The sequence below is a fragment of the Melopsittacus undulatus genome, chromosome 7, assembly GCF_012275295.1.
Source record: "Melopsittacus undulatus isolate bMelUnd1 chromosome 7, bMelUnd1.mat.Z, whole genome shotgun sequence".
Lineage (NCBI taxonomy): Eukaryota > Metazoa > Chordata > Aves > Psittaciformes > Psittaculidae > Melopsittacus > Melopsittacus undulatus.
The window spans coordinates 69,816,976-69,938,871 of record NC_047533.1 but is presented as its reverse complement, the minus strand read 5'-3'; the positions used below and the strand labels follow the sequence as shown (position 1 = coordinate 69,938,871).

The window sequence follows — 121,896 nt, the reverse complement described above, 5'->3', positions numbered from 1 at the left end:
TTGCAACTCCCAAGTGCCTACAAATACTTTCTTAAGTGGAATATTAATAGCATGTTATCATTCAAGGCCTCTTTACCTGAAGGTCAGAGGAATATTTTGCTGACATAAACTTACTTTTGTTTCTTCTGCTGGTTTTTCAGGTTGGCAGTGATGAAATTATTACAAGGAGGGCAAGGGCAATGAAGAGAGACTTCAGGGCCCTGGGACGGCTGGTTAAAGGGTCTGGAGCGCAAGTGGTGTTTGCCTCCATACCTGTTACAAGCAAGGGTGAAGAAATAAATAGGAAGAGTGTGCAGATTAATGTATGGCTACATGACTGGTGCCAAAGGCAGGGGTTTGGGTTTTTCAATCATGGGCTGCTATATGAGACACCTGGTTTGCTGGTGGCAGGTGGGATACACCAGTCCCAGAGGGGGAAAAGGTTTTTGGGGCAGGGGTTAGCAGGGCTTATTGACAGGGCTTTAAAGCAGATATGAAGTGGGGAGGGGATTTAACTGGACCTGTTAGGGACAAGCCCAAGAGGAACATGCTAGGGCTTGAAGGATGGCGGGCTAGGGAGGACTCTCCATCTATTGTTTCATGTGTGGGAAAGGATAGTTGTTTAGACCCTGTCCAACAGGGAAAAAGGGTTCTAGGACAAGAGTTAGCAGAGCTCACTCACAGAGCTTCAGGTTAGATTCAAAGTGCGAGGGGGTTGTAGCTGGGTTTGAACTAGTGGGGCATTGCTCTAGTATTAATGAAGACCAGAAGGCCCCTGCCTCCCAAGGGTGCCATCAGCTCTGCTCGCTCTCTGAAATGCCTGTACACCAATGCACACAGCATGGGGAATAAACAGGAGGAGTTAGAAGTCTGTGTGCGGTCTAAAGGTTCTGATCTGGTGTCAATTACAGAGACGTGGTGGGACAGCTCACATGACTGGAATGTGCTCATGGATGGCTATGTCCCTTTTAGGAAAGATAGGTCAGCAAAGCAAGGTGGTGGAGTTGTTCTTTATGTGAGAGAGCGACTAGAATGTGTTGAGTTCTGTCCAGGGGCAGATGAGGAGCAAGTGGAATGTCTGTGGGTACGAATTAAGGGACAGACTGGTATGGGTGATACTGTTGTGGGGTCTATTACAGACCTCCTGATCAGGATGAAGGAGTTGATGAGGCTTTCTACAGGCAACTGAAAGCAGCCTCGTGACTACATGCCTTGGTCCTCATGGGGGATTTAAACTACCCTGATATTTGCTGGAAGACTCACACAGACAATCATTCACAGTCTAGGAGGTTCCTCCAGTGCACTGATGATAACCTCTTAATGCAACTGGTGGACAAACCAACTAGGAGAGGAGAGCTGCTAGATTTAGTACTCACCAACAAGGAGGGTCTGGTTGAAGTGCTGATGGTCAATGGCAGCCTTGGCTGCAGTGACCATGAGATGGTGGAGTTTAGGATCCTGTGTGGGAGGAATTGGATACCTAGCAAGGCCACAGTTCTGGATTTCCGAAGGGCCAACTTTGGCCTGTTCAATCAACTGCTAAGGGAAGTTGCATGGGAAAGGGTACAAGGTGGTAAAGGGGCTCAAGACAGCTGGTCAGCATTCAAGGACCACTTCTTCCAAGCTCAGGATCAGGGTGTTCCAATGGGTAGGAAATCAAGTAAGGGATCTAGGAGACCAGCGTGGTTAAACAAGGAGCTGCTGGGCAAACTCATGTGGAAAATCTATGGATCTATGGATTATGGAAGGAGGGGCTGGCCACTTGGGAGGAATATAGGACAGTTGTTAGAAGTAGGGAGGCAATTAGGACAGCTAAGGCCTCCTTGGAACTCAATCTTGCTAGTCGGGTTAAAGACAATAGAAAGGGCTTCTCCAATACATAGTGGATAAAACTAACACAAGAGGCAATATAGGCCCACTGCTGAACAAGGTGGGTGCCCTGGAGACACAGGATATAAGGAAGGCAGAGGTGTTGAATGCCTTCTTTGCCTCTGTCTACTCCTGCAGACCCTCCCCAGGGGCCCCATATTCCTATAGCCCCAGAAGGAGTCAGGACAAAGGAGGAGTTTGCTTTGATAGACGAGGATTGGGTTAGGGATCAGCTAAGCAATCTGGACATCTATAAATCGATGGGTCCGGATGGAATGCACCCACGGGTGCTGAGGGAGCTGGTGGAGGTCATTGCTAGGCCAATCTCCATCATCTTTGGTAAGCCGTGGGAAATGGGAGAGGTGCCTGAGGACTGGAGGATGGCAAATGTCACACCAGTCTATAAGAAGGGCAAGAAGGAGGACCCGGGTAATTATAGACCGGTCAGCCTTACCTCTGTCCCTGCAAAGGTGATGGAACAACTTATTCTTGACTCCATTTCTAGGCATATCAAGGATGAGGGGGTCATTAAGAACAGCCAACATGGTTTTATGAAGGGGAAGTCATGTTTGACCAACCTGACAGCCTTCTATGATGAAGTAACTAGGTGGAGGGATGATGGTAGAGTGGTGGATGTGGTTTTTCTTGATTTCAGTAAGGCATCTGATACTGTCTCCCACAGCATCCTCACAGATAAGCTAAGGAAGTGTGGGCTTGACGATCAGGTAGTGAGGTGGACAAAGAACTGGTTGAAAGGAAGAAGGCAGAGTTGTGGTCAATGGCACAGAATCCAGCTGGAGGTCTGTGACCAGTGGAGTCCCTCAGGGGTCAGTGCTGGGACCAGTGCTGTTTAATATTTTCATCAATGACCTGGATGAGGGAACCGAGTGTACCCTCAGCAAGTTCACTGGTGACACTGAACTGGGAGGAGTGGCTGACACACCAGAAGGCTGTGTTGCCATTCAGAGAGACCTGGGCAGGCTGGAGAGTTGGGCAGGGAGAAACTTGATGGAATTCAACAAGAGCAAGTGTAGAGTCTTGCATCTGGGGAAGAACAACCCCATGTACCAGTACAGGTTGGGGGTTGACCTGCTGGAAAGGAGTGAAGGGGAAAGGGACCTGGGGGTCCTGGTGAATGGGAGGATGACCATGAGCCAGCAATGTGCCCTTGGGGCCAAGAAGGCCAATGGCATCCTAGGGTGCATTAGAAGGGATGTGGTTAGTAGGGCAAGAGAGGTTCTCCTCCCCCTCTACTCTGCCTTGGTGAGGCTGCATCTGGAATATTGCATCCAGTTCTGGGCCCCTCAGTTCAAGAAGGACAGGGAATTGCTTGAAAGAGTCCAGCGCAGAGCCACAAAGGTGATGAAGGGAGTGGAACAGCTCCCTTATGAGGAGAGGCTGAGGGAGCTGGGTCTCTTTAGCTTGGAGGAGACTGAGGGGTGACCTCATCAGTGTGTACAGATATGTAAAGGGTGGGTGTCAGGATGATGGAGCTAGGCTTTTTTCAGTGATATCCAGTGACAGGACAAGGGGCAATGGGTGTAAACTGGAGCATTGGAGGTTCCACGTTAACATCAGGAAGAACTCCTTTACTGTGAGAGTGACAGAGCACTGGAACGGGTTGCCCAGGGGGTTGTGGAGTCTCCTATGTTGGAGATATTCAAGGCCCTCCTGGACAAGTTCCTGTGTGATGTACTCTAGGTTACCCTGCTCTTGCAGGGGGGTTGGACGAGATGATCTTTCGAGGTCCCTTCCAACCCTTGGGATTCTGGGATTCTTTTTGTCTTATAAAAGTTGGGGGGATAGCAGGAGCAAAATTGAATAGAGAATACTTTAAAGGGAATGTCATTTCAGTATATAGAAATTTAAGTGTTTCTTCAGCTTAAGGTTTTGGAGTTCTTTGGTGGGTTTTGCTTTCTGGTTTTGTTTTGGCATTTTAAGAGTTTGAGTTAATGTGCTGTAAAGTTCCTCCGATGTCAGAAGAAGATATTGTACCTCAGGACTTAAACCCTATGGGTTTCATAATGCAAATGTGATTTAATTATTCTCAATTTCCAGTTTGGACAAGCCCTTAGGTAGCAGATTAAATTCACTAAACCCCCCTCTACTTCCATGTTCTCTCTGCTGCAGCATTGTAACTGCAGCACAAGGGGCCTTGGAGCAACCTGTTCTAGTGGAAGGTGTCCCTGCACATGGCAGTGGGTTGAAAATGGATGAGGTCCCTTCCAGTCAAACCCAGTCTGTGATACTGTGAAAGTGTATCTAGCAGAAAAATAGTAAATCTGGGGACCATTATGTTGGCTGTCATGCCACATTTTCTGTTCTGATACTTTAATGCTGATATGGAACTTTGCATTAGAGAAGCTACTCCAGACAATCCGGTTTCCGTGCAGTACACAGGTTATTACTATGCACAAGTTAGTAATACAAGAGGAAAGTAATGCCCCATGAGAAAAAACTCCTCCCTCCCAGCCCCAAAATTGTCTATTTCAGGCAAGATTACTCAGAGCCGTTGGGAGCAGAGCAAACTTGTAAGTTTATGCTGAACTTTTCAGTGCTAGAATCCATCAGGTCTTAAGAGAGATAGAAGCTTTCCTGTGGGAGGGATGCTGGCCAGACTGGCTACCAGCAGAGACCAGCCCGAGCCCCTGAGGGCTGCGGAGGTGCAGTCATGACAGGGATGTCTCCAAGTGGTTCTACAAGAGTAAATGCTGTTCTTGTCATGATGACTCAGACAGGTCAAACCTGCACATTTACTTCTCTTTAGCCTAATCGTGCATGAACATGGGGTTTTGCTCATTCAGGGTTGGGGTGAAGTTGTATTTTGCAACTCCAGCACGTTCATACTTTGATATTTCTTACAATGATAGTACTTTGAAGGGGGCGTACCACAGCCTTACCAGAATGGAGAGTTTGGGATTTGGGACTGTTTTGTGGCTGGAAACAAATCCGGTATATTCATCACTTCCAGATGTTCGTGTCGATTTCGGAAACACTTAAACCAATAGATATTGTGGGGGGACTGCCGACGACCACCTAGTTTTGGGCAGGAAGGAAAGAGACGTGGGGACTCCTCGGCGGAAAGGGTTGCCTTGTGCTCTGGGGGGGGGGGGGGGGGGTGTTCGCCGCCGAGCTGCGGGAAGGAACCCGAGATAACGTGGGGAAAGGCCGAGAAGGAGGAAAGGGAACAGCAAGGACTCGGTCTCCATCGGGGTCGGGCGGGCGGACGGCAGCCGTGTACCGGGAGCAGCAGGGTGAACATGGGAGGGGAGGAGAGGGAGGGAGCGGCCGAGCAGCGCCGGAGGGGGCGGGCGCAGGGAGGTGCCATGTCCCGCCCGTCCGGCCCGTCCCGTCCCGTTCCGCCGCCGCGGTGCGCCGGGGCGCCCCGGCCGACCGCGGCATGGTCACCGGCCGCGGGATGGGCAGGCAGCGGCGCCCCGGGGCACGACGGGGCCGGGCCGAGGATGCTGTGACCCCCGGGGCGGCCCTGCCCTGCCGGCCGGCACCGGCCCCAGCACCGGCTCCAGCACCGGCTCCAGCACCGGCACCGGGAGGCAGCGGCTGAAGTTGCTGAAGATGGTGGTGGCCAAGATGAGCGGCGGAGCTCCTCCCCTTGGCCCTGGCCGGGGGGACCCCTGAGAGTCCCTGCCCCGCCTCGGCATCTGGCTCCGTTTGTGGGAGGTTTTGGTGTTCTTTTTATGGTTATTATTGTTTTTCGGTGGTGTGTGGCTCTCGCTGCAGCCAAGGTGGATGGCCCGTGGTGGGTGCAGCTGGCCTCACTGCCTCTGCAAGGGCAAGATGGTGGTGGTGGGGGTGCTGGCCGGGCTCTCGGTGCTCAGCATCCTCACCTACAGCTACCTGGCCTGGGACAGCCTCGGACTCGGCCCCGGAAGGACGGGGGCAGCGAGGGCTGGGACGGACGAGGAGCCGGAGGTCAGCGCCCCGAGCTCGCAGCCACACATCATCTTCATCCTGGCTGATGATCAGGGCTTCAGAGACGTGGGGTACCACGGATCCGAGATCAGAACGCCCACTCTGGACAAGCTAGCTGCTGAAGGGGTTAAACTGGAGAACTATTATGTACAGCCGATGTGCACACCGTCCAGAAGTCAATTTATCACTGGAAAGTAAGTTTACTGCAACCTCATCATTTACCTCACCAGCTTAAATACTGTCCCTGTTGAAAAGAGTACAGGTTGAACCTGGCAAGGTCCACCTGTTTTATCCTATTGGCAGAGCCATGCCTTTTTGATCTGCTTTAAACCCTTGAGCAAAATGGACTTTCTAATGTGTTTGAAGTAGTGAAAGAAAAGCTCATGCTCTGTGAGACAGGATTCAGCACTGTGTGCTACCCTTGCAGTGTACTGTCCTACAGTTACTACCTCACTAACATACGTGCTAGTTGTCAAGTAGTGTTGCAAGTGCTGGGAAGTGATCAGCTTGGATTTTCTGTGCCTTGCAGGAGGAGTCAGTGTTAGGGAACTGCAAAAGTTATGTTTCCTCCCATGTGTTCATTGCAGCCAACACATTGGCTCACAGGTCCCATGAGCACTGACTTGCAGCGTTTCTCTGAGGACTGTACTGAATGTATGGGATGGTTCCTCAGTGCGTCACAGGTGGATGAATGCCAGGAATCCAGACTGGGTCGGGATTCCCCATGCTGCAGCATCGCTCTTGTCATGGTGTGGTTGCTGCTTTGCAAACAATGCTCTGAAGCCACTGAACAAGGTGCCTCACCACAATGCTAACAGCAGTGGGCTGGTACTGTGTGTGCTTTGTCCTCTCCGGTAAACTGTGGCTTATTGTGGTCTGTAAAGTAAGTAACTAATTACCCAGCCTAAGCGTCTTCTTACATGTGAAGGTTAACAAGGATTAAGCGGGGGGAGCATGTATTTTTGCTCTAGGAATGGTTCCCAAGTAACTCCAAGTGTGGACACATTTACTCTGGACCAAACCCACCTTGTTTCTGTTTAGCTTAAACTCACTTTGACGGGAACAGGGAACTCTTAAAAGAGCAAAAGAAAATGAGAGGGGAAGTTACTTTGTTTATTTTCTCCTTTCCTTAAGTATAAACAGGAACACAGCAATGCTAATATGGCAAGTAGAAGAAATACATGCTTAAATAAAACAAGCGACTGGCCTTTTGTCTTGCATCTCCATATGGCAGAGTTGGAGATAATTCCTGGTCTCAGTCTAGTTCTCATGCAGCTGGATCACGGAGAGTTGCATGGAGAACTGACATTTCATCTAGAGCAAGGCTTTCCCTCACAGTTTTTGGGATTTCTTTGTTTTCCTTCTTTTTCCTTTATGTGGACCATTTCTTATTATGAAACACTACTCACTCCTTCACCAATACATAGTGGCCTTGTGCAACTGAAGTAGCAGCTTACAAGGGTAGTGTGTATCAGGATAGTGCTTAATGCTTCTTGGTTGTCTTTAAAGCTACGCAGCAGTTGGAAGGAAGGACCTTTCTGTAGCAGCATGTAGGCAGCCAGCTTTCTGAGGACAGTGGTTTGGGAAGCAGGGCTTCACAAAGGGAATGTCATGTTACCCAATAATGACTCATGCAGCAGCTGGAAGAACAGGATTACTCAGTTACACTGGAACCAGGGTGCTGCTTTGGCTCTTGGGAGACTGCAGGGGTTGTCTGAGCCTGGGAAAGAGCAAAAGTAAAGTAAGGAATAACAGTAACTCAGTTTAATACTTTGGTAATTAATGAGCAGGTTGTGTGTAAACATATAGCAACAGGTAGGCATGTTCAGAGGAACCCTGCTTATCATTGGCTCATCAGGCGGAAATCTGCCTGCTTTGGTTTTGGACACTTTTATAGGAAAAACCTAAATTTGCTTATTCTTCGTTTTTATTTTCTTAGTTTGCTGGCCTAACTAAAACCCTTAGAACATTTTTGTTCATGTTCTACTCTTGGAGGAAAGGAGCTGCAGAGGGAAAGATCTGCCTCCCATGGCTAAGAGATAAGGGAGGGAATGGTTAGCGGTTAATAGGCTTGGGTAGAGTGTTAACAAGACAAGTTCAGAGGATACTGTTGCATGTTCTGACTGCAGATAAATGCTGGTAGCAAGTGTTTTTAATGCTTTCTTAGTAGAGGCACCTTAATTAAAATGGCAGGACTCAGAAACTGCTAAGCCAGGAGAAGTGCTGTTATTTCTCAGATTCCAAGATGTATCAGTTCAAGGCTAGAAGCCTGCTTGTCCACAGAAGGATCACCTGGATGCTTCACACCTCCCAATACACATACCATGCTTAACATGTTCCAAACATTACCTGATTGATCTATGAAAACAGAGGGGCTTATGTAAACTGGACTCATTAGGCACCACTGACTGACCTTGCCAAGTGGAAGTTAAACTCGAGGCTTCAAATTCTTCACAGGTCTCCAGACAGGCCCTCCAAGGCTTGGGTTAGTAAAGAGACTCTTTTGGTAGCTGTCCTCTGCTAGTGAATGAGCACAAGGAAGGTTGGAGGTGAACATGCTAGAAGCAAGAGGTAGAATTAGCTCTGTTTTCCCCTTCATGCTGTGTGTACCACAGGGTAACTGTTGGTGAGCCTGTCTTTCTGACCACTTCCGTTTGATATGAGTTGTACTTGTTTGGCTAAACACACACTTTAATTTCTTGCTTTTCCCCCTATTACCTCCTTCCCCATTTACTCCATCAGAAACAGCTGCTTGCAGGCTAATAGTAAAGTTTGGCTTCCACAGCTTTTTATTTTGGGCTTTATTTATGGGTGTGGAAAGGGGGCTGCAGCTGAGCTGAATCTTGGGAACAGGGAAGAAAAGTGTGAGCCAGTGGGCCCAGTGCCACATGTGATGTGCTCTGCTCTGCTCTCCCTGCTGCTGCGCTGGGGCCAGTGTGGGGAGGTAAGTGAGGCAGCTCAGCCCCTGCTCCAAAGCTGCATGACTGCATTGATAGAAGGGACAGAGGCTCCAGCTTGGGGTGCTCCTGGGACTGCTGCAGTTCCTGCCTCAGCTTCCACAGCTGGAGTCAAAATCTGATCATCCCTAAGTGTTCTTAAGGTTGGTTTGAGCAGAGCAGTGCCCTGCATGTAATCATGAGGTGATTGACCTGCTGATAAGTTGTAGAAGTATGTTGGTGTATTTGGCTTTTATTTTTCCCCTCTCCCAAAGGATCAGTCAACATGAGTAGTCCTCCAGATGACTTGTATTGCATGATACTATATTTTTGCTGTTGCTTTCTCCTTGGAAGTATTAAGCATTCCTCAATAATAATTACACATGCTGAGTTAGGTGAGAAGAACTCTGCCTGTGTATACATCAGCCATACAGGAGTATTCTTAAGATACAGAGAGACATGAATGTGGTACAGAACACATTTAAACTAAAAGCTACTTTTTAACTCATCCATGAAAGAAATTGAAAATAAACACGTTTCTGGTTTTTATGTTATTATAATTTATATAGAAGAAAATAAAAAAGTAGTGGCTCAGACTTAAGGACTTCAAATTCTCCCAGCTAGGAAAAGGGTTAAGAGCATACAAGGATGCTCAGCTTACACCTGTCAGCTCACTGGCCAGGCTGTGAGCTTGGCCAGTGAGCTGTGAGTTAGTCATTTAGTGCTTAATGACTAACTCACTTTAACTAGTGAGTTAGTCATTTTATCTGTGTGCTTAATTACTTGATGATTTTTCACTGCTTGTGTTATCTCATAGACTAGTTTGGTAGCATGGGTTGATACATTGATTTATGGAACAATGCAGGCCATGTGATGTATGAAGAAAATCTAAGATTATTTGTGTGTAAAGGTTTCTTCTTGTGCATATATGGGTGTGGATTGAGATGAGGTAGAGAGTAGAAGATTGACTTATGTTTGCATGTGGTGTTGAGCATTTATATAGTTTGCTAACTTGTATTATCATGAAGAGTCATCTTTTTTTTCTTTGTTTTTAAATGAAGAATTACTGAAGAACAGTCAGCGTGGGGGCTGTTTCCCAAAGTTCTTAAAGAAAGATTGTGGCCAAGGAGAACTATTATGAGCTGGTGAGACAAAAAGACTGCAAGCTTAAGTGGGTATCTGTTGATGTAGCTGACCCAGTTCTGTGGAGGGCATTGTGCAATGGAGTTATATTTGTTGGAGTAATACTTAATTTAGGAAAGGAATTTGAGAAATAAGATTTACTGATAAAAGGAATGTAGACATAATATGGCATACATGTTTTTGGCATGGAAGCAGGCAGTGGACACCTACTTCCTCTGCTAGGCTTCCAGTTTTCTGCTGACCATCAGACTTGTAACCTTAGGACCTTGATGTGCCCTGAAACCCCTTTGGGCCACAGGAAGGTTCCTGACCTATGCAAAAGTAGGGATCTATCTCTCTGTTTGTAGAAACCAATGCATAGATAGGGTGACACATCACTAAGGAACCTCAACTCTCTTTTACAGTGAACAGTTATGAATCACGGAATCCTACACTAATCCTAAGATTGAGCTGCACATGATGAATGGAATGTGGAGATGGAGGATGGGGAGAAATGTTGAAGGCTTGGGAGAGTAAATACTGTTTTCACTAGGATAAAATGAAATATGAGAATTTGCTCCTCCAAAGCATACAAAAATAAATTGTATAATCACTAAGCATAATCAAAGTGTTATTTTAATATAAATAATTATATCTGTTGCCTAATTATATAAATATTACACATTTATAAATGCATATAGCTGGTTAGTATGTATTCTCTTGTAGGCATCCCTGTATATCAATACATAGTTCACCTTTAAAAATGATGATGCCCCAGCACACTAAGAGTTATTTTGGCAAACAGAAATAGACTAGAGGAGAGTTTAAAGTACTCTGAATTGAAAGCAGTGTAGCTAACTTGCAGTCAAACAAAAGCACTGTACTTGGGGGTTTCAGACTTCAGGTTTTCCCTGCCTCCTGGGTGCATAATGGTCCCAGCTGCAGTCTCAGTAGTTTGGTTGCTCTGAGAAGGAACCAGTACAATGGTGTGTGACTCGGAAGCTCACTTCTGTGCTTGGAGTTGGAATGAAGGGTCTCAGAGGCTTGATGGGAATACTGGGGAATGTATGTAGCGCTCCATTATTTACATTCCCTATTCTGTAACTCACGAAATATGAAGGACTGGAGAATATCAGCCTTAAGTGTCGAGAGGTGGTCTGATATTTTATCTGCTCTGAAGTAAAGAGACTTGGCAGTCATCGGTCTGCAGTTTAATTTTGGTCAGTGTTTCCATTAAGAACCTGAATGATTATGATATTCTGATTAAATATGCCACTAAGACAGGAAGAACTGCCAGCATTAAGGGACTGTAGTGATAATGAAAATCTTTGTGACAAAGAAATAACCTGGAAAAGGCAGAATTAAAGTCAACAGTGATAGATAGCAGATCTATGCTGAAGCAGAAATAACTTTACAAGCCAGAGGATGGTGAACAACTGCTTAGACAGCATTTCTGTAGAAAAGTGGCTGCAACTGTAGTGAATCATGCATGGAATATAAAGTCAACAATGTCATGCAAATACAAAGAAGGCAAACATCAAACCAGTATCTATAAATACAGCAGCCTAGTAGATATGTGAAGCAGCTCTTCTGCTGTACGGCTGCAGGACTTGTGCCCAAACTTGGGCATCACCCTCCAAGAGAGCGATAGTGTCCACATAAGGGTGATCAGATATCTTAGAAGGATAACTGTGGAGAAACAATCAGAAGAAACTGAGTTGTTTAGTCTCAAGAAGAGAAAAATGAGGAGGGACCTGATGAGTCCTCAGTATTTTAAGAGCTGTGCAAAGAGAAAGGGCATAATGTGTTTTCAGTGTCATGATTGATGGTGCAAGAATGAGTGACTTTCTTGAGCAAGGAAAAGACTTCAGGTTGGAGAACAGTGAAAACTGTCAAATGCTAAAGGTTGTGAAACTGGAATAGCTGCCTTTGGGAAGTTGCTGTGTTTCTTCATTGGCAGTCATTAAGAACAGATAAAACAAATATGTCAGGAATGACATCATGTAGTTGAATCTGTGTTGGGGAAAAGGCTTGAACTGAATGGCTATTCTTCCAGCTCAGATCCATCTGCAGCTCACTTGAAATACGTATTAACTACAGAAGGTATTCTAAAGCAGTATGTTTGCAAAACAGTTTTCAATGTTAGAAATGATTTCCATGTTCGTTCTGAAAGAAAAGGATCTGTGGAAGTTTGACTTCAGTTTTCTGCTAGAAATTCCTGTTTTCCATATCCTCATTTTCTCTGAAAACTCCCAAGATTTTGTTTTAAAGGCCTTCATAAGTCTTGTGATATGTAATTACTTTTTTTATGCTGACTTCTTTCAGGACAATTTGTGGGACTGCTGCAAAAGATGTTGAGGTATCTGTTTCCATATTCTTGTTACGTCTTTCACTTAGGATGACATACATGTCATACATACATGTATGTATGCAGCATACACAGAGAATACATGTCATGACATACATACACTTAGGATGACATGACATGACATACATACATGTATGTATGCAGCATACACAGAGAATGAATCAATAATTAAATGCAAGGACTTAATTTTCTCGTTTCCTTCTGCCTCTCTGTTCTGCAGAAAATTAGATCCAGGTACTGAACTGCTCTATGGGCTTAAGGTACAAGTGTGTTCATACCACAGTAATTGCTAATGTACTGTACAAAGGAGCATTTGGAGGAAAAAGTTGGAAACAGAACTTCATGCAAACAATAAAGATTAAATAAAATAACATGGAGGAAGTAGGAAAGTGTACTACAGGTTCTGATAACTTTGTCTTACATCACTCCTTGGTAACTTTGAAGAGTACTGTTTAATTTCGGTCTGCTGCCTATAAGACAAACATAGTGTTATCTGACATATATAACTAATGAGATAGTGGAAGTACATTAACTCTTTTTCATTGTCAAATTTATACAAAGTGCAGTAAATTAAAGAAACACAGTTGGAAATGAATTTACAGTATCTGTACTTGTAAATGATCAGTACTCTGAGGAGTTTAAGTTATAAACTTTAAGCTTTTGGTTTGCCTTTTTTGGACTGGAAAAGGGGAATTATATTCCATGGGAAAGTTAGGCTTTAAATAATAAAGGGATTTTGCTCATTCAGCATTGTTCCTGATATGCTTGCTTTGTAATTGATGATGCGTATTGCTGCCTGCAACAGTAACTTGAATAAGTGGAAGTAGTGGACTCCTATTATAACAAATCTCACTTTCCCTTCCTCTTCCTCCATGAGACCCTTTAAATCAATCCAGATGAGGATGTCAGATGGGTGGCTGGAAACAAAACTGTGTAGTGAAGAGATGGGGTTTACTTTCATGTTAAAGGATTTAGACCAAGATGATCAAGTTAGATGGGACTTAAAATCTGGGCAAATTAAATTCATGTTTTCATTTAAATACATTTTGTAGAAAGATTTGCCAGATTTATGAACAATTTTATTTCACTTTGTGGGAAGTTAATTTTTTTTCCTTATGATTGGTGTGAATTGATTTTTATGGAAAGTTTATGCTTTAATTTCCATTAAAACCCTAAATTGTTAATGTTTATTAATGGATATCAAGTCAATGGATGTCAAGTTTGACACACTTGAGCAATTACCTTTTCAGCACACTTGAGCAGTTGCCTCTTCAGCACATGATGCTTCATGCTACTTTTTTCATGTTCTACTCCAGACTAGTAGTTTCTTGCAGCTTGAGGAGCTAGCATGTGTTTGTTGATTCTTAGCTGTCAATCTTTGAGCTTCCCTATTCCCCTGTATTTTTTTGTTGCCTTGTTTTGTACTGATTTATAGTCAGATTTTCTATTCTGAAGAGAGTTTCCTTAGATTTAGAATGTATGCTTAAGAATAAATGGAGTCATTTCACCAGCCTTAATTAATTAGATTAATATAAACAGTACAAGGTAAATGAAGATTGTGTATGTGGGAGTGATCCTGCATGGGATGTGTTTGCTTCCTATGCATCAATCAATAGTCTTTTTATAATAGCTGCCCAATTTATTCATTTTCTTACTTGAAAGCTAGTAGATGTGGCTGGTGACCTCAGCTTTTCTCTGTAATGTAAACCAGTAGGCTGACATGCAGTGAAAAGTATTCTTAGGGTAGGGAGAAGCAATGCAGTATCTTTCAACTGAATATACTCCAGTATTAACTCACAGATTGTGGCTCTCTTTGTCAAAGCAATACTTATAATTACATTTTATGTACTTAGTTTGTCATGTATTATAGTTCAAAGAGTCATAGAAAATTGGGTTTGAGGAGACTTCTGGGGATTGCCTAATTGGGTGTCCTGCCAACTTACATTACCCAGTAGGGACACACTGACTTTCTAAACTCTCCTTTATTGTTTGCTTCCTCCTGGAAATAAGAAAATACTGCAAAGTATTCAAGGAATTGGAATCTAGACTGTTGTTTGTTAGGCAGTTTCCTGGCTTTACCAGCTTGTCCAGTTTAGTGAACTTAACTGTTTTGTGAACTTCTTCCCGTTTCCATTAATCTCTTTAAAATAATGGGGGGTTGTGCTTATTTTTATTTGTTTGGTTGGTTTTGTTTGCTGTTTTTTCTTCTGTGCCAACAGATGAAATGAGTTCAGTGAATTTGTTAATGTCCATAGCGTAATGGCAGCTCCTTCCTTAACTGTTCCATGTCCTATTTTCAAGAGACTTTAGAGAAAGTTATTCTAGTATGTTTGCTGATTTCTCTTTAAACAGAGTTTTTCACTTTGTACTTATTTTACTCCTATCCTTTCAAATCCACTCTCATTTGCAATGTGCTTCTAGGACTTACTGATGTGCAGGATGCTTTTCTTTAGTTTTCCCACTGCCTGATGCACAAGGTGAGGCTTTGAGAGCTGGGTTTCCCTACTGTGCAGAAAGCAAGTCTGAGAAGAGTCTCATCCCTGTCTTCAAGTACCTCAGTGGGGGAAAAGAGAAGGCAGAAGGAGGTTATTTCAGAGGTGCAGAGAGAAAGGAAGAAAGGCCGGGCCCTGCTTTCATAAAGGCTAGGTCAGGTTACTCAGAGACATTGATAGGTCACTTCCAACTTAAAATATTTAATGGTTCTAATTTGTCACAATAAGATTCCTGGTGGATGGGAGGAAGGAGCAACTTACCTCTGTGTTGTTTCTCCCCCTGTAGAAACTCTCTATGCAAAAAATAAAGTATTTGGAGTGTTTGCCTGCTTGGTTTATGGCCCTTTTAACCTGAACCCTCACTCTCCTGAGTTGTCCTTATTGCATCCCTATTAAAGTCTTGTTTCTTTAAGAACACAACACACTGGTAAGAATATAACAACACTAAACTTAGCATTTGTGGTGGTTTAAAACCCAACCACAGTCTCTCTCTCACACCCCCCCCCCCCCCCCCCCCCAGTCTTTCTTTCCTTTCCCCCTACCCCAGCTCTTGGAGGGATGGGGAGGAGAATAGAAAGAATGTAACTCCCATGGGTTGAGATAAGAACAGTCCAGTAACTAAGGTATAACACAAACCACTACGGCTACCACCAATAATAACAGTGATAAGAGAAATAACAAGGGAAGAGAATACAATACCACCTGCCGAAATCAGCCTGACCTGGAAGAGAGCGAGCCCTTCCCGGGAACTCCAGTTATCTCCCTGGGTATGGAGGTGGGGATGGAGGTACTGGGAACTGGGATGGAGGTAAGTGGTACAGAATACCCCTTTGGCTAGCTTGGGTCAGGTGTCCTGTCTCTGCTTCCTCCCAACTTCCCCTCCTCCTCCCTGGCAGAGCATGAGACTCACACAGTCCTTGGTCAGAGTAAACATTACTGAGCAACAACTAAAAACATTAGTGTTATCAGCTCTGTTCCCAGGCTGAAAGTCAAAACACAGCTCTGCACCAGCTACTAAGAAGGAGAAAGATTGACTGCTACTGCTGAACCCAGGACAGTATTGTGCCTCAAATTCTGAACTTTACCATATTTGTTCAGGAAGTACCCATGTTAGTAAAGATAGACTTACATGTATCAGGTATGTTCTTCACTGAAGTGTTTATACAATTTGTGAGGTATATTTCTGTCTCCTTTCTTCTTCACTTCATTGTTGCTGTTGTTACAATACTGAATTCATTTTAATGGGAAGGTGAGAATTTGATCCTATATACAATGTGGAAGGATAACAGTGTCTTAGTTCTTCATTTTGTAACTATACAATTTGATCCTTTTACATTGCAAAACTTTTAAGGCTTTATTTAAGCTTATAAAGAATGAGCCTCTGATATGCTGAGGAGTATTTCATAGAATCATATAATAGTTAGGGTTGGAAAGGACCTCAAGATCATCCAGTTCCAACCCCCCTGCCATGGGCAGGGACACCTCACACTAAACCATATCACCCAAGGCTTCAGCCAACCTGGCCTTGAACACCGCCAGGGATGGAGCATTCACAACCTCCCTGGGCAACCCATTCCAGTGCCTCACCACCCTAACAGTAAAGAATTTCTTCCTTATATCCAATCTAAACTTCCCCTGTTTAAGTTTCAACCCATTACCCCTTGTCCTATCACTACAGTCCCTAATGAAGAGTCTCTCCCCAGCATCCCTGTAGGCCCCCTTCAGATACTGGAAGGCTGCTCTGAGGTCTCCATGCAGCCTTCTCTTCTCCAGGCTGAACAGCCCCAACTTTCTCAGCCTGTCTTCATACAGGAGCTGCTCCAGTCCCTGATCATCCTCGTGGCCTCCTCTGGACTTGTTCTAACAGTTCCATGTCCTTTTTATGTTGAGGACCCCAGAACTGCACACAATGCTCCAAGTGAGGTCTCACGAGAGCAGAGTAGAGGGGCAGGATCACCTCCTTTGACCTGCTGGTCACGCTTCTTTTGATGCAGCCCAGGATACGGTTGCTTTCCAGGCTGCGAGCACACACTGAAGCTGGCTCATGTTCATTTTCTCATTGACCAACACCCCCAAGTCCTTCTCTTTGGGCTGCACTGAATTTCCTTATTGCCCAGCCTATAACTGTGCCTGGGATTGCTCTGACTTTTGGCCATCTTGGTAATACTAGGCATATATACTGTAAGTAATGCAGTCTTAGGTGGTGATTAAGTGCTTAGGTAATACTCTTTGGCATTGTTACACCCCTGCTAGGGCCTTATTCTGGCACAGATTTCATTTTATAACCTTTGGTAGTCATGTGGAGGTGAGAGTAATTCTTGAGCTGGAGCCACACACCTCTCCCAGAAGCCAGGGCCACTGCGTGGTACAGCTGGACCACAGCACTGGGATAGAGGATCCATCCATCCCCTTGGAACAGGGGTCTGGAGGAGGAGGTTAGGATCAGAAGTAGATGGAGGAGAAAAGAATGTAAGCAGTCAGTCAAATGGCAAAGATCATCTGCCTGGGTACATGTGTCTGGAAACCCTCCTTGTCGGGTGCAGGCATGTAGCATCTCTCAGTGTTTTAAGGTTCTCTTTTGATTTGAATGCTTTGTATGTTTTGCCACCTGACCCAATCATTAGGTTTCCATTGTTACAAGGTTCTGGTTTCGTGTTCCTTGTATCCATTTGAAGCTTTGGGGCTGCTTTACCTGGTTGTGATGAGGCTTTGCAGAATGGATCTGGCCAGGGTTGTGCTTATTGCTGATCAGGGTGGAGCAGGAGGTTGTTAGCTTCCATTTGGAGAAGTCTAATATTTTCACAGACATTTTCAGTAGAAAGGCTTCTGCTTGCCTTAGCTCAGAGCTTTCCATGTAGTACATTATATTTCTGCCATGTCAAATGTTGGCTGTTTTCCACTGAGGAAATGTAGCTCAAGTAGTGTGTTAAAGTTTTCTATACTAACCTCCAGGCTCTTCTCTGTGCTGCTACTAGAAGCCAAGTGTCTTTCTTCAGTGTTCTTTTGATATTCTGCCTGCTACTACTGAATGTCACCTTGAAGGGCACTTCAAGGAGTTCAGTAGTCTAAACTCTAGCTGTTATCTCCTACACTGCATTTGTTAACTGGGCAGGATCTTTACCAGTAATCTGATTCAAGGGTTTGGTTTGTATAGACATAGCTTATTTTTTGTGCAAGTCCTTATAGTGCTTTTGAAAATGAAAACCTGTCGTGTCAAGATGACACTTTATTATTCAGCATGCTTCCTCTATGGAACTGAGTCGTACCTGTTCATTCAGTAACAAAAACACATGTTCTTCTACAATTAACCGTCGTGAGTGAACTTAAGTATGGCAAATTTTCCTTTTTTTTCTTTTTTTTTTCAATAAATAGTCTGTGGGCTCTTTTGCTTTGTTTGTTACTTGTTTTTTTAAATAAGCTACAGCCTGAGACATGTTAAAATGAAAAAAACCCCTAGAGTAACATGTTTTGTGTGAAATGATTTCATGTCATAGTTGGGGTTGGAGGGAGGAGGTTAGGGGGCATTTCTGCCCCTTAGAACATTATTGATCTTCATAATAAATGTATTTAGGGTCAGAAGTAGATACAGGAGAAAAAAAAACAGTGGAAGCAGTCAGTCAAATGACAAAGATCATTTTCCCAAGCACCTGTGTGTGGAAACCCTGCCTGTAGGGTGAAGGCACCCATCACACAAGAGGAAGAACAGTAAACAATCCCTCTTCCTTCTGGTTAACTAGGAGAAAGCTGTTTCCTGGTTTGTGTTTCTCTTAGGTTTTAGAAAATGGCCTTTTGGGTAACTGTCCCCAGTTTATATACTGGGCATGATGTGCTGTAGTATGGAATACCCCTTTGGCTAGTTTGGGTCAGTGTCCTGTTTCTGTTTCCTCCTGCTTCCTGTGCACCAGGTACATGGCAGAGCATGAGAGACTGCAAAGTCCTTGGTTGGAGTTAGAATTACTTAGCAACAACTAAAAACATCGGTGTTATCAGTATTGTTCGCAGACTTAAGTCGAAAACACAGCACTGCACCAGCTACTAAGAAGGAAGAAAAAGACTGTTAGAGCTGAACCCAGGACAGTAGCATAGGCATGATAAGTAGGGATGCTTGTATGAGAAGAGGTATTTTTGTCTAACTAACAGTGAATGCAGTTAAGCTGATAGTAACTGTAAATTAAAAATAAGTTCCATTGTTAGAAACATTGATTTAATGATTATATGGAACATCCAAATGAAGAAAAACCCCAAACATTTTGAATGTTTTTGAGTTCAGCTGTTGATGCCAAACATTCATTTTGATATTTATAATGCAAAGTTTTGTGTAACAAAAACAGTTGTTGTTGAAAATAATATGGCTGGTAGCATGAAAAGAAGCTTTCATGTGCAAGTTTACCCCTTAGGGTGAAATCAAGCCACTACACATACCCTAATCCTGGCATCTAACTTAAATGCAAATGAAAGCACCAAAGCTGAGTTCCTGTATAGCATATACATATATAGTCAGTGGAGATCAATGGACATCTCTGAGGAGGTGACTCAAAACACCTTAGTTATATGCTTAAATTATATGACTGCTCCCCCATCTGTAAAATATGCTGCATAAAATTCTGTGAGCCTTACCAGGCATGCTTCCTGACAGCTAGAGAAATAAATAACAGAGGAAGAGCTGTATCCAGCAGAGTACTGTTGGATAAAGTTCTTTCAAGAAGGATAATAGCAGGTTTATTTACTGGGGCTGGGGTGAAGTGGGATAGTAGCTAGAGCATACTACAAGGATTAGCACATCTGTCCGACTTTAGATCTCCTCTTGGATTGCCTTTACGTCCTCAGGCAGGCAGTGTAACTTGTCCAAGCTTCAGTTTGCACATCTCTGTAAGCAAACCTTCTTACGACATTGCTGTTAGAGGTTCGGAGCAGGGAAAGTTTCTGGAAGTTAATAATGTGTTAACGTGACTCAGTTGTCAGTTCCTTCTGCAATCTCCTGTCATTCAAGCAGAAAAGTGCAGGAAATGATGTCCATAGTTCATAGTGGTTCTCTGTGAGGCAATGTGAAGGTTTCCTTCCCATCCTAGATGCCCCTTTGACAATTTTCATCCCATTCCCCCAAAACATTCAAGCCTTTCAGGTTGTTCCAGAATCAGTTTTAAAGCTTTTCAGCCTCCCAAACATCTTTCAGGCTTTCCTGGATACCTGCCCACCAGGTTGTCCTTTTGGCATCTTCTGTCTGCTTCCAAGGCCAATCAGTTCAGCTGCACAGACTTAATCCATTTCTTCATTTTCCCTCTTGTCCTGTCTCCGGCACTAAGCCAAGGGGGAGCCAAACCAAGTCTTCTCCACAGGAAAGAATCGTGTCACCCTGTTCTTTAGATCGCTCTCTAATTCTTCGGTGTTTTTGGCTAAAGTGCAAAATTGAAGTATCTTTTAGATACAGTCTAGATTTATGTTCATGTTAATCAGTTACTGACATGCATGCGGATAACTTGTGTCTGTAAGTAAAGAATCCTCAGGATTAAGGCTGGATTGATTGCAGTTGATCACAGTAGTAAATACGCTTTAAGGAGTATCACAGATAATATAATACTCCTTGTACAGTCTGAAAGTATTTTAAAGCAGTTTAAAAGCCTACTGTCAAAGACAATTTTCTAATAAATATTTGCTTTTTACCCTGTAAACATCTATCAGCATATCATTTTAAATCCAGAAGAGGTGATGCTAACAGGGAGAACAAGGAACTTTGCAAAGGTTGTGCTACTTTTAAGAATGTTTGAAAATGAAAACAAACCTAAGGCACTTGTAAGCAGTTCAGGGGTTTCTAATTAGATATGACATGTTGTGATGTGATAAATAGGCAAGATTATTCACCTTTGGAGTTAGCTCTTCTTTATTCAAACTAATCTGTACTAGCAGTCCTAGAGCTTAGTTCTCTGCTTGTCTTAGCAGCGTAGGGAAATCTGTTACACTGGTTTGCAATCTGATAGGAGAACAAGGTGTTTTCCTTAAAGCAGATGTGCCTTTTACAGATGCAGCATCCCAGGTCCAGCCCCTGTTCACCATGGCTGGACCCAGTAACAAGGAGAAACTTGCTGTCTTAATGCTGAAGGAACAAATGAAACACTGCTCCTCAGGATGGTATCTCTCAGCTGTTCTCCATGGAGCTAGTTGCTTTTGCTGCTCAGCTGCTGCTAGCAAAGTAGGATGTGTTTAAGAGAATCTTAGCTGGGCTTAGGCATGGCTAGTGCTCTCTTGGTGGTTTCTTTATAGCTCTTGAACTGAACCTGGCTTGCTTCTGGCCAGCTAGGAATGGGGAGATCAAACTAGCAGTTGCTGCTTTGTATCTGTATAGATACCTCTAGAAAACAGGCATTTAAGTTATCTTAATAAATCGCGTAGTCCATCCTCCTTCAGGAAATTCCGTTATTAAAATATGTGGGAATAACTTCTTCCTAAAAGCCTTCAAAATAATTTCTACACTTTCCCCAGACAGTCTTAGCTATAATTTCAGTTATATAGCTTTTAAATTGTCTAACTCCCATCTTTCTTTATGCAGTTCCAGCCTATGATCTGATCACTTGGAAATTCCCAAGTGCAGAACTTACTTTGCTACAAAAAAGGGGGTAAATCTCCCATACATCTGAAGTCTAATGTTTCTGCTCTTCCATAACCTGAGTAAAATCAGTTCTTTCCATCTTTCCACATAGATGTAGGTTTATGTACCTCTGATGACTCTTAGTTGAAATAACTAAGTCCAGAGGACTTGTATTTTGGGGTATATTTCCTATTAAAAGTGACACCCAGAACTAGACACAATGTTCCAGCTGGTTTGACCAGTACTGCCTTGGTATTTTGTTCTAAATCCCAAAGTTCCTAAAATGTTTTCACTGTTGAGTAATTGGGAGGAAGTTCATCAGCTTCTTTGCTGGCATGAATTTACCTCAGCAGAAAATCTGGTCAAAGCATCTGTGTATCAGAGAGTATGTGACTCTCTTTCCACAGCTGGTGGGTAGGGAATGTCACAAGAACAACAGATCTTGTACTATTTTTACCCATTAAGTTGTGATCTGCAAATTAAACCAAGATGATGATCCTTACTGGTTTGTTCCTGTTACGACACCCAAGTTCTGGGGCAGTGCGGGTCAAAGTGTGCTTCAGGTCATCCCAAGCCATAGTATGATAGCAGCCAAGTTTGAGGTATATTGCCTCTCTGGTCTGAATATTTGGATACAAGGCGAGTGCATTTCCTTTTGCTCTAACAGACCTGGAAAACCTTTGTCAGCTGTTTTATTGCCTTAATTTAAACAGGATGTCTTATGTTTTACTTAGCCAATCACTTTTATACATCCCAATAAGATGTTGGGGGTTTATTTCCCAAACACAAGTCACTACTGCCTCATCTTCAGGTTTGGTTATCAGTAAACTGCAGATCTTTTCTGCAAGAAAAGACGTTTGTGCAGTTGATAACTCCTGCCTAAAGGCAGTATTCTGCAGCTGTTGTAAGTGAATTGCCTTCTGTTTAGTTCAGGCTATTCCTCTAATTCAAGTTCCTTTTGAATTTCAATTCTCCTCTTCAAAAGTCAATGCAGCAGTTCTACTAGTGCAAGTTCCTAGTCTGCAGAGGTGATGCACAGTGTATAAATTTCTCCTTAAAAATGTATTCATAACCCATATGAAAATAATAACTATAAATGTAATTGATACAATTGCTGTTATTTATTCCTCACGGATGTATTTTTGAGAATGAAAACCCTGTAGCTCGAATATATTTATTGCAAATTCTTTATCTTAGAACTTGAAACTGAATTTGCCAAGTACATTTTCAGGATTAGATAAGGGAATCGTGTGGGCATTTCATGATGTCTTGTTCAGCCTCGGGCTTTTAGAGTCCCAGGTGTTTCATTTTGGTTTTGAGGTATTTCTGCTCTCCCTTCTCTGTGTTTCTGGTTCATCAAAGAAACTATCTTGGGTTTTGGCATTACAGTGTTGAATGAACCGTGCCACTGTCAGTGGATCCTGTTATGCTAGAGCATTACTGGATGTCACCTGCAGGTATTAAATGAAGATATGAATAGATTGATTGTTCAATCTTAGTTCGTTTTGCTCTTCTCTGAAGAAAAGAGGTGAACAAGTACCCAAATGAGTAGACAGAACCTCCTCTGTAGCCCAGTCGTTGCGCTGAAGCCAGCAGAAAAAGGTTGGTACAAGCCAGGGAGCCAGGCTGTCCTGGTTTACATCCCAGTTGTATACTTCTGATGGTGAACAAGCAACAATGACACAGGCTGGAACTTCTCCATAGGTGAGGCTGAGCCCTGTGGACCTCAAGATAAAGTTGCTTGGGTAGATTTCTTCACCACAAAAATTGTCTGTTGCAAATCAAGGTGAGCATGTTATGTGCAGGGCCAGAAAGCCAATATGCAGGTACAGCTCCTGTATTCAACAGTACAAGTACACTTCAATACTCAATATTCACTTCAATACTTCAATATCTTCAATATTCTCATTACTTTGTTTCTCTGCTGAGGAAAGACCAATTGCATGAATTGGCCTTTGGTCATTGACACATGAAGGCATTTTCTTACAAGGCTGTTTGAAGCTTTCAGGTCTTTTGAAGCAGGTATTAACTGTTAGGGCCTCATTAGTTTTTAAAGATTGGAAAGGGCCATCAGGCATGCTCCAGGTGTTTCCTCTCCTGCAGTTAATACCTTGCTTTATTAGAAATATGACCTTTATTTGCTTTTCAGTCATGTCCAGCAAAATGGAATTTAGCACTTATTGTCTGTGTATTGGATTCTGGCTTCAGGAATAAACCATGTATGCTCTTCATTGTGCACAAGAATTTCTGCTCTTCATCTCCGAAGAGCATGGATTGTGTGGTAGGAAAACTAATCCCTTACTAGACTGGGATTATATCATAGATATATATTATATCATAATATATCATTATATCATAAACCATCAGGATTATATTATAGAAGACTGGAATTGTCAGTTTAAGCTAGCATTACAGCAGAAGGCAAGATCTGTTGCTCAGCAAGGATTCCTGTTCTCTGTATATCATCAGGTTTTGTTGTCTTTCTTTCTTTAGCATCCATAAAACAACCTTGCAAACTGGCCAGATTGTCTGCACAGTACTGTAATTTAGTTCAGTGTTACTCATCATTTTCAGAAGAATGATGGAGATTTTAAACCTTCACTATTCAAAGTAAGAAGTGCTGAAGAAGTACCTGGCCTTTTAGAAAGGCTTCCTAGAAGAGAAAATTCTATGCTCAAAAATACATTACTCCTAAAAAGAACCCAACCCCAAACAGTATTATTTCCCTGCAGCGCTGGTCGAACAGCCTGTAGAATAAATGTATTTCAATACTACTGTATCAGAAATCGTCATCCAAATGAAACTTATGGCATAAGAGTTTTAGTTTTAAAATGCTTTATGCCAAATGATCATGTATATAATTGGAAGTAGTTTCTTGTGTCAAATTTAAAAGGGAAAAGAATGGAATGCAGAATGCCAAGTAAAGTTTTGATATCTAGAAAAAGGTTAGCAAAGGAGACGTAAAAAGGTTTTCATTTTCTCTACCACCATTCTTCTATGGCAAATAAATTTACTGTCTCAATTAAACTTTCAATCTGCTGGCAATAGATGAACATGGCCATAGTAGTTGGCTTTAAAGAAAAAGCTGTGTACAAACCCCCCACTTCTGTCTAGCCTAATTCCCTTGGCTTACATGTGGGAAACTTTGAATTTAGCAAATGGAGCAAGTGGGTCTGAATCTGCTGTTTGGCAGCACTTGATAAACTGTGTCAAAACAGTCCTGCTTGCTTGGAATTATTCTGCACATTTTGGAAGGAAACACTTGCAAATATTGTCACTGTGCAGAAGTGTCTGAAACAGTTGGTGCTGGTACAACACTGGCCAGGCAGCAGTGGAATAAAAGTACTTCCCTTCCACTGTCTGCTCTAGGCTTATCAGCTGCTGTAAGGCTTATCTGCTGTACAGAAACTCTGTCCTGTACATGGTTCAAACTACATCTGTTTTCCTGCATAAACCATTTTATTTTCAAATAAATCTTTCAGCAGTTCAGGGTTTAGCAACCGTGTTTTTTAATTGCAGTCAGTTTGGCCCAAAAACCTCCAATTGATGCTCCAATGCATCAAAATCTGCTGCCCTTCCCAATTAATAGCATCAATTGCATCAACATGAATAGAAATACTCCAGGTTTGCAGAGGTCCAGTGCTGACTATTTAGGGACTTCATATTCGAAAACACTCAAGTCCTGGGTCTAAAGGAACTAGGCACTGACCATAAATTTAACTTGACATCCTTTAAATGTATACTAAGATACTTTATGCAAATGGCCCAAGCACTGCAGCCTTCATATCGTAAGTTTCAGTCATTTAATTTAGGAAACCTTAGCAAAGGAAAAAGATTACTTGGAAATGAACTCTAGAAAAGTTTACTGTAAATATAAATCAGTATCTACAAAGACTTCCGGTAGTGGTTCAAAAATGTAACTGTAGATTTATTCTATGCTTTCCATTTTCTTCTTTCTGGCAAAGACAAGCAGTGACAATGTGTCATCTCCACCCCTGTGCTGGGTATATGGGTCACACTGAGTCAATGTATTAATATATTAATAATGTATGAATTAATTAATTACTAATGTATCATTAACTTGAGGGAAAGTGTGCTTTTCCTCTGCATTCCCATTCTGTCGAGCAAGTGGTGCTCTGTCAGTGACTAGGAACACAATGTGCTCAGCCCATGCTGCCTCCTATCATAGCAGTGTCTTCCCTATGCCTGCAGAAAGAAGGGGATACACAACCATATGGCTTGTTTACATTTACATTTTCTAGGCTCATCGTTACCCTTCAGGTGTTCAGGACAGCCTGTGAGCTGCTCAAGAGACAGAGATGCAATATGCTCTGCTGCTAATGTCAAGTCCATCTCTTGTCTGGTATGTGCAGAAAACAAAGAAGGCAAATGACCTTAGCCGGAGATACAACTTCATCTGTCTCCAGAGATGAAGTCCCAGGTAGATGATTTACTAATTCTCTGGATTGTTCATGACCTCACTCTTGATGTACATTTCAGAAGCAGCGTTTTTCCATTAGTATATTTTTACATGAATATATCTTTGCTTTGTTAGCTAGATGAACCTAAATTTAAGAGCCAGCAGCTATTCACAAGATTTTATTTAATGCACACACGGGTTTGCCACGTTGAGAAAGATATGACATTAAAATACACTTATTTTGTTAAACATAAAATGTTATTCCCTTAAAGCTATAATTTGATGTACTGTTCAGAAATAACAATGTGGATTTTCTTAAGTTAGTTGAATCTAACTAAACACAGCCCATTTAAGTAAGTGGTAGGCACTTGAAGACAGGCAGTGCACAAAACCCAGAGGAAAGCTCACGCACAAACCTGAATGCAGTATAACTGTATGTCCCCTCCTGTTTTCTCTCCCCTCTCATGTGTGTGGTAAAACTGAATGCTCTGAGGTTGTGTGGTACAACTGGTACTCAGCATGAAAGGAACATGATAGGGAGAGAACAGGTTGCTTCTCTTCCCTGAAACAGATGATGTAACCTATTTACAGCACAGTAAGAAACAAATGTTCACAGGCTGTGTGTGTTTGCTGATATCACTTGCGTCTAAATCTTCACCTCATAAATTTGTTCTTTAAGGAGGTGAGGAAAGAAAGAAACCACATCTTAATTTGTGTAGGTGTATGATAATGCAGGTAAAGAAATAGGACAGATGAGCCTGACTCCCCCCTCTTTTTATCTTTCCTCATTGTAACCTACCCTCCCACCCTGGACTTATACTATTATATTTGAAAGCTGTTTTCAGAGGGACAAAGGACAAGAAATCCAGCCCCTGTAATTGTCATCACTGAAGTCTGAGAATGTCACTGAACCATGGAAACCACAGCTATTTCAGTCTTAGAGCTTTGTACCTCCATAGCTGCCCCTCTCAAACAGCTTTAGGGACTAACAAGGCTGGCTTCACAACGCTGGCAGAGGAGAGCTGAATTGCTACGATGGGCAAATTCATTTCAGCTTAGTGATGTGGTATAACATACTTCTGCCTTGCTCAGACATGTCCCCTTTCTAAAGCCAGAGGTTACTGCCCAGGTGCTGGGGGCAGCAAAAGGGAATGTAATTTTGGCTTTGCCAACATGGACCACACTATGGGCTCTTAAACTATCACAGAAACTGGGTTTCTGCTAGGACCAAGGCAAATTCTATCTGGGGTAGGCAACCTCTGAGAGGGGGTAGGCAGAATGAGACCTCGAGAGTATGCCACTATATTAAAGAGCCAAGAGTCCTATGTACTTTGTCCTACAAGGGAAGCTTGAGACAGATAAGTAGGAAGAATCCACCTTTCCTACCACTGTATTTTGCTTCTTTAGATGACAGTTTATCATGGAAACAGCAATGTGTAGGTGTAGTGTTTAATTCTTTTGGATTCTTTGCTAGAACATAAATGATCTGCAGGCAATAAAAGGCCATTAAATGCTTTTTAAGCAAGAGCTGAAAACATGGCCCTAATTGTGAGGAATTTTGAAGTAGGAGTTGAGGAGAAGTGGAATTTTGTAAGCACATTCCTGAAGGAGTGAGTGGGAGAAACCATTCTGGCTGGTAGAAGCCTGAAGTAATATATGTGCATGTTAGGGTTTTATTACAAGTCATAGCATGCCCTGCATGATTCCACTTGTTCAGCAAGCTACTGTAAATCTATCTTTTCCATTTATAAGCTAATTAAGAGCTCCATGCTAGTCACGTGCTTGGAATTTGTAACATTGAGATGGTTTTGTTTCAGATGATGGTGGTCTTTTTTGGTTCGGGTTTATTTTGGTTTAGGCTTCTTTTTCAGAAGACATAATGAACTCTTCTAACACTAAAAAAACTGGTTTTGAGACTGTGATCAGAATCAGGAACCTGAATGCAGGAACTTGACCCTGTCTGTGTGATGTGATATCCCTTGTAAGTGCTGCGGCTGTCAGAAAAAACAGTCCATTGCACCATTAAAACTGCTGGACTGTTGCTGGCCTCAGAGGCTGTGTCTGTAGGGCAGTAGTCAGTGTTCTCACCTGCTGTGTACCTTGAGACTCTATTCAGGAAACATAATAAAAAGAGCAAGTGATAGAAGTGTGAGCTTCTTCAGATCTCTAGCCACAATTGGAACAGCAATTTCAGGTCTTGTACAGGGAATGCAGGTCATCTCAGAAGAAAATCAGTTATTTATGCCATATTATTATGGGATACTCTGATGTGCTGTATAAAACGTCTTGCATTAGATATTCATTTTTCCATAATACTGCAAAACCTTCTGCACTGTATGAAGCCCCGAATGTTAGCCTGGAATAGCATTAGAATAACCTGTGTTTCACTGTCAACTGTAATACCAGATTCGCAGTAAGATATGTAGACACATATTTCCATTTTTTCTGGTAGAAATGAGGATTTACGTTAATCCACACTGAAAGAGAATATATTCTTCCCTCATTACTCTTTTATTTGTATCTTCGGGAGTGGCTAACGTAAGGTATTAAAGTATTTCTTAAAAGCTGTTTGAGCTTTACTGCTTCTAATATCAGAATACAGTTGTCTCCATGCAACCTTGATATTAACATTAAGTGGAAAATTATTGTGCTTTGAGTTGACTTGTAGCATAGGCAACAAACAGGATTACTGTTGTGGGGTTTTTTTTGACAGACAAGGGTGATGAATTTCTCATAGCATCATAGATACAATTTCAAAGAGACAAATGAGAATCAGTCAGTGGGTCAGAGAAACCCAGTTCCTAAAATAGTTATGTACTGGTATGAAAATAAAGGGGAAAGGGAGCTTGTGTAACATACCAAAGAACTGAAGAACCAGGAGAAAACTTGCTTTCGCATCCCACAACTGAACCTAACTTACATATTTCAAGGGAATATGTGTCCAGCCATGGTTTCTCTGCAGCTGTCCCGGCATTTATGCCATTTCCAAGTATAATAATTCTCTGCTATTCTGCTTTTCCTAGAGTGATGCATCATTTCTAAGCTATGCTCCTTGTGACCAAATGCACAAAACTAGTTGGCCACAAGGTATTTTTTTTCCTGCTTGATTCAGTCTTCAAATGGAAAAGAGGCAGGAGGGAAGTAACATCAGAAAATTTATTGGATGGTTTAAACTTAACTGACATTCAAAAGAATAGAAAAAAACCCAAAACCTTCTCAAAGAAGAAGAAAAAAATGATCTTAATTTTCAGGCAGTAAAAGCCTGAGAAGTAATTCCGTTTTCTGTTAGCTAGCTCATAGTGTCCTTGACACTTTTATTACCTACCGTCATGTCTAGATTAGACACGTTTCAAATTCCTTTGGATTTTAGATAAGTAGCTCTCTGTTTTTAAAATACTGCACTTAAAACAATACCTACAACTGGCTTTATGTGTAAAATATTATGTACTTAAAGTAGTGAAAGAAAGTGCAGAAAAAGTAATGTAAGGCTTCATTTAAAGTTTTGGGTGATGTTAATATCTGGATCAAGCCCTAATGAAACAACTGTTTTCTACTTTAATTCTAATGTGGTTTCTGTGCATTGATCTTCCCTTTCCCTTCCCTATCTCTTTATTTCTCTATCTCCTTTCTTCCTAATATGGAGCAGCCATTGACCATTCTTATCAGGAGAGATTGCTGCAGTTTCCCCAAATGACCATCACTACAGCTCACCTCTTGGTTAAATAAATTACATGAGAAAGATAGAATAAGCTTCATTTTCCCAAATCAGAGCCAAAATGCATGTTTAACCCAGGTTTTTAGCTTGCATTTTTTGGCCACCCCTCTTGCATTTTGATTTTGAACACACATGTGTCAGCCTTGTTTGGAAAAGCAGATGCTTGGTTTTAAAACAAAGCAAAGTTGGTCCTGCCATTTATAGAGCACTGCTCATGAAAAGCTTAGCATCAGATGAACTGCTGAGGCATTGTATGTCATGGAGCCAGATTACTGGCATTCAAAATACATAATGTGCTGAATATTGAACTATCAACTGGGTCAGTTGGTGAAGAGCTGGTGTATTTAGGCAGCATGGTTAACCTGTAGGGGCACATTTGCAGAACAAGTTGAAAACATGTTTTATAGTATGCATTGTGAGAAACCTGGTTAATAGGTCCTTGATAAGCCTATTGCTCTCAGTGTTTGCAGTTGGCAGACTTACTAAGCTCCAGTTGTACATAAGGAAATGCACTACAGGGAGTTTCAGGTTCAGTGAATGTAGATGAATTCTCTACATGAAATGAAAATGGTCAAGACACAAGCTTGATCTAGTTTGTAACTGAAAATCAGTGTCATGCATCCAACTATGTTCTTGCTTTTCTAACCTGCCCTTGAGTGAGGCTGCCTGCTTAGGTGCTCTCTTGTTTAGTGTAGGCACTGAACCTAATTGTGGACTTTTCTTATGCCATTGTGGAGCCCCAGGCTGAGCTTGAGAAGACCAGGGCTCATTCTACAGTTATGTCTTTAGTGCTGGGTTATTTCTGTGAGATGCTTCATTTTTCCCTATCTTGGAGTGCCTGTATTTCAAATAGCAATGTTGATTTATCTGTTTTGTGGAATGCTTCGAGACTGCAAAGCTGTGTACATTATGTATTGCTAGAACTAATAGGAAAACGTAGATAAGAATTTGTTTACTGAGTTAGCTGACAGGCTTCCTGAAGGGTTTATAGCTTCTTTTGGGTTGCTTCCCTCCTTATGTGACCCATTAGAGCTACACAGGGAAGACAGATCTGCTTAGTCAATGAGAAAGCCTCTACAAACAAAACTGAACAGATGTAATGTTCTGATATTTAGCAGTTTTATTAACATCTTCACGTTCTCCCAACTGAAGATAGCTCTGTGGTATTGTCACAACTCATCAGCTCTGTGTGGTATTGTACAGTTGTAATACAGGCAATACTATACAATGTCAGCAAATTACTGTGTGTGCCTTCAGTTGTGCTGATCTCCTCCTTTAACTCTTTTGGCTCCTGAGGAGGAAAGAAATAGTTCGTCTTCTCATTCATGACACATATGAAATGTGCCTAATTCTTCTTTCTTCTCCTCCCCTCTTTTCCCTTTACAATCCCCACAATTCCCATATTCCTCTCCCCACACAGAGATGAATGTTCAAAATAACAGCAACAGACTCTCAGTGCTGATACTTCACTTCTTTGGCATTAAAGCATCTTTGCTAATTGTGACATTATTGCCAGGTTTATTAACCACTGAAATCCATCATTTCACAACCTTGAAAGAACACGAGTGATTTGGGAGCCACACGTCATTTGCCATGGATTGAGTACTGCTCCATGTAGTTAATAGCACTTGAAACAGAGTGATGGCTTGCAGTCTTCCTGTCAACTTTTGCACCAAGTGCTTGGTCAAAGAGGAACGTGTAGGGGTTGCTTTGCTGTGGTGATGGTCATTTTGATTTGCAACCTCTGAGAAAACATAGTGTGCACTTTTAATGACACCAGGTACAGTTCTACTGGGTTAATAGGATTACAAGTCAAAATGGAGAACAGTTTACTGATCTCCTTTATCACAATAAATGTTTTAGACAGTGAACATATTTTCTGCTAATAAAAAAGCTGCCATGCTACTCTAAGAGTCCTAGATGTCATTTTAGATGTCCCCATGAACATACCAGTATGCAGAAGTTTCCACCCACCTTAGCAACTTCAGTTGCCTTGGCTGGAGTGAAAGGGTTACAGAAAGGTCTTGAAGGAACATGTTTTTAAAAGAAGCTTAATAATGCAGATTTGGAATCAGTGGGTTTGGGTGTTTTCTTAATTGCTGTAACTTGTATTGATTTCATGGAGATCTAGGGAGGTCTTTAAGAATCCCATTAGGCATCTATTTGTGTCTACTATAAAACCATTTATAGATCAGTTTGTAAAACTCTTGTGATGCTGCAAAGACTGGAAGTACACTGAAGCATCAGTTCAAGAACAGGCAGTTGTTTAAATCTACCCCATTCATGAAAGCTCTTTTGCATCCAAGGAGTTGAAGCAGGAGTGGAAGGTCTTTTGTTACAAAGGGATCTTTCTGAGTCAGAGCTCTATAGCTATTTAATCAAACAAAAACACTTTTAGAAATGCTAAATGTGTTTCCTTTTCTCCTTAACACCTAATGTTTATTTCTCATAGCTCCAAAATAAACCTTTGGAAAAGTAAATGTCTCACAATATAAAAGATCACAGTTTAAATTATTTCAGGTTTTCTTAATTGTTTTTCTTTTCCAGTGTTATGTTGATTTTGTCTTTCAGCTCTTAGCTGTGGTAATTCGTGGGCTATGACAATATATGCAACCAATTAGTAACATAACACACAATTTATGCTTATTCTTTCTGTATAATGAGCATTGATGGGATGTAGTGAACTCCAGAAAAAGAACAGTATGCAGCTGAACAAGAGAAGTATGAATATATGGGCAGCTCTTGGATTGACCATAGATCAGAATGGGTTACTATCAAGTGTCAGTCTGGTAGTGACCCATCTGGGTGCCTTACAGAGTATGGAAAGGGCAGACAGGTCCAAAGTAAGAGGTCCAAACAAGGGCCCTGTGAACTCAGTGAAAACTTCTGCCTTAGTTTTGATGTCTGAATCAGGCTGATAACCCATCCACCTCTTCCAAGCCACTCTTTGCCTTGAAGTTCTTTCATAGCATCGTAGAGATTATAATACGTGTAGAATAGTATACGTCCTGCCTCAGTGTGCGTCATCTACATCTGCAAGAGGGCATCTGCCTTTAAATCACGTACTACAGGATACATGATGCTAATACCACTCTGTTAAAACACCCTTTCCGGTAAGGGGAGGGGGAAGCCCCACAGAAGGCAGGTGTACAGCATTGATGGCATCACTACACAGGTTACATGGATGTACTTAGGATTTAATTGTTTAAAATACTGAATGCCAAAACTTTGTATGTGTCAAATTTACACCTCCCTTGTGCTTATGCAACTCACTCCATTGCATGTGTCATTCTTGTGGTATCAAAATCACCTACTAACATCTTACATAAGGCACAGTTTCATTCATATATTAACATTTTAGAGCTAGTATTTTCTATATGCTTTGTCTGGTTTTAGACATAATTGCTATATATGTAAGAGAGATCATTTCTAGATTTTAGTTGGGCTAACAATGATTAGGTAGCTGTTTCCATTCCCCCCTATCATACTCCATTTTATTTCCAAGACTATTATACTGTGGCCCTAGTTTCTTTTTTGAACACTTCTGCAATGCAAACAGCAAAGCAACATGTGACTGAGGAGCAGTATAAATGAGGAATTACCTTGAGGTTTGGAGGGTGCAGCAGTGACATCCAAGATAGCATTACTTGTTTTGATAAGGCAGATTTAGGAGGGAAATAAAGAAGCATTTATCCGAATCACTTCATTATTCAATTGCATGAAGGCCTGGAAACAGACATGCTAATAACCTCCATTCCTTATTAACTCTGGTTTGTGCTTTTCCATCACATAGGGGACTGAAGGAAAGGGGAAAGTGTGGCAAAATGGTGGGAGGGGGCTTCGTACTGCTTTCTACCCTGGTACCTGGCAACTGTCAAATGTGTGGGCTGCTTTTAGTCACCCAAAGAGAGCTTTCTGATTCACTGCCCTCCTGCTCCACATAGCAGCCTTACACTGTTCCTAGCCTTTGGCTAGTTTGAACTGGGTGCAGAGAATCTATTGGGTTCTCCAGAAGGAGAAAAGAGCCCTACGAAGTACCAAGCTCCTGGCTCACTATGATTGGAGGCATCTGTGGGGGCTTTTGCTATTTGTTCCCTTGTTAAAAGGGACAGGTTGCAGTGACCTGGGCACAGTACCTGCTGAACTTCTGTTACTTTTGAGTGCCAACATAGGGAGATTTTAAGAGAGAAAGAAACTGATGGCCACTAGATTTAAGGATATGTGGGAAAGGAGTTCAAATCATCTTCATACTGTTATTGCTTCACAGAAACTTGAAAATCCCTAAAGGAAGAAAAGCATTGTGCTCTGACTACAGCCATTTTACTTTTTATGCCATATTATACAGTATGTAATACCTCTGATGTGTTACTTAAAAATTGTCATAAATGACTAACAGCCCTGAAACACTGCTCCCCACTCCTTCCTTCATTTGCTACACCTACATCTACGTCCACAGCAGCAAAAGCATCTCATTGCCATGTTGAATCTCCCCTATGAATAAGCAGAGATGTTTAATTTCCCCATGTTGTCAATCAGGAACCTTTTGTCTGGGACCCAGGTTGATAAAATACTTCAGTATCTTAATCCATAACTTCTTTGGGAACTGCACACCATGCCTTCAACACCAGCCATTGTCTCCATCAAAAGTGGGTTTGCATGTTGTGGTCAGTTCTGAAACATGGGTTTTAATACAGTATATTTCAAGTGAATTGGGAAGTAGAAAAAAAGAAATCAGTAGTGCTATCAACAGTCAGAATTCAGTGAGGAAAAAGGATCTAGTTCAGTAGCCAGCAATACATGACAAAATTCATACATCTGCTGGTAATCATTGTAAATAAGCAGATAATTTCAAATAAGTAGATGTCTGTACTTTAATAAATCCAGTTACAAAGTGGTTTTAGCATCATGAGGCTCCTTTGCATCATGCCAATGTTTTTTATCAGCAGACTTAAGACACCCATTTTGAGCATTAGTTGTGGTGTACAATGGACATAGTACCACCCCTGCTTAAAGGAGTGAGAAACACAAAAGGTTATATGAAAGTGTCAGAAGGGCAAAAGAATTAGAGGTCAGCTGAAGTGCTCAGGCTAAAAACGATGCAGAACCCAGCAGAAAGTGTGTCTCTTGGCTCTCAGCCCTCTCTTTCAAGTCAAGGTTATTCCTTTTGCTAACGATTCAGTGCTACTGCTGTTGCCAGTAGATGTCAACTCAGAAAACTATCTGTGGTGTTGAAAAGTCAAAGTGTATTTTATCCTCCAATCTGGATAAAGCTGTACTTGGTATCATCAGATCTTCTGTGGGAAAATCAGTTCTAGCAGCATCTCTGGAGTGGCACAAAACAGGTTCTGGCTTGTGTCTGTACCAGGATAGCTGTAGAGCCAACAGTGAAGGGCATGGTTATCTCACTGACAGGAAGAAAAATGGTAGTGTTATAAATCTTGAACAGGAGGTGTCTGGGTGGGCATTGCAGTCTGTGTAAAGCTTGAGGCTACGTTGCTAAAGTGGAGGAAGTGGATTGCGTGCCTCTCAGTTTTAGTTTTGAATCACAGTTTGTCATTTGCAACTGATGTGTCAAGCAGTACCAGTTACAAGTGTCTAGAAATGTGTAATTAAGCTTTAAACATGAATGCTCAGCTATATCATATTGCTCTAGGTGGATATCCTGGTATGTTGAATTGATGTGTGATAAATGGGAGATGAAGGAAGAGATAATAATTTCCTTTTAATGTAAACGTACAAATTTTACAATAACATTATATGATAGGTTGCATTAAGTAGAACAAATAGAATAGCAAAGCTGAGATGAAGCAGAAATGATTATGCAGGAATATTTCTTAATTAATTGTCATTCCCAATGAATCTCTACACTGGAAAAGGGGTTTCCTGCATTAATCCAGGGACTTATTTTGATATTTTTATAACAAAGAGCAAAAATTTATCTAAGAGTATTCAGTTAAAACTGATGGAATTGATCCTTCTAATTAAGTAGATACATACTGATAAAGGGAGCTAGAATCTCTTCTCTCTTTGCTGTAATAGGTGCTTTGAGACAGTTGAGTTTGAGACATATCACAGAGCAGGATAATAGGAATATTAAAAAAACTAAAGGGAAATTGTGGCCAATACCACTTCTTTAGCATACTCACACTAATTTATGTCTGATTTTAAGTTGCAATCTTAAAGACTAATCTAAGGTTTCAAAAGAAAATGGCTTATTGTTGTGGTTTAAACAAGTGGTTTAAACTGCTGGTGCCACCAACAATAATAATAATGATAAAGGAAATAGCAAGGGAAGAGAATACAACACCTCACTACCCACTGACTGATAACTCACCCCACCCCGCCCGACCAAGCACCGACTGATATGTAGTCCAACCTCACAGTGAACTGGCTCTTCTGGGTAACTCTCAGTTACATCCTGGGTACGACATGCTGTGATATGAAATAACTCTTTGGCTAGTGTCCTGGGTTCAGCAGTAGCAGTCATGCTTGGTTTAAACCACGACAGCTAGTTTGGTTCAGGTGTCCTGTCTCTGCTTCCTCCCAGCTTCCCCTCCTCCCTGGCAGAGCATGAGACTCACAAAGTCCTTGGTCAGACTAAACATTTGAGCAGTGACTAAAACCATTGGTGTTATCAGCACTGTTCCCAGGCTGAAAGCCAAAACACAGCGCTGCACCAGCTACTAAGAAGGAGAAAAAGTGACTGCTACTGCTGAACCCAGGACACTTATGATACACTTCAGTGCAATAAGGTGATGAAACTGTGACATTCCTCAATGTCATGCTCAGAAATGGAATGTTTGGATTTGGATTTTGTATGAAAGTATCTAAAGCACTTGAGATGTCGCTGAAGCACCAAATAATACTGAATTTTCATCAGTGTCATAATGTTCTTTAGTTTTAAATCAGTTCTCTCTCTCAAATGATATGATATGGTTGTTGTTAACCTGGATTTTACATCTTGTCATTTTGTCCTCAGTCATCTTTGCTGACAATTCAGGGTCACTATACAGCATTTTGCTTGATGAAGGCTCTAAGTACTGGACAGATTAATAATTCAAAGTAGTAATATGTGGTCAGAATGAGTACTTTAATTAAAGTGTAAGGTAATAAAATAACTGTTTGGCTGCTACCTTAAGGACTGCTATCAAGTTTATCTTTTTTATGAAAGATGTCTTCTTACGAAAGGTAACCATATAATGAATGTTTCACATCTCTTAGGTGCATTCACTGAATACATTCTTCTCATATAAAGATTAACTAATTTTCCCAAACTATCACAGAATTATGATTTCAGCCTTGAGATTTTTAGCAGAATGCTTCAGCAACACACAATGGAACCCTGTCTGTCAGAATGACTAGTTCAGGATGTTACTAGTATCTGAGATGCTCTTCTCTCCAGCACAGCAGTGAACACACAGATTAAAATGAAGGCCAGTTTTACACACTGTCAATGCTCAGGAGTTACGTGCTGTAGCACAGAGAGCAGCCTTCACAAACTGATATGTGCTGTGTCCCTTTTGTGACATGCTGATCTCACTCCAGCCTCCCGCAGTGCTGCAGCAGGGACTGCAGACCACTGTTTGAAGTACCTGCGGGGGAAGTTCTTCTGCATGCCAATTTATGGCTTTTAGGCTCCATTTATCCCATTTTCTTCTGGTTTTCTCCCTATAAAAATGACTGCAGCAGGACTAAAATAATAACCTCTCTTAAAGACTTGGTTTTTCTTTGACATTTGCTTGCCTTAATTTCAGAGAAATAGGCAGTGCTATTCTGTTTATGGGAGCTTCTCTTCTTGGAGTGTAGCTCCAGTATACTCAAGAACTCACAGCATTGCGTTTCTTTTGCTGGTAACATGTTGATTGGGTGTAATATCCGATGGGACTTATTTTTTGCTGATAGCCCAGAATTTGGGGGCATCATCTGGATTTGTGTTTGGCATGGAAAGTATTTAGTCAAATTGTTTTCTTCTCATGTCCCTTCCATGTAGACATGAAACTCAGAGTGCTGATTATGCAATCACTCTAATCACACCATTTTTCTACATGAGTAACACTCTGTAATAAAGTTGGAAATGCTCTTCTCTGTTTCCACAGCTGCAGCAAACAGGGAGCAAAGGAAACAATAGTTGCATATACACATGTGCATTCCAGCTGTTGCTGACTCCCACTCCATTATACTGTTTGTGCTCCCATTTGAGCAGACAAATTGTCTTAATGACAGGAAAAGTTAGAAGCAGCTATGCTGCCAGTTTAATAATGCTTTTTAAAACATCAAAATTAGGGTTTGAGAAAACTAATCGCAGCTTAATTTGTGGGGTGATTTAAAGCTGAAGATTCTGCTTGAATTGCATTATATTGGTTTTCTTTTCCCCTGCACTAACCAGCCCTTGCAACCAGGGAGATTAACCCCAAGGAAATGCAGATAAGGGTTTTCTGTTTCTTTTCTCTCCCAGCTTGGTTCCCTTTTTTCCCTTTAAAACTGGCAGATCTAGAGACAACAGTTTCCTTCCTGCTGCTCACCAAGCTCTGCCTCGCTCCTGGGGTGTATCAGCAGGAGTTGGGAAGATAAAAGAGAGAAGAGCTGGTCCATGTCCTTGTGATGCAACATAGGTCAGAACATAGAGAACATAGAGCCTTGGTTCTCCAGCTTTTGAGCAGCAGGGTCCATCACAGCTTCTGCACCATCAAGCAGTTGCCTAAGAGTTCCTCTGCTTCTTGTTATGGTGAAATGTTTGTTAATGTAACCCTGGGTGGCATTTCTAAGTGCTGGGTGATAAAAGTGTAAGGGCATTATTTAAATGGCCACATGTCAGGTCTTGCATGAGATCAGAATTTCCAACCGATTTTGAGGTTGAGTTAATGCATCAAAGTCCAAACAGCATTTCATTAAACAAGAATACCTCAGCTCCTGGAGGTCCTCGGGAAAAGGTAAATGGAACAAAAAAGGTAACATTAATAATCCACAAATAAATCACTACTTAGGTTTTTTCTTTTCCTGTATTTGATGGAAGAGGCTTTAGCTGACTTAAAACACCCCCAAAAAGAAAAAAATACACACAAAAAAGGAAAAAACCAGCCCACAAACCCAAAAAACTACCAATTCAAAAGAAATACCCTTGAACATGAATTCAGAAAGTCATTTCAGTCAGACTTTTTCTGTAAACACTTGGTTTAGAAGTTATTTTTCTGCTCTGATTTATAAGCACATAAACATTCAAGGAATACAGCTGAGGATGAAATGAATGGGTATGTCTGCATAGGAAAACTTCAATTTTCTTTCATCTGGGCCAGCACAGATGAAAATCTGCAAAGGTTTGAAATTCACATTCAGTCTTTAATGTTGCACTTGCTTCTCTGATCCATCAGCATTCATAACCTGCCTTTCCCCCTGTCAAACCTGAAATGTATAAGCTAGGAAACAAAAATGGTTAAATGATAGATTCACAGAGGGGTTTTTTTCTGTCGTATGTTTAAGTCTGTCAGAAGACTAGAGCAGAGAAGATGCTCTCAGGGGCATGTTCAGATTGACTTGGGATTCCCTGCCCATGCACCTGAATTTCTTTGCCATGAGAAGCTGTAAACGTAAGGCAATGACACACACCCTGGTCTCATCCCAGTGTGTGTTCAGCGGTCAGTCAATTGAATAGTTCGGAACCAGGACTATGGGGACCAGAGGGATCATGCCAGTCTCTGATAGTGGACAGTCTTTGCCTCCCTCAAATGTCTCACCAAACTTAAGCAGTGTTGGTCAGGCTGTGGCACAGCCATTTGCTTCAGCAGAGCTCTCTGAACCCTACAGCCTGTGAAGAACAGCCTGTGTGCTCTGGTAATGAATCTTTTCTCTTTTGTGCAAGGGGTTTTTCTCCTGGAAGTCATGCACGCACCATCCCAAAGAACTGACTGCCTACCTGTAGTACCATTTGCAAATACATGCATCAGTAAAAGTATTGCACATCTAATTCAAACACTACTGGGACCATATTGTAGATATGCAGAATATCTTACCCACAATCTTAAGCAGGTAATAAAACAGGCAGCATAAGCCAATACATGCTTTCTACCCTTAAATTATATTGGAAAAGGGTATGCTCTGTGACAGACCATGCTCTAATGCGGAAGGCGTTTCCTGCCCTCTATAGTGTTGTTTGGATAAAGATCTGAATAAAAAATGGTTAAAATACCAGGACAAAATGCTGCACATATGACTTGGAAGTTCTTTCCATACCCACAGCATCACTCATGTTCATGGCACAAACTTTGATTGCTTACTTTGGTCCTGTTTCAGCCAACTACCTGGCTGAAATCACATTCTTATTTAAACTGCACGTTAAACTGAAGCCTTAGCAGTAACTTTACTTTGGAACCAAGTGTCTGGAACTTAAGGCAGAAAAAAGGCACTTCCTCCCATGCTGCTGCATAGCTGCTATTTCTGAAAGACTAACTTCTATAATATAGACCTGGGGCTCCTTAGGATTTTTTCTAAGACTATATTGCATGAAAACCAAAACTTTCATGTGAACATTTAGAAAACACATGTGGAATACTACACATGAATCATAGAATCATAGAATAGTTAAGGTTGGAAAGGACTTTCAGATCATCTACTTCCAACCCCCTGCCATGGGTAGGGACACCTGACACTAAACCATGTCACCCAAGGCTTCATCCAACCTGGTCTTGAACACTGCCAGGGATGGAGCATTCACTACCCCCTGGGCAACCCATTCCAGTGCCTCAGCACCTTAACAGGAAAGAATTTCTTCCTTAGATCCAATCTAAACCTCTGCTGTTTAAGTTTTAACCCGTTACCCCTTGTCCTATCACTACAGTCCCTAATGAAGGGTCCCTCCCCAGCATCCTTATAGGCCCCCTTCAGATACTGGAAGGCTGCTATGAGGTCTCCACGCAGCCTTCTCTTCTCCAGGATGAACAGCCCCAACTTTCTCAGCCTGTCTTCATATGGGAGGTGCTCCAGTCCCTGATCATCCTCGTGGCCTCCTCTGGACTTGTTCCAACAGTTCCATGTCCTTTTTATGTTGAGGACACCAGAACTGCACACAATGCTCCAAGTGAGGTCTCACGAGAGCAGAGTAGAGGGGCAGGATCACCTCCTTCGTCCATAGACCATCAGTACTGAAGAAATGTGTTTAGCTAACTTGGTCTTATTTAGAAATGAATTAAATTTGCTACCATAACAAGTACTGAGACACCTGCTGCCTGCTTTTGCTCTCATGGAAGCATGGTAAGTGGAAATTAGCAGACTTGTCATCTGAATCTAAGTCAGGAAAAGACTGGAAATAAAAAAGACATGAAAACTTAGAAAATATTTTGCTTATCAGTAAATTTACTCAGTGCAGAATGAGAGAGAAGCACTATAGCTACAGGCTATGGCTGTCTTCATCAGTCTGAAGGGGTGACGACTGCTTTGTAGCACTTCATGTTGGGCTGTGGTAAGCTTATCTGCATCTCATTTAAATCACCTTAGCTCTATCCTATGCCCTAGTGGCTCCTATATCAACCTGTCCCTTTTCCAGCTTCACTCCTTCATTTTAGTTTGTAAAACCTCAGCAGATTCCACATAAAACATTTAAATTTATGGCCAGTATTTCTGATCCAAATAATTTCTTGGTGAGTCTTTCATGTTGGTGTTGGTCTGTGTCTGATCAGGAACTCTCTATCTCTCTGCCATGAGCTTCACCAGCCTGTTCGGAGGGCTAAAAGCAGAAGAGCCTCCAGTCAGCTTCTGCTTGCCTGACAAGCATCTTACAGAGTCCAAATGAACTTTGAGGTAAATGAGAGTGAACATATCTCTTCAGAGTAACAGCTTTTCCAAACACTGAGGGTTTGTGGGCACCATGCTGAAGCCTCAGTACCCTATAAAGAAGTCTTTATTATCTCTGTTTTCCCTTATGGATCATTGAGTCCAGCTTCTAATGATTTGCTGGTGGCAAGTGTGATGTTTGGGATTGTTGGGTTTTTCACCCCACTAACTGGGACCTCTGAGGACTCGAATGTCTAACTGAAAAGTGTCACTGATTTCTATGTTCTTAACTGAAATAGCTGTATTTCAAGCTGTTGTGTTTTACACAGTTTCAGGTAAGGTATCGAAGACTGTTCTTTAGCAGTCCCTTTAGCCTACTTTATTAACTGGTATCCACATGTTCTACTAGATCTATGCTAGTTCCTGAAGTTAGAAACCTCAAACTGTGCATCTTTGTTAATCAAATGTGCCAAAGATTACTGTTATCAATCCATTTCTGTACTTTGGTTTTCTCTCCACATAAGGGGAAACTCTTTAGCTTTACAAAGGACATCAGAAGGGGGAAATTAAACCTCCAAATGTTAATGCATTCCTCAGCTCAGGTCAAATTGACTTTGGTGTACTCATGGTGATTTACATCCACAAAGATTCTGGCATTTGAATGTGTATTTGACTTTTAACAACTTCATGGTCTCTGCACCTTGAGACTGAAAGTGGAATAATGTAACAACCACTGTCTGTTACAACAAAGTGGTGTAACAGTCAACTAGTATTGAACAGCTGGAACAGTTATCACTGATGTTACTATAAAATCTGAACAGCATCCACACTAGTAAAATAGAAATAAAAGGTAAGAAATGTGCAAAGAAGAGACATCCTCATGTAGTGAGCATAAATTAATTTTCAATAGAACTATTAGCTGAACTTTTCACATAACATTTACTTAGTTCCTTGTTCTGTAAGTCCTGTATTTCTAGTAGATATTTCTAGTAGAAACAGCCACAATCTAGAAACTTGGAGAGGTAATGAGTAAGGGAGCATAGTACATGTGTATAAAGTATTCACAAGTCTTGAACCCCTATACTTAGTACAGAATAATACCAGTCTATTACCTTTCTGTAAACACCATCCGTAAGGGTCAAAGTCCAAACTATGACATTAGGCTCTGTGGCCTGTCAGCATTTGCTTATATTTAATTGGTTACTAGTGTTGTAATTATAATGAATTCCAGACTATTCATGCTCATAACTTGCTTTCTGCATTTGGAATTAAATTCAACCAATTCATTCTAAAGTATTAGCTAATGTTGTGGTGGAAGGCGATGAAATCTATAGAATGTATTTCACAGACATTTCACGGCAGTTAGTGGGCTCATGAGTTTATCTTCAAGAGAACTGCCCCAAAATCAGCATCTGCCTCTTATTTCCTTCGTGTTTTGCTTTTTACAGTTTTTTTTTCTCTTTCACAGTCTAAATACAGTTCGAAACAGTAATCTTGAGATACTTTTCCTATTGTTATTAATGCCATGTACTTCCACATAGTCACTGTCTTTCTGCTTATTACTTTGTTTTCCCATGAATGGTCTGCAAGTCCTCTGAAAGCAAAAGACTTTCACTGAAAAAGCAATATTATAGAATCATAGAATAGTTAGGGCTAGAAAGGACCTCAAGATCATCCAGTTCCAACCCCCCTGCCATGGTCCCTCCCCAGCATCCTTATAGGCCCCCTTCAGATACTGGAAGGCTGCTATGAGGTCTCCATGCAGCCTTCTCTTCTCCAGGCTGAACAGCCCCAACTTTCTCAGCCTGTCTTCCATACAGGAGGTGCTCCAGTCCCTGATCATCCTCGTGGCCTCCTCTGGACTTGTTCCTAACAGTTCCATGTCCTTTTTATGTTGAGGACACCAGAACTGCACACAATGCTCCAGGTGAGGTCTCACTAAGAGGCAGAGTAGAGGGGCAGGATCACCTCCTTTGACCTGCTGGTCACGCTGCTTTTGATGCAGCCCAGGACACGGTTGCTTTCTGGGCTGTAAGCACACACTGACGCCTGCTTCATGTTCATTTTCTCATTCAACCAACACCCCCAAGTCCTTCTCTTTGGGCTGCTCTGAATCTCTTCTCTGCCCAACCTGTAGCTGTGTCCTGGGATTGCTCTGACCCAGGTGTAGGACCTTGCACTTGTCATGGTTAAACTTCATGAGGTTGGCATCAGCCCACCTCACAAGTGTGTCAAGGTCCCTCTGGATGGCATTCCTTCCCTCCAGTGTACCAACCAAACCACACAGCTTGGTGTCATCGGCAAACTTGCTGAGGGTGCACTCAATCCCACTGTCCATATCACAAACAAAGATGTTGAACAAGACAGGTCCCAACACCGATCCCTGAGGGACACCACTTGTTACTGGTCTCCAGCCGGACATTGAACTGTTGACCACAACTCTTTGCATGCAGCCATCCAGACAGTTCTTTATCCACCAAGTGCTCCACCTATCAAATTGATGTCTCTCCAATTTAGAGACAAGGATGTCATGTGGGACAGTGTCGAACGCTTTGCACAAGTCCAGGTACATGACATCAACTGCTCCACCCCTGTCCATCAATTCCATAGCCCCATCATAGAAGGCCACCAAATTGGTCAGGCAGGATTTCCCCTAGTAAAGCCATGCTGCTGTCACCAAGCACCTTGTTGTTTTTCTTGTGCCCTAGCATGCCTTCCAGGAGAATCTGCTCCCAGATGTTGCCAGGCACAGAGGTGACACTGACTGGTCTGTAATTCCCTGGGTCATCCATTTTCCCCTTCTTGAACATGGGGGTTATATTTCCCTTTTTCCAGTCATCAGGAACTTCACCAGACTGACATGATTTTTCAGATATGATGGCCAGTGGCTTTGCAGCTTCATTCACCAGCTCCTTCAGGACCTGTGGATGGATTTCATCAGGTCCCATGGACTTGTGTACATTCAAGTTCTTAAGATGGTCTTGAACCAGACCCTCTCCTACAGTGGGCCCAAGATCTAGGTTTTCACAGTCCCTGTGTCCGTCTTCCGATATTGGCACATAATGGATCAATTAGGAATGCATGTGGCACAGCAGAGTGAACAGATCTTGACTGTTTTGCAATAGTGAAGACTATTCTGATAATTACAGGTTGATATTTCTTTGAAACATGTCTCCTGCTCCAATATTTTTACTTAAACTTGGTTATTGCAGATCCCTTTTTACACATCTGAATATCTAGAATCTATTTGTGTACATAGATGTATATTAAGAAGCATAGCTATGCCATAAATAGCATACACCAACACATATGGGAAACACACCAAAGTCTTCTGCAAAAAGACAGGAGCAGGGACTGCTCTGTGTGTGTTGTAACCAGCATATTGAGGGCATTGCTGAAATAAAATGCGTTGTTGTATGCCAGGTATTTTCCTAAAAATATCACCTAAAACTGAGGCTAATTCTTGATGTTTTTTGGTACAGTATTTGTCAGATTAACAGTGTAGGAATTCCATGCTTGTCTAAATAGTCAAAAAGCCCAAGGTGGGGAATCTGCCTGTTTATGAGTTCTTTATGAGAATTAACTTTGTATGAATATCATACTTTGTGTAGGCATTTTCAAGAGGCAAATTTGTTTTGCAATGTGTTGCCAATTCTGTTCCCTTTTCCCCCCAGGTTTAGGTTCTGTGTCAAGGAGAAAGGTGGAAGGATCTCTATTGCAACAGCGTCTCTTTAGATAATGCTGACTTCCAACAAAATTGGCTTATCTGGGGGAGAAACTGTCCATCTGGGATTGGAGCCTATCTCAAGACAGAGGAGTCAGTTAACATTTGGGAAAGCAGAAGCTGTTTACTAAAATAGTGGGGGGGGGGGGACGGGACACACAAGGACTTCTTCACTTGGATCAAATAAGGGGAATTTACTGAAGGAGTTAAACAAAGCAAAGGAAGGAGAAGGGGAAGGAAATTAAATGTCTTGTGAACATAGTTCACTGAGGACTCAAAGATGGAGTGAACCGAAGTATGGGGCACTGCAATAGTGTGGTTTCCTTATTGAAGCTTACCTGTTCTAAAAGACAAGTTTTATACTTGAATCATGGGCAAGATGTGGGTATTTCTGTGTGCATGGTGTTTCTCTTTCAAAAGGCAAGTGTAGATCCAGAAGCCCTGACTTGAGACTATGCTGTAACTACTGCAGTATCTCCTGTGTCATCAACAGTGTGTGATTTTTGGGACAATTAGATGGCAGGGCTCCAGGTACAGAAACAATGCCAGAGAGACAAAGTAAAGCAGCAGTGCTGCAGTATATTTGGTACAGGCCAGCTTAAAGCAGAGGAGTGTGACACCGAAGGCTTGTGCAATAAATGAATTAGACCAGACCTTCTGTTTCTGTGGAAATAAGTTCAAGAATAAAATGTGAGTTACATAATTATTACAGATAGGCAGGCATTAAAGACATCTCTGGTGCCTTCTAACATCTTGGCCAGGATGGCAGACTTGAAGTTATTTATGGGCAGCCAGAGCCTAATGCTTTTCATTTTCCAGATAGCTCAGGAGGCCAGTCAGATTGGCAATACTAGCAGAATGTGTTAGGAAGCCCCAACTCCTACTGCCACAAATGAATAAAAGAAGAGGTTTGGGGGAAGATTCACAGTGTTGGTGGACCTGGCTGTTCTGTTCATGCCTGAGGGTTTAATCTCTTCTCACTCTCAGGGAGAAATCTTCTTTGGTTTACAGTGTGCTGTTACATTTTAATTCTTAATGTCAAACTCATTTAAATGGATTTGTCCTTGATTCTTGATAGGTACTACTGCCCATACTGAATTAACTTTCTAATCATATGGAGGCCATATGTATTCTTTACACATAGACTGTACTGCACTGCAGAATTTATTATCCTGTCCTTTAAATATACTGCTGTTACCTGCTCAAAATCCAGCATATCTATATACTGTAGTTATGTTTACCACTAGCAAATTATGAGGCAGTGGAAAAATTGTATTTATCCACAATGCAATCATTCTTCTTTCTGGGGTTTTTATTATACAGAAGGGATACCATCAAGGTCTATGAGTTTGACTGCTACCTTTAAACTAGTAGTGCTCAAACGATGGTTTCCAGGCAGCATATTGCCTCTGAGATCCTTTGATACTGCTCACAGTTACAAGGAAATTAAAACATGAAAAATGGGACCAGCCCCTAGAGGTGAGTGATGCTGCTTTGTCATGTTGTCTGCTCAGTTCTGTTGCCCACTGGCCAAAGGAGGTGAGAGAACTGTTCTTAAACATGTGTGAAGGAAACAGCTACCAGTCTCCTATTCCAGCCGGTCTAATAGTATGACTTTGTTAGGTTTTTACATACGCACTTCCATATATTTCCAGAGAAAACTGCTGCATGCATAGGAGTATTTTCTGCTAGTTATCCACATGGGTGTCCGTGCATAAGGAGGGTCTGAGCATTCCTCCCCACCACAACCTAATGCCTGTCTCCCCTCTTTCTCTAGGTACCAGATACACACCGGCCTTCAGCACTCCATTATACGGCCAAGCCAGCCCAACTGCTTACCTCTGGATAACATCACACTACCTCAGAAGCTGAAGGAGGTTGGTTATTCAACACACATGGTTGGCAAATGGCACTTGGGATTTTATCGCAGAGAATGCATGCCCACACAGAGAGGATTTGACACCTTCTTCGGCTCCCTGTTAGGCAGTGGCGACTATTACACCCACTTCAAATGTGACAGCCCTGGGATATGTGGCTATGACCTGTATGAGAATGACAATGCAGCTTGGGATCATGACAACGGCATCTACTCCACACAGATGTACACACAGAAAGTACAACAAATCTTAGCTTCTCATAACCCCGGGAAGCCTATATTCCTCTATATTGCTTACCAAGCTGTTCATTCACCTTTGCAGGCACCAGGCAAGTATTTTGAACATTATCGATCGATAAATAACATCAATAGGCGAAGATATGCTGCAATGCTGGCTTGTTTGGATGAAGCCATAAACAATGTAACCCTTGCCTTAAAGCAGTATGGCTACTATGAGAATAGCATTATCATATATTCTTCAGATAATGGTGGGCAGCCAATGGCTGGAGGAAGCAACTGGCCTCTGCGAGGAAGCAAAGGGACCTATTGGGAAGGAGGGATCCGTGCTGTTGGGTTTGTCCATAGTCCCCTTCTGAAAAACAAAGGGTCTGTGTGTAAGGAGCTTGTGCACATCACAGACTGGTTCCCCACTTTGATCACCCTGGCGGAAGGGCAGATCGATGAAGATATCCAGCTGGATGGTTATGATATATGGGAAACCATTAGCGAAGGCAGACGATCTCCACGGGTAGACATCCTGCACAACATTGACCCAATTTACACCAAAGCCAAAAATGGATCCTGGGCAGCTGGGTATGGGATCTGGAACACTGCGATTCAGTCTGCCATCAGAGTGAATCATTGGAAACTACTGACAGGGAATCCAGGATACAGTGACTGGGTACCCCCACAGGCCTTCAGTAACGCAGGCCCCAACCGCTGGCACAACGAACGTGTTTCTTGGTCAGCTGGCAAAACAGTGTGGCTCTTCAACATCACTGCTGATCCCTATGAACGAGTGGATCTCTCCACAAGGTACCCAGATGTAGTGAAGCAGCTGCTGCGGAGGCTTTCACAGTTCAATAAGACGGCGGTTCCCGTTCGATACCCACCGAAGGACCCTCGGAGTAACCCGAAGCTGAATGGAGGAGTCTGGGGTCCGTGGTTTAAAGAGGATGAGAAGAAAAAGAAAGCTGATAAAAGTAAAGGTGGGAATAAGCAAAAGAAGAACAAGAAAAAGACAAATCAGAAAAAAGCACAGTCATTACATTGCCGTTCACGTCTTGCTGGTGGATAGACTCTAAGTCAGCTTAGCCAAACTTCTTGAACTTCAGACAGAATATACTAGAAATGCTAGCTCTGGACTGTGGATGAAGGTTGTCATCTTTTTGTTCTCTGATGCCATCAGCACAGGATATCTCAAAGCTTTGCCTTCAGTGTACGTAAGCATCTACATGACAAACTTTCTCCTCTACGGGATGTATGGTGCTTGCCCATCACTGCTAAATTCTAGATAACAACGGCAGTAATATTTCTGTAAACTAATTTTTGATGGACAAATGGCTGTTTCTTGCCTAAATTAGTTGGAACATTTGGAGAGTATTGAGATGTTAGTGGCAGATGTTCTCAGATTTACAAGATGATTCATAGAGAGAAGGGGGAAACAATGGGTCAGAAAGTGTTAGTCACCACCATGACCTTCTTTGATACAACAGCAAAAACCTGAAGCCACCAGAGTAACTTCTTCGAGGTGCTGGGCAGGAGGCCATGGTCATGATGGGAGGAAAGCTGCTTTGAATTAGACTTTGTCTGTCTTCCATAAATCAGAGATAGTTTTTAAATGTCCTAGATGTGCTAAGCTCCCCGCATTTGTAATAAAACCAGAAGGTTGTTATTCAACACACGTGAAGAGCTAGCACACACCAGATATAATTTATTATAGGCATAGTGAAAAACACATCACCAAAGTGAATGTAATATTTTAACACTTTAAGATAACTATACAGCAATATGTAAAAGACATAATTTATTTTACAGCACAGTACTTATTTCTCCTCCATTAGAACTTTAATTACGGGCTGATGCAAGGTACCCCTTTGGGTGCTAGGGTTGTTTGGGTTTTTTCCTTTGATTTTTAAGTTTATTTCCACTCTGTTATTCAGAGATTTTATTTAACAGATCCATATCCTCAGAGTACTGTAAAAGAAAATACTGTATACACTGCTAGGATGAGAAAGGTGAATGATTCAGGTGCATCATTTCATTGTGTATTTGCCTCCAATTATTTTGAATGTAACAAAGTGATTATTTAATTTAGTAGTCACATGGATATTGTTCAGTTTCTGTACAGAAGCTAGGCCATCTTCATGTCTGGGGGGAAAGTCTACTTTAAACCTTTTATTTATGTATCTATTAAAATGGTTTATTTTTATGGCATTCATAAAAGTAACCTGCCTCTTTTTTTTTGCATCAAATACAGCAATTCTGGTTTTATTTTAATTACTCATATTTAAAAAAAATTAAAACTCAGCTTTTTATTACTATTATTTTTGGTTCAGGGATGATATTTTATACCATTTCTGAAACAGAATTTCTTCTTCTGATGCGTACATCATTTGAGACACAGTTGAAACTTTGCCCTTTTCCAAGGAGTCTGCACGGATGATTAATGGCTGCACTGACTGCATATTCTTGGTGATCTGTGGTAATTGATACAATGCATACACACATATAAGTTTCAAGATAAATTATGTTAAGTAAAATTGATGATTCATTTGTTCAACAGCTATAACATTTTGGTAAAATTTAAAGCTTTTCAACTACCTCTCACTTGACTCAGAAGTCACATTTATATAAATGGATTAGAGTTGGAAAATGAAACATCCGGAAAATCAGGACACGCTAAAATATGAATCATGTCAAATGCTCCAACATTGCATGACCTTTTTGAAAGAGAAACTAACTGCAGCCGTATACTGCCAAACCCTAGTAATTTGCATATTTTCAGCTCTGAAACAGAATAAAGCTGTTATTAACAAAACCTTACAAATAACACTAGTCGTATGTTAGAATTACATTTGTAGTGAATATACTGGAGAGAGCATAGAAATGGAATCTTGGAAGTTACCTATTAATAGTAATTATAAAAAGATGAGGTGTATCTGTATAAGTGTTTAATATTCACTGTAATTTTTCATATGGTATGGTCCTGAGGAGGAGTAATTAACTTTCTTAGAAATCTGTCTAGCTTTAAGATTCAGACTATTCAATGAGTCATCAGGAACTCAAATGTTCTCTGATTTGTCACTTTTCTTGTTTTGTTTAAATGTACCATTGATGTCCTTAAAAATAACTATACTCCAAAATGTGATATACACAATTCATGTGTTTGAGAAAATACATGTCTGGTTTGTCTTGGAGGAAAAGTGAGACTTTTTAAGTTAGCCTGGATCAGCTAACTGGGACAAAGATAGAAATGTATGAGTTCGTGTGATGTACCTTTCTAGTTTAGGAAAGAATCTACATTTCCTTACTAAGCATTAGGAAAGAAATGAAGGAAGTAAGAACTGGTTTTGAAACATTATACTGTCTAGTTTACAACTTAATATATAAATCATTGTATTTGTGTTAAAAATACATCTGTGTTTCACACTGAGCATTCATTTTCCATTTCAGCATTAGAAAGAATTCTGACTTCCCAAGGTCATTATAAAAAAAGCCAAAATCAGAAGTGTAAGAAGAACTAAGATGTTTTAATTTATTTTGGCATAGTAGAAACAAGATGCTGTGATAAAGTATTACCCTCATAAGAGTCAATGATCACCCTTTCCCATGAAAGCTTTATGGTTGCTTTGGCTTTTATTGGACAGAAGCAACCAGACAGCGTCATTCTCTGACAACATCTTATTCCATAATAACTTGTATCTGTCCCCTCTCTGGAGAGATGGGAGTCCTTGAAAGCTATTGGTTCAGAGCAGAACAGCAGATCAGTTCCAGCATCCTGTATATTAAATAAATGCACCACAAGTGTGTTTGCAGAGTACACAATGGGAGTAAGGTTTGTAAGGCTGCAGTGGCTGATTCCCTCGAAATTGATATTTGATCTGGTACAGGAAAAAGGTTGGATTTAGAGAGGGTTAGAAATAGTTATCATTTGGAAGCCTTTACGAATGCTTTGCTGAAAACAAAACCCTGATGATTTTGATGATCCTTATGTGAAAGAAACACGTTGCAATTTTCCTGTCTACCCTCAGGCAAAGCTTTTTCAGTCCAGCAACACAAAGGTCTCTAGATGTTGGTAATACCATGTTGTGAGGAGTTCACACACTCACATCCGGATTTCACAGGTTAGTTTTGTCTCAGGATATGTTACATGCCTGGTCTCAGGGAAGGTAAGAGAGGTAAGCACAGCAAACAGTTCAAAACCAGCTACCAGACATACTGAAACCACAGCCCTGTACTATGAAGGAGAACCAACTGTCCTCCTAATCGCTGGGCAGATATAGCAAGGGAGTTAGCACTTTACTCAGGCATATGTATGTGTGCAAAGTCATGCTTGAATACCAATTGATATTTGGTGTACGTCAGTAACTTGTCTCTCTATCCATGTGGGGGGAGAGAGAGCAAGTGGGGATTTACTTACTATTTTAAGTTGTCTCAAGCCTTCTATTACTCTGCATGCTATATGGGTACTAGAAAAAGGCAGGTCTGATTGTAACTCTGATCTGGTCTTGGTGACATGTATGCCTTTGGGAGGACCAGCCTGAGGAGGTTTATCTTCTTTTTCCATGTATCATTGATAGCTGTGATCCTGGATCATCATTTGTACCTCAAGGCAGCCTGAAGAGTGAGAAGGATAACTGCAGGGAAGAGAGGAAGAAAGAAATAAAAGGGGAAAACCAGAAGCAAGAATGTTTTGCCTTGTGATCTGTGGTCCCTGAACATAGAATTGCTTTTTAAAATCGTGTAAGTGTGGAAAAATGTTATCATGTTAACTTCTGATTACTGTTGTTGTGGTGCTGCTGTAAAAGTATAAAGTTGGAGAGAAAACACTATCCTTGCTACAGATAAAGACCAGTGGAAGGATGTGCCAAGGATGGTAAGTAAATCTAAAATGACAGTCTGTGTGTGGGTCATGATGACACCAAGCTGTGTGGTTTGGTTGTTACACTGGAGGGAAGGAATGCCATCCAGAGGGACCTTGACACACTTGTGAGGTGGGCTGATGCCAACCTCGTGAAGTTTAACCATGACAAGTGCAAGGTCCTACACCTGGGTCAGAGCAATCCCAGGCACAGCTACACGTTGGGCAGATAAGAGATTCAGAGCAGCCCAAAGAGAAGGACTTGGGGGTGTTGGTCAATGAGAAAATGAACATGAGCCAGCTTCAGTGTGTGCTCACAGCCCAGAAACCAACCGTATCCTGGGCTGCATCAAAAGCAGCGTGACCAGCAGGTCAAAGGAGGTGATCCTGCCCCTCTACTCTGCTCTTGTGAGACCTCACCTGGAGCATTGTGTGCAGTTCTGGTGTCCTCAACATAAAAAGGACATGGAACTGTTGGAACAAGTCCAGAGGAGGCCACGAGGATGATCAGGGACTGGAGCACCTCCTGTATGAAGACAGGCTGAGAAAGTTGGGGCTGTTCAGCCTGGAGAAGAGAAGGCTGCATGGAGACCTCATAGCAGCCTTCCAGTATCTGAAGGGGGCCTACAGGGATGCTGGGGAGGGACTATTCATCAGGGACTGTAGTGATAGGACAAGGGGTAACGGGTTGAAACTTGAACAGCAGAGGTTTAGATTGGATCTAAGGAAGAAATTCTTTACTGTGAGGGTGGTGAGGTACTGGAATGGGTTGCTCAGGATGGTTGTGAATGCTCCATCCCTGGCAGTGTTCAAGGCCAGGTTGGATGAAGCCTTGGGTGACATGGTTTAGTGTGAGGTGTCCCTGCCTATGGCAGGGGGATTGGAACTAGATGATCTTAAGGTTCTTTCCAACCCTAACTATTCTATGATTCTATGAATTCCTCCCAGTGGCATTCAGTACAAATGTGGGTGCTGGATCAGGTTCTACTTAAAAAGTTGTTCAGAAGATCTCTGAAGAAAAAAAAAAGGAAGAAAGTGACATATGGGTTGTTTTACAGGATTCCCCTCTTTCCCCTTCCTTCCCCCCCCTCCCAATATAGAGATATACGAACAAAGGATTGTACCTTTTCTGGCTGTTGTTTTGCATTGTACACCAGTCCTGGGAAGGAAAAATACTTGGTAGTTTTGAGTATGTAACATTTGTAGACTAACTACAGGTTCCTTTTGTCATCTTGTTTTAAATCCAGTGAACACTCATTGTCAATCTGCAAGCAAAGCAATTAAAATCTAGTTTACTTCATAATACACATACTATAAATTATGTTTTGTTCAGAGAAAACTGCTGGGATATATAATATACCCATATACCTGCTGACTATTGGCTTAATGAATGTTATTGTCAGGAATCTAGATCTTTTTGTTTGTTTGATTGTTTCCCAGAGCAGGCAGAGAATGCACAGAGGGAAAAAAGAGTGTAAGATTCAATGTAGCATTTCTATAACACAAGCTTCACTTCAGCATCCCATTCCTCTTCATTCTCAATAACATACTTAAATCCATCTTTGTGGGACCCATGTCAAAGTCTTGATGAAGTAGAGGGGGGTTGTAAAAGGCAGACCAGTGAGTGTGAAGAAACAAAAGTATTCTCTTTCCCTGAAAAATAATTGTTTTCACCCCTGCCAAGCAGGTTAGTAATAATAGATAGAAATACAGTTAACAGCATGAAAGAAAATCTAATTAAGTGTCTGGATTGGAGTTAGAGCTGCAACAAAGGTATATTCCACGATGTGGTTAGAAGTCATTTTGTGAATCCGGTTCATTTCAGTTACAGTCAGGGTAATGCTGCTAAAGTTTACCTTGTGACTGAAGTAATAAAACTGGTTCATTAGTGTTGTTGTGAATTTCCATAACGAGTGGAGAACAGGGTCCTGAAATGTCAGACCAGTGTAGCCTGAAAAATGTATTTTAAATTCCTTATAAACATCAGACTCTCAGTAAAAGTCAAGTATTTAATCATCTAAAATCAGTGCAGGCTGTGATGTTTGCTGTCATGCCTTAGATTTGCTTAAAAAGATCATTTTGGAGAATCATTTTGCCAAGGGCATGTTTATTCTTCCTTTAAATGTGGCTTTGCTTCAAGATTAGCAGCCCAGAACCACATACGGGAGAAAATAAAGAGGGCTCTAGAAGTACTAATGGTTCTTCATTATAAGAATATAGAGCACAGATTGGGAAAGGATGTCACTGTTGTCAGAATCCAGTATATCTGGAGAGATGGCCCTGGGAGAAAATGGAGTGTACCCAGCTGTGACTGGGATTGTACAGGGAATGGGGGAATTGCAAGTTGGTTAAAAGGAACATTTTGGGAGAGTGAACTGAATGTCATTAAAGAAATACTTCAGCTACCATCATCTTAGCAAAAACAAAACTAAACTAAATGAAACAAACAAACAACAAAAAGCCCAAAAAAGCCCCAAAACCACAAAAAACCCACACAAACCCCCCCAAAAAAACTCAAACCAAAACAAAAAAAACCCCCATCAAACGAAGCCAAAACAGGCAAACAAACAAAAACATTAACAAAGATTTGAATATTGGCGAAACTTTAAAGCTAAGAGGGTTACTAGTAAAGTCTTACCTTTGGGCAACCCTTTTAGCTCTTTCTCTGACAGCATACCTTTCTTACAGTGATTGGTTCCAGTTTTGTTTGGGCCTTCATTAGCAGATTTCATTACATCACTCTAGATGAAGTGAATATAGTTAGTGCTGATAGAGTATATTGGAGGTTTTTGGTCAGTGTCATTCATCATTACCAAATTGTTCAGGCTCTCAAGCAATTGCTAAGCAATTTCTTAGCAACACCTATTTCTAATACACTTAAACAATCGATCTGTTATTACTATGTAACTATGGAGGATTCGGAAATGAAGCATCTCCATTCTGCTTGGGCAACAGAAGAAAGCATCTGCAGTTAACAAACATTAACCTCCACAAAGAATTTGCAGAGGTGCCAGTGAGCAACTCACAGCCTCTGAGATCTTTAATGCCACTTGATTCTGTCCCCTTCTCTTTGAAAGGAAGAAGGCTAAATGATTCATTTTGCTTTTGACATCATATGTGAAAGTCTGCTTAGCAGCATCCCTGCACAGAATGGCAACACAAGAAGGACAAGAAGTGCCTGGTGTGCGTCAAGAGGAACGCTTCCTGCTGCTTCCATCCCACTGCTCCCCTCAGCCTCCCACAGCCCCAGCTACAAGTCATTAACAGGGAAAGTCATTAAACCTTTATCATGTGAGTATCCCCAGATAACAAGCAAGTTGAGATGAAAAAGTGTCCTTCCTGGTTCCTGCCATTACTTTCCATGCACTGACTTGTGGGATCATTATATTAAAATCAGTGGAAGATTTTCTCTACTACAGATTCAGCATGCTGAGATCTCACTGACATCTGTTTTCTTCTCATCCATGCCAGCAAAGAGCAGCATGAGGGCTTGTACTAGAAAAAAGTCCTTGAAATCCAGCTAAAATCATGTCTTTCTTATATTAGTCATGGTAGTTCCTCAGAGATACAAAGGAAATAATTTAATATAAAGTGATCGTAAATTCAGCTAAATTCATAACTGTTCTCATTGTCCTGTTTGCTTATACAGTAGACTTGTTAAATATACAGTCTCTTGCTAAAGGCAAGCTTACCAGGTTGCCATTTCCTATACTTTAATTTCTATTCCGTTACCCAAACCTAGTAAATTCTGTTTAACTAGAAGGTAACCGTTACCTGATCAAACATAAAGAACAGCATCCAGTTATGATTCAAAGCAGAAAAATATGAAGAATCTATTACTTCCCATTGTAAATTTCATTCAATGGTTAATATCTGAGTTAAAAGTATCCATGCCTTCTTTCTAAGTTGATTTCTTGTGCAGCTACAGATTCCAGCCTTATACTATCTTTATTTGGAATACTAACAGTCATTTGGCACCTGGTGTTTTTCTTTTCTGATTGTACATCTGTATTCCAATGTTAAATCTTTTTCAGAAGCTGAACAGATTGTGTCCTTAGAGTCTTACCATTATATAGCACTTTCTCCATTCCTGAAGAGGAGCTGAAGCTGTTTTGCACACCTTCTCCAGTGGACATCAAAAGTAAATACAGTGTTTTAGTATTAGTTTCACTCAAGCTATTTAGAGGAAGAAATACCACCTCCTGAGAGGAAAGGAGTACTCCTCTGCCTCTAATGAACTGCATGTGCTTTGTGCCCCTCAAATTGATTTAAGGTTCCTCAGCACATGAACCATTCCACTGGAACACTTTCATTCCTGCTTACACATATTCTGTGCATCAGTCTATAGGTGATTTCAGAAAAGCATGGTTTGATGAAGAGGCCAAATGTCTATGATTCCATTCATTTTTCAGGTAAATTGCATCACTTTGCAGTTGCCCTCTCCTTGTACACCATTTGTGTCACCTGAAAATCTTGTCTGCAGTCATTTTGCATGGACTGGAACCAACACTGCTTCCCATTACAGCACCTCCTGTTAATGATGACTTCTCATTGACAGCCATATTGAAGGCCTCTCAGGTAGCTGTTGCTAATGCAATTTGGTGTATATTGTCAGAGTTGTTTTAGCCTGTTGATTGTTTGTTCCAAATAGCAAAACAGTTTGGCATCCAGGAGTCCTGAAAGCATAAATCTCATGTGATTTGTGATGGTCAAACTCTGCCCTTGCAGGCTACACTGAGCCTAGAGCATCCCCTGCTGCTTCAGTCTCGGGATGGCACTGACATCCTACAGGCAGGGAACTGACTGTAGTTTGTGTTTGTTGTTTCATGTGAGGCAATCTTTACTCCTGAAGTGTTATTTATTATTCTACAGGGGAAAAGAATAAAGTTTGAAATTATCCTGGAAAAGTATTTTATGTTTTCTCACAGCAATGAAATTTTGTTGCAACTTCTGCAGCCATTTTCTGTGCAAAATAGATGATGAAATTATATAAAATAAAGAGGATATAGAATAAGCTGTCTAATTATAATTTATAACCCAAATATCCTAACAGCAGCCATGCCTATAATGTTTAATTCAGGAAAAATACTAATATACTTCTCTAAGGAGTAAATTCTCAAGAGTCACTTTTTCACATGTCATTATTCCAAAGGGTAGGCACCGTTTAACTCACGCTTACTTAAATGGGATATATTGTATTTCCTCAGATACAGCCTTCAGGGTAGCATGTGTAACTGAACTGTTTCAGCAGTCCCATTTTCCCAGCAGAACATGTTGAAGATCATGCAGGTCAGTAATCAGTACTATGAAACAGCTATTCCATTCCCACTGCTGTGGGAAAATCCTCATTCTGATTTTCCTTGTTCTGGATCTGACATGCAGATTTATCACTGCTGGATGCTGTCATCTCACTGAAACACTGCTGTGATGTGTTTATCACAGTTATTTCTTCCACTGTTATCCTTCACTGTGCATGCTCTTGGTTTGGGGCAGTTCCTGTACATTTACTAATTCTACCCTCACAGTGCAGGACATTATTTCTGTCTCTGTTTTACCTTAAATAAGGTATAGGTTGTTCCAAGGTGACGGAGGAAGTCAACGGCAAGGGCTGGCAAAAGCCTGGATGTCCTGAATGGGCGTCTGATGCTTAAACCATAAGGCCATCATTCCTCAAACACTTCATCAGGTGGCCTTTCCTGTTTAAGTTAATGTGCAGTAGTACCACAGCAGTCTCTCAGTTGCCTGGTTTAGCTGCTCTGGAAGGAGTTGGGAGTCAAAGAGCGATTTTAGACATTCTCACCTTCCTCTCAATAGACCACAAAAGTAGAGTTGAACTGCAAGGGCATCAGTACAGCTGGAAAACTGCAACAGCTTCAATAATGACAATAAGGCAGGTCTGAGAGTTTGTAGTTACTGTCATTTACAGATCCAGGTGAGATACTTACTGTCTGAAGTGGTCAGTTTAGGAATTACTAAGGTAGATGTGACAGCAGTAGCCAAAATTGCTGCTTGTTTATTACAGGGAGGGTAGAAGGAAGAAAAGCAACATAGCTATAATGTTACCATATATAACATATATATGTTTTCCCAGAGGAAAAGACATGTCAGTGAATCCCTTCTGCATTGTCTCCTAAGACAGAAGACTTCCCAAGGTGTGAAAGCATGTTTCTAGTGCTGTCATTGAGATTTATCCATTTAATACTGTAACTGTGTCATATTATGGTTTCTTAGTTTGAGTAAAGGAAATAAAAGCTTAGTTTTGATTGTCCATCAAACTTACTGCATTTATCCAAAACTGCTTCCACCACAACAATAAGTGATATTTTAGGTATCTCTTGTTCAATATAGTCATGTTAGATTTCTCCTGATGTGCTCATTTTCAATCTCTCATTCCTTTCCATCATTTTACAAGCCTTGTTTGACTTTCTCTTCACTTGTAATTTGAATTTATTTCCATTAAAAGAAGCAATGCTGTTCATAATTCTGGATCTGCCCTGGTCCTGTCAGTGTGTTAACTTTTAAGCAATGCAGATATTTCCTGATCCTTAGTCCTCAATACGCAGGCTGTCCTGTGCAACTAGATGGAAGATTAACCTGATGCTTTTGTTAGCTAGTTGAAGTGCAGGCTTTTACTAAATGATCCAGAATGCCTTTGCCTGACCATCTGTTTCAAACAGAAATGAATATTTGGCTTTACTTATAAATCTCTTATGAATATTAGTTTTCTTTTCTGCCCTTTTGCAGATTGCCTGAAATCTCCCTGTATCACACAGAAGGTGGGTGGGATTACCAGAGTAGCTGAGAGTATGATTTCATTTTTCTCTATTAGCCTTCCTGTCAATGATTTTAAATCTGTATGTGCACTTGGTGCAAGTTGAAGCAAAAACCTGTGTTACCAAGCTGTGTTACAGATTTGCTGCAAGATATCATATTATGAAGCAGTCTAAGTACAAACACGTTAAACTATATGGAAAATCCATCCCAATCTTAATGAATTGTTCCAATGCTGAATTACCCAGATCATTAGAAGTGTGCACCCTCTTTCTGATCATTTTGTCTAATTTCATGGTCCAGCCTTCAGATCATACCACAATTCTTTATGTATTTCCCTTGAAGGTGTGCATAGATTGAGCCCAAACACAAAAACAGACCTACTTCAGGTGCTGTTCTCCAGCAAGAATTACTCATCTCAGTAAGGCTTTCTCATTAAAGTGCTTTGTAGATTAATTTTTGTTTCCAAAAGAAAGGGTGAAGTAATTCTTTTTATTTTAAATTAAATGGGAATTAGGAAGAGGAGTTCTGGGCTGTACATCAGAGGCGTCCTTGCTATTGGTAAGATCTTCCCTGGAGGTCTCAGCTTTCATCTTGTAAGGAATGAGAAAAGGAGCTCTCCATTCCCTTCCTCTCATAGAGTGGCATCCTTTTCATTCATGTTGTCAGCAAAACCTTCTCCATTTGGTTTCTTCCAGCTGGCTTGACTAACATGCCCTGCACATCCAGCACATACTTTTCTCCCTGCCTACTCAGTCTGAAGTTAGCACTGTCCTAACTTGCATCTTCTGTGGTGCAGGGCAGCAACTCCATCTTATGACTGAGAATGAAAAGAAAAACAAACCAAGTTATGCTTTTTTGGCACATTTTCCAGCTCCAGTAGAGAACTTGGCCCCTAGGCAGTAAGAAGACTTGAGCAAGCAGAGGAATCTTTCCTGCCAAGCTGTGTTCCCGAGCAGAGGCCAACTTGTAGCAGCAGAGTGTGGAGATGAGTCAGTGAAAAATGGACTTGGGTAAACACTGAACTGATGTTACAGAAAATTCTGTCTCTCCAGAGAGAGATGCATTTATTTCTTCATCCAAGAACCACTGAGACAAGGAGGTATTTCCTAGCTGTAATCCTAGGGTATGTGCTCGTCTCCTCCTAACTTTTACCTCTTTAAATTGCAGTTCTCACCCCTGATCCTCATCAGCTCCTGGTGCATGTTACCACAATGCAGGCCTGCACATAGCACTGTATATGAACATGAAAAAGAGTTCAGCTCATTCTCTTCAAAGGGTTTCAAATTTAGAAGGGTACCAGATTGCCTGCTCATCTTCTTGATGGTGTTTCCTTTCCAGAATGACCAGAGTCACTTTTATCAAAATGTACTTTACTGAAATGGTTTCATCAAATTCTTGAGTTAAAAGAAGTATTAAAAAAAAGATAAAAATAAATAAAAATAAGAGGTATTTCTTGTTTCATATAGCTAGCTTTCACTCTATAGGAGCTGATCCAGGCAAGGCATACATAGGGTTGTTGCATTAAATAAAGGCCTTTCATTTTTAAGAGAGACATTTATCCAATCTACCCTTGTGGTCAGTTAGACTGTACTTGTTAGCTCCATTCTAAAAGTACATTTTTACCAGAATAATGTGATGTGATTTTGCACAAGTGTGATGAAACCAGTGTAACATCTCCATGATCCCTTCTACAGTGGTATAACATTGTTTTATACTAACATTGCAATAGGGTGGGGGTTTTTTACCCTTTCCACACAAATATATATACCTGTGTGGGCTTCTTCTGGGGCACAGACATCCTCTTTGCTCTCACAGGGCAAATTATCTTATTTACACTGTACTTGGTAGAAGGCAGAGAATCCTTCGAAATCCCTTTGAAAGTGCTCGACCATCACAACCCTTCTCTATTCCCTTTGAATTGTGTCAGTCTGCCCACCACCATTAAATCAGTCTGTAATGGGGTTTTTTCTGTATGATTTCACTCCACTAAGTGCTTGTACAGAAAGTATCCAAACTAAACATTTCATACAGCTTTTAAAGGAGTCCTGAGAAGGTTTAGCTGTTACTTTATAGAATGACTGAGGCAAATACCTTCACAGTTCTCTCCCCATCCTATTCTGTACTATATTCAGTGGGTGCAAACAATGCAGTTTGATTCATTCTCATTCCTCCCAAGACGTGTTCTTCCCTGAAAAGTACAATATTTCATTTCATATTCTCCACGAATACTGTGGCTTTGACTTTCTCCTTTGTTTCTGATAGAAAAGTTTAGCAGCAGCTCCTGTAACAAATAGGCATGTGAGGAACATGAGAGAAAAGCTGATGCTGTATCTGGAATGAACTCTCTGCACCTTTCTGAGAATAATATATTAGCTTTTGGCAAAAGGAAATATGCTCTGGGAATTTTTCAGCTGGACCTTGAAGTTTCTGGGCTATGAAATGCAGAATAGGATTAGAGAAGCAAGAGATGGGTGTTCTCTTCATCTCTCTGCAAGCAAAGGCAGTGGCTTTACACACTCAGCCTCTGATAAAAGTACATCCGTGACTGCACAGATAGAACTGGCTTGTGTAAAGTTCTTCATCTATATTTGAATGAAGACCTCCAAAAACATAAGCATTCATTTGGATTTTTACACCAGCAGGTGACTGTTTAAAACACCTATTCTCAATCACTGTCTATATGTATATTTAACATGATAAAAGATATCATACTAAATAAATGATAAGCAATAAAAGATAAACCAAAAGACTTGCATGCATTATCATATGACGTTAGCAAAGTTACTCTCACAGCAAGCCATATTTGTAACAAGCAATCTGACCCTGGGATTTGGGCACCTCTTCTTTTCCATTGATATATTCTACTAAATCAGGGGCTTCTGGGTGTTTATCCCTAGCATTAGGCCCTCTCTATATGGTCCTTAGGAAGTGAAGCTTTGAATGTTTGCTTCAGGCTCCAGGTGCTCTGCTTTGGGATGTGAGAAGTGTGGTCAGACTCATTAAACCTGCAGAGTGATTGTACACACCTGGAATGGAGAATGCTTTGGTGGGTTTCTCAAGAGGCCTCCGACCATTCCATCATGGGGAGCAGAGCTGCCTTCCTGGTTTTTGCATTGAATTTCATGGGTAAAACACGATATGGTTCTTGATGTTGAACTCTTAAGCACAGAGAGAATAAAGTCCTACAGGACTAGATTTCCCCAGGCTGAGAGGGGGCAGCACCTTTTAAAAGCTTGGATAGACCAGATATGCTTCTGTGCTACTTCAATTGCTTCCATCTCTAAGCAGAGATCCAGAGGCTGTTTGATATCTGTGAAGTGTTTGCCTGTGGACTTTTTGTCTGAAAGGTCACTTTGCAGTTGCCAGTAAATAATAGACAGAGCAGAAGCAACTTCTGGGACACCGTTGACAGGTTGCAGGGAAATCAGGAGGAAATACTAAGTAGGAAATTGTTAGTTGGTGAAGGGGGACAAAAAGAAGGATCTTTCCCTTTAAGTGTGTTCATTTCTTGACTATAACACAGCAAACCTGAAATACTCTATTTCTTTTAAACTCTGCTTTTCTTTTTTCTTTTGATTTGCTTTCATCTAGAGTGTGAAATTCCAAGTCACTATGGAAAAGCTGCCTTAGGAATATTCTTGGCAGTATCACAGGCAGAAAGTACAGGAAACCTCTCAAAAGTTTGTTCCAGTAACACTGCCATCCACGTTTCACAGCTGCAAAGACATTCAAAGCAAATCCAAACCCCATCTTTTCCTTTCTATAGAACCTTGCTCAGGTGGAAGTACCTGGGACTTGGGTTACTACATGATCACGACCCATGGAAACAAAGGGAGGAAAAACTAATCCACGGGAAGAGTTCCACAAACCAAAAAGGGAGCAAGAGCAGGAAAAGGAAAGGAAGGTCCTTAATAGGACAAACATTTCTCTACTGTTTATTGTAGCTACATGTGGCAAACATTTGGAATTGAAGAGCCAGTGCAGTGATGACTGTTAGAGGAAGGCAGTGTTATTTCTGATATATGCTCCCAGTGCTACCACTGTGTCGGTTCCAGTGAGCCAGTGAAGTTTTGTTAGGATGTGCTTTCAGTAGCTGATCATAGGTTAACTTTCTGAAAGCATATTTAAGCAAAAAGAGAGAGTGTACACACTTATGGGGGAACTAACTATACTCTTACAGGTAGCCTAATTTAGCTGCTAAGCTTTACTGCACAGGCATATTGGTTTCATCAGTGGCTGAAATGAAGTTTATTACTGGTACAGAATCATAGATATCATTAAGCTCTGCACTCCACCTAGAATTCTGTGAGATGGAAGAGGTGCTGATCACCCCACTTTGAGCAGGAGATTATTACTTCAGAGAAGACACAGTGGAGGAGATGTAAGGCTGTGCTTTGAAGACCTGACTGTCTCTTGAAGAGGCCAGGCCAGGTTGACTTTGCCACTAAAATACAGGGCCTTCAGTGCTGAAGTTGCATCAGAATTTAAAGGGAATAAATGTGATTCATAACTTTATTAGCTGATTTTACCTCATGGTTATGTGCTGTCTTGCTTGAATGACACAGAACTCAGCTTTGGCTTGTATATGCTGGGCTACAGTTTCTTAAGCTCCTCTGCCCCTAAAGGAAAGGTAATACAGTCAAAGATATACTAAGTGTACCAGTATAACTGCTCTTCTGTTTGGTTTTAATCCCAGTTTTGCTTCAGCTTTGCAACACTTTTTAAGTTCATTACTTTTAGATTGTTTTCCTTTTAGGCAGTAGATGTGTTATTGGTATTACTGAATTTTCTGAATTCTCTATGGGAACTGACAGATCTCTTCAAATCCTGGCAACTGTAGTAACCACGCAAACCTGAACTTGCTATTAGACCCACTTGTGTTCATTTAAACATCATCAGAGAGGTCTCCTAAAGTTTGAAACAATATCTGTGTATCTATTAAAAACTATAGCGGTGTGATTGTGTGTATGTGTAAACAGTGAGGCATATCAGAAACTAGTTTACTGGTAATTTTATCAGTATTTTTATGCATAAGTCTGACTTACTATGTATCAAATACATAATATTGGAATAATACAGCTTTCACTAGGCAAATTAAGTGTGAAGAAGCAAAGACATGGCTCAATGAATTAGAATGCCCTATGACTAGCCAGAACAAAGCAGTAAATGGTCAGATGCCAAGCTGTCGAATTCATTGTAAGTGTAATCTCTAGGAATGACTGCTGGTGGGCTCAAGCCTAACTGGCACAGGGTTCAGTAATTAAGTTGGCCTCATATTAAGAATATATCATGTACAGAAATGCAATTCTGGTAGAGTTCTGTTCCAGCTTTTGAGGATACAGCACCAGCTCCAAAAAGGCATTTGGGAGCCTATCTTTATTTTGTGATTCCTCAGCTCCAGCTCAATTCAGAGAGAACTTATAGCATTTAATTATAGCTGTGCAAAAGGCTTGTGTCAAACAATGTGGGTAAGTCAAAATGGAATAAAAGTCAATTAATATGCTTTTGTGACAACATTTCCGAATATATTCAACCCAAGGATGTACCTATATGTGTTATTAAGGTAGTATATGAATAGGGAATATACTTTTCTTGCAACAAATGACTTTCAAATAGAAAATAGGAACCTTGTAGAAGGGGAAAGCATTAACAAATGATTGCACTAAATAAACCTCTTTCCAAATGTTCCTGATTGTGCTGACCTTTTCTTTTTCTCATTTTGCTGATCTGCATTTTTATGAGTTACTATTTGAATTGAGTGTAAAATGAAAAATAATAAAATGCCAAGTCTTTCAGAATAACTTAAGTGAAGCCAGATGACAGCTGGGAGATAGCTATGCTGAAACAACAGTATTCACTATTAAAGAAATTAATGTAGGGAAATAATAGTGTATATATATATAAAGATAAAATAAAAATATATCTAGAAATAATATATAGCAAGCTATATACAGCACTAGGGAAAACACTGGGGAGACCTAGTATACTTTTTTCCCAGCTGTTACATAAAGAAAGGATTATTCTGTAGAGTTGTATTTTATACACCTGAGCTGATATTACAAGGAAAAGAAGTAAATCTATGTGTTAGGTTAAAATAGTAACATGCAATGCCTCTATGCCCTTTTCTTACTCATTTAACTTCAGAACCAAATTCTATTCTTTCTCCTATAGTATCTATGCCAGGTACTACAGGGCAAGATGCAAGAACCTACCTATAGCTTCCCACGCACATTCTTGCCATAGTTTGCAAGTTATGTATTGGCCTAAATCACTGTTCATGGCATTTTGTGTGATAAAAACTCAATAATCTTGATGCCTTTATAAATGTCTAGCCCTCTCTTGTGAGTTTTGCTAAGCTGTTGGATTTGGTGACTTCTGGTAGCATTCAGATCCACAGTTCAGTTACTATGGAGAGGTATTTTTGTGTCAGTCCTGGTTTTCACACCTTCAATTTAATTGAATATTATCGTGTTCCTGGGTTGGGAGGTAGAGAGGCAGAAGCTTCTGAGTCACCTTCTTTATTTGATTTACTTGAACATATCTCTTCAGAAAACAGAACCTTCATCCTTTCTGTCCTTGGTCATACCAGAGGTTTTACAGACCCATCATCACTTTTGTTCTCTTAATCATTCTGCTTGTGCAGCACACCATGAGGTACTGGTTGCTGTACAGAGCAGCTGCAGAGAGCTGTGTTGTTGCTTCAGACAAAGGAATGAGAACTTTGGTCTTTTTATTCACTTATTTCTCATGCATCCTACCATCTTGCCAATGCTTTATTCACAGCTGCACATGTTTTAGAGACTTCAGTGAAGTTCCTTGTGAAGTATGAATGAAGTATGTAAAATGGTTAACTGTTTAAAAAGAGATATAATTTATTAAAGGTATTAATGATAAAGAGACCTATTCACCTTTTTTTGCACCCAGAGTGATGATAATATTGCAAAGAGTTAATGCACACTTTCATCTTTTGCTAAGGTTTTACTTTTTTGTGTGTCTTTTTCCTTGTTTTTCCTTGTGTTTAAAAGGAATCATCTGTGCAGAAAATGAACAATAATGGTGTAATTACTGAAAACCCGAACTAAACTATAGACAGTAGAAGGAGAGTACGGTCTGGAGGCAGAGGGTACCCTCAGGACTGGGTTATTATGGGGTTATATGCATCTGGGTTATTTACTTTTGTTTTAAGAAACTGCTTAAGTGCCATTTTCGGCCACTTTACTGTGATGTTACCGGTGTGCTTGATTTGTATACATATTCTCATGTTAGTGGTTGTACAAAGTTATAGACAGGTAAAAAACATGCCTGACAATTTCCTAACTATAAGAAAGGTTTGTTATATACCATTTATGTTGCTGTGGTTTTGAAATTAATAGCTAGCTGCACCTCCTGTGAATACTGTTGGTTGGTAATTGTGACTTCCCACTTCAGGTCTAAACCAAAGTCTTAGCAGAGTGGGTGGAAAGGGACAGGTACAAAGTAAAAGCAGCATTTTAATGCAGCAAAAGCTCCAGGCAGTGAGGCAGGATTTGGTATTATTAAATGTGGTGGCCAAGGGAATGAGTTGTAATAGGCAAAAGTTAACAAGTATTTGCATCCACCACATACAGTAAATGTCATATAAGATTCTTTTCATATGTCGCATCTAATAATGTGTTTTTTCCCAGGAATATATGGGAGTTGTAAGTTGGGAATGGTGATGGTCAAACGTCACTCATTGTTAAGAGGAGATGTGTTTGGAAGAAGATGGTCTATTCAGTTGAAATGCAGAGAAATTTCTATGCAGGTGAGGTGTAGAGGCATTCACAGGACTGTAAACTCAGATTCTGCATTAACAAATCTTACAAGGCTTCTGTTTAATAGGTACATCATGGCCAAAAGGCAGTTTTACATCTTTGAAAGATGACATTCTGCTTTCTTACAGCAATACATTAGCACTACACAGGAGAAGGTTCTTCCTGCTGCCTTAGAAAGCTACTGCAAACACGAAACCCCTTGGAAACAAACAGAGCTACAAATGAGTTCTGCAGACATTGGATTAGGGACATAAAATGATGTGACTTGACACGGTTACCCATACGCTTACACAAGAACTGCACAGACATCTCTTCAGAAACTGTTCCCTGTAAAACCTTCCACAATCTCCATTATTGCTCAGTCCATACTGATACTTTCTGTAGAAGGAGTGGATGTTTTTTCATACATTGGCTGGAATCACCATAATGACTCCCAGCATGCAATAATATTTTCCCCTTGGAGTTTGGAGAGTAAGAGTTAGGAGAGCTCAAATCCTGTGTTATTCTGGGCAGCTGGAAAGGAAAGTATTTTGCGTTTGATCAAGAGAAATTACTTGAGTGTGTATTTAAATTGAAAGTGTTCACAAAACCAAAGTGATTTAAATTGGAACTATTGTAGTTGTTCACAAGATTTTATACAAGAGGCAAACCCCACTTCTTAGAGGAAACTGATTAGTACACCTTTTATTTCTAGGAAGTGAATCAAGCCCTGGTTTAATTCATCTAGGGATCTGCATAGTGTGCCTGCAGTGTTATCTATCAAATTTCAATGGAACAGCTGTTGAGTTTATGTAAACTGTCCACGTAACCCTTAGCTTAGGTGTTCTGGTTTTTATAGTGTTTTTCATTGGTAGCTGTGTTGTTAAAGTCTAAAGGGCAACTCTGCCTGTTGCAATAGAGACAGCATTCAAAAATACTTCCAGTCAAGAATAATGTAAAAAGAGGCTAAGGGAAAGATAATATACACTATCAAGAATGTAAAAGGCTTACTATCTTTAGAGAAAGGAAGAGATAGTGTAAATGCAAGTGTGGCTTAAGCACTCGTTTATTGCTTTGATTTCTACATTAAAATCAAGGACATAACTAAGCATTGCTTTCACTGAAACTTGGGGGTATGGGTATCTTCACTCATGTTAGAGGCTGAGAATGTTGTCTAGAGCTGCAGTATGTGCTGCATTCAGAGCAATTATAAAATTGTAATGCTTTTCCTTCTAGCACGGAGTGATCCTGGAGATGTACATTCTCCATTTTTAACACAGCTTATATTTTCTTTTGATTCCTGTAACAGAAACCACAGCAATGATGTTTATCTCCTGAACATGACACAACACATGGTAAGAGCAAACATAGAATCATAGGATCATAGAATAGTTAGGGTTGGAAAGGACCTTAAGATCATCCAGTTCCAACCCCCCTGCCATGGGCAGGGACACCTCACACTAAACCATATCACCCAAGGCTTCATCCAACCTGGCCTTAAACACTGCCAGGGATGGAGCATTCACAGCTTCCCTGGGCAACCCATTCCAGTGCCTCAGCACCCTAACAGTAAAGAATTTCTTACTTAGATCAAATCTAAACCTCTGCTGTTTAAGTTTCAACCCATTACCCCTTGTCCTATCACTACAGTCCCTAATGAACAGTCCCTCCCCAGCATCCCTGTAGGCCCCCTTCAGATACTGGAAGGCTGCTATGAGGTCTCCATGCAGCCTTCTCTTCTCCAGGCTGAACAGCCCCAACTTTCTCAGCCTGTCTTCATACAGGAGGTGCTCCAGTCCCTGATCATCCTCGTGGCCTCCTCTGGACTTGTTCCAACAGTTCCATGTCCTTTTTATGTTGAGGACACCAGAACTGCACACAATGCTCCAAGTGAGGTCTCACAAGAGCAGAGCAGAGGGGCAGGATCACCTCCTTTGACCTGCTGGCCACACTCCTCTTGATACAGCCCAGGATACGGTTGCTTTCTGGGCTGTAAGCACACACTGAAGCTGGCTCATGTTCATTTTCTCATTGACCAACACCCCCAAGTCCTTCTCTTTGGGCTGCTCTGAATCTCTTCTCTGCCCAACCTGTAGCTGTGCCTGGGATTGCTCTGACCCAGGTGTAGGACCTTGCACTTGTCATGGTTAAACTTCATGAGGTTGGCATCAGCCCACCTCACAAGTGTGTCAAGGTCCCTCTGGATGGCATTCCTTCCCTCCAGTGTACCAACCGAACCACACAGCTTGGTGTCATTGGCAAACTTGCTGACATCCATAGCTATGCAAATATTATCCTACCTGAAACACCAGTCATTTAAGTTCTGTGACTCAGTGTTAAATTTATCCTTATCTCAGGTAAGCAACTGCATTCTTTCCACTAGAGACTTTTTTTGCATTTCTGGTGCTTTTTCTTTATCTCCTCTACAAACAAGCAGCAAATTTCAGCACCTGGTATGGCTGTTACAGGCCTTCCATTATTTACGTGAAAAGGAAAGGAGAGGAGGAAGAGGAAGATATTTGGGAAAGGTGGGGGAAAGAAAACAAAATCAAGTTGAAGCTGTAGGGCAAGTAATTGCACTTTTCTGAGTAGAGCACTTCAGATGTGTCATAAATTGGGTCAAATAAAACTAAATGTTAAGAACTGTGCTAAGTACGATGTGTTCTGTAATTTTATGGTTTAATCTCTTAGGTTCTTTCTGGGAAGTACCATGATTATTACTATTGATTATACCATGACTGTTGCCATTGATACCATGATTATTACGGGTGACAGCTGTCATTTGTTGGTATCTCCTCCCAAAGTGCTGAAGGTGATCAGATAAACAAGCCTGCTCCCCTCCTATTACCACTTCTCACTTGCTCTGTTGTGTGGTTCCCTTTCTGCCAGAATGCTCTTCTCTGACTACCACACTCCAGTATTAAATTAGGAAATTGGTTAAATAAGGAAATACCACTTCTATGTGTGAAATCTTTATAGACAATGAAGCATTGACTCATTGATATGTTTCTACTTTAAAATACATACATTGAAGGATTGTAAACATCTGCTCTCTAAAATATCGTAAGTATTTTCCTCCAGAAGCCTTTTTAACTTTTCTGTAGCAAGATCTCTGTGTCAGATGGGGAATGGCTATAGACCTGTCATTTCTGAGGTAAAATAATAATGCTTCATATTTTATTCATAATCCATCATCAATCTGTCATTTTGAAAAATAAGAAATTAAATTAATTATTCTCATGTTGATTCTCCTTTGCCAGATTCATTAGATTATCCCTGCATAACCCCCCCAGACACCCAGCTGGGTAAAACCTGGCAGGAAAATGCACTGCCTCCATGAAATGACTCATTTATATTTCATTGCTTTAAGAAGTATCCTCTGTAAATGTTTAATAGATGATGTATGTACCTAGATGAATACGGAAACAGAAAGCTCACAAGAACCTGAACTGCAAACTTCCATGCTTCCTAAGATGAACATTTTTAATCAGAAGGGAATTCTGATCAGAAGGAAGCTCACTCCTAGCACCAGGTGATCAGACTTACAAACTGTAACTCTATAAGTCCTAACAGCTGTCCAAATACCTACCATTAACAAAAAGCATGAATCAGTAAATACTTGCAAACAAGACTGCAGCAGTGGTTCACCTGTATTCTTGCAAATGAGTCTTATTAGTCACATCCAACAGCACTAGGCACAAGTTCAGTTATGTGAATTACAACTGTATTTTTATCTCATGATAGAGAACAGAGGAGGGGGTTATGTATTTCTTTCATGCTTCTAGTATTTGACAGCAAAATCTTTGACTATTTGTTGGCTGTTTCTTTACATTTCAGTTGCTTTGGAGAGATTGGTGTGCTTCAAGCTGCTTATTTACATCCAGGATGATGACAGCTGCAAAGTAAGTACAGCCATAGCAACTCACAGTGTACTGACCCAGGAAGAATTTAATGTAGTAATTGATATGAAACCTAAATATTAAACTTTCAAGCATACAGAGGCTATCAAAATTACACTGGAGTGTAAACTGTTGAGAAGCTAAATCTCTTCAGGGAACCATGTAAATGTGCATTGCAATAGCCTGTTTCCTGAGGTCTCCTTAGGGAGCATAGAGGATTTATAAGGCTGTATTTTTTGTAGTCACACCACCTCTGCTAGCTGCACAAAATCCCTTCTTGAATAGCTGTGTTCCATAAATGCACATACAGAAAATTCTGAGATTCTTGTTTTCATTTCCTTTAACAGTTCTGTAGACACAACTTCTCTTTAGCAAGTAACCAGAGCATGCACTGCTAGAGAACACTGCAAGTAAGCCTGCATGTTTATTTATACCGAGGCTATAGGGAAAATGCTGTTATGTTTTCATGCATGCTGTATGCTACTCAATTGTAACAATCTGTGTAATTTTATAAGAGTTATTCAAAAGTGCATAAGAATATTTATTTGTTCTCCATGTGTTGCATGGAACACACAAAGGGAAATACTGGGAGTCTTCAGGGCAAACACTTTTTGAGCAGGGACTGGCTACATAAGACCATGCAGACCAGAGTTTTAATTTCTGCTCTTTCCTAGTGCTGCCATTTGGTAACATGGTACTCTTATCAATACAGAGAACAAGGTGTTTTCTTTCTAAGCAACTACACTATAAGAGAGAGCAAAACCTGACCTCACTTGTCGGTCACAGCATTGAGATGAACCAGAGTTCTGGCCTATTGCTCCACAGTTACAATTATCTGCTGTAATGGTACCACTTTACTTCGAGGTTTAGAGAAGTTAATTGCTTTCTGGTTAGTTCAGGGGTAAGCCAGCATGAAGACTGAATGAATGCATGTGAATGAGCAAAGACAAGGTATGTGATCAACTCATCATAATGAGTTCATAATTTTTATTTGAATGGGTTTATACAGATATAATTTTATATTTTGTTTATATAATTTTATTTATGTACACATTTATATGTGTGTATGTATGTATGTATTTTAAATTAATGCTATATCCATGTGTCCACACACATAAAGAATGATCTAAACTGAGACCATATGGGGAAGGACTTAGGGTTCTTTCATTTCTTTGGCAGACTGCACTTTGCTGAGATATGATCAGCCTTTCCATGCACCATGGGAATGATAAATCTAAAAGACTTTAAGAAATCAAGTTCTTACATTGTCAGAACCAAACCTCTTGGGGATAGAAGTTAACATAGCTGCCTGTAAGTCAATTTAACACTTTAATCAATGGTGGGTAATTACATTACATGAGGGTCTGGTAATTATAATTTGATTTTCTTTTATTAGCAGTTATTTGACAATACAAACAAACCTTTTTTCCCCATAGTTTCATATTTGCCTATGTCATCAAAATGAGTAGAAAAATACATTCTTATGCTTTCCTGAATTAAATTGATGTTTTCCATAGTAAATTTTCAGCCTTCATAACATATCATCTTTGTTTTACCACTCGGGATACTGTTAGCAGCAACACTGCACATGTAACAAACATTGACTCCTGCCAAACCAAGTCACACAGAAATCATGAATTAGTTTCCCACAAAGCACAGGATTACCTCTAAAACCAAGTTTTTAAGAAAATAAAACAAAAGAAGAAAACTAACAAAAAAAACCCACCCAAACCAACCAAAAAAAAACCTAGAAAATCAACTCATAAACCTTTCATTTACCCTCTGCTTTCTAGCACATTTTAAGCTATTCCCCCAACTGTGAATGTAAAGATATAAAAACACTTCACAAAGATGTGAAACACTTCACGAGTCTTATGCAATCATATGCTAACTGCTATAAATGTCACTCTACAATTTAAAGAACCGTACGTAAACCATCCAGGCCATTCGTTTCACATACTCTGTTCAATCCTTCTATTTATGTCTGCCTTTGGTTTAATGGAAAATCATTCACTTTTTGATCACAGATCTATCTATACAAGGTGAATAAAAACAAATTATTTCTCTTTTTTTTTTTTTAATGAGTTTTGGTGCTTGGTTTTACCCTGTTGCCTTTCATCCCTGTCAGTAAGATGCTACAAGCACCTTCCACAGAATACATTCATTTTAAAGAGAGAAAGCCTTGCAGTGGTTGCAGAAGGCTGATTTCAAGCAAGGATAAGAAAGTAAACTATAACTTGATTTCCTCTTAGCAAGAGGCCTCATTTGGTTTTAGATTCCTATGTGAAGTCATTAAGTTTTGCTGTGAGGGGAATGGTGCTCTATGCAGTTTTCAGAAAGACATTTATAGTTCCATCCCTGGAGGGCTGACACGCAGGCTAAGCATCTGCTAGCATCAACTGAATATGCAGAGGAGAATAAAAGTAATTGGAGGAGCATTAGTATGATATTTGGCCAACGCAGCTGAGATAGATAGATAGATAGATAGATAGATAGATAGATAGATAGATGATAGATGAAAAATAGCTGCTGTTACTTAAATTACTGACACAAATTTAAACACTTTTCCTGCTATTTTCCATCAAGGTAGCAAGAAGAGATTTGGATTCCTCCAATGGAAAGTTTTGGAACAGAAGATATTGTTGTGATTTGCTCAAAAATGAGACAGAACATTTTCACTACTCCTTAGGGACATCTGTTGAGAACATGCAAAAGGTGGATGCATGTGAAGTGATAAGAAAGTTTTGCTATAAAAATGAGAACATACACTAAAATCTCCAACACTAATGCAAATACTTTTCCTTGTTTTTAGGACAAAACAACTCAGCAAATATACCAGAAAAGGCAGATGAATAATCTATTCACTCTTGGTTCTCATCTCTCCAGGATATTTCAGGTACTCATTAAATCTTGTGGCTGGTAGCATAGCAATATGATTTTCTTCTTTCTATCTACATAGAATTCTTTTGTGATGGCAAAATATGTATGCTGTCTTCCACTATGCAGTCAATCACATAGTTATTACGGTTACTGTCATAATAACTTTACTTCCCAATAAAATACATAGTAACTTGCAAGGTCAAGTTAATTTATAAATATTCCAGTGTTTAACTATTACTTAACATATATTCAAGTAAAATTCCTGATAACATCAACAGGGATCTTGATGTAGACTAAATATTCAGAAGCTGGTTCTAAAGATTTTGTGACGGGTAACAATTTCAGTTAGAGGAAGCCCATATTTAACCCTATCATCTAGTTGGACCAAATGCTATCATCTAGTTGGACCAAGCCTTATCAGAGAAAATTGTACTGTCAGTCACTCTATAGACGGTGTTGGTTCCAGCTAAGCACAGTGTATTATTCCTTGCGTGTATTCAAAATCAAACACAGATATCAAAGCAAAGATTATGGTGAAATTTATAGCAACAGGAAACAGAATTCTAAGTTTCAGTTCTCCAGAACTACCACCCATGTCAGAATCAAACAGGACTTAGTCTGAGCTGAATTGCACCCAGCATTTCCTGTCTGCTACAACCAGTACTTTTAAAGTATGTTATAAAGGACACCTTATATCATCAGCAATGCAATAATTTAATAGAGACAGAAATATATGTATATCCATTTGTATAGATGTAATATAACTACTAATTATCTCTTACATGATACAATGTTTAGTATTAGGTCATGTTTTTAGACTACACCTAAAATTCTGGATTATGAAGTGCATCCCCTTGACATTTTTAGCTGTTTACCTCATCTTCATAAACCAGAACCCTTTGCTACAAGGAAATTATAGTAGCTGTAATGTCCTGCTAAGAAAAAATAAAGCCACTTTTTTTACAATGTAGCTTTATTTGGGTTTTGTGATTAAAGACTTACAGTAACTTTAATATTGTATTTTGAGATCACTACATCTTAAAGACAAAACCAGATGAACTTTATAAAGCAGTTAACAGTTTGTCAGTTTTGAATTGGATTTCAGAGAGTGAAATTTTGACCAAAATAGGGCAAAAAAAATCTGCTATTAGCTATAAAACTGGTCAGGTTTCAAATGCTGATTAAAAGTAAATATGTTTAAAATCTGAAGCATATGTCCAGCTCTCCTCCCTTCCCACCTTTACCCTGCTAGCTCAAATGGTAGTTTTGGAAGAAGAGGAAATAAAGGTTTTCTTCACCATCTGTCACTTAATGTTTGGAAAAAGTCACTGTTTGACCACTAATGGGAGAGTTAGCAGCATTTGGGCTGTAAATCGTTTGCTCATTTTTAAAGGCAAAACAGATAATGGCCTGTGTAGAAACAGCCACATCACCTGAGATACAGAGCCTCATCCAAGCATTTCAATACAAAACAGATGGAGGAAAGCTTCCAAGGGAATATATGCAGGGGGAAAAATTGCTGTGAAATACAACGGAAGAAAACTCTGCCAAGCTCAACAGGACAAGACATTTAATGACCTAAGGATTATCTTTTCCAAAACTAAATGAAAAAGACTAGTACAAAGAAAGATGTTCTCCTTTCACAAACATCTAATGCACAAATAACATATACTAACATTTATCCCTGAAAGAATAAACTGAAGGGATTTCCCATCCTACTAAGGACCAGGTTTAGAAAAAGTATCCCAAAAGTTACTTGACAACTTCACAGAATAAGGACAAAACAAACAAATAAAACCAAAACCAGATATTCTGTATTATGGGAGACTGCATATTAATGAATCATATGCATTATATAAGGAAAGGACAACAAGATAAAAAAAAAGACCATCTGAAGGTCACAGAATAGATTGCTATTGTGCTGGGCATTGTGAAGTACAAGACGGCTCCTGCCTCAAAGGGCAGAAATTGCATGGAGAAAGTGGTAGAATGGCATGGAAGGTACTAGATGGGTCCTACCTGGTGTGACTGTTGTGTTAAGCAAATGATGCTTTTAGGGATTTGTGATGCTATATCAGAAGTTGATGGATTGATGGATGGACAGATAAAGATATAGATTATTTTTCTTAGCAGAAAAAGAGAAGGTAGTAAGCTGCAGTAAAATATGATTCAACTAATGCAAGCGGTATTTGGGTAAGAAACCTGTGAATAATGTTTGTTGCTGTTTCTGCCTTCTGTGTCGTTTGCTCATAAGAGATTATTAACATGCCTCAACACTGTTGAAGATCAGAGGCTCTGAAGGTTACACTGTGAAGCTTTTGTAGGCGCCATCTAAACCCACACTTTCCACACATCTAAGGCATGTACGAATACATGTTCATGTTCTTGCCTGCTCTTACTACAGGGGTGCAAATGTACCCTCTTGTATTACTAGATTAGCAGATCACTAATTATCAGCACCTTATAAAGATACTTCCATGATGAAGGAATATTTGCATTACACAGGAATTTCTACATGTATAAGTAAGTGTGAAAGGGGTACCCTGAACATAAGAAGTGACTGTCTTTCTGGTATTTAACATGAGATACAGTCTGTACACTACATAAGTGGAAATGGAAGATGTTTCTTCTTAGACATCCAAGGTGAACAGAGTGGGAAGGTGGAATAAACTGATCTCTGCTGTGCTTAGGGCTGTGTTAAGAAAGCACCAGACTCAGCAAATGACAGAGAAAATGGCTCTGCATGGAGGGGTTCTTTCTTCATAACAGTCACTTCATCATCCTTGTTTGATAAAAAGCTCTGGGCAGGATTAGTTTTCACTGTTTGGCTCTGGGCAGAGAAAATGTAGTGCATAAGCTGTATAAAGTCAGAGACGAGCTGTGCTTTGCTTAAGCACCAGATCTTAACTGATGTGTCCCCTGAAAGGATTATTTTATGTTTGTTACACTCTACCTTCACTATGGCTCTCCTTTTTCCACCGTTCCTACAGTTTTTGTTTGCTTGTTCATGGGGGAAAAGCATTAGGTAAGAAAAGCCTAATTGAGGTAAGATTAATGCAGCTCCACTGAGAACAAGGAAAAGATTTATTCTTTCCCTCCCTTTCACAGATGTCTTGTTAGCCTCGCCTAACATATGTACTTTTATTCATTTACTTCCTTCTCATCCTCTGGGAGAAGCCTATCTCATGTAATTTATTGATTTGGCTGCCTTGTTTGTATGCATGTTAATAGTAAGATGTACTGAGCACTCACATATTAGTCATGGTCTCAGATACAAGTGAAGGGGGTTTATCTATGTTGAAAAATATGTACTTTTGGCTTGCCATAATTAGGAGTTGCCATAAAGAAAATGCTGAAATTGGAGCCTCTGAGCTGGCAAGAAATGTAAAGGTTCGAAAGAATGGGATGGAGCAGAGCTGCTGAAATAAAGCATCATATTCAGAAGAAATGGGCAGACTTGGGATCCTGCCTATGGTTTTCTTTCTCTTAGCTGACCCTCACCTTGGGCTGAGAACTTCAGCTAATGCTGATGAACATTTGCAAGGGATGAAGGAAGGAAATACTTATTTTAAATAATGGTTTGATGAAAGGCTGTGAGAAGAGGTGAGAAGAGATGAGAAGAGTCCAATTTAATGTACATAGAATTGACTCAGGCAAGGGAAAGGAGCTTGGGCCAAACACTGTGTGCATTGCTTTCTTGCTAACCTTGTACTTGAGACTGGTGCTACCAGAAAATCCTTTACAGTCCCTTCTGGAAATAACAGCTTTGAAAGTCACCCTATGGCATCACTGTAATATCTAACACTGTCCGAGGGACAGACCCTTGCATCAGGACTGTCTTTACTTGCTGTCAGATTCAAAAACATGCCATTGACATTAATAAGCTCAGAACAGGTTCTGGGCCTTTTTACCAGGCAACTGTATTTGCTGAAATCATCTGTATTTTCACCTATTCAAAATGACATTTTCATTTTTACTTTTCAGAAGAGGAAGGCTGCTGCTCTTTGCTTTCTAATAGGCAATCTACCCTTGATATTTCACGACTTCACATCTTGACTAACACGTAACTCCTGGAAACACTGTGCTTTTGGGGCTATGTAAGCAATGCTCCTGTTACTATTCTTCAGTTTAATTCTTTGTCTCACTTTTTTTGCATAAAATTGTTTCTTACTTGTAAAACTATTTCTTAAACACCAACTAATATACCATTACTCAATGTTGAAAACAGCTTTTTGTTTGGCTATTCTATGATTTTGTGACTCTTCTGTAATGGGGCCTAAGGCTCCCATCATATTATACACAGGTGCTTAATCCTATTGTTAGTGCTCAAGGTTGTTCTTGTAGCAGAAACTAATGATCAGTTCCTCTGTGTGCTTCAGTTTGTAAAGCTTTGTTCAAGACAAAAAGTGTCCAGTTTGTTGTCATCTTAGGACATGATTACCTAAATTTTTTATAAGCTACTGGTATGAATTCGCTTTTACCCACCTGATTCTTGCTCCTGCCAGTGATTTACCAGTTTATTTTTAAAGAACAAAACCAAAATTCCAACTTTTTTTTCCCTTTTATCTGCTTTGGTGGATTTAAAAATTATCAAAATAATTTTCATCACTTTTGGAAAGTGAACTCTTCCTATTTTTCTTGTCATCTTGACTCCTGCTAGGTGATTTTTGCTCTCTCCTGCCTGTTTTTACTTTTCCATTCCGTGTTAGCTAAAGGGTCTCCTTACCAGTATGCACTTTATTCAATGTAACATGAGAACAATGAAAGGCACCTTAAAACTTTGTACACAGCTGGTGGTGCACTTAGAGATTTTCTCTTTTCCTGTGGTCAGGGAAGGTTTATAATAGGATTCTTTAAATATTCATTTCTTCCATGTTCTTTTGTGCTATCTGAAATTTTATTGAGTGATTAGGAGGTCATGCTGGTGTGCAATATTATTGATACAGGTTTGTCTGTTAGCTCCAGAAATTAAACACTCCTTTACACCCACATGTCCTTGTTCAAGGATGACCTTTCATGCTCCTGCTGGTTTATTTCTTACTGAAGAAACTAAAATGAATCTCAGTTCATCTCAGCTACGCTAAACTCTCTTAGGTTGGGATGCTCTGCAGTCTATGGCTGCACATTGTAAATCTCTGCACACCAATCTTCCAGGTGAGGCTGGAATATCTCAGTATTCTGAGATACTTTCTGCACAGCCTAAAACCAAGTCAAGAAAGTAAACTTGCCCTGTGCATCTCTTCATTCCCTTCCAAACTCCTATTAGTCAGTCTTTTTGTTACAGACTGATCTTCTACCATTTGATTCCCTATATGAGCACACTGATCACATTTGCTACCTTTTGTGGAAAGCAAGTGAGATGGTAATTTGGGAGTTATTTCTGAACAATGGTGTTCATTTTAAATAAGAAAATTCCACTGCTGCAAGGAATTAGCAAATGTTTTCAGCTTGTGAATAATCAGTAATATTTAACAACGATTTCCACTGATCCATCTTCAAATAACAAAGTGGTATTATTCCTCTTAATCTGAGAGCAATGCAGAGAATCTAACTTAATCTTTCCCAGATCATCCAACCTTCAAAACTAATAGTGTCAATCAGGCAGTGGGCAGGTCACAAATACCAGCCCAGTGGAAGGTTGTCACAACTGTGAGTATGTAATTTTACTGCTCGACAGATCACCAAGAGACATTTTAACCTGCACAATTATTTTTCTCAAGGTCAATGACATCATGAAGGGAATCAGAATTGTATTTCTTTAGGTGGGATTGCTCTTGACCTTGATATTTACAGGGTTCCAACCATCAGGAGGTTTGCAGTGAGCTATTATATGGGTCTCCAGAGCAGCCTTGCCAAAATGTTGGACAAATTCCACAATAACAATAACCCATGATTTCACTATGCATGGATAATGGTTTTTTCTGAAAGAAAACCTCACATGTTTGGCAGATACCTTTGCAACAAAGAGATAGCAAGGGCTGTAAATCCCTGAACATCTATTATTGCACAATCAAACCTTGTAACTCATATGTATGTCCCCTGGAAATACAGTAATATGCTGCTAAAGTAAAAAAAGTCATCGGATTTGGAGTCATGGTATTTCATTATAAGCGGTATGGAGGAAACATAAGACTTTTTAAAAGAAATTATTAGTTAGGAAATATATTGGAATGATATATATCTATGTATATATATGCAATGCATATACAGTGACATGGTCTACCAGTTCAGTAAATGAAAAAAGCTCACTATGTAGGTGTATCTTTTTAAAATGGGGGACAGAAACACAACCATTTCTCAGAGCAACAATTTCTTTCTGTCTATCATTATTCACCAGTGAAAGGAGAACACAGGTAAGAATAAAACCACTAATGAATCAAAAACCTGCTCTGCTCTATTCATGCCATAGGCCAAACTCTCTTTTTCTCCATGGCAGGGAGGGTGTTGTGCTGTTATCTCCCCACTGAACCTTAGCTGTCTCTACTTGGATATCTGAGCATCTGGTTTCCTTCATCACTTGGAAACAACTATTTGGAGATAAGCTTTGCTTTAGCTTACAGGTAATGGTTATATGGGATTTATGGTGCTAGAATTTATCAGAATTGATATAATATGAATTTTCTGTGTTTTAAGCAGAAATAGAGAAGGGCTAGTGAGATGTTCCCCCAAATAATAATTATAATGAGATTTAGACATGCAATTATAAGTAGTATTTACAATTTGGCTTTACTGTATTTAAGAAAATCAAGTCTGAGCAGCTGCCAGGGACAGATTTGAGGGTGAGAGGGAAAAGGAAAGCTCTCTGATAAGAGACTGAGAGAGGATGCAAACTGCACTCTTAACACACAAGTAGTATTAACAGCATTTGGGGACAAGCTTAATGGAAATTAAAGGACAATACTGGAACAGAACAAATGGCTCCAAGCTAAAAATGGCTGCGTAGGCTGGATATTAAACAGTTTTCTAATCATTAATGTTGTATTGGCATGGAGTAGAATTTTAATCTGATTAGCAGAGGAAGATGAGGGGTGAAACCTGGCCATATTATAAAAGCTCAAATGGCCCAGAAGCATCCTTCTAGTCCTATATGCTTAATTCCCGGGTGTGACATGCCTAGAATAAAGACAAGGCTTATTTGCAATGGCATCAAGTAGGAAAACTTGTAAAACAAAACCCAAGTAACTCATCAGTATCTTGCTGAGATTTCCTGTTGCCTCAGATGTTGTCATCCACATTGCCATTCAATCCATTCTGTTCATTTTTATGAATCTGATCAAAAGGAAGCAAAGTAGCAAGTGTATTTCTAAACTAACTGAAGAGGGGACAATAACCAAAAGCAGACTGTTGTTGATGGCATGAAACAGAACCAATTCTGTTCTACATGCTTTGCTCTCACCAGCCTGTTTCCCACTTACCCTCTCCAAGGCCATTGATTTGGCAGCATTATAATTCATCTTCTGCATTTGTGCATTTCAGGGGGCAAGCAAGGTTGGTTTTTTTAGGCTGCTATAGACTATGAGACTCCTGTAAAAATAATTTATTCTATGTAAAATTTGCTAGATATTTTTTTTTTAATTTTTAAGAATATTTTCAAAATTTCTATCAAGAATAATTAGATTATTATATGCTGAGAAATCTTTTCTGAATATAAAACACAGAAGCTGAAAGTAGTCCTTTGTACAAACAGATAATGTCCTTAGAAACAAAGAATCATAGAATAGTTAGGATTGGAAAGGACCCCAATATCATCTAGTTCCAACCCCCCTGCCATGGGCAGGGACACCTCACACTAAACCATATCACCCAAGGCTTCATCCAACCTGGTCTTGAACACTGCCAGGGATGGAGCATTCACAACCTCCCTGGGCAACCTATGCCAGTGCCTCACCACCCTAACAGGAAAGAATTTCTCCTTAGATCCAGTCTAAACTTCCCCTGTTTAAGTTTCAACCCATCACCCCTTGTCCTATCACTACAGTCCCTAATGAAGAGTCCCTCATCAGCCTCTTTATAGGCCCCCTTCAGATACTGGAAGGCTGCTATGAGGTCTCCATGCAGCCTTCTCTTCTCCAGACTGAACAGCCCCAACTTTCTCAGCCTGTCTTTGTATGGGAGGTGCTCCAGTCCCTGATCATGTTTTTCTGTACAGCAGTACCCTCAGTGCTCCTTAAATTACTCAATATTTTTTATCTGACAAGACTAAACCTGTTCCTGGCTCAATGGGAAATACAGCCCATTTATATTTTCCTTTTTAAAGTATTTTTATTTTTAGTTTTTAACTAAAAACGTTGGCCACAAGCTTAACACCCCAGTCATCTCCTGGCTTTGGATACATTGCAGGGGTTGTTTCCTACATGATTATCCTTGCAAATTGCATACCTTCAAACTGTATATCAATTAGATTATTTTTCCTGATCCAGGATTTCCTACAAGAGCCTACATGCCCTATCGCTATCTTTTACATAAGCTCTTTCAGTTTTGATGATGACCAGGTAGTTTTCAAGCTCTCCGTAGATAACCTCTCCAGAAGGCTTGGCTGAAAAGCCAGCAATTAATCAGAGGCAGGACTGAAGCCAGGCTCTCCTAAAAAGCCAGCTTCTCTGTGATAAACTCATTACATGCTGGCAACATTTAAATTCTCTGGCCACAGCTATTAAAGCCACAAGAGATGAATAACTCACCATGCTTGTCTCTCTTCATAAAACAGACCATTACGTTTCATGCAGTCGTCACTGAACCAATTGTAGCAATTTGGATGTGATGAAAATACCTATGGGAAGAGCAGCCAGTGTTGCTTTAGGAGCATGAGAATGCAAACATTCGGCTTGTGAGCAGTTTGTCTCCTGTTTAATCCTTAGGAAAACTGGGAGATGTTTTTACCTTCAGTCTCCCTGGTTTGTGTTATTCCATGCAGTAGCTTACTGTAACCTACATTTTCAACTTGACCCAGAATCAGAGAAACATAGAATAGTTAGGGTTAGAAAGGACTTTCAGATCATCCACTTCCAACCCCCCTGCCATGGGCAGGGACACCTCACACTAAACCATGTTGCCCAAGGCTCTGTCCAACCTGGCCTTGAACACTGCCAGGGATGGAGCATTCACAACCTCCCTGGGCAACCCATTCCAGTACCTCAGCACCATAACAGTAAAGAATTTCTGCCTTATATTCAATCTAAACCTCTGCTGTTTAAGTTTCAACCCATTACCTCTTGTCCTATCACTACAGTCCCTAATGAAGAGTCCCTCCCCAGCAGCCCTGTAGGCCCCCTTCAGATACTGGAAGGCTGCTATGAGGTCTCCACGCAGCCTTCTCTTCTCCAGGCTGAACAGCCCCAACTTTCTCAGCCTCTCTTCATACAGGAGGTGCTCCAGTCCCTGATCATCCTCGTGGCCTCCTCTGGACTTGTTCCAACAGGTCCATGTCCTTTTTATGTTGAGGACACCAGAACTGCACACAGTGCTCCAAGTGAGGTCTCACGAGAGCAGAGTAGAGGGGCAGGATCACCTCCTTTGACCTGCTGGTCACGCTCCTTTTGATGCAGCCCAGGATACGGTTGCTTTCTGGGCTGTGAGCACACACTGAAGCTGGCTCATGTTCATTTTCTCATTGACCAACACCCCCAAGTCTTTCTCTTTGGGCTGCTCTGAATCTCTTCTCTGCCCAACCTGTAGCTGTGCCTGTGATTGCTCCGACCCAGGTGTAGGACCTTACACTTGACATGGTTAAACTTCATGAGGTTGGCATCAGCCCACCTCACAAGCGTGTCAAGGTCCCTCTAGATGGCATAATGTCAGCTGACAAACAGTATTTATAATGCCCATAACTTCAACTGTGGCATCTGCTTATAGATAACATCACAGAATCATAGAATCATAGAATATTTTGGGTTGGAAGGGACATTGAGAGGTCATCTAGTCCAACTCCCCTGCAATGAGCAGGGACATCCTCAACTAGATCAGGTTGCCCTAAACCACATCCAACCTGGCCTTGAGCCTTGAATGTCTCCATTTGTCTTTTGTATAAAAGCATATGTTTTCCTTCTACAGAGATACATGAGATAATTCTCTTCTGAGTAGTTCAGCTATTAAAATGATTAATCCAACTCAGAAAAGTCTACAAGGCAAAGCAAATGTGCTGTACTGGGAAAATGTTATGGAGTGATATTCAACCCTACCCATTAGGAACAGCACCCTCCAAGAAAGCATACAAGTCTCAACTAAATCCTTCTCCTTCATATTACAGGTATCTGTCTTTTTCACACCAGAAATGTGCAGTGTTTCTGTGAGCTTCCCAAAATGTACATAATAGGTAAAGCCAGTACCATTACTGGTACTTAGAATCATAGGATACTTAGGGTTGGAAAAGAGCTTAAGATCATCCAGTTCCAACTCCTGACTTGGTGTATTTTTTTTATATTTAATTTTTTTTCCTTTGGAAAGAAATGAGTAAACCTTGAAAATAACTGCAGGGAGGGCAGAGAACTTCATCGTTCATAGAAACATAGTTCATAGAAACATAGAAAAGTTCATACTTTGCTTTAATCATCTAGAAAGTATCTTTTCCTCAAATCAATGGTTTCAAGGTCAAATAGGTGTCTTCTTTATCAGCTGAGATTGGGAAGGTGATAAAAGACATAACCAGAGTCCTGTCTCCACATCCTGAAGTAAAGAAGCAATCTTACATCGTGAATAAACATATTCTTCTACAGATGTCAGGTTGGTTTATTCATAAGCTACTGTTGGTCATAATTCGAGAGGTATTGCATTATCAGTGCAAATGGGAGCAGTACTTCAATGCTCAGGAAGCCTTTCTAACAATCTGGCAGGGCTGTTTAAAAGCTTTATCACTCAGAGTCTCTTGGGGTATATTAATCCTTCACTTGTAGGTTTGCCAGATGAAAAGCAGCTTTGATGGTTTGATACTTCCTTTAATTGTGTCTGAAATGCTGTATACAAAGCAGATAAAGCCAGTGTCAAGACACCATGATGCCTCTTCCACCTGCAGGATACCCAGCTGCAGCTCAGAAGAGCAATGGCTGAGGCTGAAGAACAGCCCACCTCTTGCAGTTTACAGTAACAAGCCCATTAGCAATGGCTAGCAAGATGACTGTGGAATAAGAAATGAGTTTGTCTAGGAGGGTAAGCTGGATATTTATATGTATGTATGTGATGTCTATATGTGTGTTTTACTACTTGCTTCCTTCCCATCTCCTCTTAGCTATTTATATATGCAATATAACATGTACTGTGGCAAAAGTCAGCTATGCATGTGGTGTGGGGACAGCACTGGCCAAGGCTCTTGCTCTGATGCCTGGCGGCATTTCATTCTGCTGCTGTAAGAGACAAAATACAGGACTAGATGGTTTGACCCAGTAGGGCATTTTGTATGCTCTTATACCAGTTTGTTCCTACAAATCCTTACTTATAAAGCAATCTTCTCTCATATAAGTAGCTTTGAGCACTCAGACAATATATGATTTTTTATCTGAGCATCAGGTCCACATTTGTTACAAAACAAAATGGGTCACAGTCATTTTTCTGTAAGTCTTTCACTCAACAGATCTACACCAAAGGTGAATCTGTTTCTCTGGTTTTAAGAGGGAAGCCTGCTTTTCTGTGCCAAATACTTTGTAGCCATTTTTAAAGCTTATCATACCCAGGTATTCCGCACAAAAAATGGTGCTCATTTTTTCAGCAAAATGGGAGAATAGCAGCCTTATTTAATGCAATCCCTGCAACATCTCTTCTGAAGCTCAGACAGGATTCAGAATCGCTCACTGTTCCAGTTCTGAACGGTCTGCTAAGTTTTGAAAATCTGATATTCAATTTAATTTAGCTTTCTCCCCCTTTTTACATGGAATTTGTCAAAATCAAAGCAATAGCTTTTGGAATATTTTCAGAGAGAAAACTTGACGGCTTTTTTTCTCTCTAGTCATGAAGTCAGGAAAACAGAAATACAAAGCGAGCAAGAAGACAGGCACTGGAGCAACATACAGTTCCATTCCATAAGCAGGCAGAGAAGTAATTTTGTGCCATGAGGATGCTTTATCTTCATTAGATACCAAAGGATACCATTCCATTAACGGCAGTATCAGATTTTCAGCTTGCCATTTGTACGTTTATTCATTTTCACACATTGGACTAGTTGTACCTTCAATGTGAAAGTACAAGAAGTGCTGGAATCTTATCTTAAGCCTAATCATTTTTCCTCCACTTTCCCACCAGCAATCCAAAGGAGCCGTGACTTGCTTCATGCAGAGTTAGCCATACATGTGAAAGGTGAAGAGAGCACATACGTGTTCACCATCATTGAACGTAAGGTGTTTGGGAGTCTAGTGTATTCTGCAGGTTTATAAAAGTATAAGAAAGGGCAAAATACATCCTGAATCTCATTGAAATTGATGATTAATATGTGAACACACAAAATTAATACATTGTCCTGATAGCAAGAAAAAGACAAGAACACGATCTATGATTACACTTGTGCAGAACACTAGCGACTATGTAGGGACACAGATAGAGAGTTCACATTTCACATGTTCATATTTCATTTTTACATTTTACATTGATTATTAACTTTCAATAGCTTACAGTAAGAGAGGGAAAAGCAATAACATGGATAGGAGGATGAAATGAAATGACAGACCAAAGAAAGAAGTGTGATTTATGCTATATGGTTCAATATGCCCATGAAAGAATGTGTAAAGATATCTGTAGGCCAAGTAAGGAGGGTCTGAAGAACATCAACAAGGAAGCAATGCAGAAACAGCAACCTGAATCAATGTTCAGTCAAGCCCGTTAATGATGTAACTTGTTTTGTGCTGAGGTAAGTAGATCCTTAATTCTGAAGCAGCTTGTGCCTAGGGCAAAGGAGTGGATGAGACTGTTATGTTCCCATAGACAGCAAGTGATGGGGAGCTTGATCCAGTGAAGAGAAAGAGAGTGTGAGAGATGCAAAACCTCAAATGGTCTGAAATTCAGGAGCAGTGAAGATACCCAAGGAAATAATAGGGTCTTCAGGAGAATAATTTGTTTTAGAAGCATGTGTATATCTGAATTTGACCCATCTTTATATCAGAGGAGAGAGCTGATATAAAAAGAATTTTGTGATGAAGCTGCCATCAGGCTATGGAAAAATGTTTTCACAAATGTATTACTTCTGTGTTGGAATTCAGCAACAGAGGAATGTAAAATCTCACTAGCTCACACATTGCAACTCTTAAAGTAGCTTTTCTATCGTGTTTATCTCTGCCTTGGAAGGAAAAAAAACGTCCTGTGCAGAAAGTTACAGAAAGCCCTGGATCAGATTCTGTGGTCAGCAGCTCAAGTAGTTTAATATGATCAAAACTCCAGTCAAGTGTTTTCAGAAGAGAGTTCAGATTCCTCTGTGTATATGTCTGTGCTCAAGTGGTTGCAGCATTACAACCAACCAACCAGCAATAACTGACATGATGGAATAGCTGAAATGGAGGACAATGACAGCCAGCTTTGGGGTGGAACTCCAGTAAATCATGACCATCACTGGGGAATTAATTTCATTATGTCAGTCAATGTAAATATGAAATATAACACCAAATTAGAGATACTATTCCAAAGAAAAATGCTTCCAAAAGTTCCTGGCTTCAGACTACTCATGGTCTGAACTGCCTGCTGTATGTGATGGAAATCAGATAAATACGTACATAGAAGGCTTGCAATGACAGCCCACTGCGTCTGAACAACTCCTCTAAGTCTGGAAAGGCAGACAGCATCTGAGCAGGCAGCAGCCTGGCAACTAACAAACAGCACATTACTCTGCATCTCATAAATCTTCATGAAGCTTATTTATTCTCTTCTGAGAATGAATAACTAATGTGAAGCCTCTTCTTGCCAGTTATTGTAGCCCTACACAAAGTGACTCAGATGTGGAAGCTGAAGTGAACGAGCTACTAATTGGATAGTTATGTAATTATATTGTTATGAAACCTAGTTTGGGTTTGACACCTTTTGTTTTCTATAAACATTAAAACCCCCAAACAAATCCATGGTTAGTAGTATGTAGCATGAAATAAAGACTAAACAATTACCAATTTTTCAAAACTCAGAGGACTAAAAAGGAGAAAGAAAAAAAATCATTTCTCTGAATTCTGGCAAAAATGAGGTGGAAGTGAACCATTCAACAGATCTGCCATTCGAAGGGATACTTTAAAGTAACCTTCTTTAACACCTGCCCTGCAAATGCTGACAAAAACTTCAAAGTGGCTTGTTCCTGCAACTTGTGTCATCTCAGAAAGTTGGGCTTTTTTCTATTTAAAAAAATGGATTTTCAATGAGTACAAACGGAGCATTGTTTAAGGAGAAAGAACGACCAGGAACTCTGTGACACACACTGATACAAATCATGTACTAGGGTTAGGCATGGATCTCTGCTTTTGTAAATGACAATGCAGATATACCTATACTGTCTGACATTAAGTAAGTTAAAAAAAAAGGGGGGGGGGAGAGAAACAGCTGGGTATGATGTTTTGTTCCTTGCCATATAGAAGAAGAGAACATTGCCCTCCATTAGGAGAGAAGCTTTTATCTTGGGTAGCCGTTTCAGTGCCTCTATTCTTGGTTATTCTGAAGGCTGGGCATCACTAATGCAGTGTACAGCACCAGGAACTTATTCTCGTGATGAAACTCAACTACTGTCCTCCTCTAGTTCTGATGACATTTTCATTTTGGTACATCAGCTGAAACATGTACATACAGAGCATGTAAGAAAGATCCCTCCAGAGGTTTGTAGTTATACGTGTAGAATAATATTTGAAGAGATTGCATGGCTCTAACACCTCTTGTTTTAATATTTGACAATGAAATTAGCTCTCAACATGCATGGTGCCAGGAACTGTTGTTTGATCAGTGTTACAGGTGACTTACACCCTGACTTACTCAGCGCAGTATGTTAGAGAAGGTTTATATCAGTAAAGGAAAACCCCAGTTCTAAATTGTTAAATCACCAGTGGAAGCCACCAAAGGGTTTACAGAGATCTGATGCACAATATCCCAGCACCACAGTAATTAGTGCAAGCATGCCTAAAAATCTGTGCTAACATAGGATTCAGCAACTTTTTAAATGAACAAGACATTATAGAAACCAAGGAGGAATCTGGGTGGTCCAGATGTCTTCCACATGTATACAGTCAATTATCAAGAACAAGAATCTGTTATCCATTGTATCTGTGTGTACATGTATAACAGTATGCATAAACATACATATTTCCATCTCCAGACTATTAACTTAGTCAGAATACTTCAGAATCACAATGTGGCAAGTAATACCAGAATCTTCTCCTAAAATAATCAGCATACTTTCCTGCTCCTACCCATCAGATGAAATGAGTTTTCTTTTAAATAGATCTCTTCACTAGTAGTATAGTTTGCATATATTGTTACTGCTCTTCCGTACTCTCACTTGTGTGAGAAGGATAGCAGCTCCTCTGAGTAGTAGAGCCTCTTCCCATTTCTGTTTTGGTGGTACTGAAGAGTTCCAGTAAGATACAGACTTACTTCATCACTCATTTCATTGTAGGACAGTTTACCAGACTTAAAAAATTCACTCACAGTCCTACAGTTTCTTAATTCTCAATTATTCTGACTTTATACTGCTGTAATTTAATATTTTTACAATACTTCAGTGTTGTATTAGACAGTATTAAAAATACTCTAAATTTTTAAATGTTGTTCACATTTTAAATACTCTAAAAATATTTGAAAGTTGTCTTTAAGTTACATTTAATTTTTATATGGGAAATTTTATCATATGTCTGATGTCTCTTTTTTTCCCTCAGTAATAGTGTTTTTTCCACCCTTTTTCCACTGCCTACCTGCAGCAATAATACATTGAGCTACAACCTGCTCTGTATATTCCTGCTGGTGAGTGCATGTAATTATTGTCTATTGATATCTGTTACCATTTTCTGCTGGGTTTATATAAACTTCATCTCATGTGTTGGTCATATTTTAATAGAGTTCTGGCATGTTGTGCCAATGGCCAAAATCCATGGGAGAAATGAATGGACCATTAATTTCCAATGATAATTTTGCAGTCAGACTACTTGTTTGCATGGTAAAGTCATTTATTTGCAACACTGCTTTGATGGCATTTTGGGAACTCAGCTTACAAAGTGTTAAAAATCCAAACTGTTCCTGGGCCTTCTGGTGCTGTAATTGGAAGGAAGAAACACATAGATATGTCAAGACTACAGCTGACTAAGGCTGGAACTGAAAAGCCTCCTGAGGTGATTAAGCTATTTAGGAAAAATTCCTTCACTGAAAGGTTTGTCAAGAATTGGAACAGGCTGCCCAGGCCTGTGGAGTTACCATCCCCTGCAATTTCAAAGACATGTAGATGTGGTGCTTAGGGACATAGTTCAGCGGTGGACTTGGCAATGCTGGGTTAATGCTCAGACTCAATGATCTTAGTCTTTTCCAATCCAAACAATTCAATGGTTCCATGCTATATGTAACTGAAACACAGCAGTCACATTCACAGCCGTGCCTTTATCAAGATCTTTTGCACTACAACAATAGATGCTGTGTGGAGCTCCAGATAACACAATAGAGGAGATGCTGGGAAATGCTTGCAACTTTTGCAAATGATTAAGAAAAAATGAAAAGCAAGAAAAAGAGGTTTCTTGTTTTACCCTTTTATATTTTGCAACATAAATCCACTTGAAAAGGAAACCAGAACTCAAGCATTTCTTTTTCCAGTGAACTGATTTAGACATTTGCACTTAAGTAATTACTTTTACTTGAAATGTTTTGGCTAGTAAATAAGAATATATTTTTTGCTCTGAGTATTCTGAATGTGCTGAGTGCAGTATGTGAAGATGTAAGAAATGGCATTCTGATGAAATAAAATTAGTCTACAGGTTAGCTGTTTGAAAGCTGTACATATCTTTATCCTTATTTCCTTTCACTTTTCTTGTACAATTAGCACTCCCTGCTGTCCAGGTCAAGAAACCAGTTACTGCATGTCTCCTCTACTTATATTTCAAGCTTCCACAAGCCTTACAACTGTCTCTGAAGTTAGCCTTCTTCACACTCAGTGGTGTCTCAACACTAGCCTGTGCACTTGTTCATTCAAGATCTTCCTCTTTCCTGATGAAATCTTTCCTCCCAACTTTGGTTCAATCTGTCCAAACTATTGCCATCAAAATATGGCAATATTTATGGCAATATTTATCTCACCATGCCGATAATGTTCCCTTCTAAAATCTCAACATAGACTTCCTCCATAATTCAAGCCTGCCTCTTGTCTCCATTACTACTTGGTAAGTCCTTTCTTCTCCAGTGGTGGGAACACCTCTGTATGGGAAGCAGGGGACATTGTTATTAATTTCCTTCTTTAATTTTTTTCATCAAAAGGATGCTCTGAACCTAAAACCTGTGGCAGATGAAATCAATTTGAAATGAGACACCTCCCTCATTTGTTTCAGGAAATCCCTGAAAATATTTACAAAACCTTCCCCAAAAAGCATTCATAATAAAGATTCAGCATGACTGAAATGATTGCATGAGATTTCTACTGAAGGAATAGAGATGTCTTGAACTTTTATTATATCCCCCTAAATTTGGTCCCTGGTTGGAACAGCCCAGGGCTTACTCCTCATTGTGATAACTGGCAATAATAGCCATCAGGCTTTTAGGTGACTTAGCAATAACTGAAACACATTGTATTATCCCCATTCCTTTTCACTGCCTCTTCCTGTTCCAGTTCTTGTGGGAGCTGTGGTACTGGATTCGGAAGGCCAGCATGTAGTCACAGTGGGTCTGCAGTTATCTGCATCCTCTGATGCCTTTATAAGGCTTGCTTAATGCAAGGGGAGAACAGCAGATGAGCAAATGCAGTCTTCTGTTTTCTACTTCCTTTCTAGACCTGTGAGCTTCTGTGCAATATGCCAGCCAAGATCATAGTTAACTCATAAGCTTGAAGATATTGAGGTTGTCCTTGCCAGCTTTGCCAGATGCACGTATTTCTCTTGAATTTACATGGCAAGGTTACACTAAAATCAGACTTCTTATCATGACAGAGAAATGCATGTATTTCTGAGTCTTTCACCACTGAACCAAAAGTAACAAACACCTGGGAACTCTGGAAGGAGATATATTTATCTTTTCTGAGTCATCTAATCATACAGGGCTCAAGGCTGGTGCTAAAACTTCCAGAAATATCTGGAAAGCAACCACAAAAATCAACACAAATTCAGGCTCTGCCATGTGAAATGAGCATTGTCAGGAACAGATCTATATGCTTGTATAACGAGATTTCACGAGCAGTTTCCCAAAAATAACTTATCTGTGGTCTGATCAGGTAAATTTTGTTCTTTCTCTTCCTTCACCTTTTCCTGGAAAGAGCTTTGTCAAGGTGATGATTCTCCCTAGCATTTAAGCTAAGGCTCATTGTGCTACATGGCAGATATCTTTCCCATTCTTCCTCAATGGAGAGCAGGGAGGAATTTCATGAGGTCTGGACCTATATGAGTTTCAGAGAAATTTGTAACAGTTATACCTGTATTTGTCACATCTGTGTTTCAGACCAGAGCAGTTTTTTGTTAATGTTGGCAACTCTGAACAAGAAAGTCTTGAAGTCATTAAATGTAAACTATGTTAGGCAGCTGCTGGGAAGGGAAATCCACACCATTTTAGTGGCATCTTGGAATTGTTCCATTTTAATTGTTGAAATTAACATCAAAAATATTTTTGCTGTATAGAAAACTGTCATAATTTAATTTTTCTGTGCTTATCTGTTCCACACTGTACTAGCTACAACCTAACTGTGCCATATGCAAGTGTGCACCCCCATATATAGTTATTGACAGCATTTGGGATATCAGCTCCTGGATATTGTGTGCAGTAAATACAGCTAAGCAGTTCCTAGCCTTGTGAGGTGTTGCAGAATTCAGTCGGGGGGCTCTTGTGGCTCTAGTGCCCAGCGAAACAATGTAGTCTGGAAAAATCTTTCCTGTCTTACTCTACAAAATTACCTTTGAGGTTCAGCAGCAATCTAGCCTGTCTGATTAAGAATATTTAAAGCTCACTTGTCCAGGCTGTTACCTCTATTGTGCACACCAGGCAAACTACTGAAAACAAAGAAAAATATCCCATTGGCTTCAGAAACCACTAAGTCCTTATTCTACTCAGATGTGAAGGGTGATTTGCCTACAGATAAATATAACTGATGCAAACCCCAGTAATAATCCAGCTGATCGAAGTCAATTTTGACAAGGAGAAATATCCCCTTCCCCTTTTTAAAGATATGTTGTAAATATGAAGTAATGCTCCTAGATGTTACAGTTTATAATAAGTTTACTGAAGCATTCTGAACACTCATTCAATCACTAGTCTTTCCTTCAGTTAGATCTGAGGATTCAAAATGTTCTCCCTTAGAGCAGTGGTGTTTGCTGACTTTGTCACTGAATTCCTGAATTTGGCATCCCACTAACATGGTTTCAGCCATTAAGTGCCAACAGCAGCCTTTTGCATGCTTTCTTGCGTCTGCTATTCTCTCTCATTCCAGTACTTGCTCCACTGATGAATTCATTCATAGCTTGAAGTATATACTTTTTTTTTAATCATATCTATCATTCAAATTCATGCCATGAAAGTCAGTGGCAAAAGATATAATTCTTAAGAGTGCTGTTGACTCTGCTACTTGCATGTAAGAAGTGTAAATAATGTAGTATTTCAGTTGCTAGGAATTCATAAAAAATTACTCAGCTCAAAATTAAAGTGAAACCAGGGCAAGTGGATTAAAAAGAAATCACTCTCTTCAAAAGCATGAAAGGAACATTCTTCATTAAAAATACCTTCAAATAAAAGAAAATTGCATTTTTGTAAATTCTGAACTTGTACCTTAGAGCGTTTCTATTTTGTTTCCAATGCAAACCAAAACATCTCGGTTTTGCTAAGCCTGTAATTTTGTCCTCGTTACACACACACACAAAGCTAAAACAACGTCAAACCTGCATTAATTTTTCGCCTAGTTCTCCCTGGAGAACTAGAGGTTTCTAGAGGTAGGAGTTAAATGGACAGCAATGCCTCCTGATCTGTCAGTAGTAATGCTTTTTAGGCCAGAGAGAAGTTCTGGTCTCCTGCATACCAAGAGTGTGACATAATCACTGAACTATCCAATCAGTTATTCTGTCAACATCTTTCTGGTTCACTGAAGAGTAAATTAATCCTACATAATAGTGCTTCAGCAGGAGAATAAGAGTGAGCACATACACATTACCATAGTCAGGTAGTAAGGTGCTTGCCAGGGGTATAAATAATGGATAAATAATTAATTTGCTTTTGGGAGCCTTCAAGGATCTGCTTCTCTGGGTGCTTATGCACACATGGTGGAGCAATGGCAGCAAGCGATTAAGCAAGAGAACTTCTCCACAGAAAAAAAGCAAGTCCTACACAGGCTGCTCAGCAGCTCCACTGCAGCTTACTATGACCTCCAGAGACCTGGGATATCTGGGACTGGTACCAGTTTCTGAAGTCAGCACCAATCATAAAGTCTTTCGGTGGGAGCTGTTCCAGCAGAAGATGTTAGGACACACTGTGGGCCACCAACACCACTGGAAATGAAAGGCTACAATGAGTGAGTCTCTGGCACACCAACCAGATGTTTGCTGCTGCCTCTGTGCCATGAATTTAGTGTCTTTGTATGAGGTACAGCTGCCTCACCCAGAAGAAAATTACCCTACTAGATGGACTTACATGTCTGCATTGCACACACACAGAGGAATTCATGTTCCTTTAGGGAAGAGTTGTCAGGTATTAATTCTTCCTACAACATTGCAGCTCTGGATCCTTGTTCTAGAAACTCTGGAGCTTTAAAGAAATGTTTCTGGAGGTGTTTCGCATGTGTGTATTCTCACATATCAAAATAGGATTTAGGGGCTTTAGACTTCAGCTATACACTGCCTTTTATAGTGAAGCTCTACTTGCAGTACAAACTGACACATTCAATGCTTTAAATGTTCAAAGAACTGTGCAGATGTTCATTTAACTCATTACTTCTCTCACCACCACTTAGCTTAGCAGAAAGGAGTAACAGCAAAGTGATACAGCTTGCCTAAAGTAAATAGTCGCTGGCAAAGCCTAAACCAGAAGCAAGAGTGAAGTTACAAAGGCTTTGGTGATGCATATACATTTGAAAAGGTTTTTAAAGGTAAAGTATCAAAGTTTGCAAATGGCAAGTTTTGGTTTCAGTTCCAATTACTAGCATTTCTTCATTGGCCACTATTACTTCAGCTTTAAGTATTTTAGAAAAGGAAATATGAAGGATAAACCAAAACTAAGCACACGTGTTTTCCACTCAACCCCCAAATTCCAGTACACAAATGGTATTTTTAGCGTTGCTTTCAGAATTAAAACAACTCCAAACACTTGGAAATCAAACGTATTTGCAGTGTTTCATAGAATTTTCTCCTGACTTCCAGTACAGCTCAGGTGACCTGGTGACCCCTCAGTTCGTGTCCATTTGTGGTCTCTGACGATGCGGTTGCATGATGAGCTGAGAAGCTTGCCCTTATTTGGGCCAGGAATTACACCAAGGTAAAACAATCCAGGCAGCTGTTTACTACTACATTTTATCTTCATCACAAAGCTTTTTGCTTTGTGTTCTCAACCCTCCCCGTCTATGTGTGCAGCAACTATAGTGCTAGTCTCACTTCCAGGTGGTGCTGGGCTCGGTGTGCATGGTGCTCCCTTCGCAGCACGTCAACATAGGGTCTCAACATCCCAGTGCTTTGGCCAAGATCTGCCCCTGTCTTGCCGTCCCTACAGGCTGCTGCTGCCTCCGGTGACCTCCACTGTCAGTGATTCTCCTCTCGTTGCTTCTGCTCTCCATCTCTCAGAACGGATCCCTGTGGATTCAGGGTGAGGATAACGCCTTCATTTAGTTCTACCCCAATCTACCCGTTTAATACCGTGCCACGCTTAATCTGTGCCTAAGGAAGCAGCTGACAGCCATGAAGCCGTTTACGCCATGGCAGACAGCTGCTGAAGAGTGGGGCAGGTTCCGCTACGCTTTGCGCTAAGCACAGCTGCTGTTCCGTTCCGCCTGCGGCAGCCGCCGCCTCAGGCCGGGGTCCTCAGGGAGAGCCGCTCCGGGGCTGCCCTCTTGCCGCCTCAGGCCGGGGGCCTCAGGGAGAGCCGCTCCGGCGCTGCCCTCTTGCCGCAGCCGGCATTGGCACCGGGGCCAGCCGCAGGCCCCCACCACCGCCCCGCGCACGCGCAATGCCCCCCTCGCCCCGCTCTGACGCGACGGGATGTGTGTGTGTGAGGGGGGGGAACCGTTGGGGCGTGGCCGCCCCCTCAGCCGGTCTCCCCCTCCCCGGCTTCCACCGGCCGGTGGGTGACATCAGGCGGCCTCCGGGCCGAGGGGTGCCCGTGTCCGGGGCGCTGTGCCCGGGGAGCAGCGCCCAGTCCCGCTCCAGTCCCCTCCCGCAGCGTCCCCGACGGGTACGGGAAAGGAAAGCCGCGACGGGGCGGCCGCGGCCTGCGTCGCTAGGGGGAGGCACGGCACCGGGAGAGCGGAACGAGGCTCGGCGGCCGAGCGGGCGCCGTGGGGGTTGGTGGTGGAACGAGCGGAAGGCGCAGGCAGCCCTCCGCCGGAGGCGCCGAGCCCCCCGTCCCGGTTTTACTGTCCGTTCGGGGCCGGCTTCCCCGGCGGGGTTGAGGGAGAGGGTTATTGGTGTGCCTGTGTCTGTCCCCAGAGGGCGCGGGGAGGACGCGGAGACAGCCCCGTCACGGGAGGAGGAGGCAGCGACGAAGAGGAGGAGGAGGAGGAGAAGCCGGCGCTGAGCCTCGCCTCTCTTCGCCTCGCAGCCTCTTCACCGTTGCCACTTCGTCGTCCCTGGCCGCCGGAGATACCGGCGGCCGCCCGTCCTCATGATGGCCTCAACCGCCACCTGCACCCGGTTCAGTGACGAATACCAGCTTTTCGAGGAGCTCGGCAAGTAAGGATGAACCCACCGGATAAGTCCCGCTGCTGTCGGGACGGCGTGGGGCAGCCGGGACGGGGGGAAAGCGCGGTGCCTTTGGCTGTGAGGCTCCGGTGCGGGAGCCCCGCTCGGGGGATGTCGCTGCCGGGAGACGCCTTACCGGTGCTGAAAGCCGGTACGGGTGCCACGCTGCTGAGCCACACCGCGGGCAGCGCCTCAGCTCCAGCCTTTACACACACCCTCCTCCTTCCCTGCCCCAACAACGCCCAGGCTTTATGTGCCCGGGGTGGGGGACGGTGAGGGGCGTCCCGTGGTGTCGGGGCGAGAGGGGCCAGGGCCGGCTGCTTCCTCAGCCGCGATCGCCATGTTGGCGGCCCGAAGGGAGCGGGCGGGAGGGCGGCGGTGGCAGCGGGGATGAGGTGTTGGGGGGAGCGGTGCCGGGGCTGCCGATGCCCAGTCCCCTTGTGTGTACCAGTATGGAGGTAGCGAAAAGGTGGCTTGCTCCATGCCCAGCAAGCAACCTGGGGTGGGTTCGGGCTTCCAGCTTGCACCCGCCTTTCTGACGGGAGTAATCTTAAATACATGTTTTCAGACTTTTTTAAGGTATTGGGTTTTTAATGTTGCCGACATCACACCTCAGGCTGAAAGCCTTTAAAACCCTCGCGCCGGTAATGGCAGTGAAGCATTCCAGTTGGACTGACACTTTGTCCGCTTGGTTTCCAGAGGGGCATTCTCCGTCGTGAGGAGGTGTATGAAAATCACCACAGGACAAGAGTACGCTGCCAAAATTATCAACACCAAAAAGCTTTCAGCTAGGGGTGGGTATATTTTAACCTAGTGTTTACAATGTCTTCTCCCCGGTTTTTGCATTCTTGTGGTAGGCATTTAAAAAGTAGTAAAAATGGCTAAAAGATTTAATAGATTCCTTAATGCATTTTTATGTTCTTGGTCTTGGTTGGTTGTTGTTTGGGTTTTTTTTCTCCCTTTTTTTTCTGTGTTAAATGTTTTGTGGATTGACTGTGTGGAGGTCTGAGGTGGCTGTAAAGCATTTCAAGAAAAGATGTATAGGTACTAAAAGAATTTCACATTCTTCATTTTTTGCCCCTCTAAATAACATTGAATATCAGCTTGCAAGCATTTTGCTTGGGAAATAATGTTTTCACTATAGCATTTGTTTAAAATATTATACAGTTACTGAATGATGTGTTGCCATTGCATTTAAAACACGAAGAAGGCCCATCTAGCTAAGAGTACATGAGATAAAGTGGACTTTTACCTCATGCTGAAGTTCATTATGAGAAAATTTATGTTAAGGAAAGAGATTACAATTTTATGAACCAGCCACTTGTGAAGCAAGTCATTCTGATGAAGTGATGAACTGTTTTGCTGTTACAAGCCAGCAGTAACACCTGCTGTACAGCTTGTTTATGTTGTCTATGTGATGTGTGTATTTCCTGGATAATTCAGTCTCAGGGGGATATGATACATTTGAGGTAAACAGACACATGACAGCAAGCCTTAATGGTGATCTGTCAAGTGCTTGTTAAGGCCAAGTCAGGGAGCATCTGTGAGGATATTGGGGATTATGGATTGTTCTCTGTTAACATTATCTGTGTTTTGATGTGAATTTGTGGTGTGGTGAATAATGTGGGAGTGAATAAGCATATAGTGCTAGAGTGTAAACCTGCTTTGCTTCTGATGCAGAGGAATTGCTGCAGGTAAATGGCTGTTTGAATCAATACGTTACATTGAAACATAAAATAATACATCTGATGTAGTAGCATATTCTGGTAATATGCTGCTCATAAAGGTGTTATAACATTGTGTCATACTCTTATTTTCAGCTGATAAAAGTTGTGTGAAAATGTAATTTTTACCTTTTGTTGAATTTTAGTATTTGTACTCTCACTGCAAGATTTATTTTCCTTTATTTTTCAAAAGGTGCTTAAATTTAAAATACTTCTTTGCAGAGTTACGGATTTAAAGGCAGAGGGGCTAAGAAAATGGTAATACACAGATAAAATATTCCACAAGTTTGCTAAAAACAGCTCTTCCTTTTTTCTTTTGCTAGCGCAGGAATGTGGTTTGTTGAATCTTGATGTTTAAAATAAACCACCACATTCTATGTGATTTCATAGGTCTTCGTACCTTTTGACATGAGAAGCTGTAGGGGGATCAGCACCAGGTCGCTTCTGTGCTGTGGGTTTTACGTCTGATGGGACAAGTCTTGGAATGCTAGGCTAAAGTAATAATTTAATAAGTATAATATATGTTTCAAGCTTTAATTTCTGTAGTACTTTGACTGTGCAGACAGGACCAGGCTGGTCCTTGGTGTAGTCCATCAGTGAGTGGAAGTGTATTTAGGAAAAGTTGGCTTTTAAGATGGTATGAGGCAAAATTCACACAGAGATTTTTCTACAGGTTTAGCATGTAATCACATGAAGGAAGGGGTTACACTTTAAAGCTGGACCATGAAATACTCCTTCTTATCAGGGGACTCCATGAGGATGATCAGGGGCTGGAACACCTCCCATATAAAGACAGGCTGAGAAAGTTGCAGCTGTTCAGCCTGGAAAAGAGAAGGCTGCGTGGAGACCTCAAAGCAGCCTTCCAGTATCTGAAGGGGGCCTACAGGGATGCTGGGGAGGGACTATTCATTAGGGACTGTAGTGATAAGGCAAGGGGGAGCGGGTCGAAACTTAAACAGCAGAGGTTTAGACTGGATATAAGGAAGAAATTCTTTAATGTTAGGGTGGTGAGGTACTGGAATGGATTGTCCAGGGAGGTAGTGAATGCTTCATCCCTGGTGGTGTTCAAGACCAGGTTGGATGAAGCCTTGGGTGATATGGTTTAATGTGAGGTGTCCCTGCCCCTGGCAGGGGGGTTGGAAGTGGATGATGTTAAGATCCTTTCCAACCCTAACTATTATATGATTCTGTGGTTCTTATCAGAACATGTATGATGCCACATCCATGAAGGGAGTGTGTTTCCATCTCTGTTTTCAATGATCCCATAAATCTCTGAGGTTTTTTATTTGTTTGGGGTCTTTTTGTGGTGGTTGTTTCATTTTTTTGCTTTTTGAAATCTACTGGACAGCTGTTGAAGAGCAAGGTTCATGGAGAAATCATCAGATTTTTATTAGGCAGTTCTTTAATTGCAGAAATAGCACTTGTGGTGCAAAACTTAAGCATTAAAAAGCTTCAAACTGTGATGCTTTTTCCTGACTGGTAATAGTTATACAGCCTTTAACTATGATACTGATCTCCAAATCTAAGCTTCATTGTACTTGCATCTGATTCTGATGAGGTACCAGTTCACTTTTGTGTTTTGTACTTACTTGAGATACCAGTTATAATGTCAATCTAAAAGAGTGTTTATTTCACCTCAAGTGTGAATAGTTAGGAGGTTCTGGACTTCAAAATGCATGACTCTTGTACAGTGCTTGACTCTCTGGAAGTCTTTTAATCACAGTGTTGAATTTGGGCCTTCTTGCTTGCAAGACTGAAGAACAGGAGGTTAAGTGTGTAATATGGAGAAGTCAATACTCTAAAGAGCAAATAAAACTTCCTTAGTGTAGCTTTAAAAGTAAGAGTTATTTAGGTGGTTTCAGCACAGTCGTGACAGTCCTTCTCTTTCCGTCCCTCCCTCACCTCACCTTCTTGGAGATTTATCCAAGTGCTTTCTTTAGTAGTTCTGAACTGAGGAACTCATCTGGTCACAGACTTAAGTCAGTGAAGATGTGTTGTTGTGTGTTCCCTTGTATAGTTACAGGGAAATTTCAGACTAATTGTCTGTGTGCAGACACATGGGCTTTGGTCTTAAGTTTGAGGGGAAAAGAAAATATGCCCCTGCTCTAGCAGAAGTAACATTTGTGCTTCTAAGTTGGTGATGTTATTTATATCTGCTGTGCTCTTACTTACAAATTGTAATCAAGAATGTTATAAATTGTTTGTTATAAATGTTTAAAGTTTTAATACTTTAGGTGGCAATTCCTACTTCATATTTTTCTTATTATAATAATAGAAATAATAAACCTTTGTCATTTACATCTCTTCATGTCAGTATATGACCTTTTTATGGGGGGAGGGAAGGAACATACCTCACTAGAGATGCGTGCAACAGTGAACAAGCATGCAGAAAACTAAGCATAAAATGAAGAATGTATGTTTACTGGTTCTTGGATCTGTATCATTTCATCTGATGAGGTTGTTGGGATTTTCTTATTACACAGTTTATCGAGTATGCTGTTTTGGGTTCCTCTGTCTTTGTTTTTCTTGCAGTTGAAAGCAGTGTAGATAAAAGTGAACTTCAGTGAGGTGACTTTTCCCTTGTCTGTTCTAAATCCCAAATAATTAACAAATCATCTTTTTCTTTTTATCATTATCTGTACATCTTTTATCTTCTCTTTTGAGATGCTTCTGGCTTTGATCCAGATGGATTTCATACAAACAGGTCTAATTTTCTTAAGAGGTTTGATCCTCATTTTCTGACTGAAAAAAAAGAAATAGATGAGTGTTTGCTTCTCTGATAATTCTTGAAAAGATCAATTACTAATAAGCTTTCACTGGGTTTAATTTTTGCCAGTAACTCATACTGACATTTTCTCTGTAGTGGCCAAAACCACTGTGCCTTTGATAGTAATTTGATGGCATCTGTGAGAGGAGGATGATGTTCCAGTCCATTTTCTTTACAAAGGCTGTTGTAAACACACCTCTCCTGGCCCATAGGTTGCTGCAGCAGAAATAAGAACCTCTTTGTTCATGGGCATAAGTAGTGTTAAGAGTAATGTAAGAATCAGCTGGAGGTCTCCACTTCTTTGTGAAAAAGCTCTTGTGAGCTTTCAGGGACGAGTCATTCCATTAGCTTCAGTGAGCTTCTGAGCTTTAAGCCTTGGAGGCTTCACTGGTTATTTATCTTCCTTCTTAGAAGGAAATTTCCCTAACCATTTTTCAGCATCTTCCTATTCTTCAAAGAAGAGAGGGTTTTCTCTGAGCTTGTGACTGCTGATGCAGTGCATAGCCAGAGGTGACTATAGTGATTGTGCTTCTCTTAAACAAGCTCTGATGGTTGAGGAGGCTGGAAACCCCACCCTTTCAGAACTGCGTTTTAGTGGCACTATTGAGTAATCTTGCTGTGGGAAGTGTATGTCAGTACCTAATGTTATCCAAATGGAGCATTTCATGATCCCTAAAGTGATTTAAAATACATTAGGGAAATGAGCGACATTGAAGCATATAGGGTAGTATTTTTCAGTGCTGCTTTTCATGACACAGAGATAAGTGTTTCTGTTGTATCACTAGACCAACGTTTAGTGAAGTAGCCTGTGTCAGCCCGTGCCAGATGTGTTACAGGAAGACAAGCTCTAATAAGGCTTTCAGTACTCCACAGGAGGAGAAAATAGTTCTTCCTGATGTAGCTAAAGATCTTAATCTCTGAAGCACACATTTACCTGTGCAAGTACACTTTTAATGCTAATTTCTGTTCTAACGTACACGTAAAGTTATTCCCACAAATAGAGTACTATCTTTAAGGGCATTTAGATGCCAGCGAAGCAGATTTGTCTATGGGAAGACAAGAATTAAGCTTGGGTTTTTAGCTGTTTTCAGTATCTAGCTCTGGTCTGTTTCTCAGGTTAATCATCTGTCAGAAGCAGTACGTTTACCTTCCTCCATGTGATAAGAATGTTTATTAAAATGTTTTCCTGTAGTAAGAAGGCTTACCTTCTAAGGGTGTGGTTGCTTATGCTCCTTCTGTCTTCAGCTGAGTCATGGCATTCTTTTTGGTTAGACATAAATGTTGTGATTTAATGTGAATGATTTATCTTCATATTTATCTGCAAGTATTTGTTTCAGTTGCAAATTACCATAGTTTTTGAGTCTACCAGTTCTATGTGTTTAAATTGAGTCCATTCAGAAAACTCAGAGCAGTAGAGAACACTCATACAAGTGTTACTAAAAACCCCAGGTATTTGGTTAGGGTTTTTTTTTAAGGTGTTTAGCTTTTGGTTTGATTTGACATTTTTCACCAGTGAGAATGAAGACTTTGAAACTTAGTGTGATGAACATTGATTGGTAGTAATTTCTTCTCAATTTAAATGAGATTTTAAATAAATTTTCCTGGCAGTTCATAATTAAATTACCTATAGCAAACATTATGTAATTTTGAGAATCATAGAATCATGAACATTTTCAGTTGGAAAGGACCTTAAGATCATGTTATTCCAGTCCCCTGGGCAGGGATGCCTCATACTAGACCATGTTGTCCAATGCTCGGTTCAAACTGGGCTTGAACAGTGCCAGGGATGGGGAACTTACCACTTCCTTGGGCAACCTGTTCCACTGCCTCACCACCCTCACAGTAAAAAACTTCTTGTATCTAACCTGAACTTTCCCTGGTTAAGTCTGAACCTGTTACCCGTTGTGCTATCACTACAGTCCCTGATGAAGAGTCTCTCTCCAGTGTCCTTGTAGGTTCCTTTCAGATACTGGAAAGCTGCTATGAGGTCTCCATGCAGCCTTCTCTTCTCCAGGCTGAACAGCCCCAACTTTCTCAGCCTGTCTTTGCATGGGAGGTGCTTCAGCCCCTGATGGTCCTTGTGGCCTCTGGACTTGCTCCAACAGCTCCATGTCCTTTTTAGGGTGAGGACAGCAGAACTGCACACAGTTCTCCAAGTGGGGTCTCACAAGAGTGGAGTAGAGGGGCAGGGTCACCTCCTTCAAGCTGCTGGTCAGTCCTTTTGATGCAGCGCAGTTATTAATCATACATCAAGTTAGAAATTATTTGACTCTATCTGTCCCTCTTAGGAGCTTCCAATTCTCTCTCAGTTTTTCACCACTACTGTGGCCTGGATCCCTTCTTCACTTTTACAGCTGTTCCACTTAAGTGCTAACAACAAAGGGGTTCTTGGGGACTTACTTAGTTACTGCTTTCCTGCTGTTTTTTGTTAGACATTGTGAATTCTGGCACCAATATGTGCTTCTGTTCTGTGTGTTCACTTGCTGCAAGCTAAAGGCTTAACTGCACATCTAAACTTTAAGAATTGCTTCTGTTAGGAGAGAAGAAAGAGCTAAACAGAGGGGAAAATACGAGCTGATTACCTTTATGCACTGTTCACATCTGCATTCTGATACTGAAATATGGATGTATTCTCTTCCTCCTGGTCTGAGGCAAGGTGTGTTCCCTGGTAATGTTTCAGTAGTTAGGTCCAAATCATATTTCCAGATGAAAGCTTTCAGTCAAATATGGAAAGAAGGAAACAAACACAATGGCAAATACTTAACCTTTGTTGTAGATTGGTTCTGTCTTTTGCACATAATGCTGTACACAGAAAACACTTTTATGTCTATGGCAATCTGAAACTACAGGTCAGCTGAGCTATTTCAGTGACTTCTGTTCTCCTTGACAGCAAGGTAGAAATACACTTATTCCTGGGAGAACTGAGACTGAATTTCTGACAGTTTGCTCCGCAACTGATTTCAAAACTTCTCTCAGTCCTAAAACCTAAGTGAAATAAAAATAGTGTTACTATGTAAAAGTCCTGCTGTATGTAGGTTTCTAACCTCTTAAAACCAAATACTAACAATTATTTGTTTGGTGTGTCTGGTTGTGATTAGTGGTATGTGAAGTCATCTCTGGGTTTGTTTTTTGTTAATTTTTTTAAATTATATTTTTATGGTGGCCATTTTGACTGTTGCTTAGAAGACAGGAGAAGGCTATAATTTCATTTTACTATTTTTATTTAATTACAAGGTGCCTGATCTGAGAGATTTGAGTAAATGTTAGCTAAATATTTTGCTTTACAAATGTAAATGCTGACAAAATAGTGCTTTTCATTCATCTGTCCTTCATTTGACCTCCTGAGAAATGTAGACTAGGGTATTTCAGTATGTCAGGATCCAGCTTCCACTTTTGTAAACGTTTATTGCACATTTGTCAAATATTATGTAAGGATATTGTGTGTATTTTTTAAAAAAAGATTATGTGAAAAACATAACTTCCTCTGTTCATTGAAAAAGGTTAATAGAGAACAAACCCCTAACTTAAAGATGTTAGTTCCTTTAATTCCTCTTTAAAAATAATTCTGCCTTGAAGAAACATCTGCTGTGCTTTGTAGAGACACAGAAATCCAATGTCTGTGTGTTCCTTGTATGTATTGAGCTCTGTGTATATCTTTGTCTGCATGTTTGTGCAAACAACTCCTCTGTTTAATCCTAGTATTATGAAAAATGTCTTGTGTATGGTATCAGAGTGGAGAATTTGAATGACATGGTTTAGCATTTTCTTCCAGGGCAGACAGCTGTGCTGTAATCCAGTGTCAATTTCTAGATTGTAGTTGCCTCGTTCTGAAATGCAGTTTTGGTTGTTTGAATTAGGAACTATCTTCAAAGCTTTGCAGCCCTGTTAATTCCTGTTGCATCTGATTGGGTGTATTCTGCTGAGCTGAGAATTTACTTAATTTCTCTTGAATGTGTTGCTTCTGTAGGTGCCACTGGATAGAAGCTTTACCTGTAGCTGAGAGTCAAAAAAGCTGGGGAGGGAAAGTTTATGCAAATTTGCAAATACATCTGATTCCTGATTTAGTTTTTATTCTAGTGCAGGGAAATTGAGAAGCATAAATCCTGCCACAGCATATGTTTGGTTTTTGTAATTGGGCTTTTAAGTCCAGAGAATGAGCAAGCTATTTCAAATAAGTCTGTGCAACTTTTGGTTTAAGTTGGTTGTGTTTGATGGAAAGGAACTTTGCCTACCTGGGGATTTGAGGTAACTTCTATTACATTAATTCCTGGCTGTCTGTAAGTAATAGATAATCCACAGGAAACTTGGGAGAGTAAAACATGCAGGCTTAATTTAAAAACCAACCCCCAAAAAGGTCTCAAAAGTAAAAAAATAAATTTTATTAAATGATGGAAATGTGATACTGTAGTTATTTGCTGGTCAGGATGAAACATTTTGTCTTGCAATAGGAGGCTTTTATTACTCCCATATGAAGACAGGCTGAGAAAGTTGGGGCTGTTCAGCCTGGAGAAGAGAAGGCTGCGTGGAGACCTCATAGCAGCTTCCAGTGTCTGAAGGGGGCCTACAGGGATGCTGGGGAGGGACTATTCATTAGGGACTGTAGTGATAGGACAAGGGGTAATGGGTTGAAACTTAAACAGCAGAGGTTTAGACTGGATCTAAGGAGAAATTCTTTACTGTGAGGGTGGTGAGGTACTGGAATGGGTTGAGCAGGGAGGTTGTGAATGCTCCATCCCTGGCACTGTTCAAGACCAGGTTGGATGAAGCCTTGGATGATATGGTTTAGTGTGAGGTGTCCCTGCCCCTGGCAGGGGGGTTGGAACTAGATGATCTTGAGGTCCTTTCCATGATTCTATGATTCTTCTGGCTTTTATTATTCTTCTCACTAACCAAGAATTTATACACTGCTGCAAAAAGTTAACATCCTGCTGATGCTTTCCAAAATAACTGTCTGGCATACATAAAGCAAGAATGAATGTATGTTTTGGCAGTCACTTTCACCTTGAATGTAGAGCATGTTTTGTGAAGAAGCTCAGACTGGTCATGTGGTTTCTTTTGCTCACTTACAGTTAAGTCAGTCAACTGGGTTGTCAGTTGGACAGCCGAACCCCACATCCTGAACGTGCTGGGGAGGGAGTTGACTTTTCTAATTGTGCATCCGTTTTTGCTCTTCCAACACAAAGCTGGCAGTGCTGTGGGAAGCAAAAGCATGGCTATGGTTGCATTCCACTGCATGTAGAATTTGAGCTAAACCAATCTTTAGTCAAAGGTTATTATTTGCAGAATTAAAAACTTCAGAATCTGATCTGTAAGTAAAAAGATATGAACTGCATGTTTGCTGAGTGAGCATGTGCATGAATGTTGACAGATGTAAGGTTCAAAGCCCCTTACTTAGTGCAGATTGCCAAATGCTTCTTACAGATAAAATCTTCATCCTGAATCATTGGTCTGAACATTTTCAAAGACTCTTTAGTGCTAATCTTGTAGTCCAGGACAAAAGAATCTAGCACATTTTTACAACATTTTACACATTTTTACGCATTTTACAACTTTTTATGCATTTTTTTGTGAAAAACAAATTGGATATAGCACCTACCATGGGAGAGACTCTTAACAGCTCTACAGCAGGTGGAAACTGGCAAGGCAGCTGGGTTCGACGGAATCCCACCTGAAATCTGGAAGCACAGAGGCCAAGCGCTTCATGCTAAATTTCACGAGGTAGTTGTTGGCTGTTGGGAACAAGGTCAATTACCATCGGATTTTCGTGATGCAATCATCATCACTCTGTAGCTGTAAAGTGAGACTGCTCACGATACCAAGGTATAACTTGGTTCTTCTTTGCTGGAAAAATCCTTGCAAGAATACTATTGAACAGATTAGTACCTGCTATCGCAGAAGAGCTTCTACCTGAAAGCCAGTGTGGCTTCAGAGCTAATAGAAGTACCACAGACATGGTATTTGTTCTCAGACAACTGCAAGAGAAGTATAGAGAACAGAATAAGGGGCTCTATGTAACTTTCGTTGACCTCACCAAAGCTTTTGACACGGTGAGCTGAAAAGGCCTGTGGCTGATCTTGGAACAATTAGGTTGTCCCTCAAGTTCCTGAAAATGATTATTCTGTTACATGAGGATCAGCAAGGCCAAGTCAGATATGGTGATGCACTCTCTGAACCCTTCCCAATAACCAGTGGTGTGAAACAAGGTTGCGTTCTCACACCAACTTTATTCACAGTCTTCTTCAGCATGATGCTCCAAAGGGCTACGGTAGACCTTGATGAACAAAATGGCATTTTGTTCAATATCGTACTGATAGGAGCCTATTCAGTCCAAGGCAACTGAAGGCCCACACTAAGACCTTAAATCATCTTGTCCATGAACCGCTTTATGCTGATGATGCCTCCCTTGTTGCCCAAACAGAAGTAGCTCTGCAGCATTTAATAACTTGCTTTGTGGAGGTGGCTGAGCTTTTTGGACTGGAAGTCATCTTGAAGGAGATAGTAGTTCTCTACCAACCTGCACTGCAAGAAGGTTATCATGACCCCCACATTACCATCGGTGGGTCAGAGCTTAAGTCAGTTCAGCAGTTCAGCTGTCTGGGAAGCATTATTTCCTCGGATGCCATGATCGACAAAGAGATAGACAACAGAATAGCAAAGGCTTATAGAGCCATCGGAAAACTCCATAAACACCTGAAGAAAAGTACAAAGATTAGTGCTTTTTGCAACCAGATTTGCCTATCCCACATTGGCCTTTTTAGCCATCAGCGCACTTGTAGTAAGCTTGGGTAAAACCCTTCCCAAATGTTTGTTTGTGAAGTCAAGCCATAATATGAAAGAATAGAATACACCAAACCCCTAATGGTAAAGTTAGTTGACAGTTGTTAGGTGTGTGGTGTACAGGCAAGTACAGGGCACCTCTGAACAACTCATCCAGCCCTATGGCCTGCAGCTAGCAGCTCTCCTTACTTATGAAACAGGTACCTTAAACCTTACCTGTGAGCAGTGTACCTTGCCCAACAAGGTAGATGAGCAAACCTCAGTCTAAGCGGGGAGGATAACACACCTCTGCTGTAAAGTTTCATCATCTTGGCAAGTGAGAAGTAAACAGAAACGTCCAGCATCAAAGCTCATGTTTGTGGCAAGCAATCTACTGCATGTGTTTTCAGAACTTTGTTCCTGATTTAATGTAGTCAGGAAGTGCTTGCTTGTAAATTTTCTGCAATGTGAATGGAAGTGTTGCAGCAGTAGTCACGTTGTGTATTCATGTTGCTACATGAACAGATGGGGTTCCTACATAATATCCATATTTGACAGTCTGATGGGATTTGCCAAGCCTAAGCTTTTATTTATATTTTAACCTCTTGGAGAGATAGGTTTGTGATTTAATCAGTCAAGGGAGGCCTTGAAGTTACTTGTACTGTATAGCAGATTTTGAGCAGTGCTTAGATATGATTTTGGTTTGAGAGACTTCTTGTAGGAATGGTTTTAATAGGCTCATTAGAATAAATGGTCACCTAATTCAAAGATTTCCCTTGAAACCTTCCTCATTTGGCTGATTTTATTCATATCCTTCAGTAAGTGAAGATGTGTTGTATATTCATTTGAAACATCATGTAACGTGGACAGAGTTGTGTTGCTGTGGTACTGCCTTGGAGGGAGGATTTTGTACTGTAGAGCAGATGACCTTTGGTTTCCCTTGAGGCAACTCCAGGTGCTGCTGAACTTTGGTTACTAAAACTCCCTTAAGGACATGTTTTCCACCTTTTTTTGTAGAAAGGTATCACAAATATCAGGTGTCTGCAATATGCAGTTACATTTCAGTATAGAATGCAACCTTCAAACCCTATTTTTTTTTCTTACTTATGAAACACTAGAGCTATGAAAATCTAAAGCTCACCTTGGTGCTTTTTATACTGTGTATACTGCTTTTAAAATTACCAAAAATTAAGCTCAGGTATAAGGTAAATTGCTTAGTCTTACCTTTCTTCATATAGCATAGACAGCTATGAAACTGTGGTTAGAGTTGCACTGGTATATGCTCATGGGACTAAATGCCCTGCTGATCATGGCATAAAAGCCCCCTTTTTGCAGAGCTTTTTAGTATAATCACCCTAAAAGTGGGGGGTGGAGGGGGGGGGGAGAGGAGGAGCAAGGGGTTTTCTGACAGATTTCTGCATCTTTCCATGATGCTTTTGCTGATATTCATCATTTATGCTTACTAAGTTTAGCATATTAAAAACTGTTCTGATTGCTCAGTCTTTCAGTTAAATCCTCTCAGTAGTCTTTTAATACCAGAGAAGTCTAAGATTTATAAGATGATGTGTACTGGTGCTGGATGGAAGAGCTTCCAAAACACAGTGACATTGCTTTGTACCTGTAACACTTCATGGTATTTTGTAGCTGTTGCATCTGTGTTTTGGGGGGAAAGGAAGGAAGGAAAAGAAGGTCACTGGTATAGCACTCTGTGTGTGTCTGTGTGTTACATGCAGAAAAAGATGCATCAGAGATTGGCAAAGCTTGTGTGTATCCAGTGATCTTATTTGCTGTAGGAAAATGTTTCATGCTAAAAGACTTATTAACTAAAGTAATGTTACTTGTAATGAGGGCATGAATTAGTGTCTTTAAATTTTTGTTTATTTGTGGTTAACGTGATTATCTGTCTAAATAAGGTAATAAATTGCTTTCATTGACATGTTAATCAAAACATGCAATGAGATTAGTTTTCTCAGAGTAGAAGAAAGTGCTGATGTGTGGTCCATCCACCCTCCTAGGAGATGTGTGTTAATATTACACACAGTGTGAGAACCAGATCAATGGTACAGCTCGCCTTGCATACTTAATGGTGGTAAGTTTAGCGTATCTCAGAGATGGTTTTAGGAAACCTGAAGGGGACTCATGAGTTAGGTGTATTTCAAATCTGTAATAGATGGTGGGGATTTTTAACTCTCAAAATCGTGAGGTTTAATGTTCTAAGTTTTTTACATTATTTTGGTCACAGGATATTCTTTACCAGTGTAAGTTTCACAGGGGTATTACATGTCAACAAAGCTTGTACTCATTACAGCGCAAAGTGGTTGAAAATGCACTGTATTGTCCTTTAATTAGGATTGATGCCTTTTTTTCTCCCCAGCTGTTTTGCTTAGATAGTTCTGAATGGTAGCAATTGGTCATATACCAATACTTGAAAGTCAAATTTAGTCAGCTCTTCCTATTGTTTTTGCTTAGTGGTCTGTTCTTCATTTTCCTGTTTCATGTGACAGATTAAATCTAGCTAAAACTGATACCTTCTTATCCACTCTCAGACTTGTACAGAATAAGAACATTTGAGCATCTTATCATCTGGAGTTGGCCTTCACTGGAAAATGGGAGATGAAATGTATCCAAGGTGAAGTTGAGTCCTTCAACAAAGGCAACCATTTCAAGCTCTATTTTAAAATTGACTGGGGAGGTGAGGGTCTTGCTTTCCTGGAGAGAGAATTTGGTCCTATACCCTTACTTTGATTTTTCTAATCTACATCCTGGATTTATTCATGGACAGTGTTTGCTGTCTGTTCTTCAGACAGAAATTCCTTCAGGGGATTCTTCATCTTTCATCAGTGTATTTAACAAGGACAGTCTTGTCTCCATTATTAACAGCCATCTTCCTTTAGCCTCCCTCTGTATGATGCTTGCCATTATTACAGCCATCCTTCCTTATGTATGCTCTAAGCTAATTTATGCATTATATATGGGTGTTTGAAATGGGGGATTGGAACTGACCAGGAAAAACAAAATAAGGTGAGACCTCATGAGTGGCTTTAGTAACCACTTGTATCTGCATGGGAGGATCTTGTCTGATAAGTTTCAGTGTTTATTTACAGATTGATTCCCCTGATTCTGAGACAGATACTGAATGAATGTCTTTAGTAATTTCACTTCAGCTTTCCCTGTCATCACTACATTTCCTGTAACCTCTTTTACCCGTTTCCTACTAATTTCAAAGCTAGTTTGGTAATCTCAATTTTTACTAATTCTCAGATGTCTCATTTTCTTTGCTTCTGCACTTTGAACAATGGATCCTTACAGAAGGCATTGATTCCTGCCTAGAAAAATCTGACAGTGTTTTAGAAGACTTGCTGTACCCAACCTGATATGCATAGATGTAGATAGGTGGGTTTTGGTCTTTTGTTGTTTTGGTTTTTTTTGGCACAGTTTCTCAAGATCACACGTATTTGAGACCAAAGACAAAAATCCATTTTTTCCATCACAGAGGTGTTGTTCAGTTCATGATATGGTAGCTTTCTACAGCCTGCCATTACACTCACTTCTGTGCAAGGTCGAGTAGAAACTGCTGTGAAAATGCTCCATGAAATTAAGCTATATTAGGAATAGTGTTTGTCGAGTGTTGACTTCTGTTTCTGCAACCACAGATGCTCATCTGTTCAACAAAATGCCTAAAAAAACCCAACCCAACTGTGCAAATGTACTTACAGCAGCATAGTTCTTGTTTGTTTAAAGAAAAGCCGCATTGATTCACACACTAAAAAAACTGAAACACTTCCAAAATGTTGCTAATTGTTGTTGACTGGTTCCATCAATAAAATGTGTGAAATGGCCTAACTAGCTCAGTATGGATTTTGGGTTTTCTTCTGAATGCATTGCCTGGCATTTTAAGTTTATTCCCCCAGTAGAGGCAACTTCCCATCATGTTTCTCAAATCCTAGTTTATAGGAAATTAATGTTTCATAAAGCTGTGAGAGTGGACAGTAGAATCTTCCTGAACAGGGAAAATGTAGGAGCTTCTGGCTACATGAATTGTGCTGCATGCAATTCTCTTGACTAGTTTGTATTTTTAGCATTTTGTGAGGAAATTCTGGCAGTTACCAGTGATTATGTGGATCTGAGGGGTTGTGTAAGAGATCTCAGATGCTGCTTTGCTCACATATGCATTCTGGTGCTCCATTGAGTAGACCGTTAGAGCTTTCCCTGTGAGAGTGCCTAGCAACCGTGGTGACTGAGGCACCTCACTGCCCTCACCCTTCTGTGGGAGCTGGGTGCTTGATGTCAGTTCCAGTTCCATGATAAAGTGCATCCAGAGCTTCTGGAAATAAGGGCTAAGTAAGTGGGTTTAAGATCTTGAGCTTGGTGAATGTGTTTTGAGACAGAAAAGTTAATTCTGTCAAGTCTCCACAATCTAATCTTGGAAAGGAGGCAATTTTACATCAAGTCAACAGTGGCTTTGTATTTAGCAATACAGGTAAGTGTGACAACGAACATAGCAAATTTTGCCAACAGGTGTAAGCATTCATGAGATCAGTACCTGGGTTTGCATCTCTCTTGTTTACTGTTCTACACAGAATATAGTAATATTTATTAAAAACTATATGAAATGGGTTTTAAAGCAAAAGTATTTATTAGTAGTGAACCAGACAGCCTCATGTAAAGCCACATGCTGTTTGGCATAACCTTGTTTTGTTAAAATATTTGAGGACTATTTTACAAAAATGGGAGTTATGATTTCAAATGGAGTGTTAAGATCCTCAGTCTTGCAAATATTCGGGTTGCTTGACTGATTTAACTTTCTAAAGATGTGTGTACCTTGATGTTGGGTTTGTTGCTTAATGAATTTTAATGATCAATCAAAAACTGATGCTAAACAGATTAAAAATTAAAACAACAAATGAAACTCCTATTATTTTTAGTACAGTGTTTTGATAATTTGTTGAGGTTCTTCCTGCCCCCTCCCTTTCCTGCTTCACTTAGAAGGAGGAAGGGAAAGAGGTCCCTACAAAGAGAGTAATGCTCCCTTGGAGGGTGATTGACAAACTGCAAGATGTAGTTCTACAGAAACGGAAGAAAGAAAAAAGACAATAGCTTGTTTCCAGTACTGAAATATGAGCTACAAGTACTGAATACATGAGGGATGAAACAAACCTGTGTTAATTCAGAAATAATGGTAGCTTCTTCAGTAAATAATAGGATTCTGTAATCATACCAGGTTAATCCTAATATTATCAGACTTCTACAGCAAAAGCCAGTTGAATCAGGAACATGTTCTTTACATCTCTTAAATATTCAGCAGACCATGCAAATTCTATACAGAAAATAGGATTATGGGACTGCAAACTATATACCAAATGTAATGATCTATGTACCTAATGCTACAATCACATTCCTTGCAAAAACCTTAGCAACACATTAAAGCTCAGGTATCTGAAGTTGACCCACTTGACTCTGTAATTCATAGCACAGTTACTGAACAATCTCAGCTGTGATTAGAAAAAAAATATATGTTATGTGAGTACATTTTCAGTGTGAGAATTACATATACAACAGCTATCTGAAGTACTCCAAGTGGGGCTTCCTAATAAGAGGTAAAAGCCCCAACAGTTGTCTTACTGAGCAGAGATTGTCCACTCTGGGAGTTTTATTAGTCCCCAAAAAAACCCAGAAGGTTTTTATGACATCACAAGATGTAGCTTTATAAAATTATCCATGTGAATTTGGGGTGTTTGCAGACTAAATCTGCTTCTGCTCTTGCATGCTGGGATGAACAGAATGCAAGCATATGCATTTAGTGTTTTGTGTCTTTGGATTCCCCTGCCCCTCCATGTTCTTAACATACTGTTTATTTCTTTGCCAAGAGAAGAGTATATGAAGGAACCATTGAAGAAACTATGCATATAGACTTTGTCTGAGAACCTCAGTAGATGATGTTTAAGCTCACATAATTTATTTTACAACTGTAGCAGATTTAATTGTGTACAGTCAGGAAATTCCACTGGTGGGCAATAATTTTCTTCAACTGCTGTAACCTGATCATGTTTAGTGTAGTATCTGTACCCTTTGTAACTTCTGATGAGATAATAGAAGGATATGGACAGTTTCAGACTGCTGTTCATTTAGCCTTCTCATGCATACTTACTCCACCAGGTTTGTTAAGTATTAAACAGCTCCTGGCTTGAGGACCGTTGTTCTCAAGCCAGATCCTTGAGGCAGTTTATAAAATGGGCTTCTGAGTTTGGCATGTGTAGGTTTGGTGTGCTTTTTGTTTGTTTGTGTGCTTCGGTGAGGTTTGTGGTGGTTTTTGGATTGAAGTTGTTACATTGTGTCTCTGAGATGGGGCCCTTTTAACCTCATTACAAGGTAATTAGATTGTTTTAACAGTCTCTCATACTGTTCCATATGCTTGAAATGTGCTTGTTTTCCTTTTCTGTATTGTGTAAATAGTCAGTGGAATGAAAGTTCTTATAGTTAAAATCTTAGAAAAATCATTTTTGAAATTCATGCCTATTTGAATTGAATGTGCTTTGGATATATCTCAATTCTGGCATATGTTTTGACCAAAATAGTTTCATGTACAGTATTTAAGCACCTTAAATGGGCAGTTAGTACCACTGCAAACTCTACAACATGTTTGAGCTTAGATTTGCTATGGTTTTATATTACATGCTTAATCTTTGAACTCAAGTCTGCTCCTGTACCACAAACATATCCTTCGTGTGTGGTAGTGCTTTCTGAAGGCTGCCCTTCCCTCACAATGACGTTTACCCATTCCTACCAGAAAATCATGCTGCTTTAACTTTAGTTCAGCTTTCTGAATTTCAGTTTGAACCTATCTATAAAAATGTGAAAATAATACATGGGGTGCCAGCTGGGATCTCTTGATGTACCAGGGGTTCTTCCATTTTGTGAGTGTGGACTGCCTGCTATATTCGAGGAGAAGAGGTTGTAGAGGAAAGGAAGCATTGCCATGGATAATAGTCACCCAGAGAGAAAACCTCATGGTTATTTTTAAAGGATTGAGAATTTGGAGGGGGGAGATCTGGTTATCTTATCTGGAAGGTGTGATGTATATTTAACCTGTTTACTCGTAGTTTTGCCTTTTCAAGAAATGAAAATGCTGTGCTGCCATCCCATTATGCTGTCATTCGTGTCTGCAGCTAATGAACTATTTGGTAATGAACTGTTGAAGGTTTGTCTTGAATGATTTTATATCCAAATATAAAGCAGAATAAGACTGCAATAGAGTTAACATTGTGTGCTTACAGCGATAGCTTTACCTCATTGGTGTGGGAAGATTCTTCATATTTTCATGAGACTTTCTATGGAACAACTGAATAAAACAGCCCACCACTACTTCAGCCTGATTCTCATTAAATAAATGCATGCTCTGTGGTGGATTGTTGAGTGACAAGCACTGCAAATGCACTTGAAGTTTTCCTTAATGACTAAGCTTTCTTGCCTAATACAAAAATGAAGGGCTGCGCAGGAGGGAGCAATGTTGTCAAACCTGTCACTGAGTTCTCAGAGTTGGTTTGAGTACTTGTAATGTGCTTCCTTTTATTGACTTGGAAATTTGCAAAGGTTGATTATAAAAGGGGAAAATAATAGAATCATAGAATCATAGAATAGTCAGGATTGGAAAGGACCTCAAGATCATCTAGTTCCAACCCCCCTGCCATGGGCAGAGACACCTCACACTAAACCATACCACCCAAGGCTTCACCCAACCTAGTCTTGAACACCACCAGGGATGGAGCATTCACAACCTCCCTAGGCAACCCATTCCAGTGCCTCACCACCCTAACAGGAAAGAATTTCTTCCTTAGATCAAATCTAAACCTCCCCTGTTTAAGTTTCAACCCATTACCCCTTGTCCTATCACTACAGTCCCTAATGAACAGTCCCTCACCAGCATCCCTGTAGGCCCCCCTCAGATACTGGAAGGCTGCTATGAGGTCTCCACGCAGCCTTCTCTTCTCCAGGCTTAACAGCCACAACTTTCTCAGCCTGTCTTCATACAGGAGGTGCTCCAGTCCCTGATCATCCTCGTGGCCTCCTCTGGACTTGTTCCAACAGTTCCATGTCCTTCTTAGGTTGAGGACACCAGAACTGCACACAATGCTCCAAGTGAGGTCTCACAAGAGCAGAGTAGAGGGGCAGGATCACCTCCTTTGACCTGCTGGTCACTCTCCTTTTGATGCAGCCCAGGATACGGTTGCTTTCTGGGCTGTGAGCACACACTGAAGCTGCTCATGTTCATTTTCTCATTGACCAACACCCCCAAGTCCTTCTCTGCAGGTCTACCATGAATAAAATAAATGTTTAAAAATGGTGGAAAAACCCTAGCTTTAGAGTTATCTGTGCAAAGGCCTAAATAGATATGTTTTTATTGCTTGCATATGATTGAAACAGACTTTTGTCAGCTTGGACTTTTATCTTTTTTGGGCATGGGGTAAATAAATTATTGATGATTCTGCGGTCCTTTGAGAGTGTTTGGATGGTGAACTAAAAAAGGTAATTCAGAAAATCTTGTATTTGTTTGTTTGATGTGAGGCTGTCATCATTACCTGAATGCCACTGGTTTTTGTTACTGGAAAGAAAAAGAAAAAACCCACTCCGCTAATAAAGGAGTCTAAAGTATAAGCTTTTAGTGTTTTAACAAATGCCAAACAGCAATCGCTGTAGCATTTTGGTAACAACAGTTTGAAGAAAAAAGCAAAACCAAACCAACCAACCAGAAAAAAAAAACCCAAAACCCTAGAAAGCACAATTTTCTCGAGGTTTTATGTCTTCCCCTGCTGCAGAGGTGGTAGCTAGAAAGTTAAGTGTGCAACAGCTCAGCAAGAACTTCTTTTAATGTCCTAATAATCATCCATGGAAAACCCTGGAAAGCTTTGGCTGTACAGCAAGGTGTAGATCTGGGAAGAATCTGTGATGGACTCTCCTTTGTCTTATCTTTGTGTTACAAGCTTTGGCTTAATCCCCCACGTCTGTCAGAGCCAAAGGGTAGGGCAGCATTGCTGGATAGCCTTTTACTGCATTCATCACCAGCGTAGCTACCAACACTTAGAATGGCACTTCTGTTGTAATCTTGTGGTGGGCTGTGTTTGATGGGGTCATAATGACCCATAATTCCTCCTCTGAACTCTGTTTTTCTGTTGTTGTCTCAGAAGGATTAACTTTAACTTGTGGAACTGTTGTATTTTTATACAATTGTACAGTGTCATGGACAAATGGGGAGGTAATGCCCTCTGCCAAAGAAATTAGAATAAACAACCAAGTATTACCTTTAACTTTTGATTTCTAATGTTTCTTTTAGGAAATAGCATGTTGTATTTTCACTATTGTGTACTTCTCCAATGGTTCCCCTTGAACATCAAGAGCTAAATCAGGAACCAGTGAATTGCCCTGGGAAGACTATAAAAAAATCATAGTATAGAGTTATTGCCACTCATCCAGGCAATGTCAAGCCAAATAAAGATTACTTGAACTTGTTCTATTAGAACATACTCGCTGATTGTAGTAAATGGGCTATGGAAAGAGTTTTCAGACAGTCTGTTCAAAACTCTTTTCCATTCTCTTTCTTTTCATTCTCCTTTACACCCAGTGCTAAGTAATGTTTGTCTTGCTGCTCCTCCAGTGAATACATGGGGTTTGGGTATGAGTTTGTCGTGTGAAATTCTCGGTCTCTTTCTTGCCTCTTCTTTTTGAGGAAATGCTTTGCAGGTATCACTGGAAACAGGCTGGGAAATCTTAGATGCTTGTGTGGAGTGTGACAGAATAACAAGCAAGATAAGCGTGTTTGGGACCTTGCTTGTACTTTGCCTGACTACTGCAGCTTCTGCAGCTTCAGGTGTAATCATGTTCAGGGGTTTCTTCAGTGATACCATATTTTTGTCTTGCTGCTGATATGGCACAAACATAGGCTTCACTTAGAAACACCACTACAATATAATGTATCAAAGGTGTGAAAGGGCTGAGATGTGGTACAAAACATTTTGAATTAGCATATCTGTGTTTTAACAACATGCAGAAGGGGAATGTAAGCTTCCGTTTTAAGATGTTTCAAATCCATGTGATCAAAATGTCTTTACCTTCAGAAATGAACTACTGGTTTTGATGGAGTACAGTGTTAACCTGTGTTACTTCTTGGTCTTCATTTTCATATGCCATAGTAAAACATTCTTTAACTGGAATAATTTTATGCCATTAGTTGACTAAAAATAGCCTAAAGCAATATTCAGCATCTTAAGACTCAAAGGATGAAATGCTTTGATTAATATTAAAAACTCAGTGGAAAAAACTAGGAGTAACTGACATGGAAAACACTAAGGGTTTGGGTTTTTTACTGGGAGGAAAGGAACATGATGATAAAAGGTGAAAAGCTGATTTGCTTTTAGTCCTCATTTTGTTCATATTTGGCACACTATTTAAAATTACTGCTTGGTCATGTGACCATAAAATATCTACAACATTCTTGAAATGATATTATTTCTGGCAGAAATTGTTGTGAGTCAGGGAATAACATGCAGCTTAAGTGCTGCAAAATACTGTTAGAGAAATGAGCTGTACTTCTGCCTGGGATGATGAATTCTTGTTTGCAGTGAGATTTGTAAGCAATGCAATTACTGTTAGTGAAGAAGGTGTCGTGCAGAGATTGCCAAATCGAGCTCCTCTTAATGAAAGTCTGACACAGAATGCTTGCCATGGTTCCTGGTTTTCAGATCTACTGCTACAGAGATGCTGCATGTTCTCCATGAAATACAGATCTCATAATGCTTGTTCACCTTTCTCAATGTCTTTGTGTGTTCCTGGAAGGGATTATCTCTGTCTGCTAAGCTCCTTAGTTGCTCTGCACAGCCCTTTTCTTCCCAACTGTTCCCTCAAGACATTTATAGGTACAGCATTAACAACATACGCCTTCTTAGAGGGCTGAGATGGATATTTATATAGGCTTTTACAGGCTCATTTGGCTGCTAAGGAAGTTCACCTATAGGGTGAAGATGCTCGTAGGGAGTTCCATTCATATGGAACATTTGTTTCTTGTAAGCAGTGGCCCTGCTAGGTTTTTTCACCCCTCTTCCTACACTTTTGTGTTCTACATGAGACAGTGGTGGCTTGTGAACATGAAGAAAATGCAGTAGGAGAAAAGAGCAGATAGAGAAGGCGAGGATGGAACCAAGAGCATTTTTAGGTTTTTTTATTTGTGGTGTTGGAAGGCTGTGAAAGCATATTAGCTATTTGACTTTCCTTACGATGCTTTGCCATGACACCATGGAATCAGCCTTCAAGGGTAGAAAATGTCCTTTTGCAGTACAGAGTTACTCAAAGAACACATTTATACTATGAAGCAGGCTGTAATTGGAAAGGATATTTCTCTGTTGTAATTACGTAGTACATGTTTATGTATGCAATCTCTTCAGAAGGAACTCTTCGAAAAGATGACTCTGAATCAGAGGATGTTTTTTGAATGGGCAGTAAAAAGTGCATGTAAAAGATTAGAACAACAGTCTCTTGAAAACCTACTTTACTGAGAAGGAGGAACTGTCACCTCAGTTTTCATTGAGAAGTCTGTCCTTTAGCTTAAGGTCATTTTCACATTAAATATTCAGGCTAGTGTTCCATAGTTAAGTGTGCCTGTAAGCTATCATTAGTTACTGTACAGATGTATAAATCTTCCGAGGAAGTTCTTCAACTATTATTTCTGTGCGTAACTGTTCATAAAGAAATGCCAAGCTGTTAATACTAAGTTATTTCAGAGTAGTCTGTCCTAGCTGTTCTTCCCTTTCTGACAAAATTAAGAACTATATCTTGTCTTTTTGCCAAAAGCAAACATGTCATTGCTATTTAACTTGTTTTAAAGCAGTAATGTAAAAAAGGCTTCAATGATGCTACCTACCCAGTAAATCCTTTTGTGTGGTTTTAGGGTTTCTAGTATGCAGACTCTTCATAAGGCATTTCACTGTTAAAGGAGCAGCCTTGGTCTCACTTATTTCCTTCACAATGACAGAATAACCCTGGGTAATAGAATAATTTCAAGGAATGACTAGTGAGCTTGGTTAAAATAATTCTGTATATGTGATACTTGTAAATGCAGCTGGAGATTTCTGGATGAGTATCTTGTCAACCTCATAAATTGTAACATGGATAATGCAGACAAGGTTATTTTGGGATAATTCGGTGAAGTAGAATCTTTTTCCAAGTAAGTTGTCTAAAGACTGCAATAAAGTTTTGATAATTTCAGTGAGACATGCTGAGCAAGCTCTTGCCATTTGGAAGAGGAAGAGGGGAGTTCCCCTTAGGGGGGAGGGAGGACGATGAGACAGGATGGGATCAAAACTGCAACAAAAAACCCCATAACTGATTCCCTAGAGCAAAACAGGTGATTGAGAAACTTCCCGGAGAAGCTTTGTTACCTTTTGCCCAAATTGTTAACCAGAATCTGTCTGAACTGCTGATGGAGGAAAGGGAATTGGAAACACTGTAGTTCTCATGTACAGTGGAGGAACAAAATACACTACTGAGATTTTCTTCTTTTCTGTCCTGCCAGAACGAGTTCTTGACTTCTTTTAAACTAGGAGGAGAAGTTCCTATGAATTCTTCTGGATATTAAAGAAGAACTGAATAATGCCTAGTCTGCCCTTTACTCAAAGCTAAGTGGTTACCTACACACACACACACCCAGTTATGTCTGTAGGTCATAAAGAAGCACCAGCCAAATATAAAACAAACCTAAGGAAGCAGAGCAAAGGAGTAACACGTTCTTCAATTCTTATGTTGAAAGGACTGTAATTAGTTTTATATTTTCAGTAGAAGTATTGAACTGTGTGATTCTGAAATCCAGTAATTAAAAGTTGCCAAGGTCTTTGCTATAGCTGAATGACTGATTTAGCTTTGTAGGCTTGTTTTTTTTGACAGGTTATCTACTATAATAGGCCTTTTTTATTTGGAATAAATCAAATTTACGTCTTTACAGTTTTTAGGCATGTTTATCCTCCTACAACCTCTCACACATTCAGTACTAACAACTGTTCAGGTTGAATGGCAAGATAGTATGATCATTAAAAAAATAAGTTAAAAGGCCTTCCAGCTCTCTGAAAACTTGGTAAAACTTGATCAACTTGGCAAAATTATCCAGATATTCTTCATAGTTTGGAATTTAAAAAATAATAATTATTGATTAGAGGTGGGGTGTTTGTTTTTTTCCCTTCTGGGTATGATCATAATGCTGTTTTCCTCTAGCCTTAATGAAGATGCTTCTCAACATATTTGCTTTACTGGCTGTTTACTGATGTACTAATATCTAGAGTTACCTGAAGAGCCAAAGGATTTTACCACCAAGCAAATGTGAGTTAGAGAAGCTTTTCTGATCAAAGGATAACTCACTTTTCAAGAGACTTTTTCTGGATATCTCCTGGAATGATTTTTGGGCACAAAATTCCTCAGTGTTTCAGCCCAGTCTGAATCCTTGGGTACCATCCCAGTCCTTTTGTATACGTGAGTTGTCTTCACTGAGTCCAGATTTGAAATGCTTGCTTTTGACAGTATTTTTCTCCTGGTACTTTTCCTTTGAATCTTCACTAGATTTTTTTTTCCAGGTTCTCCTTTGTGTGATGTTTGTTTTTTTTCTCCAGCTCTTGACTTCAAATTCCTTTTAATGTTTTGCAGTGAAGACTTTCTGTGCATCACTCAGGAGGAGATGCCAGTAAGACACCCTTCGTTTCTGTGGTTTAGATTCTAACCCCCATCTCCCAGATTGAGAGGAGCTTGTCAACATTAATTGGTTATCAGGAGGGTTTCTGAAAGCCTGTGGAGTATAAGTTCCAAAAATTAGTGTAGGTGATAGTTTGTACCATGGAATTGTCAGAAAAGGTGTGGGGCTGCTGAGGCCAAAGTTAGAGCAGCCAAATGTAGCTGTTTTGTGAGCATCTGAGTGCGCTCAGATGTGCTGAAACTTCAGTTCACAAATAAGTAGTCGATTGGAAGCTTTGAAACACATGGATATGCAGTGTTTAATTGCCATCAGAATGCACATTTTGATCTGTTAAGACTCAAATTTTACTTAATATTTTTAGAACCATTGGAAAAGGGATAAAGAAAAAAAAGTTACTGTTAATTATGAATGGACTGGTTTGTTCAGTCCGGAATCCCTTCTGCATCCCATTAAACCCTTTGAACTGTCTGATTTGATCTATAAGCTGAAATGCTGACACATGGCCCCTAACTGTGCATATGTTAAGTTGAGATTTGAGTGGACAATTAGAAATGTATCTTTAAATAGAAGTGCTATTGATACAGTATCCAGCCCATTAAACAGTCAGGCTGTAGGCTGGAATTCTTTTTGTTGAGAGAAATTGGAAACTGATGTTTTTCAAGTAGTTAACTAGTGAAGAAGATAAAAACAAGGATAAGAAAATAAAAGTGAAGGGGGATGGAAAATGGGATATGAAAAAGATGGGGC

At 40.5% G+C, this 121,896-nt stretch overlaps 2 protein-coding genes across 9 annotated transcripts in view; both read left to right on the top strand.

The window, feature by feature from the left end:
- Window positions 1-5,274: 5,274 nt before the first annotated feature.
- Window positions 5,275-49,220, top strand: ARSJ (arylsulfatase family member J). Its single transcript, XM_005151497.3, has 2 exons — window positions 5,275-5,975; window positions 46,682-49,220. The coding sequence occupies exons 1-2, from the start codon at window positions 5,599-5,601 to the stop codon at window positions 48,075-48,077; spliced, it is 1,773 nt and encodes a 590-aa protein (XP_005151554.2). The 5' UTR covers window positions 5,275-5,598; the 3' UTR covers window positions 48,078-49,220.
- A 46,323-nt stretch (window positions 49,221-95,543) lies between these two features.
- Window positions 95,544-121,896, top strand: part of CAMK2D (calcium/calmodulin dependent protein kinase II delta) — a 149,560-nt gene continuing 123,207 nt past the window's right edge. For 3 of the 8 annotated variants that reach the window (XM_031051178.2, XM_034065019.1, XM_031051176.2), the window contains exons 1-3: window positions 95,544-95,673; window positions 95,928-96,170; window positions 96,879-96,973. In XM_031051178.2, coding sequence (XP_030907038.1) covers window positions 96,103-96,170; window positions 96,879-96,973 — 163 coding nt within the window. In that variant the 5' untranslated portion in view covers window positions 95,544-95,673; window positions 95,928-96,102. Of the gene's footprint in view, window positions 95,674-95,801; window positions 96,171-96,878; window positions 96,974-121,896 lie in introns of those variants that run through there. The other 5 variants (XM_031051179.2, XM_013129595.3, XM_005151498.3 and 2 more) reach the window with 3 other exon arrangements.

What these genes read in the sequence shown, in the direction of transcription:
- ARSJ (XM_005151497.3), top strand. Translation starts at nt 5,599, where the DNA reads ATGGCCCGTGGTGGGTGCAGCTGGCCTCACTGCCTCTGCAAGGGCAAG. An exon ending in AGTCAATTTATCACTGGAAA is followed by an intron (nt 5,976 to 46,681) that starts GTAAGTTTACTG and finishes CTCTTTCTCTAG; the next exon opens with GTACCAGATACACACCGGCC.